Source organism: Anguilla rostrata, chromosome 6, assembly GCF_018555375.3.
Source record: "Anguilla rostrata isolate EN2019 chromosome 6, ASM1855537v3, whole genome shotgun sequence".
NCBI lineage: Eukaryota > Metazoa > Chordata > Actinopteri > Anguilliformes > Anguillidae > Anguilla > Anguilla rostrata.
In genome coordinates, this window is record NC_057938.1 from 50638715 (window position 1) to 50781722 (window position 143008).

Here is a 143008-nt window from a genome sequence, read left to right on the forward strand (position 1 = left end):
ACTCCTCTAGTTTACTTTTAGCTGATTTGTGACCTCCTCTCACTGGACGCAGATGAGTAACAAATACTCCTTTATCCGAGGTAAGATGAAAACAGCTGGGGAACAGACATTTAGGGGACAATTTCACAGATAGAAAAATTGCAGGTTCAGCTTATCTGACACTCAGAGTTTAAAAGGGCCATTCTCTGGCTCTGACTTCAAAGGCCCGGTCCCTTAATCAGGCCTCTGTGTGCAACTGAAATCAGTGATCAGAGAGCTGGAGATTTATTGAGGGTTTTGTTCCCAGCCAGGGCAGTGGGCACATTGGCTCTCTCTTCCAACCTACTGGATGCGGGGGCGGGGGTGTGTGCACATGCTTGGGTCACAGAGAAAGGGGCACGGGAGGTAGGTTCACAGCCTAGGACTTTGATGTGTAGATATAAATTCCTCTGTGTTCAGAGCACACTACTGGAGAGGGTCAATCCGAAGTAGGACCTCCCCTTTGTGAAGACTTCCATGCCTCCAGTGAGAGCTGTGATCTAGTGACTGTGACTTTCTGGGCCTGTACACGATGTACACCATTCTGTCTCTGCATAAACACATTTTACAAGTAAACATACTTATCCGATGATGCTGAGAAAAAAAGAGTTGTCAAGAGAACATGGGTGGCCTCCCTTTCCCAAAATAATGAGTTTAATTATTAAACAGTACAAAATACAACCAAGAAGAGTGACAGAATTGCATTACTGTAATTAATTACAATTATCTTTCATCAAATCAAAATTAATCAAATGGGAGAACAACTTTAATACTCATATGCTATGTAATATGGTACAACTTCTAAGGACAGACCTCAACTAATGATGGTTTCTTGCAAGCATACAATGGATTGCTAACGTGTCTGGCTGTTCCTTGACATTTTACAATATGAGTGCCAATTCATAAAGCCCAATTGTGAGGCTTTACCAGAAAACAATAGCCCATGTGGTCTTTGTTAAATGAGCTAGAACACCCACAATCTTAAACCCAAAAAACGGACTTGTTTTGCAAAGAATGTGTCGGCTCTGAAGGTTGTATATCAATTTTATGCATCAACTAAAGAGAGAAATATGCCTGTCTGTTTTCACAATACTGGGCCAGAAGGGTACTGCAGGTAACCGGCTTGAGATCAGCTGGTCTGCAGCTCTGCGTAAACAGATGGAGCGCTGAGGTGAGAAACATTAATCAAAATGACGTGGCTTTGCTGTGGCTCGTTTGAAATACACATCGTGGGACAGCTGCCGAACGTCGCTTAAACTTCGGACGGGATTTGACGTTGTTTCTTCAAGAGCACGTAAGACCACCATTGAATAAAACAAGGCCATATACTGTAAATGGGAATGTAAGACCGAAAACAAAGGAACATGAACAATTGCCAAAAAATGCATGTGTGCCGCCCAGGGTTCGCAGATCGGAGCCAAATACTGGGATGATTAGTCATGCTGCAATGACCCCAGATTATTCTAACCACAGGCACCTGGGAAATCAAATGTAGGGGCTTTTGGATGATAAACACAAAACTTCTTTGTTGTGTTACTTCATTGGTTTTCGTAACTTTCAATTAAGTGAAAAGGTATATGCATTACATCCAAGAACACTCAGTCTTGGACCATTTTCAAGACAATGGCATGACTTTTAAAACAATAAAATGCGAGCAAACACAGTAAGAATAACGTGACTGCACAATATTCTTCTGAATGGGTGCATTTATGTCTCTATGGCATATAATATTCATCAAAAGCTTGGGCTATATCAGCTTATATATTCTATTACATTGAATAATGATTTTGTATTTACATGGATGCCTTCAATTCACTTGACACCTTTGGTTTAAATTTGAATTCACTTCTGCCATCTGTTGGCAGAAATCTTGTAACTGCTACTCATGAGCATCAAACATCACAAATAATTTTAAATGGTCTACTAACTACTATTTAATACAGAAAACTGCTAGCTGATGTAAAGGGCCTTTAATGAATATTTTTATGAGCAGTTCCTGGTAATACAGAAATTGACATCATGTCTACGTGAATGTGCAGACATCATATTTAAGTGGTCTCTAGTCTAGAACATTTCTAACATCTTTCTCATTGAAGCAGGCTCGACAGCAGTGTTAAAGTATGAAAATGAGTACAAAAGAGTGAGATAGCTACCATATACTGCATAAAAGGGTAGCTACAAAGCATGTAAGCGAAATGCTTAAATCTTACCACAAAGATCTGCAATAGGCTACTATTGGCCACTCATTTAACGTTTCGTCCGATGTCCAACTCCGATGACATTTTACCGAATTTTGGCTTTTATGACAATACAACATGGATAAAAAAATGCGTTGTAGCCTTTATACATAGACTAGGCTTTTGTCTTTAGTTTAGTCCTCCCCATGTCCAGTAGATAAAAACGTTATTTCAGTCTCAGAGACCCTGTCACTTTGCCTAACCCCGGGCTTTGCAGTAAACCTACATGGCAATAATTGTTTTATTTTATGGGTTCTTGTTTGCAAATTCTTCTAAATCAACTATCCCAACACAGAATTGTATCCATCACTGTAGCCAACGAAACAAAACAAATATTGTAAATATCACTCCTTTTCCAATGTACCCAGTAGCAAAGTAGGCTAATCAGTTGCTCTTCGTTGCCTAATCCTTTCTATGTGCACTTTTTTGTATGTCGCTCTTTTCTATAAGCAAGCAGAACAGAAATCCCGTTTCTAATTTAGCTAGTTTAGCTACGCACGGTTTGTCCTTCTGCAGTCACTGTACTCTCTTAAGGTTGTAGTCACGAATGTCCGTGCACTGCCGACGCTGCGCATTTACCCTGATTCGTATTTCATGTGGATTCACTGCTGCGATGTAAAATATTGCAATGAGTACCGGCACTTTCTATAAATGCTTGTTTAGATGCACAGTCTTGCGCAAAATTGATACCCGGAAAAGATACGTTGAATTTTGAAACTTGGCGCTATTTGACGTACAGAAAAATACTTGTAAGTGCGTATCCTGCTAAGCAGACAACTACATCTGTATTACCAGGTGAACTTTCCATCTCCGAGGCTGAATGTAGTTTTCACTAAATTTGGCTACATTAGACTAACTTATCGATTAGTTGCTCAAAGAGCTTAAAATACGTTTAACGTGATGTTAGTGGGAATCCGTTCTAAGACAGAATCTTGAGTACTGTGTGGCTAGTCAACTACAACCGGCTAGAATAGATTAAAAGATAGCTGTACTAACGTTATTGCTAACTAGTTATCGGCATTAAAGCAACGAAAAATTTTTTTCTCTGATTAGATCTACTCCGAGTTTCAGTGTCATCTAGCAAACTAGCTAACTTCGGTCTTAACATACTTAACAAGCTAGATATTTGCTGAAGATATAAAACGGACATACTCGTAGTTGGGTAGGCTTCACCCTCCAACAATAGCTTCAGCTGATTTCTTACATTACCAAACTTGCTAGACCGTTAAAATGTATTCATTCTTATATGCTGTTTGACGAGCTAACGTTAGCATAGCTAGTGGAACAATAGCAATGTTGCCTTGTGCTAATTCAGTGATTCATTGTCTTTGATCAGATAATACAGATCTGAAGACTAAGCATGGAAGCAGCAAGCGCTTTCAAGACCCCTTGTAAGCAAAACGGGATGAGGAGTCCCGGTGCGTATCTAACTCTTAATTGTCATTCTAGCTTTTAACTGTAGTCCTTAATTATACTGGGCAATAAAATGATTATGCTGGAATACAATGGCAGTTATGACATGGCCAAAGCTATGTTATGTGTGTTAAAATGATTAAAGTATTATCACCGTTGAAAACGTTTCAATGTGACATTGATTAGAGTAGTCGTATTTCGCAAGAAGATAACCGGTGTCTGTTTTATTTACATAGACTGCAATTTTATATAGCGCTTTTATCCAAAGTGCTTTACAATTTATGCCTCTGCCAGACAACCGCTCTTACCTCCTGAGCTATGTCGCCCCTTAGGCATATTTAGGCATTTCAATCTATTTTACCATTTTCTCCAGCTGGGACACCAATAACCATCCCCGCGTCTCCTTTTATGCAAAAACTTGGATGTGGAACTGGAGTGAATGTTTATCTAATGAAAAGGTATGTTTACCCTGTCACCAGAACTTGCATCTCGCTTCTGAAATGGCACCAGGGGCCGTATTTATAATGCTTCTCAATTGACGAGTGCTGACCTATTACTGGTTTGCACCTTCAGGTCATAATGAATAAGATTAAGATATGGCCAAGAGACACCTGATCCTAGGTCTGCACTCCGCACTCTGCACTACACCGAGAAGCTGAATGAACGTGGGCCTAGATATGGACCCGAAATATGTGAATCCTGGCGCTATGGGATTTAGCAGTCTTAAACGTTTGTCACCATTTGACCTTTCAGAGTTGGCAAACAGACTCATTCTCCTTGGGCCATTAAGAAGATCAACAGCAAGTGTGCAACAACAAGCCTGGGTGTTTACCAGAAACGGCTTTGTGACGAAGCAAAGATTTTAAAGGGCCTGCACCACCCAAACATTGTTGGTAAGATGAACATAAAATAAATCCATCAATGAGATGACTCCAGATGCTTGGTGCTTGTTCCGGATATCTGTGGTTGTATAAATATTCACGGCTATTTAGCTTAGTATTCAGTTCTGTGCAAGACACCTCAAATATCTGGGGACAACTGCAATTCACAAAAGGTTTATGGACTGTTCTTCAAAAAACTTTTGATTAGCCAGACTGTAATAAAAAAATTTTTTTTTAATTCTCATATGCCATAAACATGAAAACTCCCCTTGTTTGTAAGAATAATTTTGTGTGGCCTTTCGCAATTCAGGGTTCCGAGCTTTCACCACTGCTAAGGATGGATCCAAGTGCCTGGCCATGGAGTATGGAGGAGAGCAATCTCTGAATGACCTGATAGAGAAGAGGCGAGAGGAAGGGGGAGCTGCTTTCCCGGCCAAAACCATTGAGAATGTGGCCCTGCACGTGGCGCGTGGGCTCCAGGTATCCGGCACAAAATGGCTGATAAAGTTTCCCTCTGCAAACCATCTTGTTCTATTTGAAGTTTTGAACCTTTCCCCACATATGATTTTGAAACATAGCAAGTTTCACCAAGTGCATACTCGTGTCTTTTTTCAGCCATCTCTGTAAATGTAAAATTCCTGTGGACATTTGCCCGTATGGTTTGAAAATATAACTTTTTTGGGGGGAATGTATAATGTTCTAGTCAAGATTTAACAAAAAGAGGGGCCTGTCAGGTTGTATATCATGCTGAAGCACTTGTTCTCTGCAGTGACATGCCCTGCTGTTTGGAATCAAAGCCTGATCATGTTGCTTGTGGCCTGGGAGGGAGGGGTTCAATCATCAAGATGGTGTCTCTTGTGGTCAGTCAGGCATCTGCACAAGAGACCAAAATGGAACCAGCCCCTCTATAACATAAGGGATGGTTTCTATTTAAAAACCAACCAAAAAAAAATAATATATTTTATTTTTATTGTTTGCAGATGCAGTAGTTTTTGTATTCAGGACGGTTATGATTAATGCCAAGCATGAACATGTTTTTTGGTGCTGTAGAGCATGCCCCAGACATGCATTTCCATCTCTTCTAGTATCTTCACAATGAGAAAAAGCTTCTACATGGGGATATCAAATCATGCAACGTTGTTGTCAAAGGAGACTTCGAAGCCGTAAAAATCTGCGACGTGGGCGTCTCCCTGCATCTGGATGAGAACATGAAAGGTAGCTTGTGTTGCTTCGTGGCAGCAATTGTGTTAAAAATGTATATTGTGACCTTTTCACACTGTAGGGCCCACAAATGGCAAAAACATTTACAGGATATCAGAGAAGACCTAAGTCCACACATGATTCCGGCTAACATAAACTAGCATTAGCCTGTTTGTAATGAGTGTTCTGGGCTGTTTTTATTTGCTATAAATCTTATTTTGTAGTCTGACAAGACATGCGTATGAAAATGATGGGTTTAGACTGCCACCTGCCTTCTCCCCAGTACAGAGGTGTATTTATCCATATAACTTAATGTCTTAAATATATTTAAACCTTTCTGTTTGGCAGACTGATTTGCAGCCAAAGTTATGTTTATTTTTTATTGAAGTTCCAGTGTTTACTGTTCTTTTTGTTTGCCCAACATTGTTAAAGTCCACCATGTAGCTTTTCACTGCAGTAACCATTTAACACATCATTATTAAAGAATGTTGAAATTTGTTGGGCCCAACAACTCTTCCCTGAGTGCCAAGACATCCTAAGCCATGTATTCTGGACACGTATTAGATCTGCACGAAAGCAAAGTTTTCCCTCCTAAACTGAGAGTGGGAGAAATCTGTACTGTGGATAACAAAGCTAGAGCTCTCATATTCAGTCAGCCACATATAAAATGAGTGTTTATGCAGAATAATGCATCACTTGGTTCCTGTTGGAAATGTTTTCATTCCAATGTATTTAAGGGTTCTCTTTGTAAAATGTATAGTTAAGTCTATAACTAGTGGTTTATGATGTATGCATTTATGAATTTTCTGAATACAGCAATGATCAGTATATCATTTTCTGATCCTGGAGAATTTATTCAGCGTATTTATTGTGCCTTTTCAGTGAGCAATGTCTCATTAAGGCTATTGTGTACAATGCTTTTATTCTCAGAAATTTGTAGAACTGCCGTGCTGGGCAGTTTGTCAGCATGCCAACAATTAAAGTTTATTGTTTTGGTGCTTTAAATGCTTCCCAGGACTGCGAAATGGTCTGAAATTGAAGTTCTGCTCAACGCTGAAATCTTTTTCTTTTCACTCTGTACAGTCAGTGACCCCAGAGCTAACTACATTGGAACAGAGCCCTGGAAACCCAAAGAGGCCCTGGAGGATGGGGTAATCACTGACAAAGCAGACATCTATGCTTATGGGCTGACACTCTGGGAGATGATGACCCTGTCTGTTCCTCATCTGGAGATGTTGGATAGTGAGGATGATGAAGGTAAAACTACACAATATATTCTGATCCAATTAAAATATGCCTACATGATTTATCACAGTGTTTTGGCTTATTATGTTGCCCATTTATATATGGTCCTGACACATGGGAATATCTATTTTTTCTGACATGGAACTGAGGAACTGAAACATTCCTGTTTAGAATGGTGGGAAGGCTAGTGTGACCGGGTCTTTGTTGTGACCTTGTGCCAGACGATTCTTTCGACGAGCTGGACTTTGACGAGGACACGTACTACGAAAGCTTGGGCACGCGGCCGCCCCTGGACACCGAGATCCTGGGGGCCTCCTACCAGCGAATGGTGGAGCTCTTCTGCCTCTGCACCAGCGAAGACCCCCACAAGCGCCCCTCTGCCGCGCAATCGTCAGGTGCTGGTCTACCAAGGAAACGAGTCATTAGATTAGTTCAGAAGTAATTAAGAAACTTCTGTGTAGCTTTATCTTTCTTGTCATTTCTGTTTTGTCTTAAAAATAAATGATTATTTATCCTTTGGACTTTCTTATAAATAGCTACAGGGTCACTGCATGAAGTCAATGTTCCTAAATCGGAGTGTAGCACAGTGGTAAGGAACAGAGTCATGTAAGAAAGGTCAGAGTTCGATTCGGTAAGGACACTCCTGTGTACCCTTGAGCAGTCTTACCTGCATTGCTTCAGTATATATCCAGCTGTATAAAGATACAATGTAAAATGCTATGTAAAATAGTTGTGTAAGTCGCTCTGGATAAGAGCGTCTGCTAAATGCCTGTAATGTAATGTAATGTAAATCAAACTTGATTAAAATGTCAGTTTACCCAAGGGATCTACATTGCTTCCATTTCAGGAGAACGTGCTCCTGAAAATTGATCTGTTCCAAAATTATTTTTCCAGTTAGCACACATCTACTAATTGGGATGCATTCAAGTGCATCCCAAGTTCTTTATCTTTAGACAACATGTGCTCCTGGCAAAAAACGTTAGCATAGAGCCCTGTGCCTGTATTACATTACCCGTCAAGAAAAACATGACTACGTTTACATTTTTGGTGAAAGTGCAGAATTGTTCCAGAAAGACGTGCTATTCAGTTGTGCAGTAAATTTTTGGGATAAAACTTTTATTTCAACTATTTACATTTGTAAAATGCTGCATATAAAACAATAGGCATAAACTGTTTTAAGAATGGAAAGAAAGGAATCAGTCTTCATATTAGCTATACCAAACCTGTACTTTAAATTACAAGCTAACATCATTGAAGGCTATAAATCCTATCTGAACTAATATACAGATGCAAATATAAATCAGATTGCTTCCAAAATGCTCTTGCAACTTTTTTGATATAGCAATTAGCCAATGAAGTTATAAACCAAAAACGCAGGCGTTTCACAATATTTTGTGGCAAAGAGTTTCCCGTCTGGTGTGGGATCAGAGAAGGCGATTTCCTTCTTGGTCAGATGGCTTCCATACATGAAGGTGTTTCTGAGGAAAAAAAATATCCCAAAGTCTAGTTAGCCCAGTGACAGGATAAAAGAAGCAGAATTTTCGTTATAAACACAAGAGCTAAAGACATAAGGGTTGAGCTCTTAAGCTAGTGCTATGTTAACCAGTGTGTACTTAGAGAGAAAAAAACAAATCTATTTTCAAAGTTTCTCCTTTGACATTTACACTAGTCAAATGAAACATTTTCTCTTCACTAGTTAAGTTACAGTGTAATCATTTTTACAGATAGAAAATGTTGCTGCACCTTGTTTGAAAACCTCAGGCTAAACACTGATTGGGAGGGTCGCACAAAATCGTATTTGATCAAGAAGTGGATTGTGGGCTAAATGTTTCAGACCCACCACCTTAACAGAAATCCTACCTTGCAGTGTCCAACAAGCGTGTGGCGATGCCCTTTCTCCTCATCAGACTGAACACCCAGATCCGGCTAATGCCGCAAATGGCCGTCTCTGGAGAGGTGGAGCAGCACCAGGCCCTGTGGTGGTCCATGAAGTCCTCTTTGGTCATGTCCTTGGTACGTTCTGGTTGCTCCAGTACCCTGTAGGCCTGTAAAAACCATCACAACATTAAACTTGTCAAATAAAATCAAGCATCAGAAGAATCCATATTCTTCAACATGTTACATAGCCTGTGGGCACATTCTCAGTGTACAAAGAGAAAGAACCCCATCTGACTAAAGTCCCAAGTTCTGTTCCAGTAATCTGGGCTGAAGTGTACCTGTAAGGCCTTACCTGTCTGATGTGTTCGGTGATCAGGCAGCCGACAACCATCTTGTCAGAGTTCACAAACAGGTACGTTTTAGCCTTGCTGGGACAACTGAGAGAGACCTGCTGAAATCCTAGTTCGTTGTCTGCAAGTTTCCGGACTTCTTCAGCCTGAAGAAAGTAATCGTTGGTAAACAAGCATGGAAAAGTATTCAGCAAATAAAAATGGCCAAATGCAACCATTTATCAATTTACCTTTTTAATGGCATATTTTGGATCTTCGGGGAGAACCATTATGATTTTTCCATCCCAAAATTCAGCTACCACTCGCTCTTTCTTCCAACCCTGCCAACGTAAGTACAATAAACATCAAGTGCACCAGAAATCAATTGCAACAAGCTGTTTTTAACGTTAAAGCAAACATCTGCAGCTTTGGTTCAGCTATGGAGGAAATACAGTACAAAAACATCGGCACACCTTAGAGGAAATACAAAGTCAATTACCACAAACTTGATACTGTCCAGGAAGCGCTGGTGGAACTGTGTGTGCTGAAAGTTGTCTTCAAGACTGTCGGCACTATAGACCATGCCACAGGATGAGCACGTGGTGGCACCAAACTGCTTCTGGCCAGCATCCTGCAGACAACACAAGACAAGTCTTCACCGGGGCACAAGCCACAGCCTGGCAGTACACAGCCTAGAAAAGTAATCTTCCAACAGTCTTTCAAGAAGTCCAGACTGTTACGGTTCAATAATCTTTTAATGTGCCCCATGTTTTGTGGCACTCAGAGCACAAAACCACGGCTCAAAACTACGCACGATGATTAGCTGGTCGGGCGCCAGCTTCTCCTGCTCCTTTTTCCGGAGGCTTCTTGTTGCTGAGACGGTTAGTGTGGAAGGGGTGCTGCACTTCATTGGGGAAGCCAGACTCCGTTTCTTCAGGTGCCTTAATGAGGAATTTATACATTACAATTTGTTAGGATTTACAAAATTTGTTTAATGTCTTTTTATGAATTCTTCCAGTAGTGTAAAGAAAGAATAGCCCAAGATAGCTCTTACTTCTTGGCACCAAAGATGGGGTACACAGAGGGAGATTCTGCAGAAATGAAGACGGGGGGGGGGGGGGGGGGGTAATGCTTAACAGACATTGGTTCACCTCAACAAACTGCCGAAATATTTATGATTCACAAAACGTCATAATATTTCATAATCCATAAAGAACGCCATACCTTCTGGACTGCACTTTACAGCTGATAAATGGATGTCACTGATCTCAAACACTGTGTCCGATTCCTGTGTACTGAAGTCCTGGAAATCGAGAGGAAACGATGGGTAAAACTGCACTCAGAAACACCACTTAGAAGAGCTTGAGGTTTATGTGGCGAGGCAGAGCAACACATTTTGCACACTGCTGCAAAACGAGCATCAACTTTAATGTGCAGTTACCTGGAAGCTTGCGTCTGTTGCAGAGGACTCGGGACTAGAGGGGGTATCAGACCTCCTCAGAATAATCTTCACTTCCTTGACCAGCCCGTACTTCTTTGACAGGGCAGAAGGTGACAGGGCCTCTGGGGCTCTTTGTTCACTCTGAACCTGCTTCTCCTGGACACAGCCAACGGACGTGGACTCCTCAATGTCTGCATGTTCAGCTTGCGGCTGAGGAACCTCAACCGGCTTCTTCACAAAAACGGCATTTCGCAAAGGAGACGGTGCCGTCTTCTTGGGCTCACAAATTTTCTCCTTTGCCGGAACCTGGACTCGGTTTTTCTCCACCTTAGCGACTGGCTTGAGCTTAGTGGATTTCTGAATGGATTTTTTGTACATCGTGTTAGCCCTTTTCCCAGTGCTGAAGAAAGCAGCTCCCACAAACAGCTTTGGCTTCGGCTTGGCTTTCATGCTGCTGAATGTCACAGAGGGAAATTTGTACGGCTCTCTCTGCTGGCCGCCATTTCCACCTTCAATTCCTGCACTTTTTTTAAAGGCGACGGTCCCCTTCGGGCTTGTCGTCAGAGTTGGAGAAGAGGCAACCCGTTTGGCCCTTTTGCCTTTCCCAGATTTCAGCCTCCCTGCAGACTTGGGGGGACTGAACAGGCTTGTGCTGGATTTGCTGCCGAGGGGTTTGCTATCATTTAGTAGCTTTCTCTCCAGGGGCGTCAGATAGAGTGCTTTCCTCTTGCTGTAGAAGCACCCAGTTCCTACGGAGGTCTTGAATGGGGAAGCTCTCTTGGGAGAGCCTTTCAGTGGGGACGGCAGGCACAGCTCCCTAGGGGCCAGGGGAGAACAGGCAGGGGAGCTCCTTTGGCGTCTGGGTGAAGCAGATTTCTGGGGTGATGGGAAATTCTCTTTCTCCCTGCGAACATGCCCCTTATTTCCCAGGGGAGACTGTGGCAGCCTGGGAGACTTCCGTCTGAGGGGAGAACCTCCGTTCAGAGCATGCTTCTTTGCTGGGCTGCTAGAAAGATGACATTTACAAAATTATGAGAATGCGACTAAATGTACAAGAATGCCGTCACTACACACTAGACCGGTATCACCACAAGAGCTTACCTCTCAGAGCTGACAGAACAACGCTTCCTTTTACTGGTTGTACAGTAAGGCAGCATTTTCAGTTCGGACTGGCCTTCTGCAGAACGAGATAAAAAAAATATAAGTAATACGTTTAAACAGTTTACCGTGTTTGGGGCTAAATAAATCGGGCTAATGACATTGTGTTCTGGGTTATGCCAAATTAATACAAAAACCAGTCACATACCCACCCCACCACTACACTGAATGTTAAAAGCTAACTAAACTGTTCGCTAACGTTCGAAGTCCACCTACAAATGTTAGGTTGCTGGTAGTTCTGAGTAATATGATATCTCACGCAAATTGTAGTCTGAACACCCTCTTTCAGTAAATAACCTATGGATAATTTGATCGAATTCATCAGATTAGTTAGCTAGCCGGTATCTAGCAGGCAAAATTCATTAAATTCATAGCCACGCTAGCTAACGTGGCCAGGTTAGTCCAGAAAATGTATTTAATTACACTTAAATATGTTAAGAGTATTTTAATAAATGTATCCTACAGGCACTTAACTCAGGTAAATGACAATAACATACTTTCGTTACGCATTTAGCTATCGATAGCTAGGAACGTCGCGCCAACTGAGTAGGTTTGAGCGAGGATTCGAGATCTCCAAACTTGGCGGGAGATTAGGGAGCAATTTGTTTTAAGTACTAACATTAGCGAACTGGCTGAGAAACAAACACAACAAAACAAGCGTACATTAACTACTTAATAATAAGTTAAGATCTTGTCTTTTATTGTTTAGGCTTGTTAGCTAGCTAAGCAACTAGACGTAGTCAGGGCGATCTGGCAGCTAAACGTATTTGTAGCACTAACCTAACGAAGAGAGTTCAGCTACGACAAACAATCTAACGTTACCGTTAGTCCACCAACTAACTAGCTTCAAACTCAGCATGCAGATGAAGCAAACAACTTTACATATATGAATGCCACAATACAAAATTGGAACATAACGACGACAACATCGGCTAACGCGTCTGTGACTGAGCCTGTTGGATTTCGTTCAGCTAACTTAACAGCTTGCTAACATTGCTGCTTATCAGTCAATTACAGCTAGCCAGTTAACACGATGGTAAGTAAACATGAGGATACATCTCATTTATATTTGGGAAAGCAAACACGAATAGACATGCCTACCAGTCAGATAGTGATTCCGTATCCTTGTTTAAAATGTTTCTATTTTACTTTGAGTACAAACCAGCGAGAAACCTCACACTCGCGGTTCTTTTGAGAGCTGTTTTGAATAGCGCGCCACGAAAACTCTCAGTCTAACTATGGCTGTGACGCATTTGATAAAGGGAGGAGTTTCTGTGTAACTAGCATTCTTGTTCCTATACAATTTTTTTAAGCTAAGAAAGGTAACTGTCAGATTCCAGGGTGTCTGGAAATACTTTGTGTAGCAAGTAGTGAACTGTATTTGGGTAGTTTTATTGGCAATTTCTATTGCATCGGAAATAATCATTTTTGTAATAAATTATCCATTGCACATTTAACATTACTTAGTGCTAACCATGGAAATAGTTGGTTGGACAATTACGTAGATACATTAAAACTGTGAAATGCACAATCCTAGACTGATCGCCCCACATGCTAATACCCCTTGGCTTTTAAACATGCCGAACCAATTCTTGTTGGACACTTGGGTGTTTAGTTCATCGCCTAACCGTTCATTTCAGTTCGGATTTAAATTGCATCTGGACTGTGATTCAATCTCCCATTTTAGATTTTAATTTTTTTTTTGCAAAAAAGAAAAGGCTAATGTTGCATGAATTCAAATAAACGAAAAAAGTATTTTTATTTAAAGCGTTTGAAGATCGATTCTACAAATTTGAACTTTGAAATATCATATTTGCTACATTAAAATGTTATTTTTGTGTAGTACAGAAATTATCCAGAAGGTGGCTCTAGAACTCAGTTTAATCAATCCATTTAAAACTTACAACCAGAATGCTGAATGGGAGTCTCAACAAAATTTTTTAAAATTTAATTTAATTTTAAGTGCTACGTGTTAGTTTATATATTATATTATTGGATTCAGTGATGTGTACCTAATTTTACCTATTTTTACCATAAGAGCAGTCTTGATAATTTTGTATTGCACGCAATGTGTATTTTTCTGATGGAAAAAGCTGCACCCTTTCTAAGTTTTTAAACAACATGTCAATGTTTTCACTGTGCTTTCTGCACTATTCCAACTTTCCTGTGAGCTTTACCTCAGCATCCAGACAGGGCGGTTTAATGTTGTGGTTGGCATGATTTTAAAATGCACGCCTGTCTGCACTGTTAATGTCATGGCTGAGGTTGCCAAAGTTTGTATTCATGCAAATCCTCGGCCTTCTTTTAAGTTTAAAAACTGAAGGAATCTAGGTAAAGGTCTCATCTGAGTATGAAGCACCATTGTTGTGATGGTTTTCAGTTTAGTGACAGACGAGCTGTATTTCAGGGAATGGACATTAAACACACTCTGCAAAACAGTGCCAAGTGTCCTCAAGCGATTATTATGGGCAGGATCGAACTCCCACCTGCTGTTTTTCAGACAAAAGTGTAACATTTGTTCGTTTCTAAACACGACTGGTATCTGCAGCTGTGTGTGATCGGCCCCCCGCCCCCAGCTAAAAGTACTAAATAACTAATGTGTAGTCCCCTTCCCAAGGGCAAACGTGAAATAACATCATGAGATGACTGGATGATCCTAATGCATAAACTTCCTTCAGGGTTTTAATTTCATCTGACATCTGAGTAAACAAGTCTTTGCAACCAAAGTCAGAAGCCAAAAAGAAAAGACAGTTGTTTTGCATCTGGTCTGCGCAGGATTTGGTCCTGGCGAAACTGGGGAAAAGGCTGTTTCCCCCAGTAATGGGGTGACCGTTAGTTACCATAGGACCAGGTCTGTGTTTACAAAACAGTGACCCTTAAAAAATGGGCCTCTCCATTCATTTTAGAGTATAGAATACATTAATTGCATCGACATTTAAATGTATGTCACATGTGTTCCATGACTTCCATGAGTTTTACCACCGGTGGATTTTTAATTCTACATGATTGGCTGTTGTGAAATATATTTTCAGGTGCCCCAGTGATGCAATTTTAATTGCAGGCCATTGTGGAGTGACTAATGCATTGAAATAGTCTGTGGATATGCCAGAGGTTGAGAGATGATGATGTCAGCTTGATTCAGCTGGTTGAGTACAGGACTGGGCAGGTCTTCTGCATAACCGATACAAAACTATCCTTTTTATTTTCAGTATTACTGAACTCTTAAACAAGTCAGCCTGCAGTATCACTGTTTATCCACATAAACAGGGCGGGTCATGGTGGACGCTAAGTTAATTAGCGAGGCGTGTTGCGATCTGTTCACCAGCTGTTTGTTAATCTCTGAGGCTGCCCAGCACTGTGCAGTTCTGCGCATCTTCTCGCCTTCCACTCTGTCAGACACCATTACGCTTTTTGGGTTTCATTATTTTTTCACATGATCTGAGACCAATGGGCAGCAGCATGTTGAAATACGTTGAAAAGGTGTTATAAGATGATGCATCTTAATGGCGTAAGTTAAATGAAAGGGAATTGTACTCACTGCCTTGCATCATTAAAGAGCTAAATACAAAACAGAAGTTCTATATTCAGAAAAAAAAGCTTTGTCGGTTCAAGCGTAGTTCAGCATTGCATATGGTCAGGTGAATGCAGGCTAATCTAATAAAATTGTAGCCCTTTTCTTTGGCTTCCAAAAATCCCTTTTAGATTATAGACTGAACCACATCAAGGCCTGGAATGTGAGTCTTGTTTCCACTTCAACTGAACCTTCTGTCAGACCTTTCCTGACACTTTGCAGTGCACACCTGGATAAGGCCAGGTACAAGGCACATCTGGACCAATACACCCTACCAAGCAGGGAGGAGCTTTGCTTAAAAATGACATTGAAAAGAAGGCAAGCAATGCAAAGTTTTTCAGAAAAATAAGCTGCAGATGGGCATCCCTTAAGAAATATTTCTGACCCTCATACATTCTGTATCTGTTCACAGGGCCAGATACAGGTTTAGGATTGTGGAAGCAAGGCAAAAGAAACCTGCTGTGTCATTTTAACACCGTATGTCTTTATTCATTCTCTGCCACTAGATGGCGACTTCAACCATGTAAGAAAATGCTGTGGCAACCCTGTTTTCTAATTAGTAATTGATTAAGTTTTAATAAACAAAGAAATAGCGAAACCCCAGGGCACTGAAACAATATGAGTAAGGATTTCAATTTAAAGTAATTTAACATGAGAATGTTAAACTGTGTCATTGCTAATGACTCCTACTGACAATATTTATTGTGTTTTCATGTACTTTTAAGAATGCTTCCAGGACTGAGAGAGGAACTCTCCTATGTTTATTTGAAAATGAACTGTTTAGTTGTGAATGACTGGATTTGAATGCTAGTGTATTATAAATAGGTATTAAAAAGGAGCTTTTTGGCCTAAACTTCTACATGTTAGAGAGTGATTAGTGATCCATCCTCTAAATAGATTTTTTTTGTAGTTGGTTGTGAATCATGGGACATATAAATGGCCTGGATTACTTTGTCATGAAAACTGTTCTCCTATAAAAAAATAATTATGTTTCTTGGTCGAGCGACAGGATTTAAAAGTAAGCTGTGTGGGAAAGGTTACCCAAAATACAGAAAATAAATCAATAAACAGTAATCTTTCTGGAAGTGTCATCCAAAAGGCAAGGATTATTTGCAGGACTTTTAGGTCCAGATTTTTCATTTGACTTCAATATTGTTATTATTTCCATTGGCAAGGTTATTATAAGGGGCCTTCGTCTGTAATTATTACAATAATAAAATTGCTTTAGAAGTCATTTTTGTGCTCAGTATGGGGCACTTGCAGGATAATATCTCCTTCAGAAACACTTTAGATTTGCCATGCAGCTAGAAGATTCTAGAAAAAAAAAAAACGAAACTTTTTATTGGGTATCCAAACTAGCCTTCCTTCTACTGAAGCTTTTGATGCATGCAGACAGAGGGAAAGGGCATCTGCCTCCTGTCAGAAAGGGGAAGCGTTTACCCTTTGAGGAAGAGTGGCACAATGCGGACAGCACAGGAGCTGTTTGAGAGTCTGAAAAAAAAACAGTGGGTTCTTTTTGCGGTGGGAAGCGTCGCCGTGCTGCCAGAGCAGCCGAGGCCTGGGTGGAAAGTATGAGCTCCCCCTGTCACCTACGATGGCCCTTTCTCGTGTGGACAAGCCGGGTTTGTGTTTATAGGAAACACTCAGTCATCCTCTTCGCCTGGACCAACGCAGAGGTCCTGGCAGGGCTTCAGAGCGAGCGCTCAAACCTAGCTCCGTCCCAGACCCTGCCTGGAAAATGGGAGACACACAGTGGAAAGCTAGACTTCGATACAATTATATACAGGAAGTTTACTGGGGGGGGGGGGGTTTAAAAATGTAACCGATTCTTATTTGCTCTCAGAATTTATGAGGCAACAAGCTAGCGCCTGAACCCGAAAGAAAAGCTAATGTTCTGCTACACTTGTAATATGAGAAAGCTTTGTTTCTTTTTTTTGGATGTGTAGTTTATTTTATCACCACATTAGTTCCTCGCGTGTCTCGTCAAACGAACGGGGCCGGCGCGTGTGTGAAGGAGACCAGGTGGACCTCGCGGTGCGCGGAGGGGCGCGACTCAAATATTATCCTTTTGGCCTTCCTCTGAAAACAAAATGGCTGGCGCTCTGCCTGTGTATGCATTGTCCGCCTTGCAGGGGTGACAAAAAAAGAAAGCCCTTGCTGTGTAACCCAAGCGATGCCAAGACAGCCCCATGCCATGCTGGACAATACAAAGCCCTGGCATGCAGTTTAAACTATACATGGGGACCAGAAAAGTTTCCCTAGATGTGTACTTGAGTCCCAATGGAGGCCTCATTTGGCTATGTGCTATCCAGCGGTGACCGTAAAGCAGGCCTGTGGTTGGCTGGCGCCGGCGACGACCACACACAGACAGAGTGGCCCCCGGAGGGCTGGCGGTGCGAGCCCCCGGTCCGCCCCGCAAACAGAGAGGATGTGCAGCCCGAGCCCAGGTCCTCCCTCCTCGGCTAGGCCTGCTGGAGGCTCCAACAAAAGCAAACAAGCCCATAAAATGGAGGCCTGGGAGTGGGGGGGGGGGGGGTGCTGTCTTTGGACGCGTTTGAATCTGACGCGAGGGAATGTGGCTCGCACATGGGGCTGATTGAATATTTCCTGTGCCGCCTCCCTCGCCCCCCGGCCCTGTAGCGGAGTACATCGCTCCGCGGAAAATGTGTATAAACAGCTGACCGGGGTGCAAAGGTTAGAGACAGGGTCGTCGTAGCGATGACAATGAAGTTAGCTCGCAGGTGGGTTGTGTGTGTCTTTCCGCTGGGGGACTCTGTGGGGTTCTGAAATGGCAAATTAGTGGCTTCTCATGTGGGGAGTTTAGCTTGCAATGTTGGCATGCCAGATACTGTCATTTCATACTCTATGCATAGTTATACATTCATACTGTAAATATATATCGTGTGTGTGTTTGCAGACTGACGTACACGCTCCGTAGTTCTACTGGTAATTATGAAATGAAGTAATCTATGAATTTGATTAAAATGGGTCAAATGACAGTGTGTTCTTCAGTTTTGTCTTTAGAATGATTGTGAGTGTATTTGGGGAAGAAACAAACGCTTGAAGCAGTATAATGCAAAATATTTATGTGCAGAAATATTCTTCTTTGTTTCTTTGTGTGGCAGTTCACATCCAACTTCTGCTGTATTTCCGCCATAATGAGCATAATTGAATTAGCGACACGCACCAGGGCTCATCGTGCCCCGATAGGGTTAAAGCTCAGTGCGGCTCGATCTCTCGGGCGTCAGGTTTCATAACACATGAGTCAGCCTCCGGGGTCCAATTACCAGCAGAGCGTTCTGTGGATTTACCGGCAGCTCCCCTCTCTTCTGCTGATTCACCCTGGCATGAAAACCGTCGGCAAAGCGAACGTTACGACCGAAAGCAGGGCCAGAAGCAGGCCCAGCGTGTACTTTAAATGGGTCATCGGCATGACCATCGCACATGTTTGTGGTCCCGAGACTGAGTGTGCCACGGCCTTTGGTTAGAAATGAGACAAAATCATGATGAAATTGCACCTCTTTTAAACCTCTGGAGCCATGATGAAATCTTTCATTCATTCATTCATTCATTCATTCAGTCAGTCCATTTGCTAATTCCCTCATTCTTGTTCATTCATTGAATCACTGCAACAGTGTACACACTGAAATTCCAAAATCCATACAGAAATAATTAAGTATAATAATTATAACAGTATTTCAGTGAAACTGAATATGCATTAAAGTCAGCAGAAGTGAAAACTAAGGAGGTCACACCATTTTATATGTCATAGCTGATGGTCTGAAACTGATTTATTCTTTCATGCAGACCTGACGTCCCATTCACACTCCTCATGTTGCTCCTCGTGTGACCATATGGCACATCAGACACACTTTACACAAAATTTCCTCTTTCCACTCTACAACAACACAATGCCCTCCACTGGTCCAAGGTCAGCCTGTCCTCCCATAAACAACCCACTTTTGACATCCTTTCAGCAGTGGAGCTATACTTTTTGGATCTGCATGAAGCCAAGTGGAATAGTTAGAAGACAAGCAAGTTCCAATTTTTAAAAAAGTAGGATATCATATTAAATCGAATTAACCATTACTCAATGTTAAGTTACCAGATGGACATTGTTGTTTTACAAGGTATCCCTGGAGTAAACCAGATGCTAAAAAAACTAGGCCCTGCCCACAAAATGCCAGAATCTCCCCAAAGAGTAAATCTGTTACATGCCACAGCAATGCAAACACGTGAAAGTGCGCCTTTGGATGTTTGACTCAGTGACCTGGGAAACAGACTGCAATTAAGGGGAGAAAAGGGAGGGACCTTCCACCAAGGAACAGCTGCAGAAATATTACTGGGGATGTCAGATTTGGAGAGGATCCGTTTGGATCTATCCTATCTGGAAATAATTTTTATAACGTGGAAAGCGGATTTTTTTGTTTTCGTTTCATCCAGTGTTTTTCTGTCCTTATTATACTTGACTTCCCGAATGAGGAACTTTGCAGTGAGTTGTCTAAACTCCTCTTTGTGATGTAGGACGTTCTCTTTATAATGGAAGGCTTCATGACATGATCCTCAAGACCAGATGTTGTCATACAGCGTATTGAACTCCATCTTAATCCTCTACATGTTTGTGTGTTTTTACAGATTTGTAGGAAAAAAAGAAAAAAAAAACTTTAGGACAGAAGATTTTTGATGGAAACTCACTCCATGATTATAATAGAATAGAATAAGTGCTGCATTATAATAGAATAAGTGCATTTGTAAAGGATAATTGATCTTTAACATTAATTTCCACTTTGGCTTCCATAAACAGAAAGAAAATGGAAAGCTTGCGTTTATCCAATGACAGTGCAGTGCTGAAGACTTATTGGTAGGCTGACCTCTGAGACGTGGTTTAGACCACAGTTTGGGGTCGAATGAGTCAGATTTGAATGATCTAGACGAAGGGCCACATGCAGAAAACAGCATTAATCTTGATTTGCACCACTACTGCTTCATGCCTTCAAGCTGTTTTTTTGTCCTGCTCTTTACAGTTGTTTTCCAAAAGTTTATGGAAAGTCCCAAGAATGGTATTGTATTCTTTAAATGGTGCGTGTTTGTAACATCTGGAGTCTGGACTGAATAGTTTTCTTAAAAATCCTCAGAACAACACCAAATGTAGGACAATAATGCCATGCAATACCAGATAAAATGACAAACAAGTCACAGCACAGTTTGCAATAATTTAAAATGTAATTTTCCATAATGCATGCAAAGGCTTTAATAATATCAATTTTTTCAATTATAACGTATAATTTTTAGATTCAGCTGACACGCTATAATTTGCTGTAAGGAAACAACTGATATGGCATCCTTGAATACATATACTCAACCTGATCAAGTGTATTTTATATTCTCATGATCCATATTGTCCAAACATTTATGTGGTTCCTTTTAGTACACATCACTTCTCTCAATTGCATGAAATTGAGACACAATTCTTGTGGTGCCAAGTCTGACCATGAGAAGTCCATTGAGGACAGATCAGTATTATCTCTCTTGAGAAATATTTGTGAACATTGGACAGTTACATCTTCCCTGACTATTAAAAATGTTATTATCAACAGTGAAGGGTATTCATCTTATGTCATACTATATTATATTTTTGGGAGATGGTTTTTATCTTGTATTGCACAACCAGAATGAGTTCCAGGCACATTTCCTGGATTATCTGTTTTCTCCAGTACCACATGAGGCGCTGGACTCAGTCCCAGGCCTGCTTCAATCCCTTCTATCTATAGCACGCTGTTGGACTCTAAGCATTAATGTCAAAATAGTCAGGCATCATGCAGCAACACCCACAGTAAAAAATGAGCTGTTCATTATGTATGTGTTATATGCTGGAAATAGGCCAAAAAGCTCATTACTAATCATATTCTTCTTAGAATAGCAAAGGTATGAATGAATTAATATCAATGTCATTTCGCGAGTCCTGTGTTCTGGGAGGCCCCCTTGTATTTATGCTGAGCTTCAAATCTGAAACCACCACTTAAACCACGACCACTCCTTCTACCTCTTGTTCCTGCTCTCAGGATTTTTTGGGCAAAGGCTTGTTTTCAGAACGTTTTTTATTTTTTATTTTACAACAATAATATGAAGTTTTCCACCGCCCGTAATCGTCCAAGGAGAACCCGCAGCTGTCTTAACATCTCGTGACCCTTTCCCAGCTCTCCAGCCCCATCTGGTCTGCGTTAGCTCCGCGCGCCAGTCATGTCCTGTCCCTCCCCGCTTTCTGCTCGCAGGCGACCGCAGATGATGAACTCAGCAGAACGCGGGCCCCTCCGCTCGCTCTCTCCCGCGCCCCATTCTTCCCTAATTGCTGAGGGAGGGGCTCCCGAAAGCCGCCGGTGGGCTATAGGGGCGCGCAGCTGTGGAAATGTAACGGCCACCCCTGTGTTTCGCAGGCCACGGCGGGCCAATCCCAGACCATCAGAAATGACGGGATAATTATTCCTTGGATAAAATCGTAAAGCCCCCGTGCTTTAGGATAGCTGTCAAGGATGGGTTCAAAGTTCGTTCAACAGATAATGTAACGGGCACCTAGTCTCATCAGTGGAATTCGATTTTTTTGTGCTGGGATGGCTGAAAAACAATGGCTCCGGTTTTTTTTTTTTTCCCAAATCTTTCCATGTTATTGATCTGTTTTACTCAGTGATTGTACGCTTAACAACAGCAAAAAGTAAAAAGTCATTCTCATTAAACTACTTGCCTACAGCTTCCAGTTTGCTTATGTAACTGCAGAAGCCTAACCCATACATTAAATTTAATGGCTATGCTATTGTAATATCTTATGACATTGCTGCATGAGCAGACTTTTATAAGCCCCTAGAGAACTTTTTGAGGGCACAGGTTCAACAAACTACTAATAACTACCAGATACTGCTCATCAGTGGAGCCCTGGAATGCATCTCTGGGTCTCACTGGTTCAGCTTTTTTGATTTTCACAGTGGTTATTGGGAAGTACATCTCACCTACACAGTAACATGTTTAGTGTTAAATTCACTCTTTCAGTGTAGGTGTGTTCCCTATTGGACTGTTAGTTAACACACTGGAGATTTTACTGTGTAGCATTGACAGGCATCTCGAGGATGTGGCAGTTCCGTGCGATACCTTTCGGACTCTGCATCTCTCCCACTGTAGTGATGAATACTGATCTTGCCAAAATAGCTGTGGAAAAAAAGGACTGGCTAACACCCCAAAACACAAGGGATGTTGAGGGCTGCACTGGGCTAGCATCTACAGGTAAGACACCTCACCTCTGGCCTGTGGTTCACACACGTAAACCCCCATCTTCACCCTACACCGTATGTCTTCTCTTAATTTCAAGAAACTGAGGCAGTTCTTGTGGTGTCAAGCATAACCATGAACAGTCCATTGAGGATGGACCAGTATGTCTCCCTTGAGAAATATTTGTGAACATTTGACAGTTACATCTCCCCTGACTTTTAAAAACATTATTACCAACAGTGAATGGTATTCATCTTACGTCAGACTATATTATTTTTTTCGGGTTGTTTTTTATATTGTATCTTGTATCTCCAATTCCTGCTGTGGACACCAAAACCACAGCTAAGTCCCACTTGGAAGCAGTGGTATGTGGCAGCCCCACAGATACGTCACCTTTTAGGACCTTTCTGACCACCGAGTAGGTGCATGGCTGCTTACCCACTGTGCAGGCACATAGTCATCAACATAGCTCAGAGGTCAAGGAGCCCCAGGGCCTGGTTATACATTCCTGCCATCAAAAAGTGCCTAGGGAGGGGGAAAGAGAGGGAGGCTAATGTGGTATTACAACTGTACAGGAGATGTACTTCCATCCTTGGGGGGGGGGGCGTTCTGGTTGCATAACCCCCAGAAAACAAAGAACTTTACCCGAAGCCAGCCCACTGACTGGATCAATGGAAACTAACTGGGGTCATTTCATAACCTTTAATATCCTTTCATATCCTTCATCATGATTCTGCTTACACCCATTTTTCGAACATGTGTTATGGAAGCAAGTTTTACTTTCCAAAATGTCAGCAGAAGATTAAATGCATAAAAATAATATTTAAAAAAACACATGAGAACTTGTTTTACATTGAGAGCCAACATGACATGATTTAGTCAACTCAAAATCTGAACCTTTCAGTACCCTGTATCTCTGTCTACTAAACTATTTGTGTTTTCAAAGACTTTTCCACCACCCTGGCTGTAGTCCACACTGGCTGCATCTATGTATTGTCCCTATGGGATATGTCTTGTACTTCTTGCAGAATATACTGTCAATATGTGGGCTTTTCTGAAAACGTGATGATAAGTAACTTTCACAACAGTGTATTTAAAAAATTCCAATATCTTAAAGTGGCAACAATTATGTTTAAAAATATTGCAATGTGTTAATAATATTTTAGTTTCAGTATATATGCCGTGCCCTGTAAAAATTTAAAATAGCAAAGTAATGAAAATGTGAATGGATGAAATGTAAATAATTGTATTATTTGTGGTTAAATGATGTAATACATTTAACATTTGTTAGATATACAGCCTGTTGCCATATGCTTAACATATTGTTCCCTTTATCTAGAAGGTAAAGGTTTGGTAATCCTGTTGCCAATATGTACTTTTTGTACAGTGTTAATTACATTTCCGTGGCAATTAGCCAAGTAACCGTTTTCAGGGGTATTATTTCATCAGAGTAGCGATACATGTTTAACTCCACAGAAAACATTTTTTATTTTATTTTGATCAAATGTGCTTGCTTACATTATGTTTTTGATTATCTTTTTGAAATAACCGTTGCCAAACTATTTCTCCTTTGTGTGGTAATCATTGTTGCCAAATTAGAATAGCATCAAGGCCCATGTCCCAGAAATGAAATGAAAAACAACAAACTGAAGCTGCGGGTTTAGGATTGCCAGAAGTTGTAAATTGATCTGAGCTGCTTGGAGAAGAGCCTCAATCCTCACTGCACATGTTTTTACTTAGAATAATGAAATGTTGTTTTCTGCTCTTCAAAGAAAAAGAGAAAGATAAAATATTTAATTGCGTTTGAATTTGTGCATTTCATTATGGCTTTAAATGAATGTGTAGAAAATGTCGGTACTGTGCGGTAAATGCAAGCGGCAGATGTATTTTAGATCACCCGGGAGACCTCGAGAAAACTTTAAAATGAGGACTGTGCGCGAGGTCAGTGCTTGTGAAACGATGTTCGAGGTGGTAAAATGCTTCTGCATCTGTGTTTTTGTTTGGAAAAGAACCAATAAAACCGACTCATCATAGCTTAAAGATCTCGGAGAGGCTGTGCTAAAAAGGGTAAATGTCAGTTTATGAAAAACTGGCGTGACACTTGACCTACATGACTGGGTCGATTGATGTGGTCCAGAGAGAGGCTGTAAATTCACAGTCAGCTTTCAAAAGGTTCTCAAAGGGTCTGATATGACTGTGGGCTTAAGGATGGTTGTTTCTGAATCGGGTGAATCCTTTCTGTTTCTTGCATTACCATGTAGTGTCATTCAAGAATTCTGAGAAGTTGTGCAATTTTACATTCACTATATTTGCTTCGTAGGCTGAGATGCTCTTTTCTCTGTAGTCACCATGAGATTACAGGGAGTGAGAATTGTGAGTAATTCACTATAAAGTACTATGTTATGAACTCAAAATAACATTTTTACACTAAATCTCAAGTGTAGATGTGAGACATTTATTGGAAACCTTAACTGAACAAAAAGCAGTCAACATTCCAATACAATATTCCAATACATATTTCCGCCAATAGTGAGCCATGCCCTTTCGAGCACATTTCCTTTCGCTCAAATTTTCACATGCATGCTTCCAACATCTTGCTCCCAGTTGGAGGCCTTTTACTATCCAACAGCGGTATGAAGGTCCCCATTGCATGTGCAATATGTGTGTGATTTTGTGTGCGTGTATGCAGATATGTATGAGTGTGTGCATGTGTGTGTTTGTGTGTGTGTGTGCATGTGTGTGTGTATGTGTCTGTGCATGCACACTTGCATGTCTGTATGTGTTTGTGTGTGTGTGTGTTTGTGCGCACGTGTGTGTGTGTGCCAGTGAATGTGTGTGTGTGTGCGTACGTGTGTGTCAGTGTATGTGTCTGTGTGTGTGTGTATTATCTTGTCATAGTCCTCTTCCTGTGCCCTGTGCGTTACCCCTTAGGCCTACATGTGCAGCATCTGCCCCCTTCCCTCCCCCTGTCCCAATGTTACGGTTTAACAAATAAAGCAGCTGCCAACAATGTTTATTCAAGAGGGTATGTACAATCATTAATCATATAGTCACCTAGGGCAGGCCCCAGCCATCCATTTTAAAACCAAGGTGCACTAAAACTTTATGTAGTCCAAGTATCCAAATGAATGTTATGTGTCATAGCCTCTGTCACATTTTTCATGGTAAATTAGCATGTTATTACTTAGCCTTGTTGCTGAATACAGCCTAAAAGTTTCATCAGGCTTTATTAGGCCGGTTTTCCTGTTTTTAGTTTTCAAGCCAAGCTTTTTTTGCACAGCACATCATCATTTGCTTTTTCAACTAATATTTTCCAATAAACACTGGTCTGTATTCATCAGTCATTTGACCTTAACTTTGACTTGCGAGTAAACTCAAGCATTAGAACTTTTCTTCTAATATAGCAGTTTAGTGAGTTAGTAATTGCAGAACTTGGCAATGTGTTTGTGATGAAAAGATTTGCATTTGACTGTTAGTTTATTTTTGTGATACATTTATCATAATGGACAACATGTAACCTAATGGACAAATTGGACAAATATTGGACACTACTGCCAAAGAAAATTCCTGTCCTTGTATACCTCTTCCCCTGCAAAGTCAAACATTACACAGATATGAACTTCTTAGATATGAACCCAAAAATATATGAAATGATGTATAAATGGTATATATCTTTCCATCAGTTCTCCTGGAGAAAAAAAACTATTCATTGCTCTTATTTAAAAGAATTAAACCTCATTATAGGAAATGTAAGAATATACTCTTTAAAGAGAACATGGAGATATTCTCAGCTTCTATTGCTCAATTGATTTGGAAAAGTCCACAAAAGATAATGAATAGTGATGTTCCTTTCCTGCCTTGTAAGGAAACTCAATGTACCTCTAAGATTGGTTTCCATCACTGGAAGATCCACTGACTAGTTTCTGTTCTTAAGTTCCACTGTAGTGAGAAGGAAGCCAGGGCAGATTGTTTGCTTTCACCTGACACATCATATCAAATATCAAATGCTATAATATTAATCTGCTATATGTGTAGCCTCTGGAATCAATGTCGCTATACGACCTTCTTTGGAGGTACTTGAGATTTTCTATAAGCATATATTCACTGTAAGTCACTCATTACTGTAAGTATTTAAAATACCCTTCATCGCACACAAAAAACAATCCAAATCAGGTCAGTGAAAAAAAACGTACATTGAAACTGAAAAAATATGAAAAAGTGAATTACCCCAGTGAGTGAACTACCCCTTTAAGCAGTCAAAATAAAAATGTGAATTTCACCATTGGTCATTAAATAAGATAAACAAGTCAGATAGACAAGTCTAATCCAATTACGCAAGTCATAGCTTAATGCAAACAAGTCGAATGTACAGTATGTAACATCCATGCCAAAATTTTAGCTAAGGGCAACAGCTCCAGGTAGACAACCTGTTCTTCTCCTTGACCCATTGAACTACAGTATGAATTAATGCTTAACATGTGATCATGACAGTTATGAAAGCCATGTTACACGTAACATAACACCACAACGTGTCTCCATTTTTGTACTCATATTTTCAATGACATTGTGGACATTTTGGGAGGGGGGGCGGGGTGTTACCTTACAACAGATGTTTTATTAACTGAGGGAGTGAAAAAATACGCACATGAAATGTATTCCACCTGGAGAACGAAAACTTGGCGTTAGTTCCTTTCAGAACATCTGGCGCAGTTTATTCTGGCAAACATTGTGTTTTTCACGAGAGCGAAAACACAACGCCCTCTCACTTCACAGATTTCTTGCTTGAAACTCGAAAATAAGTACGTCAGGTACTTGCTCCTTTCCGTCAGGTACTTTCTCTTTTTGTATACATCATTTTTAGAAAATGTGTTTATTTATTTTTACTTGTACTTATATATTTTCAGAGTCAATCGGAAATACAACATATTTTTTGAGCTGGTATTGAACTGATCTTGCCTATTACAACTGGGAGAAATCCTGCAGGTGTGATATTATTCTAGCCATATCTAGTTTCACTTGGGAAATGACCTTCAAATTCAGTCTGCCTCTCTGGCCTCATGGCAATATGCTGAGCTGCACAGAAAACAAATGGTTAGCAGTTTTTTATTTCTTATTTTTAAAGCAGATAACTCAGCAGTATTTTACTACATGAAACCAAAAGTTCTGCAGAAAGAGCTGCCCAAAGAATACCACCATACTGTACCAACCCGAGAAACAAATATATTGAATAAAAACATTCAATTATAAGTTTATTTAAACATTTTAATTTATTGTGAGTTGCTTACTGTAGCATAATATTTAGAGCAGCTGTAGCATTATACTTATCTGGGCCTGTTATTTACTCTGGTGCATCAGTGCCTCTGGCATGCCTTCCAAACAAGCTGTTTACAGCTTTCCATAAAGTAAACTGTGTCGTCTGGGAGCCACTGTAAGTAAACCTGTCATTATTGCTATAATAACACTGCAATTACATGTTGCCTAATTGAAGAAGGGGTTCACAGGATACACAGTGAATTAAAAACCAAAACGTCCTTACTCTTTCGGCTTTCCTACTGCTACACATTATTTGTCAATAATTTTAATATTGTAAAGGTCAAAGAGGTCATAGGTGGAAACGTGCATTCCATCTGGAATGGAATTCCACCTAGAAAAGAATACGCGGCACAGAATTACATAACAGGAAAAGTCAGTCAAAGCCCGGGATTCAAGCGACGTTCACCTGCTTGTGGAGTCAGTGTTTTTCTTGGCCCAGATGATTATCTATACAGCTTCACCTACCAGCTAGCGCCCCATAAATGTCTGTGAGCCAAGAAGCGTGACGTTGTGTGGCATTAGGTCTTAAGGCCTGAGGCACATGTCTGCCAGCTGCAGACATGTGCCTCACTGCAGGTTTTTTCCCTCCTTAAAGCAAGCAACAGCCATGAGTTCTTAAATGACTGTGACGATCCACATGCTTGTTTTCATTGCCAGCAATGACCATGGGATGTAGCCCAGGCAACCAGACCACCAAGTTACTGTGAAGTTGTCAGAATGATTGTATAATAATACAATAGACGGCCATTTGGTCACTGGCATACAGAAATATGTAAACTTGAAATCCATCTCCAAAACTTACATTGCGTTTGTCAAGCTCAATCCATAGAAGTTTGAAATAAAAGCACTAATGAACTGAGAAAACATGATAGCATTGCAGAGACAAGCTCCAATATAAAAACTCTAATTAAAAGCCATGTCCCATCTGCGAAGACTTATTTAATGTCATTTGACTTTATTCGACTTTACTGTCTCAACATCTTAGTATGAATCAAAATTTTATTAGGTTCCCTACAAAAGTCCGTTTTTAAATTACTCTGATTCATAATCCACTGAACAAACCGCAGGGCTGCTTACACACCATGTGTGCCGTGTTTCAGTTCAAAGTATCCAAAGTCTAATCCATTTTTCTTCAATAAAAAATCTTGCCACACGTCAGCATCTTCAAAACAGGCCGACCTCTGTTTTGCAGATCTGTGCGATGTGCTTACATTTTCTAAGAATTTACCTCAGGACAGAGCTCTTCATGTGGAACTTAATAGTCGCTAGATGCCAAGGGAAAACATGAAAACATATTGCTTTTGAGAGAGAGAGTCAGAACAGGAGAGTCATATAAAGAATAAGACAATCAACATAAATGTAACAGTGAGCTAAACTCCAAGATGTGCAAGAAAGTGTCATCTGAAGATTGAAAAACAAACAAACCAAAAAATCTAACACCAAAAACACCTCATTTTTAAAAGATTCCTGACTAATTCAATGTGACATCAATGCACATTCTGAAAACAGTATCTGTGTGTAAATCTAGTATAACCCATAGCATCAGTAATACCCTAGTAACAACACAGTTCATCTGGAAACATCTTTGTTTTTTGGACATTTCCATTTCCCACGGACATTTTTGGTCTGTCATGACACACGTTAAAATGTGTAACATGCCTGTGAAATCATTTGCATTGGGTCATGCAGAAACCTCTTGAGGGGAAGGTGCTCAAAGTGAGAAATGAGCACACAAAAATAGAAAAACTGTTTTTACGACACCCACTTATTGCACAGAATATATTTTATGAAAACGAATGAATGAAAATTAATGACAGCAACAACATTTTATCAAACCAATGGGGCACATTGAGCACTTGGGGCAAAAGAGGCAGGGGCTCAGGCATCCATCCACCCACGCATTCCCCTGCCCCTGCCCCTGAGCCCCCCCCCCCCCCGGCATGTGCCTGCTCTGTACAATATCTTCTATTGACAATTTTGTTTGTTTAGAGGATCAGTGTCCATGCAATTCAAAGTTTATTTCTTTGGTTGCCCAGTGGTGCCACAAAGAAATTCACGACAGACTAAACACTGAATACAAACAAGTGGCAGAGCCAGACAAAAGGCTACTTGAAGGGCTTTGTATCCCATATTATTATAATGTTCATCTGAATAAACATCAGAGCATGTATTACGGGCTCCATACGGTCTGTCTACGACCGTTCTCTCTGCCGCAGTGCGCTATTGGTAATGATGTCTCAAGTGAAAAGCACTGGAATCACGTTCACACAGGGAATGGCTGTGCGATGTATTGGCTGGCACTCCCTTGGCTGTGGTTTGAAAAAGCTGCTGGAGGTCAAATATCTTTCTGCGGCTTTCTTCACCACACAGGCCATTATTACATGAAAGGAGGTCTTAATGTTAGACGTCTTGGTATGGAAATCAAGCACGTCTTCTCGTATTTCAAGTACAAAGGCTTTCATCTTTCATCTTTGGAACAGCAACCATTTCTGATTTCTTCCATCTTAAACTGCGATTTCATCATTAGTGGAAAGACATAATACTGTGGAAAGACACGAGCCACACATCAGAGCACAGAGACATTTAATATTGGGTTGTTTCCTGAACTTTGACATGGTTGAGGACATTGCAGTTGTAGATGTGCTCCTCTGTAGCCCACTTTCAGTCACTGAGAGGCCTAAGCCAGTTGCTCATGCATGATAGATTGGAGCATCTGCTGTATCCATGACAACCGATAGTCCTACTTGTAAAAAATAGCCTAAATCCATTACTTGGTTCCCGAAAAGGCACTGTTAAGCACCTGGAGCCATGGCTGTCCAGAATGTTACACACGACAGGAGTTAAAGCAATTATATATGCTCTATGCATCTGTACATATTTCTGCTCATGTAAAGAAAAAAAAATCTAAAATTCCTAAATGCTGACTGATATCATTTTAAAATACATCAAGATGACAAAGTGAAAGAGGCAGAAGGCATTTATAAAAGCATGCACTGTAAAATGAAATAACAAATGAGCAAAACAGAGAGAAATCTGTGTTTCATTATAACCCCGTACAGCTTGAACACAGGGGAAAGAGGCTGCAGTTTTTCAGTGTTTTCAATTAATCATAATCCAGCTCTCCATGGTGAAAAAACATCATATTCCCCTGGAACAGCAAAGCTCCACTCCTTTTTCCTTTTAGGAAATTGGTCTCTTTTAATTCATTCAATTAACAGAATGCAATTTTTCTGACAAGCAATTTCCTGTAATCTTCTATTTTGTGAAGCACCTGGAATAAATACAGCTAGGAAAACAAACGATTGAACTTGGAATCAAGTCATAATTACCACTGTATCCAGAATAACATTACTAACATTATGTTTAACTATAATACAGCATTTTTATTTATGTTTATTTAAATCATTAACATTGACACATTGACATTTACACAGGATGAAGTAGTTTGTCTGCTGCAATTTATGTTAAAAAAAACTATCAAAACCAGAATTCTTTTAAATATAAAAGATTTCACACAATACAGTTTATAGATTTGCCGATCATGATCCTCGCTCCTTGGCCATGATTCATGTTCTTATAAAGTATTTACTATAACCTCAGTTTATTCATAAAGTAGTTACTTAATAGATAACAATGCAGAGGTCCAAAGACTTTTGTGCTTTGCACGGATTCTAGATCATTATCTGTTTATGGATGTACAATGCAGACATGAGAATAACTGAATTTATTGAACATTATGCAAACCAGTTGCACTTTACAGAGAAACACATCCACATCACATTTCATTCTGGCGTTTTATTCCTATTTGTATTTGTTATATATTTTATTGACACCTAGATTTGTTGCAAAAAATATAACGATCGATCGTATAATATCCTTGAGTAAGTGCAAAAAGATTTTTATTAATGATTGCAAAGAGGCCTTTGACATTTTGACTGAGGCTGAGTTCCCATACTGTAGCTATGCACTTCTTAGAAGTTTTATAAAGAGACCCTAATGAATTGAAAATATAGACAAAACAACCATGAAAACATTATATACACTTGACAGGTATTGGAGTACACAATAATCAAACCCCAAAGTAACAACATTTGACTATAATGTATATTTGGCTAACAAATGGTTATTATTCCTAAGAAGTTTATTCTGTGTCACTGAATACAGATTAGTCACGGTACTTTTTGTACCAAACCCTGTAAAGTACTATTTATTCATTTCATAAACACCAGATATCCTGTTTCGAGCCACATGGTATACATTTCTCTTTGAATCCAACTGGAGCCATCAGAGGTCAAAATGTAAATAGCTTCCTAATTTAGTTCATTAATTCAGAGTACCTGCTCTGAAACATTTGTAAAACATCAAATGGAATATATACCCTGGGGTACAGAACACACTGTCATAGGCACTAAATTGGCATCAAAGTCATGTGTCAAAGGATATCCTTACAAACAATAAAAAAAACAAACCAATATTTATCGGTTCCTTTATTTTTGAAAAGTGCACAATGTTTCTGTAAACTGAAACCTTTATAAAACACCCATGCATGTGCTTCGTGGCCTCTTCAAATCTTTGATTTACTGCAGTGACAGATTACTTATTTACATAGCATCTAGCAGGGGTCAATTCAGTGGCTAGGATAAGGCATGGCTTTAGTTAAGTTGCAACTGGCTTGCCTTGTGTATTCGATCTTCTCTGTTTCTTGTTCATTTAGTTTCTTCCCCAAAATGACCCGATAGTCTCAATGTTTGTCCTGAACATTCTTTCAGTTGAAAATACAACACAGAAATCATTTTTTTCTTTCCTTTGAACCTTCTGAATGGAAGCCATATTTACTACCTCAGGGTCAGGAGTTACCAGTTCGAGTAACTGTTAAGGACAAGGTTAAGGACAAGGTGGCGTGAGTGTGACAGATTGAATGTGAATGTTTCCAGTCGATATTCCACACTACAAACAACCACGATTCTCCCTGGTGCAAGAATGAGGATGCAGGGCATCACGCAAGGCGAATGCTAGCTCCTTGTGGCTTCTGACAAGGGAGATGTGGTCCAGTTCAAGGGTTTGGAGGTGACTCCCCTGGGAGCCCTGGAGGACCAGGAGGACCAGGTGGGCCAACTAGGCCAGGAATTCCTCTGAGTCCAGGTAGTCCGGGTATTCCTGGGAGTCCTGGCTGTCCCTGTATTCCCACTGGCCCTTCGGGGCCAGGCAATCCATCCTTACCCAAAACTCCCATATCACCTTTCTGACCTTTTTCCCCCCGAGGACCTGGCTGCCCATAAGATCCCTTGGCTCCTCTAAGGCCCACGCTGCCTTTAGGCCCGGAGGGTCCCGATGGGCCTGGAGCTCCCTTTGGACCGATAAAACCTTTTTCACCTTGGGTCCCGCGGGTCCCCAAAAGTCCTCGGTCCCCTTTGCTTCCAGTCAAGCCAACAGGTCCCTTGGCTCCACTTTCTCCCCTGTTTCCTTTTTGACCCGGAGGCCCAGGAGCACCTGCATAAGAAGTAAGAAAGAGACTTACAGTGAGTACAAGTTTAAAGTCTGAACAAAATGCACTTGTGTGCAGCATGGAAACCTTTAATCAGTTACCTTTCAAAATGGTGAAGTTCTGAATGAGCTGAGCATGGTGAGTGTCCACCAGCTTCATTTCCTCCATGACCATGGAGATGTTCCTCACGTCAACGTCCACCCGCATGCTAAGCAGCATGTACTGCTGCCGAAGGTTCTCGGCGAGGTGTAGGAGCAGCACGGCTGTGCTGTTGAGGCCGTACAGGTCCTCCGTGTGGCTTCCCAGGCGGGACTGGCAGGAGGAGCTCTCTATGTTGATGTACTTGTACATGCTCTGCACGTGGTTGACCGTGGCATTGATGCTGGAGGAGATGGTGTCGATCTCCAGCTCGAGAGAGTTCATCCTGGCCTCCAGCGTCACAAATCTTTCGCCCGTCCTGTTCTCGTAGTACTTGGAGTGGTACCTGAGGTCGTGCATGTTCTCTTCGTGCTCGTCCATGAAGGAGGTCACGTTGTCAAGCTGCATCTGCAAGCTCATGACCTGCAGGGTGAGATCGTGCACCATCTCAGAGCTCATGCTGATTCTCTGGTGTGTGGCGGAAATGCCACTTTGGATACTTCTGACGGCTTGACTGGTGATGCTCGAGTTGGACTTTAGAGATCCCAGCACCTTGCTGTAGCTCTGCCAGTCCGTTGTAATTTTTTGCAGAACCATAGTTTCTTCATCTGCCTTCCTCTGAAGCGTGTCCATCCATACTGCATTGAGGGCCACGGTGGTGTTGACCGTTTGGACGGTAGCTTTCAGGTCGTACTGATCTTGAACAACAGACTTCATGGCCTCGTCGGATTCGGTGATGACTACCTTCCAGCCATTTACTTGGTCTAAATATCTCTCCAAGGATTGATTGATCAGCATAATGGCCATGGAAGAAGTCTGAATGTCCCGTGTCATTCGGCTGCTGGAGGCGCGTAGACCCTGCTGTGTTTCGGAGGCTTGGTGCAATGCCTGCTCTTGACCCAGAATCATTTTTTGAATTTCTTCAAACTCTTTTTTCAGCCTGGTGATTTCCTCCCCCAAGTTGGTGATATCGAAACAGTCAGAGCAGTTGCTTGTAGAACTCAGATCTACAAGGCGGACAACAAAATTAGCCAGAACATACTCAGTCAGAAACCTGCCCCAGAGTATCCAGTCGCATAAGTATTTCAGAGGGAAAAAAGATCCAAGCAGCTATTCACTGTTAAAGACAAAGTGATGTCATGTGAAATATTTCACACTCAGGACATCCAAGAGGATGCGTCCGTGAGGTCATGAACTATGAATAACATTTTTCCATTTTTATTTTACTCTGCACCTGATAGTCTAGCAGCCACATTACACTTGGGGAGAGCAAAAAAACAGCTTTTTTGCCACTGATTAATATTGAACTTTTCATTACTTTAAGGCTTGTTTTACTAGCTGTACATGTTCTGTTGTACTCAAAGACATATAGAGTGCGTATGTAATATGACAAATTATTCTACTACCTTGTATACTTTCCTGGACCTTGATGATCTTTTTGTGATAAAATGTTTCCTCTTCTGATAAGTAGTCAACCTTTCTAAATACTGAAAAAAAAAACAGAGAGGTTCATGTAAGTGACTGCGGTGTCAGACCTGATTTGTCATACATGATTTTCCGGGCAATGATTTAATTTCTGAAGACATGGGTAGACAATATTAATGTGGCCCTGAATGCATGTGTGACACAACAGACTGAGTCTATGTCATAATGGATAAGGCAGGCTTTCACGTGTCTTTGTAGGCCAGCTGTCCTTGATAAGAATAATTCCATAGGTACGTGCAACCTAGCACCTACAGTTATGAAGGTACACTGATTTCAACTCATGGTACACCATGAAATCACAGCAGTACACTATGAGGTGTACTGACCACAATGCTCATAAAAGTCAATAACATGTATTCTGTTTAGTGTAAAAGCTGCTTGAGATAACTAGAAGCTAGCTTGAATCTATCTCATGTAATATTTATCTTAAACCTGATTGTTATATAACGGGACATTTTTGGGGAATTTTTTTGGAGAATGTAAAACAGATGTGTGAAATGACATGGAAATTTCAGCAAACCAAATATTTATGAGACCACTCAATCCACTTTTTTGGGAGGCGTGCTTTGTGACCAACCAAATATTTCAGAATTCCACAATTTATGGTTTGTGCTGGTTCGTTTTTGTTTTGTTTTGCCCCAATATCGCTGCTTTGTGCACTGACAAAACAGAAACTGGGTCCCTGGTCTGGCAATAAAACCCAAAGGGTCTGCAGAACTAGGATATTAAACCTTGAATAAATGCTGAGTTCAGACCTGTCTTCAGCATGGATTTATTTCTCTAAAACAGTGGAACAAAAGTGAAATGTTCTCACTGGTTATATGCGCTCACAAATTCATCTGGTAAGACTAAGCAAATAACTTGTGCTTTCTGCTAACCACCTCTTTGTGAATTAAGTACTTCTCAGGATAAACGTGCAAAGTGATCGTGCTAACCGCTTCGTTGCGAATGAAGTACCTCTAAGGCTTAGCATGTAAAGTGCTCATCCACCAGCAGAGCTACTGTATTTCAGTGGATCACACTAAGTCAAGCAAAGATACCATACTGATTTGAAAGATACGGCATCAAAGGTGGCCTGGAAGGTTTCATATATACTACCTTTTGGCCAACTTCCTGGCACCGCACTGGGCCCCTGTGTCACACCTAGTCCTAAACCCGGGAGTCCTGGTAGTAATTTTTTCCCACATGTTTTACTTGAACCAAAATTAAGAGGTGTAAATTTGCACCTCCAGAACTGTAGGGCAAGATTCCAACAACAAGAAGATTTCCCAGACTAACCCCCCCCCCACACCCCATAAAACATTCCCTTTCATTCCTCTGTCCTTCATTGGATTTAGTTCACTGTTGGATTCTTGCAGGTGTTCCTACTGCACGTAGCCTAAATTGCTGCATACAGAATTGTTATCGCGTTGTACTCTGTGGGTCCGCGTGCAACAGATGTTACTAAGGGGGACATAAATTGTCTGGCAGAGGCGAAGTCGTGAAACACATCGTAAACAGGCCGGAGTGGTGTGAAGGTTCACTGCAGAGGAGGCTCACCTAATGACGCCAGGATGGCGACCGCTATGATAAGGAAGGCGAGAAAGCCGTAGAGCACTTTGACGGCCAGCTGGAGGGAGTGGGCCTGCTGGCACTTAACGCAGCCGCCCCGCGTCCTTCCTGCGAACACAACACAGCCCTCTCTGTCACACGGGGGTCAGAGGAGTAGAGCAGTGAGAGAAATGCATGCTGGGATCCTGATACTATCAAATGTACATTACTGAGAATGGAATCTCTGATCCAGAGTGATCCACCAATGTTAAGTGCAGCTGTGTATCATGGGTAATGTTTGCTTGTGGCTGCCAAGACAAACTAGCGAATTACAGTGAGTAAGGTAAATGCACATGAATACAAACACACATACACGCTCACAGTTAAAGACAGGCGGACACAGACCCCGTCCCCCACATACACACAATTTCTTTCCACTAATTTTGAATCATTTCATACACAGAGAGAAAGGACAAGTTTTGTGTTTTAGAAATGCTAAATTTCATGTGAATAGTTGCATTCGAGAGGATGATCGTAAACGCCTTGTCGGAAGACATAATATTTAAGGGTCTGGTCCTTATTTCCTTGAAGGCCATCCAATGCTATTACTTTGCAGACAAGTATTTTATTAGGACCTGTATAATTTCTCAAAGGTCAAAATACATAATTGGAAAAACATGACCATGTCTACCCGAGCTCCTGGGAACTGTGGGAAATCGGTTTTGTAGGGGTTAGTATTCATTTAAAGCACAACTGCTCCAAATGTTGAGCACTGCCAGATCTTAACAGCCCAGTGAACATTTTTGTGAATATTTAGAGAAAATTTGGTGAAACACTGTCTAGACGTTCAGGTGAAAACCCGGCTACATTTGGTTGAAAAGTGAAAGCTTCCAGCCGACTAGGACGTAGCCAGGCTATACCCGGGTAATGCCTGAGCTATACTGAGGTTAACCCAGTCTGTTTATGTCAAAATGTCACCCAACATAGATTTACACCCCTCTAGACGTCTAGATTCTGGGTTTGCTCACTGGGAGGCTCTGGGCCACAGGCTTTAAGTCAGTTCAAAAACTGGACCCATACATTCAAAAGAGAATGAATACACTGTGCAATGCCCAGATAGACCAGCCTGAAAGATGTTTCCTCACCTCTAAAAGAGGGCATTTCTTCCTCTTCTCCTGTAAGATCCTCCTCTGCAAAACAAAGCGAGAAACTGAATAAGAAAATGAAGGCAGTTGCTTTATCATATAGCCATGGTAATGCCTAGCAATATACCGTTACATAAGATATGTGTCTCACTTCTACAATATCTTTCATTGGCGCAGGAGTAAATTATGGCTCTAGGGTACACCTGGTCAAAAGAGAACAACGTTTCACTTTACGAATGCAATCTGAATCTGTAACTATGCTGGTGTTTATCTCAAGAACTGGAGTACTGTTGGAACAACTCTATACAAACACACTTAAACACACAAACAAATCTCATGTCCGTACGAGCAGAAAGCGTGGGAAAAGGATGCGTTACATAATCAGCAAAAGGAGAATAATATTTATTTTAAATCTAGAAATACCATCTCCAACAGTCTACACATCAATGAGAGCAAAAAGCAGAATCTGTAAGTCTTTTCCTACCTTTAAAGAGCTGATTTTCATATCCACAAAAGTTCTCTGAAAAAACGAAACAGAAAACATTTGCATAATGAACAAATTAATCAAGTGTGATGGAATAAAATACACAGCTAGGGAAACACTCCAGTTGTATTACCAAGATCATAAATCACTAAGAGACTTGAAATACAATAACCTTGCCTGTCCCAGCAAATGCATTACTCTCAAACCAAGAGACACAAAGCATGCAATGCAGGAGACGTCTTTCAAGTGTGAAGTCATTTTTTTGGCCCAGCTCTAAGATTGACATAATTACAAGGATCAGAGAATAATATTTTACTCCTTTTCCTGGAAAGAGCCCAATGGAATGGATGTGTATGCAGTCAGATAAATGGTCCCTTGGTAACTGCATATGAATTTCTGGAGGCTGGTGCCGCAAGTCTGCTATAAGGCACCCACGACTGGTTCCAGTTCTTTATGACGGGAGGTCCAGAGGAACACTTAGCAGACTGGCTCCACGGAGGCATGGGGGAATCAAATTTGGATTATACCTTGGAACGGGTTCAACAATAACAGCTCTTACAATGACCACTTTAACCCCAATCAATGCTTTCATGAGCTTATTTGTGAAGAATTCTGGAATTATATCAAGAGCCTTTCTTTCTTGAGAGAAGTACCGTGCCATAAACATTTAGCATTTCATAATACTCTACCGATTCCATGATGTAATCACTCGTTAAGTCCCTACTTGTACTTCTGTATTATGCTACAATGTGCCTCTGAGGCAAATAGCAGCTAGCTTTGTGAAATAAAAATTATGTCTCTGTCAATTTTTTCATTTCTCTGCATTGGCATAGTTAAGACAGGACCGGACCATGACATCAACCAAAGGCTGCTAAATGCAATGCATGCTCCAAAGATCCTTGACCTCTTTTTGAGGGCTTTTAATGCTCTTGTTTATTGTTCCCAACACTGGTGCATTATTAAAAATAAACATCTTCTTGCCACATTATTTTCTTGATTCACACAAAAAGTGATCATAAAAATGTTTTTTTTTTATGATAAAACACACATGCGAGCACATGAGTAGACACAAGCATGCTTGTACTCACACGAACACACAGGTCTTTTTTGCATTTACTGTCATCATTTGAATATGCTCACTCAGAAGAAGCTGCATCACCAACGGTCAAAGGAGGATGACTCAAAGCCCTTCTCTCTCTAAAAAAAAAATTCCTTTATAGAAACAAATTCTCCTCTTAACTACAATAAAATGTTCCAACATACCTCTACTTTTCCGACCGAATCCACCTGGGCTCGCGTATGTTATTGCAGCCGGAAAGAGCAATATTCTTAACTCGGAGGTGAGGATATTTATGCACGCTCACTGAGAGAGCAGAGTCAGGCTCGAGAAGCCAGTCTGAAAGAGTACGGGGCCAGGCATGAGGTGTTGGAATGCGAGTCTACAAACTCCATCTGCAGCTGATCTGCTGCTCAGAATTTGACTCTCCCAGCCAGACACGCAGGTGGCTTGCAACAGCAGGCCCGAGCCTGGACCCTGGCTCGACGTAGACTGTTAGGGAGGTAGAGGAGGAGGGGGACCCTCCTGTCTGGCCTTCAAACAGGCCCCTCGTGGCAGACAGGAAACTGACATTACTGTTGCCAGGCCAACACAACTGTCTGAACATGGCAATGCAAAGGGGACCTAAGACTGTCTTTCAACTGGAATTTTTTTCAAATGCATTTGAAAGTAAAAGCATTTTCTTTCAGGTTTATCTACACATCTGCTCAAATGCAATTATGACTGCAATACTATTTTCAAACCCAATCTTTCAAAATGCAAAAGGCTCCCTGGATGAAAAAGACAGGCCTGTGTTCAATCAACATTTGTCCTTAACTGTGGAAGAGATCAAACAGATGTGGGCATTAGATGTTTCATTTGCAAACTCAGTTTGGTGAGTTAGTTTTAGTGATTGCTTTGTGAATAAAAATAATAATTATTGCTTTTAATTGTTAAGGACAGAGCTGATTGAATTGCATCCTTAATCTTAAACATGATAAACTATTCAAAATGAGACTTTTATCAAAACCAAACATTTTATGTGCCAAGAATCCTCTTATCTCTACCTTTTGTTGCATATTGCAATAATGGAAGCAATCCTTTGACAGTCTACCATGGTACAGAACACACATGTTTTGGGATATAGAGGTCTTTAGCACTTACTGGAAACAGCTGTGGTATATCTCTCATCTTACTTATCTATTGGGAAGGCACCCCGTGGTAAAATCATGTACATACATTTGATTATTTCAGTGAGCTTTCAGAGCTTTTGTCTTCAAATTGGCAAAGAACAAGGTGGAATTAAATTATAATGCCATTTTTCATACATTATGTAAGCTGTAAGCTTCACAAAATCACGAGTCATCATCATATTCCAGTTCAGCCAACCGGGACCTTGTGTTGAAATCTCGTGTCACACTGTAAATATTCTCAGAAAATGTTTAAACCCAGACCGTAAACTTAGAGCATGCAAGGGTAACAATAGTGACAGATGTGTTTTTTTACTGTGCAACACAAACTGTGAAAGGACTCAAACATGCAAGTTTGAGAACGTAAGGAGATCTGACTGAGAATGAAAAGTGCCAATAATATCCATCTGTGTCCACTTCCTGTTTTGACAGTACACCGCCACCCATCCAAACAAAGCTACAGCTCAGCTAAAATGGCTCATTTGAGCACAAAAGACCATCAATTGTGTTTCAGCCTACCTTTAGGATCTACTCAACACAGAAAATGATTGTAACTACATCCATATGTGAACACCACAAGGAAAACTGCTGATTAGCATTTTTTTTATCAGTAAGAGGAGCTGGCCAAATTTATAAGTTTCACTTTTGGAAATAATGAAAGGTAAGGGATAATCATCGCTAAAGTCTAGCCTCAGTGTAGCAGACAAAGTTGATGAATGCATGCAGTTTTGGAGTCAGGGGTTTCTACATTTTTGTAGAATGTGTAGTGAAAATGGGACCAACTCTGGAGTAGTCAGTTTAGCAAAAATGCCTTCTATGAATACGAGTCAACCAAAGACAAGACCACGGACTGACCTGTACTTCCTCTTTTGCCAAGGAAAACTGTGCAGGAAAACTGTGTTTGACGTTGGATTTATAATTAATTCACTCGGTATGACGACTTTCCTGCTGGAGATTTCTAAATGTTGGACAATGGTTAGTCTGTCTCAGTGTTTGCTTGATTAATCTCCTGAGCCAACCCTAATGATGGCATTTTAATGGAAACGTTTAGGAAGTATGGCAGAGGCTCCAGGAAGTTCACCTTCTCCATGTTCAGCTGATGGATCGAGGTAATCATGGGAAACCTTGGTAGACAGGTGTTGAACTGAGCCTGGGAAGTGTGATGGACCATTGCAATGTTAAGCTCTGCATTTGGTAGAACTAGCTGGTAACGGCTTTCCACTAAAACTCATTGTGATGGAACAAGACCAGGTCAAAACCTAGTATATGGTTGGACCGCGTATGGGTGTGCAAAATTGTGGCCAATTTGGTATGGTGTAACACACTTCATCCGGCCGTCCAATGGTGTAACTTCATAACTCGGCCGACCAATGGTGTAACTTCATCACTCAGTCACAGACATTCGCGTTTATAGGGCTGGCCCCGCTGTTGCGGTCCAGCCAAAAATACTCCACAGGCATCCCCCATACCCATCACACAGGAGATGTTCTCAAGAGACACTGCTGCCTGAATTGTGAACAAATAATATTGTTGTACTGAGAGCGGTAGATTTTAGGTTTTGGCTGCAGGAAGTCTCAGATCACTGCAATACAGACTGTGAGTCTGAACTCTGAATGACATTTGAACAAGAGGACAAAAACCTCATATTCCGACTCGAGGAAATCCACAGTATTTGTCTAATGTTTGCTGTTGTTGACCCCCAATCTGCTGTGAAGGAAGTACATGTTGCGTGAATTTGTTTGGTTTTCCCTGATCTTTTTTGTTGACCCTTAATAGCTTCTGGATTTATAAGACGACTTCAGTTTTCGTATCATTTTTTTCCCTTGGCAGGATAACGTGTAAACTGTCTACGGCCATTCACTGTCTAATTCCAGTGTAAAACAGACATAACAAAAATAGGAATACAATAAATTACATCCAAACCATAAGTAACAAAGACATTCATTCATAGGGCAAGAACAATCCTTTAAAAAATGGCTGTGTTCCATTTGTAATAAAGTAGACTGCCTTCATCCTCAAGGTTATTTGAGATTAGAATGCAAAACCCTGTCTGAAGCATATATTAAATTTGGAACATTCGAAAGCCAAAGGAAACCCCAACCGTATGTAATAAAGACAAGCGGCCTTGAATTCCAGCTGAGGTTCAACTGTTTTAAATACACTTATGCGGGAATGTGCGGTTCCAATCAAAGTGGTGTCAAGCCAAGGAATGTGTTGATCACGCCTTCCTTACTCTGAAGCTATAAAGTACTCATTTTAGGCCTTCCTATGGTGTGGTTCTGTGGTGAAACCAGAGTTTCGACGTGAAATAAACCATTCGCAACCCTCTTACTGTCACATGCAATGCAACCTAAGCACCTCCTGGTTAGAGTCATAAAAACATGTCTGATTTGTTTTGTTGACCATAATGTCTGACTTACTCTTCTTGCTATCCTTTTTTTAAAGTGATGTTCATTTTGTGATTTCCTTGCATTCTCGGGAAGACAAAATTACACAAATGGTAATCTATTTGTACTCGCTGGTCCTGTAAAGACACTTAACCAATTTGTGATCTATACTGTATGTACCTCTGATGTTTTTATTTGACACAAATGAATTGGATGTCATCAAACTGGTCTCTGCCTGTGATTTTACAGTACACTACTGTATCTCAGCCACACACCTGCTGCTTATAACAATGAAGTCAACCTAGTTCCTTTACTTTATACTCTAGGAGTGTATTGGGGTTTCCCTGAAAAAAAGAAGTCTTTAGGAAACACTTTCAAGCTTAAAAACAGTTGATTTTTACTCAGGAATGAAGGGACCCCATACCTGTGACTGTTCCGCATAAATACTTTAACATTTTGCAACAACAACTGCTGCAGCTAGTGCCACATGTCGCTGCAGACTAGTTTGTTCCCTGGGGGTCGATTAATGTTTCTGTACCTATAAGTCATTCAATGTTCATTAAATTACAGGATTTAATTCTATCCATTTGATGTGATACCTATAATCTAATTTAAGGTAACCCAAAGCAAATGTATGCTTTGTGTAACTGACATTCTTAACCAGGAAGTTTTCATATTAAAGTACAGGATGTCTCATGTCCAAAATCAATAGACCAACGTTTTTCCTGGATTCTCAGTGGTACACTTTTAAAAGGGAGCTGTCTGCACGTTTATGTGCATGTGCACCCTCATGTTCTGTAGATCATATACATTTCCTCTCGTGGCAAAAGAGGAGTTTTCAGTCAAATGTATCACTTGGATTCTAGATAATGTACAAAGTCAACCAAAAGACAATAGCCTTACCTTTCATGATGTGACTTCAAAACAACTTTTTTCAGACGTAAAATATACCTAGGATGAACAGAGGAGTCCTCCTTCAAAATATCTTCTTGACTGAAGTAAAAGTCCCAACACCAAATGTAACAGGACAGTTGTTTAGCATCCGATTCATCTGGTGTAGCTTACAGTGAACACGCACGTCCATAAGCATGGGTTCTCGCTTGCGGGATGTTTATAATGTTCAGGCAACTGACTCCCAAGTTTGCGTTTACAAAAAAAACATATTTTCAAAAAGTTACCCACTAATTGCTCTCGGTCTTGTGTCCGTCTCTCTGTGAATATGCATTCCTCAAAGCCCACGGGCACTTTCAGCAGCGAACCCCGACTTGATCTTCAGCGTGCATAAACTTCGACTGCAAAACAAAAACACACACACACATCCGCAACCGGGCTACATACTACTTTCCCACTGTAATGGGCAAACTGTCCATTCTGCCTCTCCCATATACAGCACGAGGAAAATGATACCTTGGACAGTAACCATGTGCAGCCAGGGGGGAAACACGACATGGACAAGAGAGGCAGAGAGAGAGAGAGAGGGAGGGAAATAGGGAGGGGGCGAACGGGTGTTGTAGCAAGTCAGCACTTTGACTGTCGCTAATTGCTAACAAATGTCCAAATCCATTCGACGGGAAGAACACCTTTAGCTTCTGTGATATCTGCAATCCAAAATAATACAACAGTAGCTTATACAACGGCGATTTGCTGAGCGCCAGTCGTTTAACCCTACCTCGCGATTGCTGTTAATGTACCGATTTATTTAGCTATTTTTAATTCGTTTATTATTCATTATTGCATTAAAGATCAGACCAGAGGGACACAGAACAGTAGCTTCCAATTGATTGAGTGCCATTAACCAGTAGATTAGGTAGGTTGGATATTTTAAAGCATTGCGAGATTAGTAGGGCCTACTTAATTGCAGTAGGCTATTACTCGCTAATAGCTAGGCCTACTTTTGGCTACTCGCTTACAGACATTTACAGTACATGCAGAATTATTTGCTTACGATAAAGTAGGCTATCACAAGTTTTCAGACAAATTCATAACTCTTATCTCCGATTTTTAAAAATATTTTTGAATAACCATGCATGTTATAACCGACCTTACATATTGTAGGTACTAGAGGACTGCCCTCTGTATAGCGTAGCCTACATTTCGTGTATTTCCAAAACAACCCACTGGTGGTAGTGTCCAGTCAAATGTCCATTCATATGTTTCTGTAGTGTAGTGTGGATATGAATCAATGGAGCATAGATATTGAAGGAAATCCAGGTCAGATTAAAGTTCACAGGAGATAAAAAAAAAAAAAATTGAAAACAGATTTCAACAATTTTAGCACTGTAACTACAGAAACCATTAAATGCACGTATGAATTATAAAATATGTTTTTTCTCTACTGTGCATTGGATAGGGAAGATTCAGAACCGATCAGCATTATTTCTGAAGGTAAAATAGCCTGTGTCTGCTTGTGCTCAGGAACACTGTTCTTGTTTTTCCGTTCAATGCTCCGTGTGCCTTGAGGAAAAAAAAAAAAACATGATCCATATGAACATATTGGAATGTTTAATTGTTTTTAATTTCATAAGCTCAGGCTGTCCTGCACACTGCTTTATCGGTTTGTTGTTTTGCAAGACTAAATCCGTCCATGCGATTTCCCAATCACTGATAAAGTCCAGATGCAATTTAAGTCGCCATGTTTGTGGCGGTGTTATGTTTATAGTGGAGAGTGTCATTACTGAGCCCCAGCATTAGGCCTATTACTCATTAAAAATCCATGTGTCATGAAATACACGATCAAAAGGAATACGACCAATTTCCGTTATAATTCAACGCATTATTAATCCTTTATTTAAGCAGGGGAGGCCCACTGAGACCCATTTCCTATTTTTTCAAGGTCGCCGTGGGAGAAATGCCAGAGAGAACAGATGCAAGTGGGGAGAGAGAAAGAGAGAGAGAGAGAGAGACCAGGGATAAAGCCCCTGGAGCAGTTTTTTTTGGATTAAGGGCCTCACTGAAGGGGGCTCAAATGGTTACCAGTCACAAACCCTACCACTAGACTACCCTGCAGGTCAGAAAAATTGTGACCTAGCATTGTGAATGAAGTATGACCACTCATCACACATTGAACAGCCAGAATTCAAAGGCACATTTACAAAAGCCAATCCCAGACATTCAAAATCATTCATTGAGGTGATTGATATGTCAAAGGTCACGACACAAAATGTACCAATTATTGCAATTCTTAAGATTATTTTCCAGAGGAATGCTTGAATGAACTTGCTGTGGCTTGGGAGATTATGTCAGATTATTTCTAATAGGCATTGCGCTTGAATAGTTACCAAGACGTTTATGGTTGCATGAGACATGGAGATTACCAAGGAATTAACTCATTTAAAGATTGTGAGCTTGCTCTTCTTCAGCCTCAAACTGAGCCCTAAATGTAGTTGTGTGGGGCCTTGTTTTGTGAAGGATCCAGCACCCTTTTAAAGTTCAGCCAAATGTTCCACATTCTTAATGGGTGTACGCACATTGTATTGGTGGATTTGGGCCAAACAGGCTGGGGGTGGGCGTTGCACGTGCTGTTTGATAGATGCGCCATTATTTCCCAGTGTTTTCAACAAATCACCTCAGTTGAGGGACAGGAAGGATATTCTCAGACAGTTACCGGAATTCAAGCCTCAATAAATCTGTTAATCGATAAACGTTCCAAGATGTTCCTTTAAAAAAAAAAAATCCTTTCTTTTTTTTAGGAAAAGATGGTCTGACATCAATTTGTTTTGTGAAGAAAATAGTCCAAGCTTGATTTGATCAAGTCTCACCGTAAGTGCGCAAGTTGAAAAGAAGATTCCAAAGATGTTTGGCAGTATGTTTAAAGTGGCATTGTTTTGAAAACGGACCACATGTGCACGTACGTTTCATATGCAAAGACTGAGAGCAAGAGGTATTCCTTTTATGGATAATGAGCCACACTCAAACGCTCAGTAACTCCAGGGACTTCAAAGTGGCACGATAAACACATTATCCTTGATTTCCAATGAGCCGTGAAGGCTTGTTTCTCCTACTGAAAATGGCTGCTCAGTTAAACTTGAAGTGCACCCTACCCTTAGCTTTTCACAAGGACGTGAAGCAAATGTTTCTTTTTCTTTGCTACATGCAAACTTCATTTTCTTTGTCTTTTTGAGTTCATCCAGATGAAGTAAATGGAACTCAAAATTCCCTGTAACAACTACATTTAGGTTCACTGAAGTCATATATATTGGACAAACTGAGAGGAGTAGATAACGTGCCTGGTTTACCACTGGAAGGCCATATAAGCTGTTATAAAGTGTACTGTATTTACAAAGTGTTTAACTTTGCATACGTCATCATTTTGCCTCCACTCTGTTCAACTCAGAGGTGTTTAAAATTCAGTCAGTGTAGCCTGCATGTTGCAATGTTGATTTTTGATTTTATGTTTGTAAAGACACATTTGCATGTCTGATAGTCTGATAAACTGTGGTTGCATTACAGTGTGACAGCAACCTATTTGTAGAATATTAAACTTTTGTAATCAATAAAAATAAATAAAAGATAAAAATAATCTTTGGAATAACTTGCCATGTGATTGGAACCTCTTTGTAGAAAATTTAACTGATGCAATAGCAGCAATCTGTGGAATAACTTGGTTCCAGATTAGACATTTGTGTTTGACTATCTGTTTCTTCTGTGCTGGGAGGCTGTCCTTGGCTGGGGTTGAAAAACACTATTTCATGCATCCTGTGCTCACACTCACAGGAATACAACATAATGTGAACATCATGAATACAGATGGAAATCTTTGGAAATCCAATCAACTAGGTTAAGCATATGCTGTTGGACCAATAATTTCATGCAGATAAATTCCTGGAAGGAATGTAAGTGTGGGACATATTATGAAATGTGAAATTCTGATTGGTTGAGTTGACAGACGGGTGGGCTCTTCCAGCTAAAACTTTGCAAATAACATTAATAAATAGGATGATAACCCGTTTAAAGACCAGTATTCATTCTGCATTTGTCCAAACTCAGAAACTTTTAACACACTCAAAACACAAGTTTTTGAAGTCTCGTATCACTGCCATCTGGTGGGTAATATTCATATAGCCTCACACCTGATACTCGCTTATCTGGTTTTATTTGGATATCTTAGTTCAATGGTATGAATAAATAGATGATTTGTCACAGCAGAATGTTGAGACATGATATTATGCTGTTATTTCAAACAATAGTGAAAGATGCTTCTTTGGGAGCAGGAGCATCATTGTAAAAAAAAGGAATAAAAATATATTATTATTATTGCTCAATGTATAAAAAAAATTACTTAATGGAGAAAAAAATGTAACATATCTATTTACTCTTCTGACCATAACTAATCTCTATTAACTAACTAATCTCTACTTTTGCAATGCTTTCTCTTAACTAAGCGTGGCTTGTGGTGAACAGAATCCAGATGTCCTGCTGCTCGGGGTTTACTGGGCTGTGAGCCGGACTATCTGCCAGAGGGCATAACATAAACTGATATAATTAAAAACTGAAAATGACTGTGGACTGTAACTTATGGGCCGTGAAAGTTGCCTCTCCTCTGTAATTTACCTCCAACATTGACTTTAATTATTATAGTGCAAAAGTGCTACTTGCAGCTGCAGGGTGTTTGCTGTAGACAGAGAGCTGACTTTCAATCAAATTAACAAATAAATACATTCTAAAAAACACTTTGCCTCATTCAAATCACAAAATCTCACATTTGTCGTAAAAGCACTATGCTGGCTGCACCTTTGGAGTAACATGCCTGTCACAAGTACTCGCGGCTTAGGTAGCTAAAGCCTAACCCAAGGCTTTAAATATGTTGAGGAGAACATGATTCACATTCAATGAATGAGTTATATTTCATAAAAATATGAAGGGTTAAAGTATGCTGAAAGCTCGGCCATTGTCCTTCTCCTCGTGCAATGAAAGCTGCGTTCCTGCTGAGGTATTGCTACTTGTATATAGCCTGCAGCTGTGGTACATTTATGTTTTGGGACTCGCCCGATTCCCTTCTGTGGCAGTCCGCAGGTTGACCTTGGCGCTTCAGGGGCACTGCGGATGAGAGGAGACACACTGGTACTTCTTCGCCAGCCCCCCCCCCCCGTCTCCTTCCGGCTGGCGAAGAGTACCCACTGGAGAAAAGTGGCCATTTGTATTCGGTCCTCTGTCTTATAGTAGAGAATCAATAAAGGAGGAAGGCTACTGGAATAATTGTCCTTCGTAGGTTTCATTCTTATCATTCGAAATAGAGCAACTGCCAGCTGTCAGCCAGCCAGTTCATGTATACATTTTCTTATATGTGACCTTCTTACGCAGAAGCTGGACTTTCATGGTACACAAATCAGCTCGGCTCTGAAGTTCAGGCTGGGGTGAAAAAAACAAAATGCCCCCCCCCCCCCCTCGTGGGCAATTCACATGACAGGTTATCGGCAATGGCGGGAAATACTGGCGGGTGTGGAGCATAAAAGTGCAGACCCTGGGGAGAGACAACCAGGTGCATTATGATTCAGAGGAATGGGATGCACTGTTCCGGGAGCTACTGGGCTTGTCAGCAGAGGGAGAGATATAGGATATACAGTATGTAGCAATATGCTAGATAATATAAGGGAGGTATGCATGATACAAAATCAAAATACGTGGTGCACTCTGTATTTTATATTGTGTGATGTTAAGCTAACTAATTTATGCAACGTGTAAATAATGTTTAAAACCTTAAAGAAATTGAATATATCGCAATATATTGTTCAATGATACATGCATTTCACAGCTATGTATTTGTAAAAAAGTATATTGTAATTTGAAAGTGGCAATGAGTTGTATACTTTCCCATATATAATGAAATAACTTGATAATATATTTTGGTATATTTCATGTATATTCCATTTCCATAAGGGTATGGATGATATATCTGTCTCCTAATTGTGTGCTATTTGTGTTTTTCTGACCTACAGTAGCAACATTAATGGCCATGGACAGTAAAGATGTCACACTGTTGTTTTGTTTTGCATGCTAAGCCAGCCCAGTCACAGCTCAAACCGAGCTGAAAAGTGCCCATGTGCACATGACACAACGTCGGCTGTTTTTGTGCCTTTTTTTTAAACTTATGCCGGGAAATGCTGGCAGGTGCAGATAAAGTGCAAACCCAACAGAGACGATTCTTATCGGTGGTGTTTTTTGGTTCCTCCAAAGGGAAATGTGGTGGAACAAATATAAACGTATTATTTTGTCATTTTTGAAAACGTATTATTGAACATTCACAACAGTTTTCACCATTCAATAGAGATGTCATTTGTTCAGCTGCTCTGATGTGATGGCAATTATACTAAACACTGCTTTTCTCTTCATATGCTGGAAGCAACAACTCAACCATAGCACATTACTGACACGGAGCCAAAGTCTGACTCAGTGGATTACTCACACAGCACTAGACAGTTGTATTTTAACACAACCCCTGTGCAATTTAAAAACCAACGCGTTTACAGAAATACAAGCAAGTTCTTTAACCAAACTTTATCTCTCATTGAGTCAGAATTAAACATGGTGTTATATAATGAACTTGATGAACTGGAAAAAGTAGGCAGAAAAGGCAGATGCATAAAAGTAGACTTGGCTAATAAGAGATAAGGGCATGAATTAACAGGTCTGTGGTCTGTGCTGCATCTATACAATTTAGTGTGTGTGTGCGTGTGTGCGCGTGTGGCTAATAATAGGTATGCGTTAATACTGTAATGACGCCACATATAATTATTTTCAAAAATTCATGATTTTGAGTCATACATTATGCAAAAATTACTACAATATCTGTCAATCACACATCAACGTTATTATTTCACACAATTCTCGCAATCATATCGAAAATTGTTCTTTCCTTATCGCCATAATCTCACCACATTAGTTCTGCTTCAGCAGAGAGGGGCGGGACGACGCTGTTTGATAGAGCAACATTGCCCACTTCAGGCCGAAAGCGGGCTAATCTCCGTGCTGTGCACCGGGAATTACACAACTTCCAGAAAAGTCTAAAACCACAGGGCATTCTCCGTGAGTGAATCACAGTGTCAACATCAGCGCAAGGTATAAATACCTACGAGGACGCAGTCCCGCCGCGCTTCATCTACTGTGAAGAGGCAGGATCAGCGGGGAGGTGAGTGAGCCGCGGCTAAGATGGGAATGTAAGGTGCGTGTTTGCTGCTTGTAACCCCTGCAGCCGTGCGGTTGTGGGGAGTGGCGTTCGGGGACCATCCACCATATCCTTTACCCAAACAGGGACTAATGCTCATTGAAAACAACCACCCTGCGCTGCAGTGTACGCATGCATGTTTTAACCTTTTCGATTGCTGTTGACTAGATTCTCAATCCTCGTAAATGATGGGATACATATGGGAGAGATGTCGTGGGTTTGGGGATTGTAGTTTAGTGCCTAGTCATGAGCACTATATATATATAAACGCTGTCAGTGATTTGAATGACTATGATTTTCACAGGTGTGACCTTTCTCAATAATTTCAAAACATGCTTTTTTAGGACCACAGGCTTTGAATAGATAAAATAAATACATTTAAAAAATCAGATATGATTTATTTTTGCCTGATTATTTTCCAGCTATAATTTGGCTGTGACTACTAGTGCAGGGAGGTGAATTTAGCCATGCAGGGCAGAGCGTACAGCAAGTAATCAAGCCCACTGATATTCTCATTCCAACCTCTTTACTGATTTCCATTGCTGAGTGTTTATTACAATGTGCAAATCCCCGCTTATGCAGAGCTTAGGCCATCTGCTTGCTTGAAGTAGCTTAGATGTACCCCATGCTGTGCTGTGGGAGTCTGCAATCACTGTTATATCCATCTCCTTGTTTTAATCTGTTCCAGATTATTTGTCGAGTAGGGGATAGTGCTGTTATTCATCCTTAGAGATGTTTCTCTGAAAAACGTCCAATCAAAAATAAAATATTGCAAAAACTAATTTCTACTTTTAACCTTGGTTGCATACAGTAAAAGCTGCATTCTTTACATCTGTTGGGAGAAGACTGCTCTCCTTCCTCTGGGATAAATGAAAAACCTGGCAATGGAAATCCTAATATCACACCCTAAGACTATTTACAGCTGTCTGAAGCCTGGAAGGGTACTCACAAGTATCTTCCCAAGCCCCCGGCACCGACTGGCTGTGTTTGTATAAGGAATTCACAGGCTTGCGTGCTGGTTATGTAACCGGGCCCCTTGTTTAAATTTGCCAAAAGGCACTAGTCTCCAAGTGCTTCTTTTCACAGTGAACGCTCCCAGCTTTGACTGAGAGTGATGATGCATCTTATAGGCACTGTCAGTGTTTATTATCGCCACTCCAAGGCTGCCTGATGTGTTACAGTGTCCATTTCTGTAAATTATATGGTTCTGACAATGAAGGTGATTCTTCCGTTCACATCATGGAAATGCAGCTGTTTTTCTGATGGGGATACAATACAACTGAAGTAGTTCTGAGATGTTCTGAGGTATTCTGAAAGGCTGTTGGATGTACAAATATCAATTAAAGTCAGACCGTACCATCTGAGACATTATTAAGGACTATGGACTTCTGTTTACATGCAGCAGGGTACTGAAACTAAATTACAGGAAGTCGTTTCTAGAAGCAGTTTAATTCTGGGCTCATTGTCAACGTTTGTCATTCATCCCTCCACTATCTTTGAGTGACGGAAGCACTGGATGCCAGCCCGTGACTGCAAAATTGAGATTATCCTTGCCTGGTCATACTGGAATGTTCCTTTGCAGAAAGGGTGCCTAGTTCTGTTCCACTAGTGCAGGGGTGCACAACGCTGGTCCGGGAAGGATGGTCTGCATGCTGGTTTTTGTTCCAACCAATTACCTTGGTTTCATTTCTCTGACAGCCATATAAACTATGCTGGTCCACTCCAGCACTCGAGCTCAGTAAAATCTATACAATGCATTTGCAGTCTGTTGCTGTAGCTGGTGCTTATACGAATATCAATCCAAGATGTGATTGAGCTAATTAAATAATTAAGAGCAGAGGTTGGCACAAAATCCCGAAATGCATCAGCCCTGGTTGCGCAGTCCTGCAGTAGTGAGTAGTCCTTACACAGCCCCACCTAGTGGTGAATTGTCAGGACAACAAAAACATTGCAGTCAGGTGGGGAAAAAAGCATAGTCATCATCAGTCTTTTTTTTTTCTTCTAATGCCTAAAAATAGCAGTATCAGCATTGCAGAACATCTACGCAGCTGTCAGCACAAGCATCTCTCTTTCAGCACACACAGCTTTTGCATGCCCTTTCACAATAAGATGTTTCTGGAATACGTTTGAAATTAGAATTTTAATGTAACTGTATACATTTTATTACGAAAAGGAAAGGAAAGAGAAAATCGCAATGCGGTACGATGCCGTTTAAAATTAGAGAAAAAAAAAAGCTTGAGAAATTCATAGCCTTACACAAATAAAGGAAGGTGTAGAATTTATAATGTCAAGAAATAAAACAACACTGGGTAATTCACTATATATCAAATGATACAGTATCATTTGTTTTCATCGACAAAACGAATGATACCGTATGTCCTTAATCTCTCTTCTAACCTTCTAATTGTGCATCATTGCTCCAGAAATTTGACTGGTGCTTCAGTTTCTGTAAAGTGATTTGAGAAATCTGACACATCAATGTCAGGATGTTCTTCCTATTCACTCCAAAGTTTTCATTTTGATTAGTACTTTGGTCTTGCCTCCCCAGAGCAGTACACTGATGTCAATTCAGTTTACTGCCTTTGAGATTAGTTTTGGATTTATTATATTTTAGTTGATACTGAAGATGAATTTTGCTTGCTCTATTTATCATGTTGGGCTCAGGCCTGTGTCTATATGATCAATATTCAGAATGTTAGTTCTGGTATAACGGTAATAGAGTCCAGAGCATGGAGATATGTTTACAAACTTAGTTTCAGGACTAAACTGAGTTATTTAATCGCCAGATACACCTACAGGTACCTTACTTTTACTACACAGGCAAGTACCTTACTTTTTACCATCCTCTGTGCATTTATATAATTGTATATGAACAGTACCTTCAGAGTACCTTGCTCGAAATTGTTAGATGAGCTCTCTACCAACTACAACAGCCTGCCACCCTGCTGATTGTCCATAGATTGTGTTACAAATTAAGCCTCCCACTTTGGTTCCCCTGCAGGTTCACACAGTCCACAGTCTGAGTGCTAAAGTACCTGCAGCCAGGTTCCTGAGAGTGTGGGTAAGATGAAGTACTCCTGGTGTCTCCTGGGGCTCTGTCTCCTGTTTTACTCAGTCCAGAGCCTGCTGCCCCCCTCCAAAGAGGAGCTGAACGGTAAGAACCCCTCCTTTGGGGAAAAGAACGCAACAAATGAGAAAGCTTGCTCCTCCTGAGAAAGCTGTCTTGCATGCATACACAAAAGTCTTTGACATTTTGCATGTTTTTGATCCCTAAGGAAACTACTTAGTGTATTGGTAAAGCTGCATGATATTTTTTTGTACAGAAAAAACTAATTAGCATGGTGTTTGGATGGCCGTGGAAGAAGAATTAATTCCACAGTTATTTGGAAGTTTCCTAGAAAGGATTTCAGTGTTATTTAAAGGGACATGGATGCCATGCTGGCAATGAATTTAGTTGTATGGAAAATATGTAATTTGCATTAAATACAAATTTTTAGCTTCACTATGTAAAATTTTCTTGATATACCTGTTTTTAAAATTATAATATTGGCATGCTACAGTATATGAAAATATAAAAAGCATATGTTTGTCGCAGTTTTAACCTTGACATGTTTTGTTTAAGTACCCATTCTTATTATAAGATGTGAATTTTGTACATTTAGAGTAAATTTATGAACAAACAGTTCATATTCTGAGGGCTTTCTAAGTGAAAAACAAATGCAGAAATGCCTGATGAATAAAGGCTTCATTTAATGTTGCGGTTGTTGCTAATACTTACCCTAATTCCACTGTGCTTAAAGCCTGCTTCTGATAAATTCAGATCCATTAAGTTTCCCATAATGCACTGCAGAGATTTCCCTCCTGGGTGAGAAGTACCTGGACAAGCAAATTGAGAATGCCATCACCGGAGTGAAAGAGATGAAGTCTGTGATGGAGAAATCTGAGGAGGAGCACAATAAGTTCCTGACAGCCCTGGAGAAAACCAAACAGCAGAAGGAGGCAGGTTTTGTTTTTTCCTACCACTGATCTGAGTCAGAAATACCTCACCCATGGCACACCCACTTCTTTCCTTCAAAATGTCCGGTGTAATTTATTGTTTTTTTTAGTTTTTCTACAAGACTACTGCTGACTCTGGAAGAGTTACCAATACATGCAGAGATTAAATTCAAGTTGCCCCTGATGCCCCATGGTTTTGCCTAATATTATAATCAATTACATTTGCTGCATTGGGAGATTGGTACATGCAGATTGTAATCCTGATTCTTTGTCACTGTTTAAATTTTTTTTTCACATTCTGCACTATTAAATCAAGTTGCACTTTTCAGTGTTCAGTTTATTTAATCATTTTTTAAAATCTCTATGTCCAGAGAAGGTGCAACTACTCATGGTTTAATAGTTCACTCAAAAATTATCTATCAGTAGCTGTTTCCACTGTGTGCACTTCAGCAAGTAGTCAATGACCTGTACAAACACCACAGGCAGCTTAAGAATAACATTTAGAAGCTGTTTTCTGTTGTTTGAGTGAACGCCACTTCTAGCTCCCTGTGTGTTTTGATCCGAGCTTAATGTCCTTCAGATAAAGAGTGACAAAACTTTCCCACAGCCAGGCACGGTGTACTGCGAGCCATTGTGATAGATAAATAAGCTTTGTGACTGAACATCGCCCTCGTCGTGGTGCTGTCTGACCTCCTCCAGGAGGCGCTGAAGGCGGCGCAAGAGATGGAGGCCAAGCTGGAGGAGGAGCAGGGCGTGTGCAACGAGACCATGCAGGCGCTGTGGGAGGAGTGCAAGCCGTGCCTGAAGAACACCTGCATCAAGTACTACTCCAGGACCTGCAGCAGCGGCTCCGGGCTGGTGGGCCGGCAGGTGGGCCAGACTGGGTTCAGTTATGATAGTATCAATAATAACAACAACAATAATAATCATCATCAACATCATTATATTAACAACATCCACAACAAAACCATCACCACAACCACCAACAACAACAACCACAACAGCAACACCATTACCACCACCACCACCACCAACAACAACCATAACAACAACACCATTGCCGCCACAACCACCACCACCACCACCAACAACAACAATAATAATAAAGATAATCATCATCATCATCATAATAATAATAACAACCACAACAACAACACCACTACAAACAACAACAACAACAACAATAATAATAAGGAAATATCTTTGGCTCAATCAATATCAACGAGCTACAAAAGATCACCCTTTTTGGAACAGCTCACATACTGAGCAGGGTTCCATCAACCAAATAAACTGACCTTATAGTGCCTCAGGACCATGGTTTGGCCCTGGTCCTGAGGTACTATAAATATAAAATATATTAGCTAGCACAACTAGGAGCAGACCTAGCACAATAGACCCTGCATAATATTTCAGTTACAGCAGTGGAATGTGTTTCCTTTGTGCCTCCTCTTCCAGCTGGAGGAGGTCTTGAACAGGAGTTCTCCCATCTCCATCTGGATCAACGGGGAGAACATCGACATGCTGGAGAGGAAGGACCAGGAGCAGAGCGAGAGGTTTCAGGACCTAGAGGAGCGCTACTCCGAGGTGGCGGATGGAGTGGACAACATCTTCCAGGACAGCATGAAGGTGTTCGACCACATGCGCTCCTTCCACCAGCCGATGTTCCCCAGCCCCTTCGGGTTCTCCAGGTTCTTCGGGCGTAACGAGGGGCACTCACGCACCTACAGGTCGGTGGTGCAGGACCGGGACTTCCACGGCTTCCACAGCATGTTCCAGCCCATGATGGACATGGCCCGCAACATCTTCGGCTCCCTGGGACCCTACGTGGGCAGGGATGAAGACTTCGACCTCATGCCCGCTGAAGGTACCCCCCCTGATTTGACATGAGGCTGAAGTGTAGCATGTTCACAGTTAGCTTTGCGTGATAAATACCCCATTGAAAACTGGGTGATAAAGATGTTGGACGTCAGATGTGATGTTTTGTTTTTACATTTGTCTTCCCTGTTTAAGGAAATGGGAGCGTTAACGAGGACGTGGTTATCACGAAGCCTTTCGGGAATGGTCGCATGACCTGCAGGGAAATCCGTCGCAATTCAGCCGGCTGCATCAAGCTGCGGGAGGAATGTGAAAAGTGCAAAGCCATCCAGTCAGTTGGTAAGAAGCACCAAAGTCTTATGCTTTCACAGGTTTAGAGGTTAATTCCCTAATTCCAACCTAAAAGCATTCTGATGAAAAGATAACAAACAAGTGAAAAAGGAAACATGACTTCCACAAAAGTAACCTACCAGATTATCTGAGGCCCACTTTTAAATATACTTTTAAATATATAAATTTTAGTCATGATTGACAGCCTGGCAAAGTGCCAGCTTCTACCTGGACACAGTACATTAACAGTACATCCAATAGTCCATGTGTGAGGTTACTAACAACTCAAAGCTTAGATGAAATTGATTCCCCATTCTGTGTATAATGCCTTGATGTCTCAGTGGCATATCAGCCAATGGTAGTTGAGGGTGGAACTATGTATGTTCAGAATTGTGGAGAGGGGAAGAATCTATGACATCATTCTGAAAGCATCACTGAGCGGTCAGGTGAGACATTTTGCAGACTGCTGATAACCTTGCAGTTGTAAACAGGAAGTCCTGTCGTCTGTCCCAGATTGCTCGGGGAAGAACCCTCTGGAAGGACCTGTGAAGGAGGAGCTGGAGAGAGCTCTGGCCATGGCGGATAAGTTCACCCAGGAGTACAGCAAGCTTCTGAGGAGGTTTGAGGAGCAGATGTTCAACACCTCCAGCCTGCTGGACATGTTCAACCGGCAGTTTGGCTGGGTGTCTGCCCTGGCCAACAACACAAAGACCAAGGATGGAATCTTCCAGATTAAAACAGTGAGCTTCTCAGGATTTCCCCAATTTTTAATAATATTGCATATGCCTTTTATATGACCTCCCAGTTCATAACATACACATTTTTTAGATTATACAGTAAACTACAATACAATGTAATCAACAGAAAAAATACAGCATTTTTCTTTAAATTCCTCATCACAATTAAATTTTGTTCCACTCAAGGTTATGTCCAGGACATCAGAAGACAACAAGCCGCCAGAGGACACCAAAGTGTCCGTTGAGCTGTTTGATGCCCCTCCCATGAGCTTCACGGTGCCAGGAGACCTCCCCTGGAGCGATCCCAGATTCTCCGAGGTGGTGGCTCAGGAGGCTCTTGACCGCTACAAGCAGAACACCATGTAAGTGTGATGCGTATCTTTTGACACCCTTCTGTCAAATTCAACTGGAGAGACTCACTTGAAAGATTACTCAATCTAGCAGTGACTGGTTAAATTTGACATTTCTGGGTGGTTGACATTCTTTGGGTGGCATATTTGGCTGTCATCTTCTTAAAGTCACAATTACGCAAAAAAAGATGTTTATTTATATGCTTTTGACTATTGGGAGAGTTTCTGCAGTCAATTCCGTTTGTGTATTGAATCCGCGGTTAGAATGACCTCAGGTCAGGAAAATAACGTACGCCAGTTGGCGCCATGGAGCTAACGGAAAATTGCGTCCCCTAATCTTCAAACGCACACTTGAATCTAAGTCATTAGCAACATCCCTTAAGAGGTGAGAAACTGCAGTGTCCACAGACACTAATTTTTAAACTATAATGAAAGCATAATAGCCTTTTCAGTCTAAACATCTGCATGTGTTTCTGTGAAGGTCTGATGGGGACATATACAGCTATCATTTCACAGCTGGCCCTGTTGAGTGCCAGACTGTGAATTTAAATTGAAAGAATTTCGAAATTTGGGCAAGACTACTCTTCAGAGCATGTGGGTTATATGGCATAAATATTTCAGCGATTCAATATTTTCAACGCCATGAGCTATCAACCTGGCACAAACACATTGATCTCATCTTCATTATTCTTACATACGCCTGACGTAATTCCAGTCGTCTTTTCTCTTCCAGTGTTGTGAAGTAAACCATCAGAAGTTTTCCGGGCTGCGGTTCTGGCCATAAAAGGATTTTCTTCACAATGCCGTAAGGTCGTAATATTTGTGAATTTCGCGTTGTCTTCAACATCATAGCGAATCCTTTTCCTAATTTAGAAGCGTTTTGCATGCACCATAGTCTTTCCTGCTGTGAAACTTCACTGGCACGAAGTGAGATCTTCCGAGCGGTGTCATATTTTTAGAAAAGGCAAAAGAGGAATAAGAACTACTGTTCATTTAAAATTCATGTCCTTACTACTTCAGCTAATCTGCACTAACACTGTTGTAATACTGTTTTGCTTTGTAAATGTATTCTGCCAGTTAGCTGAGGAAAAAGCTAGAGATGAAAATATGATTGCAATAGATTTTGTACATTCCAACATCCTGACTGCTAAAAACCAATGCAGAAATGAATAAAATATACTGTGCTAAAAGGCTGTCCCATTTTTCTTTTAAATCACTGTTAATGAGTGAATGTTGGTCACACTACATTACACTTCTAGGGAAAAATGATGGAATCCACTGGTTTGGCAAATTAATATTGTCTTCTACAACTACACTCAACATCAAGACGACAAAATCACATTGTTTGCAATATTCCAGTCAATAAAAAATTAACTCTTTGGGTGTTTTTTCACAAAGGAAAGTTTTGAAAAGTCCTCTCAAGTAAAGAACTAAGATGACTCAAAAATATAAGAAGCAACAGAAGAAGAAAAAAATCAGATGCACATTAAAGCCTTAAGTCAGCACCAGATACTTAAACCTGAGAGGGAAACGGCACTTAAGAAATGAACTTGTTTAAAATCAAGCTCAGCCGCAGGACAGAAATGCTTTACTTCAGCTTTATTATTGCTGCCAGGTATCAAAATACTAGAGAATGATCCTATAAGCTTGTCTGGCAATTCTTCATCGTGACCACATGACAAACGTAAGGCTGCTGGGACTAAGGGGGAATAAAAGGAGAGGCGATTAAAATATTGTGCTGTTTTTATTTTGTGTAAAAATCACACAGCTGCTAGTTCATTCTGCAGAGACATCCATGCAGTTAAACATCTATGATCCCACAGCCATAATATAAGCAATTAAATAGAATATTTGCTGTTAGTCAGCAATTAATGCAAATTTACATATGAGATCAAAAGGTGTGTATCATACAATATACAACATACCCCTTATACAGTACATCAACCTGAACAGCAGGGAAAAGAAGGCTCGCCTTGGTTCAGTACAGGGACAGTATAGTAGGGTGGAGATCTGAACGGCAGGAGTAAGGCTTAGAGTACAGGTGAAAAAGAAACCGAAAACATGGAAAGTTCCAGAAAAAAAAAAATCCAAAGCAAAAATCGAACAAATAAAAAGAAAAAAAAAATGACTCAAAAGACAAGTTTAGGTACCAACACAAATTAAGTCATACTAGTTAAGATACTTATGCAAATTAAGTGGTTTATTTTTTGAGTTGTCTTATACTCAGTAAGAACATGAAAAACATGCAGATTAAAATGGTTTTGGGGGGATTGGGGTGCAGTCATTTAATTCTAAGCTTTGCTTCACACTTCTCTACCCAGTCAGGAGAGAAACGCAGTGATCGGAGTGGGACTGAGGCAGGTAAGGTACAGTGTAAGCTACAGGAAATGCCTGTGTAAGTGGAAAAAGTAAACTAAAAAGAGGAAGAAACAACAACAAAAAGGAGGAAAAGTGTATGCAGTTGTTTCGGGTCAAGTACTGTACAAGGTACGCAATTTGTCGTGTCACTCTCAGAAAACCGCTGGGGACGCAGGAACAAAAGGAAAAGCTCGTCCTTTGATGCCAGAGATTAGTAACTGGTGCCCGGACGCACGCTGGGACAGACCCTCCATTGTTACTGCGGCATGCGCAGGGAGGGGGGAGGAGTCATAAACATGAATGACTGCTGGCCGTCGTTACTCATAACCACGCCGCTTCCCTCGGCCTCCAGTCCGGCCCGGTGCTCAGCCGACCGGCTCTCTTCTTGCTGAAGTGCGCCACCTGCTGTCCACAACCGCAATGTGCGCTGTCGCTCCTGTCAACTGAAGACTTGCCAAGCGGAACCGGAAGCACTGCTCTGGTAAGGGCGGGGGATAGACATTTTTAAATATATACTTCTTTTTTTTATTTAATTGAAATGAAAGTGCCACAATTGGGAACATTCCTTCCCCCGGAACCCCTCTGGAGCGACGTGCTCTCTGGCCAATCGTGTCTGCGAGTGGGCTGGGAGGTGGGGGGAGGGGGCGTGTTCATTTGTACAGCCTGCTGGAGCAGAGGCGGGGTGGGAATAGGGGGTGAACATTAGAGTCCTCGAAGGGGACGGGCTGGACTCTAACGGTCTCTGTCTCTCGCTCTCTCTCTCTCTCGCTCGCTCTCTCTCTCGCGGCCTTGCAGAAAGTTCAGACGCGTGGTGGATGCCCCTCCCCCGTTATAAATGTGAAAACGGTCTCAGCTGCTCCAGTTGCACTTCCAAGGATATCCTCTCTTCTAGCAGGTCCTGTGGACGAAAAGCACAAAATCCCGCTTAGCACCCCGTCCGTCCCAACCCCTTTTCTCCCTATCTCAGTCTAAACAAAAACGTTACAACTGGCCATTAAATGATCACAGGCCCCTTGTGTTTCCTTGGCAACCATGACCTACAAGGCTTGCAGCTGATAATCCCAGAGTCTTCATGTTGCTTTAGCCACTGATCTGCAAGACCAACTGAGGATTACAACTCACTAGTGTTACCAACTCACTAGTGTTCAATCGTGTGATATGTTAGGCCTTCAGAGACTCAGCAGAGCAAGCTCTCCATTAACAAAATGACTGCGAGCCCCTCTGCTATAGGCATTGCTCTGCATGGGTAGCCCATTCGCTCAAAGGGGAAGGAGACAGGAGAACCTGCAAGACAGCAGCCTGACCCGCAGCTGAACTTCTGCGTCTCCCCCTCGCTCATTAACAGCCGACCCACATTCCATCTGATAAGGACTGCACGCCGTGTGATGTCAAGGCCCAATAATATGCCTCAAACGCCAAAGCGAATATCGCGGATACGCTTTAGAAAACCATGCTGGACGTCACCCCCCGCATCTGGGATGCCCCACCCACATCGCTCAAGGACTCAAGATGTTGCTTTGTTCACTCAGAGAGTTGTAGCCACAATTGTCTTGCTTGATTATGCTACTACCGTTATCCATTTTAGGACTAGGATTACTTTTTTTCCCCCTCTGTTGTTCAAAAGATTTATTTATTTTAAACTGCAAGGCCTAATCAGCATTTTTCACTGCCGTCTCCTGACGGGGTAGGGGTGAGGGAGAAACCATTCTTACCTTTAACTGTTGCTGTAATTCACTATTGAGCCGGGCCAACACAGTATTAGTTTCTTTGTTTCTTCTGATCGAGGCTTGGATTGACTTTTTGTCCTTGCCAGCTGATCTGTTAAAAAAAGAACACAATAATGGAGAAAACCTGCAAGGCCACTACTCACTTAATTCAACAAGCTCCAACTCGCTGTAATGAACACAATACAACCTTCTAAAGGGTGTTTAATAGTTGAGCCAAAAAGAGAAACAAACTTTCAAACAACTTGCAGAATATATCAGAAAAAAATGTGCATCCCCATGCAGGTTTTTGCATGTTATACCAATATAGTCCTCCTCCTCCTCCACAGTATTGAACATGAGGATGAGCAGCGGTAGTGGCACTGCTGCTCTTTAAGGCTGATCCTCGGTGTGTCTGTACCTGGGAATAGAGGGCTGCGTCGCTAGCACAGCCGCTATGACGTTGGGCTTCTGCGGGTGCTCCTCTGTCTCCGGCCGCAGCTCGTCCTCCGATTTTAGCCTCCTGCGGACGGGCTTTGGCGGGGGGGCAAGGGGCGTGGAGCCTTTGGCCTGCGATAGGGGGGTCGAGGGGGGGAAACACACGGGACGCCTGTGAAATGGGCTCTTTGTGCAGAATGGCACCTCGGAAAACAAATCTGTCCCCAACAGCCAGGCCTTTCATGTTCAGTATCAGGTTATTCAGAGTTATTAAATTACCCAGTTAATTTAATCTCAGGGTTCTGTGAGGAGGCGTGGCTGCATCTGCATGCTACCCACGTGTCACTGTGTGCATGAAAAACAGCTAACCTGATCACCAGTTTCATTATTCCCCACAGGATAGCAACATTATTCAAGCATCCGTCATTATTAACAAACACAATACAGTTCAACGTATCACGGTTACATAGCAAAGATTATTACATTATCTAACATGACTAATAAAATACATGAATATGAATGTGAGGGAACTAATGTTTCTGTGGAAAGTCATGATAAGCAGACAGTCATTAAAGGAGACCTCCAAAGGGGGAAAAAATGAACTAATAATGCAGAAAACGGTAAATGAAGAATATCTCTGCTTGGTTTCTGGATCAATGCCCTGCGGGGGCCTCAGACCTCAAAGTCTCCCTATTTGAAGGGGCAGTTAGCAGTGTCCAGGGGTATGGTTTTAATAGCCTCCGATTTGATTTGAGACCCAAGACATTAATTCAAATCGACGACCATGAAAACCACACCCCAGGACACCGTAAACAGTCAATGCCACTGGGCGGAATGACATGAGACATTCTTAATCAACGCCCCCCTCCCGCCCCAGGGTGAAGGTCCCTTTAAATACGCGGAGTGATGTCACTGAAGGGATGTCGTGCGTACCGAGTTCACAGCCGCCGCGGCTCGGTCTTCCGCCAGAGCTTCCGCCTTCGCTGTTCTCAACGAGCCGGCCGGTTCCCCCGGCTTCTCTGCCTGTACACAGCGGACACACAACAACACAATCAGACACAACAACACAATCAGACACAACAACACAATCAGACACACAACAACACAATCAGACACAACAACACAATCAGACACACAACAACACAATCAGACACAACAACACAATCAGACACACAACAACACAATCAGACACACAACAACACAATCAGACACAACAATAACACAATCAGACACAACAGCACAATCAGACACAACAACACAATCAGACACAACAACACAATCAGACACACAATAACACATTAACACACAATCACATTCAAACACACAAACGTATTCAGACACACAACAACACATTCAGACACCAATGTTATGCACAGAGTCCAACTCAGCCCCTGGATTCCGCTGCTTTGGCTTAATTGCCACCATTATTCACTCTGACGTCTTTAACGTTTTCCGCAAATGACAAACGGCAGCTGACGGCCGCGTTCCTGGCACGACCTCCGCAAACATTCAGGTTCGCCGCGCGTGGAGAATCGGGACGCAGTGCGGCGAACGCGTCCGACCGGTCGACCGACCGGCCCAATTAAAATCCAGACGCTAGGCTCCGCCCACCTGCGAGCTTTCCGGGTGCTTCTCCCCGTCCTCGGAGGGCTCTGCGGCGAAGGCCTGGAACTGGCTGAAGTCGGCGAAGTTGGGCTGCTCGGGGATCTGCTGCGGGGAGGTGCTGGCGTGAGCCGCCAGGCCGTCCCCGTCCACCGGGCGGTGGCCGTGAGGGCCGGCAGCCTGCGGCCAGGGGGACAGAACACAGCGTTCAGTCACTGATCACACTTACAGACCACGGCAGGGCAATTAAACGTTCTAATTCACACCATACCTCTTAAAATAGGGAGCTCTCAATTACCCTTTATGACCCTAAGTATCAGTGGACAACAATCATCTAGAAATTGCTTTTAATCCAATGTATTTTTAAGTAATTGTCTTCTAAGGTAGAAATGCTTGCCAGTTGCCACTTCAACAGCCACTATCTGGAATTCTGAGAGACTGCATCTGTCCATCAGGCAGCACTGAATGAGCATGGAAACACTAAAAACTTTAAACCTGAGGGTGGACTTGACCCACGATACAAACCCTAAATACACACAGAGAATCATCCAATACTATTATGGAATTTTTGAAGTCATATGATATAGCTTCTTTAATGCCTATTTTTAATATAGTTTTTTATTTTTATTATTATTTTTTTACAGAAATATCCATTTGATATGCACACTGAAAACAGTGAAAAGTATACAATAACTTGTTTACAGCAAAAGGATATACGTGGAACTTGAACACACACAACCCACAGTCTTATCAAAGCTTGACAGGAAGCTCAGAGAGCACGAAAGGAAGCTACGAGCAGACACAGAACTGGAGAGTTCCTGTCAGCGTGCAGACGCGCGCGAGACACGCAGACACGAAGCGCCGGGGCGTACCTGCGAGGGCTGGGGGCGGGGAGGCACCGCTGGGGGGAAGGCCACGCCCGCGGCCGGCTGCTGCCCTGTAGAACAGAGTCAAACACGACGATAAGGATGGGCGCTCGTCATCAAATGCTGCAATGTCGTTTTAGGTACTCTATTTATCCCTGTAAGGTGTAAGGTCACAAACAAGTGATTAGAATGTTCCTAAGTGAACATTCTGAAGTGAACGTTCTAATGCTGATGTCACAATCCCTACTGGCAATTAAAAGCAATGAAGTTCTAGAACACTGACTTAGAATTCCAAAAAAACAAACAAAAAACTGCTCTTCAGAGGGTTAAAGCAGGCAAATCAAAGTGCAGGTTCTCTTTCATCTGTGTCGAGGCGCGTCCTTTCAGCATCAGCATCCATGGCCATACCTGCGGGGACGGCGGCGAAGTTTCTGTTCATGTCTAGCGAGGAGGATCTCGAGTGAGACGCGTGGGGCCTGGGGGGCGGCGGGGGCGGGGCCGCGGCTTTGAGTCCTTCGGGAGACGTCCCCGAGTGAGATCTGCAGCCGAGGGCGAAGAGGAAAAAAAACACAAAAACCTCTTTGTATTCACAGCGGCGACACACTCAGCCCGTCAGGCTTCTCCTGTCCTTCTTATGACAAACTGCTCGAGTTCCACCGCTTTCTCAATTAAAAATACAATGCCGCAGTACCGCAGGGGGACTCAAGAGAAAAATCTAATCATGCTGCTCTGTCCTCCGCATCCACAGCGACAACTTCCAGGACGACAGATTCAGGCAACCCTGATGAAATCAGCCCACCTTTGTCTCGTTACGACACTGCCTATTGGCTCTTGATCTGATGTGAATGAGTCGGAACTGCTGTATCCATCGCCTGTGAGACGGAGAGGAAGAATTACTCGAACGCAGGGCCATCATTTCGCTGGCGCTCAACTTCCCTAAATAGCCATTTCATGACAACGGCCTGACACAAACACATTTATGGGATCAAACTCGGGTGGTCAGGGAAACGGCTAAAGTCTGATGATCACACCACTTACTGCCAGCAACTCTAAAGCAGAGCCACAGGGCGATATGAAGGTAGTTCTGAAAGTTACAGCAAAACAGCCTTAAGTCTAACTGAGCCATAACTGGTAACATAAATGTTTCTGTATCAATGCAGAAAGCAGTGAGCAATGAAACTGAGTTCTGCAGTGCAGTGGAAGCAGCGTGGGTGAGTACACAAGGAAATATACCTGTGGTATTTGCAGCTACAAATTTCATAGAAGTTGCTAGCTTATTCTCCTCCGACAGCTCAGGGGGCTTAGCCATCAAAGGGCTCGTAGGATGTGTGTGCTCTGCAAGGAAACAAGCATTCAGAATAAGGAGCGGTACATCTTTACATCCAGTCTTAAAAATCATAGGACTGAAACATCCAATACAGATTATGGCCACATAAATTCACCAGAACAGAGGTTATGCCGGTACACTCAAACATTAAGTGCGAAAAACCGCCGCAAACTGAGCGGCGGGTGGGGCGGCGTTGAGCGGAGAGGAAAGGAGGCGCGTCTTTACCACTTCCTGTTCTCTTCAACTCCATTTCCTGCATGTGGATCTTGCTGGGGGTCATGCGGATGGGGACGGGGTGAACGATGGCCGTATCCTGGGAGGAAACACAAGCGGCGGCCGTGTCATCGCCCTTACGCCGCGACCACGGCAACGCGCCCCGCTCCGTCACAGAAAACACGGCAGGACAATTTATGGTGGGAAACCGTGACGACCTTCCACACCATTACAGGCGGTCAGACAGGAAATGTGTTAACGACTGTCCTTATAAGCTCTTAAAGCAAATCTTAACTCCAAGGTTCTGTACTTAACCTTACGCATGTAATATTTCAAGTCGTAAATCCATCTAAAACGTACAATTAAGACTTTGTGATGCAAGTTACAGGATGAATTTGAAAAAGAAGGGCACGGTCGGCCTTGGCATGAACACACAAAACGACACAGGAAGGCCGCAATTGCAGCGGCATGCTGGGACCATGAGTTTTAAGGGATAGAACCGGGCTGGGGAGGGGTTAATGAAATAAGTAATAATGAAACGGCCGTACTGAGTGATTGACTTACAGGGTCAGCTGGTGCAATGTTAGAATCAAATTGGGTCAGAGTTTGTGAGCTGGAGGAGCGTTCGCTAAAAGTCTCCCACTGCTGGAGAGACAAGAGCATAAAGAAAAAAAATAATTAAATCAGCACACTGATTTGCTGCAGAGGCATGATCACAACCAATGCAATGGAAGCACTGCCATTTGGGCGGGGCAGGGGACACCTGTAATTAACATACAATAAACCCATTTATTCATAATGCTTCATTAGCAAAACCTGACAGAAGGAATGGTTGGAACTGGTTAGTGAGAACTTTGATCACAAAAGAACAGAACTAAAAATATAAACAATTAAGAAGATGGACATTTGGTTTTCACAGCGGGAGTTCTGGTCCCATATGCATTCAATTTCAGCGCTGAGAGTAGGTCTGAGGGAAAATTAAGTCTCAAGCTCTCAGAAACTCATTTCTGAGAATTTCAAATTTGCCCATTTCTCTTCGCTGTTAGAATCTGCATTCAAAGCCATTTATAAAGCTTTTCAGAGCCTGTAAGTCCTGCTCTTACTTTCTTACACCAGAAAATGGCAGCTGCTGGAAATTAAAGGCACTCTGTGATTATCAGGAAAGTAATATGTTGTTGGTAGTCAGGATGTCAAGGAATGTTTGAGACTGTATTAACTGATTGGCGGGGAGTGGTTTATTATTTTTTTTAAACAGATGTATAAAAAATTTCTCTAATGTCACCAACTTAAAGAAACCATGTAATAACCTTTGTTTTCTACAATTATAAATCCATTTGTTATGTGGAATGGCTCTCAAAGAATTCATTTCATTTCAGCACTGGTGATCAGCAGACATTTTCCACGTAGGAGCAGAATGGTTAAAAACTGCATTGACAAAGCACTTCTGCCAGACCCTATGCTCTTAACAGCCATTGCAGTGAAGTGTCTCTATGCACGCGGGCATGCCTCAGACTGTTATGAGCGCATTCAAAGGGAGAGTTCCTTGGGTAAAACATTTTAGCATGCTTAGCGTGCATTCCCTAGAGCGCGCTAAGAGTCTTTATGAATACGCTCCCGGCTCCTTCATTGGCTAAACGACCAAGCCCTCACTGGTGCTGCTCAGTTAACAACAGCACAAGGGGTTGGACAGAACCTGCATAGAATTCTTCAATTTATCACTTACTGGGAAATGAATTGTCATATGACTTCAGTAAAGTGCTATAAATTACCAAATGGTAAAATGTAATGCGTAAATTGATTATCCTATAAAATGCATCTGTACATGGTCAATAAACTAACAAGCAATGGCAATATATTTGCACAGAAATGCAGGAACTGGGTACACATTCACCTGGACCCCCTCCCCCCTCCTCCCCCAGGACATTCTTAGAGCTTCTGCAAATCCAAAGTATACTTAAGAGGCAGAGAGAACATCAACAACAAATAAAATATAAATATAATACATCAAAAGTTGTAGCAAATGTCTCACTGCGCAGATGCAAACTACACAGTCGGCTACAAGCTTAATCACAACAGGATAAGGCCTAGAAACTCACTCCCCCAACCAAACAGCCAATTGAAGGGAGGCCACAATGAAAATATGAATTTTAAAAAATATATTTGCAGAATTGTACACAATACCAAACATTAAATTCTACATCAAGAGCAGACCAATCTGCTCTTTGGGTCAAAGGTCATTGGCAGGTGAAGCAGGGGTCATGGAGCACGTGAGACGGGTTGTACCTCATTGCTCTGGTTGAGCTCGGGCCAGTTCTGGTTTAGGGAGGGCATGGAGGGGGATTTGTTGGGGGTCACCTCCACAGGCGAGCTGGAGTACCCCACCTCTGGGACTGGGTCAGGGACTTCTGCAACAACACGCTCGTGTGAGAAGTCAAACAGACAAACTAACCAAACCAGCTCGACTCACGCATTCGCTCACTTCCTTAGCGCACTGCTCTTCCTTTAATTCAATTACACATACAGTGGGGACGTTCACATCGCTGCACCGTAAAGGGAGAGTCCAAATTTATTTTTGGCCATCTCACCCATCACTTCACTTAGCAAAGCCAACGTTGGTTCTGTCTGCAGCCATTCATTGAGGTAGCACAGCTAAAATGCTGCCTGTAGATACTGTCAAATATTTTTGTACTGGATGCACAGGGATGAATTTGGTATAGATAGCCAAAAAGCAAAGTTGGACTATCCCTTTAACTTTGCAATTGTACAACATGATAATAATGATCCGCTTTAGCCTGCAGTGCATTTATTCTTCATTTGTTACAACAGCCAGCTCTCTCCAAACAAGTGCTCAAATGGTGAAGATATGTCCAAAACATTGCCTTTTAAAGTCATGAGAGAAAGCCTCTCTCTCCTTGCTTTTACCTGCTGAGTCATCCAAGTCAATAAGCTTTGGCATTAAGCTCTCTGGCAGTTTTTCCGGAAGGTCATAGCCATTTTTTCTTGCTACCACCAAATGAAACGCAGCACAGAACTCGTCCAGTGTTAAAGCACCATCTTTATCAAAATCTGACAGCTCCCTGAAAAGTAAAGGAAATGAGTCAGAGATGGATACACACTAGCCGTTAAGCAATAACTAAGAATAACACTCCATTATTAACGTGATTCGAGAAGCATGAAATACATTTTAAAAGTAAGGCTGCCTGGATTCATCATTCAGAAAAACAGTGCAGTTTCATGCCAAAATTTCAGGTCAGTTTTCATTTTCATTTCACAACACTGCTGATGTCATACTGCTTATCATTCAAATGCATTTTTAATGACCTCAGCTAGCAGATGGCCTTGCCCAATCATAGGTATACCGGCCTGCTATCTCTCTGAACACAGTAAGCTCTAACCACACAAAAGCATGACATGACACAAAGCTCGCTTACCAAATGTGAGACAGTTCAAGGATGGGCAGCTTTGATTTAGTGAAAAACTCCTTGGCTGCAGAGCCTGGAGGGGAGGACGGAAGCAGAAATGCTCACGTAATGAAGTGAAACGTTAATGAAACTGCAGCTCTTAAGCGACAGACCCCAGCTCTGGTCGGGAGTGGGGCGAGGGGCTGGCTTTCTTACCGGGGATGAACCCGTTCAGATCCGGCTGGATGGTCTTGAACTGGTTGATGTAATACTGCCTCTGCTCGTCTGTGATCTTCCAGGGGTCGTCGTAGTTGCTGGACTGCCTTTGGAGCTCATTCGCCGTTGCGGCAGACGCGACCGTTCGGACCGTTGTGCTCTCCTAAAGTCCCCCAACGTGACAAAATTAACAAAAAATAAAAAAATGTTAATCATTTTCTCAGAGAAGAAACATTTAGGACATCCAGCATTAAGCCTTTGAAAAACTGTACTGTATCAAGCAAAATAGAAGCCTTTAAGAAACTCTACTGAATCGGGATCAATGAAAATACACAAAATAACAGATAGGTACGTATGTGTCAGGTGGAAAGGTTCTGATATTTGTCTTCCATGCAAAAAGCTGATGGGAAACAAGTGATAAAAATGTCTTTGCATTTCTTGTTGGTATAACAACAGTTATCAACCAGTAATCAACACAACAGATTAAAAAAAAGAAACTGTGTGTTTTTTTTTAGACTTGAAGAAAAAGAGACTTATATAGGTCAGTGAAGCTACAGAACTTCGACAGCAGTCTGGACAACGTGTTACAAGGTCTGCTTGCCATTGCCATTCATAAAGCATGCCCCATAGCAAAAGCCATCTGCAAAAAAAATCACTATCGATATCATCTGCTACGGAACCGTGTATGTTCTGCTAATCCTGTCAGACCCTCGTCACGCTGGCCTACACCCCAAGCAGCGAATTCGTCCCGCGAAAAGCCTTCCGGAGATCGCCCGCCTGTTCTGAGCGCGCTCGCTAAGCGATGGCGGCCTGCTATCGGTCAACCGGCGCGCACTGCGCTAGCCAAGAAGCCCGGAGACTCGTAGCCGTTAGGGAAGAAAGCAGACAGGGTCCGCGGGAGCATGTGCTGCACTACCTGGACTGACGAGGGATGCATTGGTGGAAGTGTGCTGGTAGGGGGAGTATCGGTGAAACTGACCCAGCTTTCCTGAACGGGAGGGGGAGAGTGGGCAGACCACATTGCATCGCCTGCCACCGGCCCTTTCCGAGGCAGAGGGGGGGGGGGGGGAAACGGCGCACAGTTAGCAAAAAGAAACAAACAACAGGCTAAAAAATAACAACGAGGTTAGCATCACACACTATGCAATTTCGCCTATTTTAATGAGTTCTTGTGCTGCCCATTACTTCAAGCTTAGGTATTGATTGTTTAGAGACCATATTCAGTGCACAGTGGATGTGATATTTACATTTAAACCAATAAGCAGTGCAAATGTTTGGTGTGTGTGCGCCCAGGGTAACTTTACATAACATTGTGCTCCTGTTAATACCTTTCAAGGAAAGAAAGTATGTATATAACTATCTTGTGGCTGAATGAGAACTTCAAATGTCCGTGAATAATAGCTAGGAATAATGCAAACAAGTGTTGGCTGGTTTGAATTAAGCAGAGCACATACTGGTACGTCCGCAGGGCTAGATACCAGCCGTAAGAAGGGTCTTTTTGAGAGACAAGCCATATTTTCAGTGGCTGTGCCGCTATATGGTATAGCCGTGCGATGCCAGCCACCCGATAACCACCTGATTGTGCTTCACCGAAGGGCGTCCAGACGGCACCTGCTACCGCGGGCTGTCTCTCAGAGTTCCCGCCGCTGGTCTGTCGCTTGTGCTTTCTCCAGGAGTTGGGGGAGGCCGGCGGAGACTGGTGGGGGGAAACCACGGGGGACGTGGTGTCAGGCTGTAGCAGAGAGGGGGGGGGGAGAGAGGGAGAGAGGGAGGGAGGGAGGGAGGGGGAGAGAGAGAGAGGGAGGGAGGGAGGGAGGGGGGAGAGAGAGAGGGAGAAAGAGACAGCAAGCTGTTAATCATCTACTAGCCTTTTTTGATTAAAAAGTCCAAGCAGGTTTCGCGAGCTGCACAGAAACCTGACTTCACTCTGCCAGCGAATGTGGCCACAGGGCTGATGCTTTCCCTCGGATGATGAAGGATGTGCTGGCGCATAGCAGCATAGACATTTGCACAGGTTGGGGATTCGCATTGCGAAAGTCCCAACAGAGCCCTGCAGGCTTGAGTCTGCGTTCTACTCACAGAATATGATTCTGGGCGGAATCAGACCATTTCGGGAACAGAAAATAAAGAGTTCCTGTTTTATTAAAGACTACATCTTTAAAAATCTGTACCGTCTGATGTGCAATGCAAGACTGCTGTGCTCTTTATACATGATGCTCAACTATCCCATTTACTGTGTTATCTCATTTCTAACATGGCAGCCATTGATATCACAATGGGCTAATTATTTTGGACATTGACAGCGATCGTTATGTCAATAACACGGTCTGGCAGAAGTTCAATCATAACAGATTCAACCCAGTGCTATATTTAGGTTGTTTCTACATTCTTGCAAGATGAGACATAAAAGTGACAAGACAAGACATAAAAGTGATGAGACATCTAATCTGGCAAGGGAGAGGCTTGGGCCAGGAATTTTTGCTTGCGATCTGCTTTGTCTGTTTTCAAATTAAAATATCCACATCTCGGATAAACACCAAAATAACCCATCTCACAAAATCCAGTTTGTCATGTGGGCTATAACCAACTTCTATAATTATATTCAAGTGTCAATTCAAAATAGACGAGGACAATACTTTTTTCTGGCATCTCCCATTTGCACAAACACTTCAATCTACTCAGTAGCTGTAAAAAAATTAAAAAAAAAAAATCCAAAAGATGTCTAGTGGAAAAATCTAATTCAACTCAAAAACACCATGGTGCAGGAGCGTTTCCAAAAACAGCTCATTCGCACAATCACAAAAACATTCCCTTCGGTACTCCTTCAGTTTAATTCACATTAATGTATTTTACCTTTAAAATACAGTTGGCCAAAACATCAACTCACACCGAACTTAACCACATAACTGGACAAAGCGTTGATTTGGAATCGATGCCTTCAGAATACGCTGCTGACAGAGCTCTCGTGAGGGAGTTTCCCTTGCGTGACTGGACAGAGGCCTGTTTAAAAGGGGCTTCTCCTTTTTCACGAGGCCGTGTCAGTGCTGAGGCTTGCGTGTGGGAGGCGGAGTCGGTCGATTTAGGGCCGCTCGGTCGGTGGCGCTCCTCACCTGAGGTTCGGCCGGAGGCGCGCAGGGCTGGATCACCTCGTGGCTCGACGCCTTCTTGGACGGCACCCGCCCGGGGGGGCGCGGGATCACGCCCGAGTAGGGCCCCTGGTTCTCCGAGTCGGGGTACAGGGCGGCGTGTCGGGCCTCCTGCTCGTTCTTGCCCAAAACGAACCTGGGCAGGGGCAGGTCCTTCACTACACACGGGGAGGAGCAAAGACGGCATACATGGTTACAGGCCTCAACAACACATTCCTCTCTAGTGTAAGTGTACGTAACCAATTCATTTCACTGTAACCCCCAGTAACCCATTTATAACTTCAAAAATCATGCAGTCCAATTTTGGTGCATGGCAAAAGTTACTACACAGACCAGTGCATATTAGAAAAGAACTCTTATTGTAACACTGTCTTTCAACAAACACCACACGTTTTTATCACATTTTTATCATTAAATATTAACACTGTGGTGAACTGACCGTTTTTTGGGGGGGAGGGGGGGGGTTAGTTGACCACAGTGTTAATATTTAGGCCTGATAAACTGTGTGGCGTTTACTGAAAGAGCCGGTCAGTGTTACAATAAGAGTTTCTTTCTAATATGAAATGGTCTAATCTTGTAGCATTTAAGTCAGTTTGAACCGTGGTAAAAATACAATAGACAGGCACTTTGACAAACTATGACAGGGATATGCCACAGATCACCTTGAGTTGTAAAAAGGGAGTCAGTTCAGCTCCTGGAACACTATCCCCTAATGCACATAATGAAAACAAATCCTATAATACTAACATCGTGCACCAGAGTTCAATAACGTATCAGTGTCTGAACTCCATTTCCCCATGGAGTGGAGCAACTGATAACTCTTTCCTAACATGCTCTGCTCGAGCCCTCGTTTCAGGGTTGGCAATTTCCTGTCGACCGTCTACTCCCCCCCCCCGCTGCGTCTTACAGCCTGCGGGGATGTCTTTATTTCCTGTCTGTGTCATCTCTTTTTCTCTAACTCAGCCCTTTCTCCGAATCCTATCGCCGGGTTTGCGATAGCCGTCCTTCCTTTCAGAATACGCAGCTGACCAGGAAAAGCCTTTATCACAGCTTGTGCATTGCGAGTGACATACTGGTCATCAGATAAACTGGAGAAACTAGAACAAAGTTATTACCCTGTATACAATTTTATGATGTCATAGCAATTGGCTAAATTATTTGCCTTTGCCCAAGCAAGAGCAGAAGTGAAAAGGTTGGATTTCATTTGTTCTCCTTAAATGCAACAGACATACTCTCCCCTTCATGTGTCAGCCATTATGCTGCATACTGCAAACACAGCTACAAGACATGAAAGGGACTCAGTATTCACAGCACTGTTTACCTGTGATTTTAAGTCTTAAGGTTTGAGTAAGAGTTAAGGTTTGCCACCAGTGACATTCGAGACGAAACTGGACACCAAACACCATTTTTCAACCATGATGTAGCATACTGGAACATAATGATAACCTTACATCCGTCAATCCTAGCATGTTCAGCTATATGTGGAGCAACGGCAATGGCGATCGTGAAAAGGCTGTCCGCTTACCGCTGTTCAAACTCTCGGCGCGGAGCGGCAGCCCAGACTGGGCCACAGCTATGAGCTTCAGCGCGATGTAGAACTGGCTCCGTCCGAAATAGCCCAGGCGAGTGGCACCGCACAGCTCCGTGATCTGCAAAAAAAAAAACAACAAATAAAAAATGATTATAATTTAAAAAATGACCCTCTGTAACCACGAGTTGACCTAAAACACAGCAGACCCGTGCCTCAATACCTCAAAAAGCAAAAATACCAGAAAATGTTAACCTCTGACCTTGGGGATTTACTCCTGCAGCGGTTGTGAATCAGGAAACGTGTCAAATTGGTGAAGTTTGTCGGTGGGTCACTGTTTAAAGCGATATTTAAATGAACCCACAGCACCCTGCTGTAGAATAAAAAGTCCTTTGCCTGTTTGAACTGCACATTCTGAAGGCAGCTCTGCAAAACTTTCACCAGCGATGCAGGAACCTTAAATCTGAAGAAACTTTACAGCCCTGCATGCGTTTTTTTGCATTCGCTACACCGAGGATGGAAAGCACCCGAATGAGAGGTCAACCTGCGGACTAAACTTAAATTACTCACAGATGCTGCATTTCAGTAACCTACACCTTGAATTCCCAAGCCATTAACACGTTCAGATTATTCTCTGAACGAGACAGTGAGGGAGGGGACGGTCAACATTTAAAACAAATTTAATTTCAAGACCCAAAAGGAGTCGGGTACATTCTCCCAATCAGTCAAATTGGTGAGGGAACCCAGTTATGGTCAGCTATTCAGTGCTAGACTCATGAGAGTGTGTGCTATCTCGCTTAATGCAGCCTGATATTCATCTGACCTGTATCATTATTTTTATCAGGACAGGCATAAATCAAAGGGCACTCCTCTACAAGTACAATCCATTTCAGGAGGTCCCCCAACAGCAGCTGCTCTGCCGACCTTTGCTACAGTTTTTTTTTTTGCGGACCTGAGGAAGGTCCACTGAGGAGGAAAAGCGGTCGAGCTACAAGTGTTGCCCAGTTCCCTGTACCCACCAAAATAGAACGCACTACCAAACTCGGAGCAAATTCAGCACAGTCTGAGCCTGCACACAGTCTGCAATGGACTTGAGATTATGCTTTTGAGTGTGTATATCGCGGAATTGAGGTTTTGTCTAATGCAGCACATTTAGTTGGTCATCTAAAAGTTTGAGTAATCATTCAGCATTTGTGAAAATTAATTAAAATTTTAATTTACATATGTTAAAGCGGCTTCCAGTACAAAAGAAAGAAAAAAAAATAACAGAAGAATATGCAATAATCGTTATCATTTTGTTGTAAATTTCTCAGATTTACCAAAGAAAAAAAATGAACAAAACTGATAATGCAAAAGGTGAAAACGTGTAAAATAATTGCATATTTTCTGAAAAGCTTAAAAGATGAAAAACCTTTACAAGCTCAACATACTGAACATATTACTGCAAGAATTCCACCTTATTTTCTCTAAATCAGTCGTTGTATTAATATGAAAGCAGTACAACTGTTGAATCATGAAACAGAACACTTGAATAGTCTACTAAGAACAACATTTTGTGGATCTGCAGTTTAAACAAAGCATTTAACAAGTGCTTTCTAAATTGTGCTTTATCAATTCATGAAAATAAAGGTGTACAGAGAGAAACTGATATTCTGTTTATTGGGTGTATTGATTAGGAACGACCAACCAGAGATATGCTGACAGAGCAAAATCTGATGCCTGTGATAAATACCTTATTCAGAAAATAAATTCCCACACTGAGCATCAACAACAGCAGAGAGGAACAAGGCAACTACAGGGCATGCTGGTGATATTTTAAGAATTCAGGAAACACCTGCCTTAAGGAGTGCACCATGGCAAGCTCCAGACTGAGGCAGACTGTGACAGTCTAATCCATTGTATATTCTGATAATGGGAAGGTCCAAGGACATTAATGTCCATCTAAGGATACGTGCGGAGGAACTTTTATCTCCGTGTACAAAGGGCAATGTAACTGTGGTTAAAAACAATTAAGAAAAGCCATCTACACCAGGCGGAGAACCAAATGTTGGAACACTGACCGTCATAACAGGAGCAGGAAGGATTATCAGATTTTGTATAATATTAACCATCAAATATTATGAGAAGAATCTGCAAGACGCGTATGAGAAGCCACAAATGTCTTGGAATGACCTAAATCATATGATACAGTTGGAACTTAAATTAGACTACAGCCAGCATGTTCACGTTTAGTGATGACTCATAACGGCTTACAGAATCCGTTTCATTGCATAGTATTCAGTGAAACTCACACCAAGCGTAGGAACGTGCAGCGAAATGCATGATCACAACCTATTCTGTACTCCTGAAACAAATTACTAACAGGTAGGCCGTGTGTCCCCCTGGCAGAACTAGCCAGGAAACAGAACAGTATGCCCTGAAACACACTAAATGCTGATTCAACCGATGACTCAAAAAGGCACACCCCTCCAAATCACATGCGCTCAAACCTAAAAATCTCCAGTTTGTAATACTGCGCACTGTCAAACGAATACAAGTGGTTCGACCATCTGCTTTTTTCCGGCAATTGACTGCTTTAGGGCCATCTAGCTATGTCCCACCCTTGAAAAGGACGGACGTTTCACTAGCCACTACATGGATGTCCTATGAGTCGACATGTTGTCAGCTAACGCCACGTCAATTTATTTGGGTACATAATTAATCTATTATTACCATACATACTCATGAAAGCTTCAGTATAATGAAGATTAAGATTTATTAGACTTGAATAATAACGTCCAGATTGCACTGATTCAAACTGTTCCGACTGGCTAAATACATACGTATTTCAAGTAACGTTCCGGTATTATAATTTAGCTAATAACCGGGCTGAATATTCTACAGGCGTCACAGTTAACAGCCAGATAGAAAATAGTTGCCTACTATAGAACAAACGTTATATTTGCTTCTAAATGATAGCTAGCTAGCGAGCGAGCAGTGCAAGTTTCCGCTTTTAACATGCCTATCTGCAACAAGGTATAACTAACAGTCACAAAACATACCTTCAACTCTATCTAGCCAGCAAGTTAGCGATACTGAGCTACACCACCGGTAGGCCAGATTCTGCACATAATATCTGACTAACAACTAGCTACATTTTTGCATATGGAATGTAAACTGGCCTACTGCACACAGCACACGTTCTATTTATGTTCCTCACCATCACGGTGCGAATTAAATCACCGGGAACGGCAGTAGAATCGCTATTAACTAGTCAGCTAGTCTAGCTAACAATCCAGCGCAATGAAACTGCATGTCGTCTATGCAGTCACGCCTACTACTTCCACACAAACCATTAGCTCGCTAAAATATCTAAACCATAAGCCAGGTAGGTAGCCAACTAATTATATCAGCATTTCAATAAAACCAATTCGACCAAGTTAACTAGTTAGCTAGGTAACGCCGTTAGCCGGTAACGTACAACAACTGACAACAGTCAGTAGCTAACTAGCTACTCCATCTCACTAACAAATCAAAGCTAATCTAGCACGTTAGCAAATGTTAGGTTCACGGATGGAAATTACGACTTCAGACCTTAACGGATTTCGACCCAGTTTGTCTAGGTAGCTGACAAGTGTACCAGCTAACTAGCCAAGTTAGAAAACGATCAGATAACGGTCAGCCAGTCAAGCTCGCTAATTACATAGGTCTACAGCCTGACATGTCAGAAGACGAGAAGTCGGGGCCGGCAGGTGTGTTGTGGCGGAAAGTTTCACGACCTGCTTACTAGCAAACTACAACAACGCTAGCAAGTTAGCTGGAAACCTGCAATGTTAAGTTACAGTTGTGACAGCTCGACGTGCTTGCCAGCAGTAAGTTAGCTAACGTTAGTTACCTGCAGGACCACCTCGTTAGGTAGCTGGGCCGCTCGGAAAAGGTCAAGAACTCTGCCGTTGGAGGCCACTTTCTTGGTGTTCTCCGTGTCGCAGTAGACAAATAAATCCGAGTAATATTTTTGCTCCACATCACTTAAGGTTAAACTTTCCATTGTAGCACAGGATATGGATAGCGCTAGCTAGCTTGATGGCTAGCTAATTACACAGCTAGCGGACCCAACTGCTGAAACTAGCTACCAAAGCAAAATTAACGACGTCGCGGTCTGGCTAGATTATTAGCTACCTAGCCAGCTAAAACTACCAGCTTAACCCTAGCCTTGTTGGTACACTTGCGGGTAAACAGCTAAGTTAACTATAGCAAAAAACCAACGTTTCCAATTGAAGTGGGTAGTTAGCGTTAGCCTAGAAGTAGGCGCACAAGCTAGCTTGCTTTGACTATTATTAGCTATCAGCGAACTTAGCTACTCGTTAGCCAGGTAGCCAATGTTAGCTACCTAGCTACCCAAGTCAGCAGTCTACTCCCGACGTTGGTATCATATGCCACAAGGGAGTGAAATAGGCCTCTCTGTAGCAGTGCAAAGTTTCTGACTTATCCTCCCAGTTTCGAATTCTGTGAATGGTGTTAGCAATAAAGTTTCATGGTCTTAGAGGTTCTTCCTCTATCAGCCAGCGCCGCCATTCCTGTGCTCCGTGACGTCACTCAACAGCCTGCCAGTCAGCCCGAGTCGACTTGGAGAGGGGAGGAGGAAAGAGGACCCGGATGAAACGTATCAACAGGACTTAGGGCCTGAGAATTGCATGTCATACCTATGGTCATACCTCCTCCTGCTGGTTATTTGGCTGTCATGCATATGCAGGGCATGGATGTTGCAGAGTATGGGCGTTGCATGACATGGGCGCCAAATGGCAAAAATAAAAATAATAATCAACAGTTGCTGCAAATGCCATGCCTTGTGCCATTTGCTGCTATGGTATACTGCTCAATAGAAGCTTTCTTATTCATAGAAATTCAAATAAATATGTCATATTTAACCTTTTCAACGTACTCGCTTTCAAGTGGGTGACTATTTTACCATTTTAACAATTGTGTCAGCAGACTCCTGATCATAGTTAACTAAACTCTTACCTGTATTTTATCTATACAGCCCAATATTACAAAGAATACAACAATAACTTAAGGGGAACTAAGCAGAGAACAGTTGCTAAGATTCAGAGGTTGTTTCATGTTTATTCAGCATTTGAATGCACACCCATGCAAAACGAGTGAATTGGGCCTGTTTGATTGCTACCCATCTCTTGAAGAAGTGGATTTTGATATGAATACTGTTTTAATGCAATGCTATGATCTTTCAAAAATGGGAATATGTCTTCAATAAAATACTGCTTTATATAGTGATTGGTTCTTCCCTGATTGATTGGGCAATTGCTATGTACCTGTAGCAAAGGTGCCTTCATAATTTCTAGGGTTCTACAACAAAATTGCCTGTGCTGAGAGACCGCAGAGTATGAAGAAGTGAAGGTTAGAAGCATGAATTTCAGAGAGAATTATCATTACACTATATTTGAACACCCCACCCCCTATTCTTTTACCTATTCTTTATTTTTCTGTTTTTTATAAGTCAATATACAACCAACTGTATACTTTAGCCACCCTTGAGGTAGTCATATTGCAGGTTCCATTCAACCAATGGGTGTTATGGTGTTGGTCTTCTACAAGGATGCAGACCCAACCCTACTCACTAAAACTTTTTTCCACATACAACACCATGGCGATTGTATACTGTCCTATGAGATCCCTTGGCACTGTTGGAATTTCCATCACTTCCACGAACGCCATTGTTTAAGCAGGATGACCCAGTTAGTTGTTTACAGCATACTGAATCTATGGAGGACGTCACCGTGATGGGAATAGCTTGTAATTCAAGACTTTTCATACAAACTCGAAAATTGTGGATTAAACATTAATGCAGAATGTATCATCTGATCTCATACATATATGATGCAGAACATAATAATAGTTCCCCGGTACAGTGGTATGTCTGTAGCCGTTTCCTCAGGTTTCGTGCTTTTCCTTCGTCTTTAAAAATGTTGCCAGTTTTTGGATCTTGCAACATATACCTATGCCTTGGCAACTGAGGGGGAGGAGATGCTGACGTCAGTATTATCGCGTTCATTGTATGGAGTGCTCTCAAGTCTCATTGGCTTCACCCGCTTCCTGTTCATTTAGAAGGTAGCAGCTTTTAGCTCCTGTGATACTGGAAAAATATATTTTTCTTTGGTGAGTAGACAAAACTTGTGATATAAGTGTTTAGAAAATCGTATTAACTGTGCTCGCGCAGGAAACATTGTTTTTTCGACAACTAGGAAGCTTGCAACTTTTAGAAGAAGGATCCATTCTTTAGCCCGCATTTTTACGCAAGGGTTAAAGAATTGAATAGTTACACTCTCGTGTTTTTAAGATAAGTGTGTTTTAACGATTATATGGTAATATCCGGGCGTAGTTAAAAAGCTGACCGAATGTATGGTTTTAGCGGCAAGTATGACCCAGTATAATTTCCCTGCACCTCTTCATATGGGTGTTGGTGAGACGACCTACTTCCGCATAAAGTGCACGGTTTATCACGTGAAATTCCAAGTTAATATTGAGCAGACCCACTTATTCTCTCAGGTTCTGTCAACATCGTGCTGCGGTCTGTTTAGAAATAATTGGTGTGCTTTATGAACCTATTTTGCAAATATTCATTTGATGGAACGAAAGAATAGAAATCCTTATTCAGTCGCATTAGCTATTTTATTTTCACTTGCAGACTGGAGTCGAAATTGATCTGGAAAATGTAATCTGCCTTGAGTGCGGAGTACTCACCGAGTTGATCACCGGCATATATTGTTTGCCAGCAGAAAATACCATGCCTTATTTGGCGATGCAATTGCAAGACGAGTCATTTCTGTACCATGGGCGTTAGATTTGGGGAGGCGCTGCACAGCTTTCGCTCATTGTAGTGTGCACAGGTAGAATCATAGCTAGACACCTAGGTAGAATCTGCGGTCTCTAAATACGTTTGGTGCATCCACGTGATATAAAGACCCGCAGTAAATAATTGTTATATTTGGCTTGGTTGGACTTCATTTAAGCAGTTGACTCTAAAATCTCGCAACAGTTAAGAGCGCTGGAATTTATGTGCACGAATTAATTAACTAAACTTAAAAGAGGCATGCTATATTTCAGTCATGTATTCCAATGTTGTAATGCTCTAACTTTCCAAAGCAGTTATTGACGCTTGTTGCGGATAAGTTTCTTTTATTTTATCCACCGCTTTTAATTCATTTTGCATTCAATTTGCAGTGAAAATGAATGTGGACCATGAGATAAAACTGTTAACTGAACATATCCGCCGACTTGGGAGCAAAAGTAAGTATGAAACGATATTAAAAGCAATTCTGAGGAAAAACGTGTAGTCCCCAGTAACACTGGAGTCTATGCAGTGGCTGCTGACTTGCACTGTGTCCTCATTGTCACATACAAATATGTAACTTGTTGGCTCCTATGAGCCACCTAAAATGGCTGTTATCACTTCTGATTAATTTTTGCAGGTTTATCTGAACTAGGACCCACTCCAGCAGCTCCAAAGTACAATGCTGCTTGTTCTGTTTGTAAATGTCAGGAATTAATACAGTGCAACAGTGAAATGCTTCATACTTTTCTGAAGTGGAAGGTAACTTAAAACTTAAGAAACCATTGAAGAGGAAGGATGTAGGATTGTTTATTGTCTTTATTTTGGGTCTCCTCACGCCAGGTTTTTGGTTTTTTATTACTGCCATACCAAAGTCTAGTGAATGGCAGCAATTAAATTACTCTCAATAAACTTGCAAGCGTAGTTTAATGTTACCATCATATAAATTCGTTAATCAATTACATCCATTTAAAGAAAGTGTTTCATGAATAGAAATTGACTATGGATTGCTTTGCTTTCACAGTTCTCTGTCTGCGGATTCTGCCTTAATATAACACTAAGTAAAATGCAGCTATTCATTACAGAGCTGTGTACATTCTTTGTGAATAATGAATTGTCACACCATGGTGTGGGTGAGGTTGGTGTAGCCAGATGTAGGTACTGGGTGTATGGTTGGAGTATGGCTTTACATGTAAATTAAACTGCCATTTTTTAAAGTATATATTTTGTACACCATACCTTTTCACCCATTTTTGTCTGTGTATTTTATGAGCCATTACAATGAAAATTTACTGCAGAGTTAGTTAATAATTAGCTAAATGCTAACTGTGTGAAACAATGTGCAATACAAGGTAATGCATAGATTTTACTTTATCGCCCATTTATCCAGATTCTCATGTTAAATAGTCAAAAATTTTGGGAAGAGCACATGAACATAAATCAACAGTCACAACCGTTCCTTTCTGTTGTGAAAGTGGTCCAAAAACAAATATGCTGAGCGTGAACATTCTTGATAGTGAATGTTTTTGATCATTTAGAATAACATTTACTATTACACTTGTGTTTATTCACTGATAATTATAGATTAATTTTTGTTCCACATGTCAATGTAATCAAATTCTTAGTTTGGCGGAAAGCTTAGTCAGGATAAAAAACTAGCTATTCTACTAGAAAAACATTCAGTAGTCATGATATTAATACTGAAAGAGAGTAAAACACAAGCGTTATTAACAAGGCATAAGGAGGTCTGTTCAAGTTGAAATCTATTAAATTCCTAGGGTCTGCGTGTGTTTCTCATTGTGGAAGAAGATTTGCTCTAAAATTCACTGTTTCCAATACAGATGCAGACGGGAAGTACAGTGTTAAGTTCGGCGTTCTGTTTAGTGACGATGAATGTGCCAACGTCTTTGAAGCAATCGTTGGGACACTGAAGGCCGCCAAGAAGAGGAAGATTGTCACTTTCCAGGGAGAGCTTCTTCTGCAAGGCGTCCATGACAACGTTGATGTCGTGCTGCTGCAAGACGAAGACTAGTGAATGTACGTGTTTTCCAAAAATAATTAAAAATAAAAAGCAACAACAAAGATCAGGTTTGCAACTGAGGTAGTACCATGCAGTGTCAAACAAGTCACAATCAGAATTTTATGTGTTTTCAGGGCAACTAAATATGTGTCAATTTTAAATTGCAATTTGAAATTTGTATGTTACATTGGAATGTAATTTTTATTCAGCAACAAAACGTTTCTAAGACATATCACAGGTAGTCTTGGTGGAACGAAAAAACATCCTGGTGGTTTTCATTTATTGTTTACATGTTCATGTTGCTACCTCATGAACTTTTGGATATGGACTTCTTTTTGACTTTTTTTGGACCAATTGTTTAAAGGAAATGTGTATAATTTTAATATTTGGTTGAAAGACTACTTTTTACTACTGTGACCATGGCTTGCATTTTACAAGTTTTGCCAAAGTTGGTGAATGTAGAACATGGTGTAGTCAAAGAGCAAGTTTCCTTGCCAATGCACAACAATTCTACTATGTGTGGCCATTAGAGAGAGAGGGTCAACACAATTAATGTGCAATACTGTACTGTTTCCTTACTCTTATATAATAGGATAATTTGTGCCAAATATATAGTTGGTTTTGTAAAGTTTTCTCAGGACTAAATCAACATGACCAAGTATTTTACATTCAACTTTTGGTTAAATTGTATTTCTTATAAAGAATGAAAAACAAACCTGTGTGATGAACATAAAATATAGCCACCCTCAATTTTTGTATTTCTTTAAAATAGTTACTATTTTCCTTTAAAAGATTGGCTGATGGACAATGTTTTAATCACTCCTGAAAAATCAAAGAGCTGCTAAAGTAATAGGTTCTGAGAATTCTCTTCAAAAGAATTTGATCCTTGTAGTATTAGATCCACTTGACCATTTCTTTCTGAGGTGAACAGTGTTGGTCTCTATGAAAATAAATTGACTGCGTGTTCTCGAGTAATTCTAATTGATCAGAGAACATGCAAAACTGTATTCACATCAGTAATGATTGTGGACATGTAATGAACACCGTTCAGGTTTTGGTTATACAGCAATATAGTCTGTTCTAGCACCGTGAGATAGACTCAGGAAGTGTTTATATTTGTATTCATATGGTTTATTGAAAGAAATCAACTGAGGTAGACAGCACTGGAATAACACTGGATCCACACATGGCAGGTCTGTTCAGATTTTGCTGCCTACATGTTCAGTACCTCTGTCAGAAGGATAAAAATGTTCTTACTGACAAATGTAATAAAAGCAATGAAAGTCAAATTACTAAAAAAAAATAAATAAATAAAATAAACTGAGCATTCAACTCGAAGTGTGTCTTATATTTTCATTGCATGTGCTTATACAAATTTGAGGCAAGCAATGTATATTATTTATGACAACCTGATAGAACACAGAATGCACAAGTAGCATCTAAATTGGCTGTATTTTAATATGTTTTTTAAAGAAGATTTTAAATCATTGAACATTAATGGGATGCACAAGCTTTACCCCAGATGTTATGACAAATTGATTTGAGTTTAATTGATAATCGTCCTCTACTTGCAAATATAAGCAATTGTAATTTTTCTCAAATATAGCCAAGGGAATACATTTTGTGATGTTTGAAAAAAGCTGAGGACATACATTGAGCCCAGGCACCTGTCCATATGTAACTGATGAAATTAAACATTTAGTTCAGCAGTACATTACATTACATTACAGGCATTTAGCAGACGCTCTTATCCAGAGCGACTTACACAACTTTCACATAGCATTTTACATTGTATCCATTTATACAGCTGGATATATACTGAAGCAATCCCGGTTAAGCACCTTGCTCAAGGGTACAACGGAAGTGTCCCACCCAGGAATCGAACCTGCGACCTTTCAATTACAAGCCCAGTTCCTTACCCACTGTGCTACACAGTCCTAGTACAGTTATAGACCAGACAGTGGGATCTGTGTAGGTTCTGTTGAGAGAAATGCATCAATGGGTTGTGGAGATAGTGACACATTTTCTGAAATATAACGACAGGACTGCAGCTACTGGACTGCAACGCATGTAAGCCCTACTTAGAGTCCATACTACTGAAACCAACTGAATAGCCACATGAAGGGCATTAGGTCTGGTCCAAAACACGCATTGGAATCCCTTCCCAGCCAGAACTTCTTGACTTGGGACTCCCTCACCAGGTCTATTAATAACTCGAAGCCAATGGGCGGGGGGAGGAGCCGAGTGTCGTCACCGAGGCAAGGGGAAAACAGCGCCTGACCGTTCGAGATTCAGAATAGGAATCAAAACAACAGACTGACACGCCTTCGTCGTATAGCCTACCTTTGCTGACAGAACCACAGAAATCTAGATGGCGATGAGGCTGTGAAAGGCAGTGTCACCTGCAAAGGAAGAACAGAAAGCGAAGAAAAGAATGTTATGCTGCGCTGCGTTGAGAAAATGTAATCTGCGGAAATGAGAGACAGCAGCTTCTGATTATCAGTATTCATTAATAACAGGAACAGCACGATGCCCAACCAGAAAAACAACAAGGGGAAGAGAAATAAACGCACCAATAGTAGTGGAGATGAACAGGAAAATGGAGCCAGTGCGGCCGCAACAGGAACCCAGGCAGCAGCAACAACGTTGTTGGGGGCTACAGCTGCGCCGCCAAATGAGAATACTAGTGGTAAGGACAACATTCGCGACAGAGCGTGCATACTCTTATGCATTTATTGTGATTCTTTTAATAACATACAGCAAACTACATAACTAAAGACAAACGATTAACTACATGTAGAGTATGCACGATAATTTGATAGCTAGCTAGCTAGCTAGCCAGCTACATATCTGCGTGCGTTAAAATGGCATTGTTTTTATCATGGGATATGCAACGCCTCTGCGAATCTTTACTCAGTTGCAGCAACTTGTCCCAGTTGGTTGCACGCGTGCATTTTGCCTTAATGACACACATGTTGTTTTATTAAACGTAACCTTTGCTTTTATCCAGGCCCTCAAATGGCTCGCCATTTATATTTTGCACGTTCTGTACGGCTGGAGTTTAACAGAAACAATTGAGGTCAAGTGCTTTACTCAAGGGTTCTTTTGTCTAATGCTGTATTCCAGACTTCAAGCCTGCAATGTCCTCTTCAAGTCAATATATTTCCTTGGTAATATTTGCAGGCGATGCAAATCAAAGATCCAACAAGCGTAAACGTGATGATTGAGTTCACAAAATTGGAATAACTGAAATATTGAATATCTGATGTATTACAGATTTTCGGTGGACGTTGATTATAGGCAATATGTCCGATTTACGACTAAATTTGACAATTGAAAATATAACCGAATTTGTCATTACTAGTAAATGTACTGCCGATGAACAGGAAGAGAAAGGCTCATATTTAGCCGTAAATGACTTCGCAAAGCACTACAGGTGCCCAGGTAGCGTGCAGACAAGAGCTTGAATTTCAACTTAGTGAAATTACATGATTAGATATGATATGAAATTCTATTCTATAAACTTTTCTTGGTTTGTATTAATTTCTTTTTTTTCATCACAGGATCATTTTTTTGTACTGACAAAACAGGTTTTAAACATAATTTAATATATAGGTTCCCCCTTTTTATTAAAATAGAATGCATTTACTGTTGATGCACGATTTCTTTTGTAAATCATGCTTGGCAAAGCTATTCTAAAAACAAGGAAGTTAACCTTGCTTCCTCAGACACACCCCTGTTTAAGTGAATGAGTGTAATGGGCATTCATTCACTGAAGTGTCTAATACCAGGTAAAATTAGTGTAGGGACGCTGGGCGTTGGAAACTTTTGAGACCCCTATTTTAGAATTATTCCCTTTAAGAATGATGAAGTTACACATCCAAATGACCAACAATCAATCATAAATTAGGTTTGATAAAACAAGCAAAATAATATTTAGCAAATGTTAACAGCAAATGCACGTGTCTTCCCCTGTGTTTCTTTACTGTGCTCTATATGTACTTTGACAGTAATGCTTATAGTGACAGTGTGATTGAGGGGTGAATTCTGGGTGAGCAGTGTCAGAGAATTCTCTGAAGAATACAGTGTGCATTATGTTTTGTTAGAAATCATATAACCATAGTGTGCTCCAGCAGTCATCCTTTGATGGATGTATAACTGTATTTCAATAAACATGAGGGTCGTGAAATCTGGCTAATTTGTCAAGTGGCCTAATTCTAATATAGATACATAAGTTAATACGTTTCCCATTTGTTTGGCTGATGCATCCATTGCATTACAGGTGGTGATGGGCTGGAAAGACTAAAGCAGTTTCTTGTTGTGAACGAATAAACCGTGACGCTAATACGACACAGGCTAGTTGCAGATAATTTCCTTGTCAAACTGAGTTTGTGAAAAAATATGAACAAAGTCTACCCCTTATAAAAGGTTCACATGGCATTGATACACAGGCTATGCAGTTGTGTAAGCAATAAGATATGCTATTGCATATTAAATTGCCTGCCATATTGTACGGCAGACCAGTGCTACATAATGTTTTGTTAACTTGACTTTTTACCAGATGTGTGAAGGAATTATGAATGGGTAATATTAAGCTTGAACTACACTACCATTGATGCTTAATGTCAACAGCAACATGTTTTATCTGGCTAAAATAAATTGACAGTATGCTACATGTAGGCTAGGCAGTGTGATTTGCCTTGGTTTAGGGCCTATGTAAAGGAAGCAGGGTAATTCAACTGGTATTGCTCTTTGATTTATGGAAGAATGTTTTGATGTAGCTTATAGGCCTATCTGTTGTGCCAAGTGACAGAAAACCTGGACCATTCAGAAGTGCTGTGACAAAATAGATGCAGACATCTGGTGAAAATGCTCTAGCTGTGAAAGTAGGTGTAAGTAGGACATTTGACAAGAATTGTGACTGAAAAAGTGTGATTCATTCAGTTTCAGAAGTCATAAATAACGTAAATGGAGCATCTGTGAATTAACGAAAGGTTCATGTGTCATTAATTGCTTTCTCTGAGTCTTTCGCGAATTGGTGAAGGTCACCTCTTTTCATTAGTTTAATGTAAGGGATCGAGTGACTCACCTGCCAGATGTTCGCTTGGCTGAGGGAAGGGTGTTTTGGGGTGTCTAATTTCACCCCTTTGCTTATTATTGGGTATCATGGAGAAAAAATCAGTTACATGGCCCCTGGCCCGTTAGATAAGGATTTGGAAATTATTGCAATTTTTATCTTCTCCTTCCATGTGTGCTTACTTAGTGACATATTTCAAATGCTAGTGTGTTTTCAGAATTTGTATCATGAATAAGATGAATAGGAGCATCACTGTACCGATTTTTTTATTATTCCACCAGAAGTTAATGCTAGCAGGTGTAGAACAGGACATATGGAGAACTCTCCAAAAACAACACGCAGACTGTAACTTTATCAGGAATGCATCACGAGTCCATTTACTTTTATTCAGCCTTCTGACACTCATTTGTCCAATGTGGTTCTACATCTGTATAATTTGCATTGCAGACATCACATCATGCAAATGCATAGCTTTGCATTTTAAATGCAATTGTGTTGTCCACTGCAGTTATTCTCTTAATTCTTATGCCCAGCAGAAGCCCCTTGTGCTACCCCTCTGGTGTGCAGTCTGGGCAGACCGATCGACCTGGACAAGGACGACTACCAACGGGTGGTGTGCAACAGCGAAACCTGTCCCTACAGCAACTGGATGCACCTGCAGTGCTTCTACGAGTGGGAGAGCAGCATCCTGGTGCAGTTCAACTGCATCGGACGCGCGCGCAGCTGGAACGAGAAGCAGTGCCGCCAGAACATGTGGACTAAGAAGGGATACGACCTGGCCTTCCGCTTCTGCTCCTGCCGCTGCGGTCAGGGCCACCTCAAAAAGGACACCGACTGGTACCAGGTCAAACGCATGCAGGACGACCGCAAGAAGAAGGTCCCGCCGGAGAAGAGCTTCGGCAAGTCCGGCGCCTCTGCAAGCGGGGGCGGGGGCGGGGGCGGGGGCGGGTGCGGGGGTGGGGGTGGGGGCGGGTGCGGGGGCGGGGCTGTGGGTGGGATGGAGCCCTCCGAAGAGCCCAAAAAGGTCCGGCACCCCACGGGAAACAAAATGGCGCACAGGACGTCCAGCCAGGAGCTGCCGCGCCGGCAGTCTATAGACCGGCAGAACTCTCAGGAGAGGGGCCCCGGCGGCCCTTTCTGCGGCAACAGCCTGGGGCCCCGCTCGCCCTGCGACTCCCCCGGCCAGTCGCCGCCGTCCGGCTTCTCCTTCTTCTCGCCCGCGGCCTTCGGCGGGCCCCGCGGCTCGCGGCACCTGGGCGAGTTCCTGAAGAACGCCGTCCACCTGGAGGGCCACCGCAAGCACCTGCTGGCTGCCGCCGCTGCTGCCGCCGCCGGCGGGCTGGGCCGCAGCGGCCACGGGCTGGAGCACGGCGTCGGCCTCCCCCTGCCCCGGCTGGCCCCGGGGGACAACCCCGTGCAGTTCCTCCGGAGGCTGGACCTCTCCGAGCTGCTGGCCCACATCCCCCGCCACAAGCTCAACACCTACCACGTGCGCATGGAGGACGACGCCCACACCGGCCAGGGGGAGGAGCTGAGGAAGTTCATCCTATCGGCGCTCAGCGCCAGCCACAGGAACGTGGTCAACTGCGCCCTGTGCCACCGGACCCTGCCGGTGTTCGAGCAGTTCCCATTGGTGGACGGGACCCTGTTTCTCAGCCCCTCCCGTCACGACGAGATCGAGTATGACGTGCCCTGCCACCTACAGGGTAAACTCACTTCCTATTCCCTGTTTTACTTCTGGCCTTCACTGTAAAACTGTCAAGTTATTTCAAACTTTTTTGGTTTTGCATGAAATAAGCTGTGCTATCTGACTCTATCTGATGAAAATCATTGCTGAGTTTTTTAAGTATTGTGCTTAGCATTCATTTTACCTGAATGCAAATTTGATATAAGTGGGATTTATGATGGAATGAGTTTTAAGCCACAGAGTAACTACTGGTGCCACAGTATTCAAAACATCTCTGTGCACTGTGTTTCTCCACTGTCGTTCTCAGATTGTTGCAAATCTCGGATTTCATATTTCATTTCCCTGCTAGATTGATAGCAGATCATGGTTATGCTCAAAATGCATCCGTAATGTATATTGCAGGAAATAGTACAGTAAGTTGTATGGCAGTGCAGTGTTTACAGAGCTTGCGAGACAAATGCTCAGACGCATGACGGCAAGCCACACATTTACATATGCAAAGTCGAATAGTCAAATCTCGATGCAAGACCTCAAACAGGATATGCAGGGCAAACGATTGTGTAAGTGTTATCAGCCTCTTTCGGCTCCCTCCCGATAGCACTGCACAACCCAGAGCAACACTGCAAGCATATCAGCAGGTTGTTTCCTCAGGTTATAACTTAGGCAGAGGAAACGGTTGTCTCACTATAGGAACAGTAGAGCGCGAAAGGGCGGCAAGGAAAGAACCGGAATGGCGGAAAGATGAGGAAGGTTATCAGTTGAGGATAAACCAAACATGCATTAAAGTTGTTACCGGTGTATATTGGATGATGCAGTGGTATAAGCTTTCTTCACCTAGTTGGGCCACTAGGACATCATGCATTACATTTCTGTGACCCTAAAAATATATTATAATAATTTCATGGGTATTACAAATTTGCTGGGCTGTGCCCTTGTCTGCGGTAGTGTACACAGCTTATTATGTGAATTCTTCATTTATACAGTTTTGTATTTTTGTGAAGCCTAATAGTCTGGTTCATAATGTAAAATGAAAATAAAAAAAATTATTTTCTCAAATTTTTTCCCAGATCTTTAAAAAAAATTGCACAAGAGTGGTATTTGGCTGCTTTAAATAAAAAGGAGGGATTTCTCACATTGTGGGTCCTCAGTTATTAGCTATTTGTAATGAAAGATTTATGCCAGAAGTTGTTTTAATATGTGATCTTAAACCTGGCAGCACACAACCAGTAAGCAGTGCACGCAGCATGCAAATCAGTCAGCAATGGGAAAATAAAGAAATCCCAGTGAAATTTGCTCATTTTTTTATACGAAGGCATCCATCATCTTAATGTATTTCTGCATGGACATAAAACCGTGCCCATAAATGTCAGCCGCGTACGTGCTTATCATCACCAACCGCTGGGCTACATGGAGCAGGTGCCTAAAGAAATGGCGCAGCCATTTGAAGCTGTCGCTTTGATCTTAAGGTTCCTGTCTGCATGGCAATGATACACGTTGCGTGTATTTAAAATGTCATTTTTAAAAAATCTTGTCTCTTTTTATTTGAATTGGAATTTTTTTTCTCTTCACTATTTAAAGAAAATAATTTTGGATGCTATCAATTAAAAATGAACCAACCCTTTTCTTTATAGGGAGGCTGATGCACCTGTATGCAATTTGTGTCGATTGCCTGGAAGGAGTCCATAAAATCGTATGTATAAAGTGTAAGTCTCGATGGGATGGGAGCTGGCACCAACTGGGAACCATGTACACTTATGACATACTGGCTGCCTCGCCCTGTTGTCAGGTAAAAGAGATTTAATAAGCCATATGGCATGTTTGTAGTTGACTGTAATTAACTGGCCTCTTTGTTAAACAAACAAAAAAAAAACAATGATATTTTATGATATTGTTTATTTCATGCTTTGATAGGTTTATTCCTTCTGAATCAAACTTCACGCCTCAACAGGTTAATGCTTTAGCAGTTATTATTCTGGGCCTGCGTCGAGTGTGCAGTTATTTGTTCCTGATGTTCTTGTGTTTAAACTTGCGCCTGAACCTAACCTGACCCACAGTAAGAACAGTAATTTAGGATTTGTTTCAACACCACAGGGAGTGGTACTGTAGCTTCTGTGGCTTGACTTTGGTATTAATTTGGCCTAACTGCAGTTTGTCCTTAATGATGACTTGCCAGTGTTACAGTGGCTGGTATTTGTACAATGTTCTATACATTGCAGCACAGTGCTGTTGCAAATTTGTTAAATGGTTGTCTTTATATTTTGTTTAAGAATATTGTATTTCAGAAGGATTCCACTAGTTTGTTGGTTCTTTCCTTGGTTTGGCCAAATGTAACTGTTGCCACTGGCATTATTACCCATACTATAGAAGTGGTAACCAACCCTTTCAATTCAACCCTAATTTTGCACACCTGACACCTAATTAGCTGCTCAAAGAGATCTCTAGTTGCTGAATGAGGTGTTGGTGTGAACCTACAGAACGCAATGTCTCCAGGAACAGGATTGGTTACCACTGCTGTAGCAGGTTCTAATCCTGCTGCTTTTTGGTCTTCTCTGCCCTGTTTGGTCCAGGTGAACTGTCGACATATGTGTTTGGTTCTTTCTCCCCTCACTGTCTTTGTCCGCCATGCCGTAGCATGTTCTAATCCCACTGCTTCTGTTGCTCGTTTGATCCCCGTTAGGCTCGGCTGAACTGCAAGCACTGTGGAAAACCCGTCATAGACGTTCGAGTTGGGATGCAGTACTTCTCCGAGTACAGCAACGTGCAGCAGTGTCCCCACTGTGGAAATCTAGACTATCACTTTGTCAAGCCATTCTCCTCTTACAAGGTCCTGGAAGCCTATTGACAAATGCTGTGTTTGCATGCTAGTGTTGTTTTCTGTTTCCTTTCTATAGGCAACCTTTTTTGGCTCATAAACAAAGATTCATTTTCAGGATGCTTTGTCCATCTCTTTTTTGTTTTTATAAAGAAATATGACAATATACATGTACCAATAAAGTATCTTTTCTATTTAAAGAAAGAAAATTTAACAAGATTTGGGTGTATATTCATAAGAAATGGGGAAAAAAGTTTTTGAAATTAATATGTAAAAAAAAAAAAAAAAACCCATAAGCAACAACAAAAAAACAAAAACTGTGACAAGTGAATGTATCCGTATGCCAAATGAGCTTTTTTTGTAATAAAAAAATAAATAAAAAAACAAAGTTAAATGGACTAATCAACTCATTTATTTATCCATTCTCCTTCATTATTTAAGCCTGTTCCATAAAGTTATAGTTATAGGTTTTTGTTTTGAAGCAGGAAGTTCTATTGCTATAGTAACAACACTTTAAAGGCTCCCTCTTTCAAAATGCAGTACAGATTCTCAATGGAACTCCATAAATCCTGAGAAGTTAAATTCTTTACAGTTGTCATTTGCAGTTTCAACTCGTATCACATACACATGCACTTGGTGTGATTTTTTCAGTCCTCAGGCCTAAAATGTTTATAAAGGATTGTTTACAGTACACATGCATCAACCTGTTTAAACTTTGCCTAATAAAAACCAAAATCTAATTATCCATGTAGAGCAAACAATATCCTAGTTGGTATGCTGGCACTCAACTCGAAGTAAAAGCCTATGTGCGTGCACATTTGACCTAAATATTTACAAATGTCTGGCCAAAATCCAGTCTTGGGTTTTGCAATAGAGAAGATGCACACCCTGCAACAATGCCCAGCCAATGTGATGGGGAAAACGTTGCTCTACTCGTGTGTAATATGACACGCTTTCGTGAATGAATCATTGATTTTCATTTGAAATTGGCACCTCACTGCAATTTGTGTGTCAATACAGGAAGTTAAACTTTTTGGGATTTGAAATAAAGGAAGATTAACGAAGGAACCCAATGGGGCTGTGGGCATTTTTTGCCAAACCAAAGTGACATAGGCAGTTTTATAATTGCGTGTGTGCTTGTTTTGTTCCTTAGACAATACACAAGAGGAAGATTAATGGATGTGTTTAGTTCTTAAGCAGATGGCATGTTTTCTGTAGGGGGTGAGGTTTAAGTGATTTGGTGGTTCATGTGGCTAGGGCACTAACCATGTGCTAAAACTGGACCCTAAAGCCAAGGTACTGCAGGTTTGATCCTTGGCTATTTCCCACCAGGGGTGTCGTAGTGGGGAGAAAAGTGGGACTGACTACCCAGGGCCCGAATTGGGGGAGGGCCCTTGAAAAGCCTGGAATGATGCGTGAGAGACATGGATCAAGAGAGGAAGGGGACCCACAGAGACTGCTTATGTATAGGGCCCACCCCTGTTTCTCACCATAGGTAAGTTGTGTTTAGGATCCTTGGACTTCTGCAGTATTGGCTCAACAATGCACCAGGTGCCCGAAGACTACACAGTGTTTTCATCACTAACTATGTTTTTGTAAAATTGCTTCTCCAAATTTACCCTGGAGTCGTACAAACCATACAAAAGTCTTTTTTTTCTTTTTCATGCAAACCAGCTACTGAGATGGGTGTTAACAGCCCCCTTTTTGTCTGGAAAAGAGGTACTACATGATTAGAAGGAGTTCCATGTCATCTGATTAATGAACACTGAATTAGGTCACACCTGAAATTTTTGAAAGCAGTTGAGGTGCAGGTTATGTTGTTGGCTCATTAAAATGAGCATTTGCATTAGCGCACATTTAGACCAATTGCCTCACGTTTTCCCAAAGGGAAATTCTGTATAAAATTGGAAAGTTTTTACTTTTATGCATTTGGAAAGTTTGAGGTGATTGGGGAGTCAACATAGTGAACTCAGTACCATGGTTATAGTGAGAGGTATTCTTTTCCTGTTTGAAGCCAGCTCTTCTATAATAACGTTTAGCCTGTAGAGTGGAAAATGGTCATTAGCTTGCAGCAAGCGCATTGGTGCAGTGCACACACTTCAGCTGCAGTGGGGCAATGCACAGGGTGTGGGTGGAATCAGGGTAACTTGCTCGACACGATTGCCTGTATCAAATAGGGGAAAGAAAAGCGAAGGGTGAATTGTACTTATTCACTTAAAAACAGCTGAACAGTCCAGGGGTCAAAAAGTAAAAGTCCTGCCATGTGTTACTTCCACCCATAAACTCAGCCAGTTGATTAAACTAATTAGTTCTACCTCCTGGCTGACAATTTGTGCTAATTAGCAAGTCCAGGCAATTGGAATAAAATACTGGGGAGGACTTTTACTTTCTGAGCCTGAATTGTCCACCTCTACCTACAGATTGTTTTCGTTAAGGTGAAATGACACACCAGTTGATGTGATGGGAATTCAGGTATTATTTGAAGTAAAGTATTATATATGAATGCTCAGAACAAAGTACCAAGGATCTATTAATAAGAACATAGCACGCTACTTTTTCCGGTAACCAAGACTTATGATCTATTATTTGATGCACGGAATGAATCCTGTCTGTTCCCCATCTACCACCAATCCTCAAGCAATGCAATGCTTCTGATCACATGATCAAAGTGAATCTAAAGTGCTCCTACACCTGGTGATGTATCATTTGAGCGCACTTTTGTTTGTTAATGGGGATGGTGAGTAACTGCAGTCATTTTCATAAGTGACACTCTGCAGTTTTTATTTCTGCAGTTTTTGAATGGATTTCTCTTAGATCTCTCCACCCCCCACCTGGCTTCACATGTAATAAAGCAACATTTTTTTTCACTTATATTAAACTCAGGTTGTAGACAAGTGGCTAGAATAAAAATACATGTTCAGTGTTTCCCCACTTGTAAATCTATTTTCAGTTGAGTGAATCTGCGGGCAATCATCAATGTTATATAACGTTGTGGTGGACATACTGTATCAAGAACACGTATTCAAATGCTCTTCATTAGCTACTGTCATCCCAATGTGAAGTATCATAGTAAGTGCTTTTATTTTTGCCTATTCCTCTCTAAACCTGATTATTACATCTTTTTAAATGTCCATCTGTTTAAATGTGTTCTACCACTGCATTTTGTAGACGAAAAAGAAATGGAAGATGAGTGTCCACACCTCAGCTGCTATACACCGTGGCAAATGCCAAGGCTTGATGCTAAGAATAACCTGCCTATCCTAAGATGGAAAAGCAATGGCCTTCAGAATTGGATGTGTAGCTGATCCATATCATGTTCAGAACATATTAAAATGTAGGTTTCTTTGCGACCAGCTCCTCGTCTTCCCTTAGGTGAGGTGGTAATTAGGTTTTTCTTGAGGCTCTCTTTAATTTCACAACCCAAGAACGAGAGCGAGGGGTGAAACCTGATCCAAGGGCACTTCCCCTACCTTCAGTACGGTAAATCTTATCCCGACCAAAAAGTTTTCAACTTACAGAACTGGCAAGTTACTCATGCATACGCTTCTGTCTATGAGTCTTAAAAAACGTGGTGTTTGCAAGGTAGCTACAGTAATGTACTTAAAAAGTAGTTAACTCTAAAAATGCCACAGTGGTCAATTTGACACTTACTCACTTAAATGGCCATGAATGGTCAAACTGACCATCATTTATCTTGCCTGTATGCTTGATCAATTTGATCACTTGTAGAGATGTTGAGAAATGACTCCAATAGTACCTAGCTGTGAGTGTAAGCTCTATTAATCCATGTACAGTTGTTCTTGTGTATTGTGTTCTGCCACCTATCTGTGCAATCCTATACTGTCAAAGGATATCAGGAAATGAGATATCCAGGGCTATCTCAGAAGCAGCACAAAATATGACAGAGCCAAGAGGAAGTTTCACTGCCTCTTTTTTTGCTCTTTGTATAGCCGTTTTTACTCTCTTCCTTGACCTGAGCTATGAATATTCTTTTCTTGTTTTTCTTTTTGCTATCTGTATTCATTTTTGAAACCTTTTCCTCCACCGGTCTGAAAATTTGATGCACTCTGAGGTTTTCTCTCTGTCTTTTGTTTGTCAGATATATTGTTTGATTTAAGGAAGTGGAAAAAACTACCATCTAGCGCATCCTGTCTTTGTTTCCCTCAGTGAAAACCCTATGCCACTACCAGCAATTAAGTGACCCACTACTTTCACTTTAGCCTCCATTTAAATGATGCATTCCTTGTTCTCTCAAGGTCAAAGTTCAATGAATAATATTAAATGGAAATACTGTATGTTTAACTACATTGTGAATCCAAAAAGGCTGTTTATTTAATGGCCAATGAACCATTTAATATATGAATGATATAAAACTAACTAATTAGATGAACACACACGCACACATACACACAAACATGTGCACGCACACGCACACACAATTTCAGACCACAAGACATACCATAACGACATTTATGTAATTTAGAATTGAGTTCTCGAGATTTCAAGTGCTAATGTCGACAAGCTTAGGCATGTTTCAAGTCTCAGTGCACATTCTCAATAAAGAAACAAGCTTTGGGGGAAGAGGTGAAGGGAAAAATATGTCACTTCCTCCCCACTTGTAGTTTGATTAAGCACGTAGGCCCCATCTGGTGGCCACAAACTCAAAGTGAAATAACTCTCGTAAGAACAGAGATGTTCCCCCGTGAGTCACGCATAAGTATGCCAAAATCAGTTCCTGATGCTGTGGTACATCTGGATTTTCATATGTAGCTTAGTTTTCAACACTTAAATTTTTTTGAATACAAATGATTCCGTTACAGAATTTAACTAAATGTTTTATACTTTTGCATATCCTTTTTATATTTAAATTGTTAATTGTCAATAAAAAAGTATCATAATGTAAAACCAATTTCTCATTTAGTGACTACAGAACAGCTCTAGGGAACTAGAAGGTCAAAGGCTTGAGTCTTGAGTGAGACAGTACAGTTACACTACCTTAATCTAAATTAAGTGCATGTAGCAGTATGTAGGCTACCTGAGACATGGGGGTCAGCTACCCAAATGGTTCATAATTGAGTGGTAACAAACCATAAAACGAAAGATTACTCCTCAGCCTTTTTAATGATAAAAATGGGACATTTACTGTTTTAGACGGAAGACAGGTGCTGTATCTTCCATCATTATTTTATACGATGTCCCCTCACATTACATGAGACATAGCTCACCAGACATTCAGATATTCGCACTGTAAAAGGGTACCATATATAATACACTCGGCAAGAAAAGCATATGCATGAGTCAAAGTTAATATAGTTTATTAAAGCAATGGACTGGACAATGTTAAATGATAGATGACACGATAATTACACTATAAGCATTTGAAAACCCTGGAGATAACATGCCTCTGGCACTTTTTCCCCCCAGTGCGACCAATGTCCCTACTCTATTCCTCCTTCCCCTTCAGGTTCTGCATGTTAATTCTTTTGTGTTGTGATGTCAGGCAACACACAATAACATTAAAAGAAGAAGAAGAAGACAAAGAAAGAAGAAACAGAAGAAGAAGAAGAAAAAGAAAAGAAAAAAAACACCTAACATGCAAATGCGAAGATGCCCCGGCTGGGCCTGCTCGGGGGGTTGCCATGGCGACCGAGAGTCCCTGACGTCCTGTGAGGTGCCCTTGGTGCGCGCTCGCCGAGTTTGCGTAAGGCTGCTGTTCTTCCGCAGAAATCATGCTGCAGGAGAGGGTCTGCGCATCCCCCCCCCCCCCCCCCACCAGCTCGCTGGATGAAGGCTGTCACATACAGATTGCTTTCCCAGACAGAATGAGCTTGATTCTTTTCTCTCTTCTCGTCTCTTTTCTTTTTTGGAAGTGTGTTGCCATGGAAACACTTTCACGGGGGAAAAAAAATCTTTAAGCAAGGGCAAGAAAGAAGGGTCACGTGGCCTGATTGAAATGGCTAACTCCGATGTTACAGTAGAGGCCTGCATTTATTTAAATTTCATAACAAAGGGAGTAAACGCACTCACGTAAACCTCTGTCATTTTCAGGCGTTATGAAAATGTTGCTGTCCTAGAAAAAAACTAGAAAACTGTGGGCATCGGTGATCATTTGTACTAAAGAATGCCACTGACAGGACAAAGGGATTAGGGAGAAACACAGTTATTTGCATACGATTCTTGTGTAAAAGGAAAGTTGTCTTAATTGTTAGGTATTGCATAGGGTCTTGGCCGTTTAATCAACTTGACATTCATGGTTTGGATTTATTCCAGCATACCGTACAAAACAATTAAAATATCTTTTGGCAGCCAGCTGGTACACAATTAAAAAGATGCTTAAAGTGTACACCACACCTTAAAATTCACAAATACAGACTAACAAACTGAATTCAATTTTCAAACTGTGGGAAGGCACTTGTAGAACATTTAGAACAGCTAGAACATTTCTGGTGATAATTTACTTGTGACGACCGCAGTCCCATCGCCATCGCTCTTCTCCTGGGTCTTCTCCTCAGCGGAAGTGAGCTGCTGGGAGGAGGGCGGGGCCGGGGCGGTGCTGGCTTTCGGCTCCGCCGTCGAGGAGGCCTGCTCGACCCCCGCGGGCTCCGCAGACTCCTCCTCATCCCGCTCCTCCGACAGGGAGGAGGACAGGAGGGAGTTGGCGAATTCCTGCAGACGGGCTTGCTCCGCGCTGAGACGGGTCATCTCTTCGGTCAGGAAAAGCTCTTCCGGGGGTAGGTCGAGGGCGGAGTCGGGGGCGGGGGCGGGGGCAGGGGCGGAGCCCTCCTGTGCGTTCTGCTCCTCCGTGGGGGCGACCTCGGCTCTCGACTGCTTGATCTCCTGGATCTTCTTGTAGAGGCCCTTCCTCTCTTCCTGCAGCGCCCGGCACAGCTTCTCCAGCTTCAGAATCTTGAGGGTGAAGAGCTCAAACTCCTTATCTTTCGTCGCTCTCTGCCAGGTGAAGAGGGGAAAGCCATTAGCCCACGGGGGCTTACCGTCCGTCAGAGCCGGCTCAAGCCAATAAGCGGCTGCTAAGGACCCCGCGGCCACCAGGGGGCCCCCTAATTGTTCTGAAATATATATTATTTATAATGTTTGGATGGGAGGGCCCAAATCTAATTCTGCTTAGGGCCCCTCAAAGGCTAGGGGCCTGCCGTGCATATTTCTCTCTAAGCTGTTGCTGCCTTTGCAGCTTTAAAAACAAAGAGGGTCCTGGGTCCAGAAAAAGGTACTATTTTTACCTTGCATCTTAATTTATGACGCTGTCAGTCGTTCAGTTAACCGAAATGAACCGAAATAGAACTTTTTATTCTTGTACTAAGTGGTGCATTTGAACAAATGGGATTTAGTTTGAATTATCTTACATCTTCCACCATATCCATCAGTGCCTTGTTGCAGCTTTCAAAGCGTGTCCTCCAGGTATTCGAATCTTTATCCATCTTCTTCATCTTCTGTGTCATCTACAAATCAAAATTCCAGATATTAGATGTCTTACATTTTTATTGCACATCAGTTTATTTTTCCTTATGTCACGTTTATTATGTTTTTTTAACATTGAACTCTGTATACGTTTTCATTGTGGTAAAATAATCATGGGAAAAATACCAGGTAAAAAGAAAAATAATATTTTGACAGTTAAAATACCACTGTATGTATACACATAATAAGTAAAAATGAATGAGTGCATTTGCAACATGGGAGGAAGATTGGTTTCCATGTGGACTAATGGTGAAGAGGGTGTACGTGTTTGGCTGAGATAAGCTCGGAAACCGTAAGTAAAAAGCTGATAATGATGTATAAGGTGCTATGATACAATGCTATGAGAAGTGTCTGACTGAACAGACAGTGCTAACCTTCTCCATCTCTTGCTTGAAAGCGGCGTACACGTCGTTGCTTTTAGCCAGCGTGGTCTGGAACTCGTCAAACTTCTGTGAGTACAGGACGAGCTGAGGAGAGAAAGCGGGACAGCAGTCAGCTCTGACGTCATCAAAAGGGGCGGAGTCAATGAAGGGTGCATGTAAGTACATGATGGAGCAGTGAACTTAAAGGCCTTCAATCATTTCTAACTTCTGTTCACATCGACAAGTCAACTTTTGCATTCTCAGTATAGAAAATGAGTTTATTCAGACATGCTATCTTAATTTCATCAAATATCAGATTTAGGTTTAAGTTTTTGTATCGTACTTTACACAGAACCTTAATCAGAGGTGAATATATATGTTAACACAACCTTCTATGGGACTAAACACATCTTCAGGTCTACATTACAGGGACAAAGTTCTTCTTATTCTTCCTCTTATTCCTCTTCTTCTTCTTCTTCCTCTTCTTCTTCTTCTTCTCAAACACATCCAAGTGGCCACACATTGTTGATCTACTTTTAGCTTTTGGGTCTAATTAGGACGATCGTATTCCTAGTCCAGCTCGCCCCGTATGCACACCCAGTTCCCAGCATCCCCGGCAGCTTCTGTGGGATTTCCTGTGGCTGTTTTTAGTGGTTGCCGAGATATATTAATGAGCCGTTCTATAAATATTTCAGAGGCTGTTGCCCTTTCAAGAGTTAACCGGCTAATCTGTTAGGGCCTGTCAGATAGCATGGTGTGCAGTTTCCCACATTCAAATTGCTTCCTTCTTCTTTCCTTTGCCAAAGCACACCTCTCACACATACCTCATGGGTATGCAAACTGCGTTCATACGATTGAAGAGACATTCTCCTGACTTAAAAGAGTGACAAATCACAAGCCTTATTCATACAGACAACATCAAACTGATTCCACTTTCAGTTCTTTTCCAGAGATTTTTATTGCTCACCGAAAGGCATTAGCCTTTTCTGAGTCATATAACTCAACTATTTTTTCCACAGGAAAAAATAAGAAGGATATTTGCATTTAATTAGTTACAATAAGTCACACAGCATGAAACAAATACATGCAAGACAGAATTAAAACAAAGCCATATGCTTTGTATTATAATACTGACCACCAGAAGAGATTCTTACCAGAGTTCCCATTGAAAAGGTTTTAATTGATGGCATAGTTACACTGCAATTAATTAAAACTGCATTAACTGTCATAAATAATTCATGAATGTACAAGAGAACCATTAATCTTTATGAGATTAACATTAAAAAAGGTAGAATAATGTAACCCAATTAGTGTAATTGTGTTGTAAATGAACACGCAGTTGTGCAATAGAATAGTTTGCATAAAACTGAAAACTTTGTGATAGTGGGTTGGTTTGAGAATCTAAAATGCTAAATGCTCTTCTAACTAATAGCGTGTTCATCATTACATCTTTTAAAAAGGTGTCATTTAAAAAGTTATCATGGTCAATTTTTTCATAATAAAAACATATTTAACCTCTGTAATATATATCAAATATAAAAATCATTCAGATATGTTGTAAGTCAATATGTTTTGCAGCAGTGGAAAAAAACTAAATTGAAATAACATTTGAAGGCATTTAGAAAGGGTTCCATTCTCACGCACATGGAATATTGTCCTTAAGTGATTTTAATAATCATAATATAACAGGAGATAATGTGACATAGTTTGCAGGATGATTGGCTGCCAACCCACATGAAAATGCCCTCATTTAGCTAAATTTCCTGCAATGGTACACTCTACTGTGACCCTTTCTGCTTTCCTATGTGAAATGGTACACTAAGCTTACTTGGTATAAACTTTAATTATGTTTCAAGAACTCTTAAGCATAAAATAGCATACTTCAGCATACTGTTTTTCCACAAGGGTTGTCCATGTCTAAATAAAGTGAAAAAAAAAAGTATTGAGGGCAGGCTGTCCATTCAATCTTTTTAAACAATGAATAAATAAATAAATAAATAAATAAATAAATAAATAAATAAATAAATAGTGACTTTTGCAAATAGTCTTTTAATCGTAATGTTTTTGGTTAATTTCAGTAACCACTATCTGTAATCATAAAAAGAATACAATGATGGAACAAATACATTTATTTAATTAATTTCAGATATGCACAATGTGCTGTAGCATATACTGTAGATTAGTTTGTCATCCAGGGTGTTGTTCAATTATTAATAGCAACATTATTTTATGGTAATACTATTACCATTCGGTAAGGGTGCATTTTAAACAATATTAGGGTAGCATTAGATCTGTTAGTCAAACTGCAAAGGCATATGCTCAGGCTTAGTTCGCCACTGAATGTAAAAATAAGGGCTTTGTCAATATCATACTGTCTTGTAGTTTCATGGTTGATATCTAGGGCCCAAATTCTTAAATTAGAGTTGAGTGTATATGTCTATCATTTGGTAATAATATAGAGGGGATCTATTCCACAGATGCAAGTATGGTTTGCAGCAGAATATTTGGTTTAGCAGAAATTACTCATTGATAACCCATCCATCCATCCACCCATCCATTATCTATACCCGCTTATCCTGGTCAGGGTCACGGGAGGTGCTAGAGCCTATCGCAGTGGGCATTGGGCAAGAGGCAGGAATACACCCTGGACAGGCCGCCAATCCATTGCAGGGCAGACACACCATTCACTCACACACTCACACCTATGGGCAATTTAGGGTCTCCAATTAGTCTTTGGACTGTGGGAGGAAACCCGGAGTACCCGGAGGAAACTCCACACAGAAAGGCCCCAAGCCGAGACTTGAACCCCTGACCTTCTTGCTGTGAGGCCACAGTGCTACCCACTGCACCACCGTGCCACCCTCATTGAGAACCACTGATTAATATTTTAAGAAAAAATATCTCTATATACATTATAGACCTATATATGGACCCATATTCATGGTTTATGGATATGTGGTAGGTGCTTGAAATGTACTATGAATACTGATACATACTCAGAAAGTCCAGCTTGTGGAAAATGCAGAGGACATGTGCGTAATGCAGGACAGGCATCAGTTTGTTGCCGTGGCTACGTGAGGCTCGGTTAAAGCAGGCGTCGGTCGCGAAACCGACAGTCCCCGGAGTGGACGCGGAATATTCACCTGGGCCTGCATCAATGTCTCCTGCTCTTTCAGGACTTTAGCCTGCAGTTTCCATTCAGCGGCCTGTGTCAGTAACTGTATTCAGACACAAAACACAGGTGAGAGAAGGTTGCTTTACCTGCTTCTTCATCTGTAACTCCTGCTCCTTCATTGCGTAGCATTTCTTTGTTTTTTCAATTGCCTCTTTAAGCAACTATTAACAAAAACAGTAAAATGATTATTGTCACAGCCCCCCCAGTTCTCGGCCTATGCTACCGTGAGCAATATGGCAGCAAGACCAACTGCCATTGTTCGCTATAAGGCGTAGAACACATTTGCTGGTGTAATACTGTTCACCCTCAGCCCTCAGCTATAAAACATCCTTGAAACTCTGAAACAATTACTATAAAAATATTCCACTAACTAAGCAATAAAAAACATGTGAGTAGCAGAATCAGATCAAACACTTTTGACAGATTCAACCTCATATTAGACGTTCAGGTCAAACACAAAAATCAGATTCAATGGACTTTAACAGGTTTCTTTTTTTTTACATTTTATAAGACAGCTGGAGAATCTCCAAACAGAGCTCATCATACAGCATGTGTCACTTTAGCAGTTTCATAAAAGCAGGTGTTCCAATTTTTTGTTTGAATACCAAAGATAAGAAAATCCCCTGTGCTATCATTGTGTTTACAAAGAGGATTAGACTACGGAGTGAAATGAGATAATGTTGTTGAATTTAAGGCTACCAATCTTGTAGAGTTTATCCTGAAACGTTAGTATAATAGAGACAATTTGGGGGATGAATTAAATTTTAAATGCAAATATTTTTCTTTTGTAAATGACACAGGTGTAAAATGAAAAGCATAACTCACGTATTCCTTCTCTCGCTTGTGTTTCTCCTCAGCTTCGTTCAGGAGCATGTTGGCCTGCTCGAGCTTAGCGTCCGCTAGTTTCTGCTGGAGGTCGCGGTGTTTCAAGATTTTCTCCAGACTCTGCACCGGAACACACACAGGAAGCAGGGATAACGAAGGCGGTTGTTACGGAATTCCATACTTGAAACTCTCCTGAGAGCACATTCGGTTTAACTCAACATATTGCTGACAAGACGTTTTCTCAAGTTTGATGTTTTTTTTTGTTGTTGTTGTAGGTAGCATTTCTTTAAATGTCATTGTCATCATTAAACAAATACCACAAAATGAACGGACGAGATTCCTCTTCATGAGAAGGTAATATACATTCAATAAAGTTTCCTCAGGTTGAGGAAAATGTCATTTTTAAATAAAGGCACTTAAAAAAAGGCATATAAGAATTTTCACAGGCCATCATTAAAACTCCTTACATACATGTTTGTTATGTGTAATAATGTGACCCACGTTGGATTTGCATCACCCAGATAGTCAATTCCCCAAACCTTTTTTTGCCCCTGTCATGCCTGCAAGCTACTGCTTGCTAGGGCAAAATGTTCAAAAGGAATCTGTGAGATTCCTGCTGCACTTGCTCAGGCATGTGCACACGTCACAAAATAAATAAATAAATAAATAAACCATCTCAGCAATACCAAGGAACTTTGAGGTATAACTAATCGCCAAACCCAATCATCCCTCCCTCCAGACAGTGTGCAGTAGTATATTTAATTTTGTACTTTTTTTTTTTTGCTTTTGTTTTGCACATTTTCCTTTCTCTTCTGAGAACACGATACATGATTAAATCATTTTCCAGCCGTTTCCAAATACTAAGAACACCACCTGCCTGCATAACTCTCGGAAACACAAATTAGGCTTGTGTCTAGAGATAGCGCAGTTTGCGAGTGTGTTTGGTTTCTCTTTCTTGGCAGGCCTTCACAGTGCTCTTGTTGACACAGCTCCGAGTCGGAGCTCCATACTTCGTATCCGCACTTTGTGTTGATTCCTTTTTGATTCAGTGCACCTCACTGTGCGCCATGAATTGAGATCAGTAAATTGTGTAGTTCCACGGCTGCTGTTGTATGAAAATGAATTTTGAGGCAAAATAATTGATACGACTCAGGACAATTTTTTTTTTCACAGAGCAAACTTTCAATATTTTGATATTCAATCTCTTGTAACTGTGACACACCCATTTGGATTAATAAAACAAGATCCCCTCCCCCCCCACCCCATTTCTTACAAAAACTGCTGATGAAAAAAACCACTGGTATGAAAACAGAATCAAAAATCCACATTAGTTATGTAAATTATATAAAGATAAAGAGAACTTACATTTGATTTTACTTTGGTTTTAATGTGTCCTTGAAATTCTTTTTAGATGCCCTTCTCTGGCATACCAGTCACATTGCCATACGTGTTCTTTTGTATTTATATGTGATTTCAGAATTATGTGCATCTTAATGGCTTGAGACAAATCTAATCACGGGCAGTGGTTTGGCAATAAATATTAGTTTTGCTTCAAATTTCCGGCCTTCTTTCACTCGACACAGAAAATGTGTTACCACTGCCTGACCAGCAGGTGGTGCTGGAGACAGATAGTTATGGATCAAGCTGCCGCAACAAAGGAAAGGATGTTGTTTTTGCACACCGGGCATCGCTGTGTGAGAACAGCTCCAATGGCAACCGTGAGCGTGACAAATTTTGGCTTGTATGCGTCATTTTGGAGCTGTCAACTCCCCAGTGTATTCCAGTATGATTAAATAAGACATGTTATAGTGTAAAATAAGCATAATGCAATTTCTAATAGGGCATGCATCATTCATTATGCTTTAGAAAATAATACAAAGCTTGCAATGTGTGTCATTGACTATATGGAAGATAAAGAACATGTGTCTGAACTTCTTATATTAACAGAAAAGCAAATGCAATCCCCTGTGACTTGATGAGAAATGTTTGCCAGATTTGCAACATGTTATAAAAATTTTTATAAAAACAGACTGATCATTGTAAGTGGATATGCCAACACCTTCCACGATATTGTCTGGGGAAAAGACCCCTTCTTTCAAGTTAGATTTTTGGTTCTTTTCACTTGATCTAAATATGCAATATAAAACACATATTTAAACTATTCTTGATGCAGTGTGGGTCTATGTGACTCAGGAGGAATTGCTCAGCTAGAAATAAGAGGAGTCTCTGTGACTAATCTGGGCAGGACAGAAGCAGAAAAAATGGCACTAAAAGTCAAGGAACCATTTTGAACAGATACATGTGACCACGTAAACCCAAATCTGGCCAGGTGTTCACTTCCATTAGCCTTTTCACACAGCAAGCAACACAGAACTGTACAATAGTCAGTTTACAACCAACAATACTGCTTTGTTATATCGTCCAGGATAAGACTCCATAAATGTGGTCCAGAAGTGCCCCAGCCTGTGACTGTACATTGATTAAAACTGATTAAGTAATAAAACTGATTGGCTTTACTCATAAAGTAGAAACAATAATCAATTCGCTATTGACCCACTGTAACACTTTCAGCAGTCTGCATATGAGCATAAGTCAGCTCCTACATGAGCCCATGAGCTTCTCCAGGGACAGTGACAGTTTTCATCCGAGAGACCGTGAACGAAAACCAAGGTCGGGGGGCTTGTCACGTGACATGACCCCTGATGCCGAACGGCGCAGGGGGGGGCGCAGGTGGGGTGGCGCAGGACGGTTCCGTACCTCCTCCCTCTGCTCGTACTGGCTGATGATGGCCTGCAGCCTCTCGGCCATGGCTCCGTTCTCCTGGCACAGCTTGGTGTTGCGGTTGCTGTGCTGCTCGATCTGGGCCTGGATGTCCGTCAGCGTGGACTGGAAGTGGGTGGTGATCTCCTTGCGCTTCAGCTCGTCCTCACGGCACCTCTGCAGACACTCCTCCTGCGGCCGGGGGGGTAGAGGGACAGCCGTCAATCGACAAAGAGCCCCGCCCCCTCCACTCACCCGCACGCACACATGCATGAATGCATGCACGCATGCACTCACATACTCACACACTTACCCACACAAGCACACGCACATACACACATGTATACCCATGCACACACACACAGACACATGCACACATACACATGGACACACACATGTTTACCCACGCACACACACACACATACATACATGTGCACACATACACATGTACACACACGTATACCCACGTGCACGCAAACACCCACACACACACACGCACGCACACACACAAAGCTCGCATTGCCTCTGGGTTGCCGGACGTCGGAGGGGGGGTGCGTTTTCAGACTCGGCTAATTGAGAGTAAATCAAGCGTCGTCAAGGTTCCTCTCTGGGGTCTTATCTGTTTGTTTGCCTGTGTTTACAAATGGCACGGACACAAGCCCCCACCTGGGACAGGTGAATCAATTAAAGCCACAGTCAGGCAAACAAAGCAAGGGGCCTCTAACGCAGATGCAACCGGGGGCATTAACCCAGCGCCCGTGATAAAAATTGAATCTGACTTACACACTCAGGGCCTATTGCCCCGTGCCAGAGAGATAGGTTAAACGGCCGATTGCGCTACCGCGGACCGAAGCGGAGGAACGTCCTCGGGGGTAAACCGCCTTAGCGAAGAGACAGATGTCTTAGTCATGTTTCACCGAGGCTAATATTGAACCCGATAAAAAGCTGAGGTCAGCCATTGCTTTCACCAGGAGGAAAAAAAAAATGGAAATGTTCGCTCTAGCCTTTTGGGGGCTGGCATTTCACTTCTTGGCACGTGGGGCAGATGGAGGAGCAGGGAGGAATAAAGTTTGAGCTTGCGCCCGCACCGCAGAAGCCACGACTCGTTTCTTCATCTGTTGACAATGGCTGAACCTGCCCCCTGTGGCCAAACCAGAAAGAAAAAAAACATTTTTTTTTTCTTCTGTTTTTTGTGTTCAGTGGAGATTCTTGACAGAAATACTGTAGCTTGAGAGGTTCTGCACAGAGGGCTCTTCTCCCCAGAATAATTGATGATGTACAGAGTCTGCCGTTTGGCGGTGAGTCACAGGGATGTTAAAGGATAAAAATAAAAAGCTGCTTCGCCTTGAGTGGTTCGTAGCCCAATCGCTATATGTCTGGATTGAAGCAAGCATACCACATTGTCCTGAGAAATTTAATCTTTGAGTTGTGAAATAATCATATATTTATTTAACGTATTGCCTTTCTCAAGGAAGCTTGATAATAATAAACAGGCTAAGGCTTCAGGTTGGTGCTCACACCTGACGCTGTGCTTCCAATGCCATTTAATGTCTCTCTCCTGCATGACATGCAGATATGAACTGTAACTGAGAGAGGCAAGGTTGTTTGGGGATGGGGGGGGGGGGTCTAGTTAAATGAGTCTGTTTGCAAAAAAAAAAAAAAAAAACCCTTCATCTAGTGAAGCGAACTACAATGGTGTTCAAAAATAAATCTTTGTATTTTGACACAAGGAACAAATGCTTTTTTATTTAAATAATGGCGCTAAATAATCGATTCTCCATCAAAGCAAAGAGAACACAAAGAAGCACTTCTTTCAGTGTCTTGAAATTTTCCCCAAGGCAGGGGATGTCACAGCAGGACTAACTGGTTTCGTAAATAATTTTGTATTCATTTCACGCCTGCCGTTACAAAGATCAGTGATTTGTTAGCAATGTGTTCTCGCCAAGTAAAATTTTCTATAGCTCTCTTTCACAAATTATACCTTGATCATTTTAGGCAATATTGCCACACTGCTAACAGAATGAATAAATTAATAGGCTTCTCAGTGCTTTCTTACATTATGAACCACAAATGATCAGACAGCGAGTGAAGACTAACTAACATTGGTTTCCAATTAATTAGCTTTGTTTTTCAAACTGAAATTATTCACCCATTTACTGTCGTTTGTCAGTAAAACCCTACTCATCAAGATAAACTCCTTCACAGTACCTGTCAGCTTAGACTAACAACAACAAAATACACATTCCTTTTCATCCTTCAGCAAGAACAAAACTAATAGGAGCATTCAATATGTCACAAAATCTATCTTCAAAGCCAGGAAAACAGGTTTATTATTCCTGAAAGTTCTCCACTCAAACAGACACAAGACTCTCTGAGATGTGTGATCTGAATATGATGGCTATCAAAAACGTCCATCAAATCCTTGTAGTCTGAGATGTGTTGGAGAACTGCCAAATTGGCTTGTAGTTTCCCTGACTCTACCACAAACTGTTAGACCATTAAGGTCATGAAAATGCACATTCCACTGAGCATGTCTGTCAACATCTACATCAACTACATCAACTAAAACTGCTAATGGATGTGCACAATGTATTTTGTTATTACGTGCTGAAAAATCATGAGAACACAGCCCAGAATAGTTCATCTTAAGAAATTAAGATCAAGGTCGGAACCAGTATAGCACTAGAAAATAGACATCACACCCTTTTTTCAATAAAAGAACACCCCAATTGTGGATCTCTCGGGTAAAGCCTAAGTTAGAATATGCGCTTACACCCGACTATTACATAAACAAAAACATAACAAGCGGTTAAATCATCCAACATTAGACAGAACAGTTACTTGTGTGAAAATGAATTCTGAACAACCCTTTCTTTCCTCTTCAGAACCGAAAAGAACAGCAGGCAGTACATTATTTGCAAAAAATATAAATGTTTTAGTATTGAAAGCCTTTTCTTGAATATCATTGTATTTTAATTTCAAAATGCCTCCAACTGCCCCTTTATATCACCCATCACAAAAAATAAATGGATTAATAATAGGCCCTAATGATTCATGGTTTTACTTTTTGCTTCTGAAGGTTTTCTTACAATTTAGCCACTACTTCTTTTTCCACTACACCACTGATAGTATTTCCACATTCAAATTGAACCAATTGAAATGAGGCAATCAAACATAATGGGGTATCTGAAAACAAATTAGCAAAATGTGACTAGATTAGCACCCTGTGGTTGTAAGGCAGAAATGCCATCATGTAATCTAAAAAATAAAGTAAAAATACAAAACCCAAAGCAAAATAAGAAAAGTGCAAAGCTTTTACCACCAAATTCATCGGTTGATAGAAGATTCACTCATAATGCTAAAGTTGGATAATGCCATTTCGGATCCCGACGCTGTAATTAACGTTAAACGTGAGAACGACACGTGCTATAAAAACAGCAAAACTGAGATTGCTGGGCCGAGCAGCGACGCTAAAGCATATCAGAGGTGGATGTGACCTCCCGTGACCTTTGCCTTCAAGGCTTTTGCTCCTCCCTTTGATTTATGGTCGAAGGGTAGACGCCACAGAACCCTGATGAGACCATCCCTCTTGTCTGAGAAGACTGTCACCGCCCCGAACGTGAAGATTTCCTCACAGAGATTCGTCTGTGAGCCGAACAAAGCTTTGCGTAAGGATGAGGCTGCAGACAACAGAGGTGTGCCTGAGGGAGAGCCGGCAGGGAGGGGAACCAATTACTCAACGCAGACAAACAAGCAGAAAACCCGCTTCGGCTCAAAACAAAAGGTTATACACAACAAAACGGATGTGAAGGCTCGGAAAAAACGATCGATTCATGTAAATAGTAGAGAATAATCTGTTCGTAGATCGCACAGAACAGATATTGTGGTCATCAAATTTATTGATCAATAGTTACCTTTTTGTTTCTGTTTTTTATTCAATTCTGAACGAATTCTGGTTTCTGTTTTAGTAAATAAGAAATGTTAACACTAATACATTGAACAAAAACAGGTAGTTTTTACTCCTTACAAAAACACAAGGTTATTAAGTTATGGAGTATGACTGAAGAGTTCGCCTTCCATATTAAGATGAGATATCCAAATGCTCCTACAATTGTATGCCAAGTTTAAAAGAGTATGGAAAATAAAATCAGTGAAAGGATGGAAAATAAAATCATACTGTACTCATTTAGAGCTCATATTCCAGAGGATATGTAATAGTTGAAGGAGCAAGAGAGAGAGACGAAGAGAGAGAAAGATAGGGAGGGAGGGAGGGAGGGAGGGGGGGAGACAAAGGAGGAAGACGTAAAAAGACACATGGAGACAGAGCACCCTGAGAGATGTTAGAGCGGCGAAGGCCCACCTTGAGGTTCTTGTTGTGCCGCTGCAGTTCCCTGCACAGCTCCTCCAGCTTGCTGCGAGCCAGCACGGCCCGGCTGTTTTCGCTCCGCAGGTGCTCCCTGTCCTTCAGGACCTGGGCCTGCCTCTTCTGCACCAGCTTGAGCTGCTTCTGCTCCGCCCTGCGCTCCTCCAGCTGCGCGGGACGCAAAAGGCGTTTGTGAGCGCGACCGCGACCGCGACCGCGACCGAGGACCGCGCACCTGGATCCGATCGACATTCGTCCCCACCTTTGCCAAACGAATGCTGATTGAGTGTGTGTGTCTTCGCAAACGGTTTGGCAAGTTCACTGTCGCGCTCGCTAAACCTGCCAAACTGTGTCTGTGAAGACAATACAAAACCCCTGAACACTTGCATTTGCAATTTTGCAAGTCAAGGTTAAGGATGAATGTTGACTGATTCCAGGCTTTTGTCTATTTGACTGGCTTTTTGGCATTTTACAGGCCCTAGTTGGCAAGTTGATTAGCTGGCAAGTTGCATTTGGACTGGGAATGAAAGAGACAAAAAGAGGACTTGGTGCAAAAGAGATAAATATTGGCTTCACCAAACTATTTTGGATTTTTTTTTTTTTTTTGGAATTGGTGGAGATTTTTTTAAAATGAGGTTACTTTTTCCAGAATGTGGGAGACAGGCGCGTTTCAGCTATCCTGCGCGGCATATGGCTCTGCTAGTTCCTCTCCGATCGGCTCTGCACCCTGGAGCTGTGAATATTTAGGTCATTCCGGTACAAGCTGAACCACTTCGAAGAGCTCGCCAGGCACTTTTAGCAGTCTTTTGTCAATTAATTCGTTTTTTTCCCCACCCTCTCCTTATGTTTTATGGCCTGTGGATGCTTATATATTGAGCTACATTTTAGCCAGAGGGCAGGGACACTTACTAGTTCTGCATACTTCTTGAACAGCGCTTCTAGTTTCTCTTCTGGAGTGCTGAGCTTGTTCAAATTTTGCATTAGCTGTGTGGCCTCTTTTCCTGTACGTAGAGAAAGACGCCACATAGAGTTGCATGTTAGCCCTGAACAACTCCTCTAATTAGTCATTTCCTATTGGCACAATTATGACAGACAGGTAATCCAAGCACAAGCTTTTGTGAGAAGAATATTTCACACTATAACAATAATCAAACTTGAAGACTTCTAGCTTCAGATAACTAAGACACAATAGCTTGCATGTTATTTTAACTGACAGCTTCATAAACACCTAAACTTGAAAATGTTTGCTTTTTCATTTAAAAAAGATAAAGCATTAGTGAATACCAGAGCATAAACTCTTAGGCAAATATTATTCTATCCAAGAAATAAAATCATGCACTCAGTCCCAGGACTTTGCAGTAATTTGCAAACCAAATGAAGCATCATGGTAAACTGCAAGTCATATACATTGGAGTTCCGCTAATATATCATGGCTGCTGATCTCACAAGCAGTTACAGTATAATCTTTTAAAGCACATCAAGAGCAATAGGAACTACGATATATAAAAATTACAGCAATTATTCACTATAAACAATTCGGGACAAATACATTAAGGGGTCAAAATAATTTTTCTAAAAATTGTGTCTGGACAGAGCATGCTCAGAAACAAAGTCTTGTGGCCCATGGGTAATTTTGACAAATGTCCTGTCAATTGATTATTCTTTGAATTGTGACTGGAGCGCAGAACTCCCCCCGGGCTCTTCAGGGCCCTGCCTGCATGGGAATCGGCATCGAGCAACGGCAGATTAGCTGCCGCTAAAGAGAGAGGGATAAATGTGACCTTATTGAAGTACAGATGTGGATATGGGCGTAGACACTTGCCTGCCTGCCGTATCTGAGAGAAAAGTACATTTTCACTTTCACAGAAGTGATGCTCTTTTATCTCTCTCTCTCTCTCTCTCTCTCTCTCTCTCTCTCTCTCTCCCTCCCTCTCACATACAAACAACGGAGCATTCTTTGAACAAAATGAGGCTCTGAGAATGCTTGTGTGTAATTTTTATGGAAAATATCAACAGAATGTTAAACTGACCTTGAGGGTATATAACAAAATTTATTTACTGTAATGTCTGTTTCTTAGATGAAATCATACCGTATTTTTCATGAAAAAATAGAGATAAAACTAATAAATAACTGACACTTGATATACAATTGAATCTAATAAACATCACCTCAATTATTATGTCAACCCTCTTACAGTACCATTTGTTAATTTACTGTGATCTCAATAGAGGATTTAGCGCTGAATGGACACTCTTAATTTCACCATGAAGTTCAATTGTTATTGCCTTCAGTGAAGCCAATCCCCCCCTCTCATTTTAAAATAATTGATTTAACCAATAGCATGACAGTTGTGCAACCATTGTGAAGAACCAATCAAACATAGTGGTCCTTTGTTCTGTGAAATACTCAAGGGATGGGATAAACCAACCTTGGGTAGATGGCTTTGCCATAAACAAGTTAATGTGCCAAAATGTGGTTGGCGTGCTGTCAACTAAAAGCAGACATCAAGGCGTGACTTCTTGGAATTAGATTTTGTAGGTTGTGCAATCTCAGGCTGTATCAGATACCACCATTGAGCACGGTGCTGCTGTAAACACTACAAGTTTGCTGGTTTGCTAGTAATTTGTAAGACCACTAACACCAATTCTGAGGCCAAGGTAAAGGAAACAAATGCTGAAGGGACTGGACTGCCTCCCAAACCTTCCTTTGTGTAGCAAGCATGTAGCTTATAGGACACATATAACCTATATTGCTAAACAAATGATTGGAACCAGCATCGCCTTGTTGAAAGTTTCCTAGAAAGGAGGGCCCAAGAGCACCTACCCAAGCCTTTCAGCATCTTCTTCTCCAGTTTCGGGTCCTTGCCGGCGCCGGCGTCTTTGGCGGGCGTGGCCTCCTCGCCCTGCTCCCCGTTTGCGTCTTCCTCGGCCCTGTCCGCCTCCTCGGGCTCAGGGAGCGCGACCTGCTGCTCGATCAGGCTGGCCGCCGGCCCGTACGTGTTGATGATGTCCTCCAGCTTCCGGCTGAAATCCTCGGACGGGTCGTCGTACTGATCCTCGGTGTTGCCGGGCTGGCCTTCCGGCTCGGTGATGACCTCTGAATGTATGTTGCCGTCCATGTTTACTGATGTCTCTGTGAAGGGAAGAATCGTGTTTTACAACTTTTACCTGCACAATACAAAGCTCTTAAATTCAGTGAATCTTTGGACATATTTAGTTGCCTGTACTATTATTAGTGGTGATTACCATGACTTGTACGTTGAACAAGATGTTTACCACCCATTCTTTCAAATGGAGGGTGCCAAATACAGTTCACTGTGCATAATGGAAAAAAGAATCTGCGAAATGGGAAATCCCTCTAAATCACCCATTAAACTGAAGATAACATTAAAATTGGCGATTGAACAATATTTGTTTGAAATTAGCATAGATGGAGTATTTATTGTGCTGATCAAGACCAACTGATCATTTTGCCGCAGTGAATTTAGAACTCAAGAACAATAAGTAGCGCATGTGTCTGATAAAAAATTATTTTTAGATCAGATGTAGTGTGTTCAAAGGTGACTAAATATCCACACTGCTTCTAAAGAAGCTTGGTATTCATAACTTTGTAACATTAGAAGAAAGGAGTATGTTCAAGCAAACATAATTAGCCAGCAGCAGTACAAAGGCACCCTTTTATAGTACTTCAGTCAACATAAATATCAGATCTCAAGAAATAATAACAAGATATACTCCTCTCATTATACAGAAAATGAAAACAAACAAAAAAACTGACATCTACATTTGCATGATAAAACCTAGTGATTTATTTTCATCATTTATTTGTTTTTTCCTGAACTGAGCCAAATGTGCAGGCTTTTAACGTACACCATTCTTTTGATTCCCTTTTTCCCCCAAATACACGTGTGGATTTAATGCTAAAAAGCAGCAGCATAAACTCGAACATGCTCGATCAAGCAATGGTGAAAAATGGCGTAAAACACAGCGGTCTGTTACCATGCTAAGATTTCCCCCCCAAACTGCCAATCCCAGAATGGCACAGAGGCACATGGTGTTGGCATTAACAGCTCTCTGTTTGATTTCATACCCAATGAACTTAAACCATCCGGGAGTTGTTTACCCACTGGTTTGGTCTCCTCATGATTGCTCCTACTTATCAGGATAAAATTAGTGCCCCCTCCCCCCTCCTCTCTCTCTCTCTCTCTCTCTCTCTCTCTCTCTCTCTCTCTCTCTCTCTCTCTCTCTCTCTCTCTCTCTCTCTCCTCTCTCCCTCTCCCTCTCCATTCTGCTTCGAGCAGGCGAGCGCATGGCACCTGTTCGGGAGCCACAGTCTATTTTTGGAGCTTCTAAATATGGACAAGCTATTTCTTATTCTAGCCACGTCCCCGCTGATGTCAGTGTCCCTCTGTATACAAGTGGAAAAAACAAATAAAGAGGCCATTGACATCAGTGCTAATCGTTGATTGCTGGTGCGCGTAACTATTGCTATCATTTATTCACTGAACACGACTCGTGACTTCACTCTTCACTAACCGACTAAATTAAGAAATGACGGAAAGCAACTTCATCTTCATGCTCAATAAGTAGCCTAAAACATATCCATCATGTTTCGGGTTTGTACGCACGTATGTACGTGTGTAAAAATAAGTACGTATTGAATGTATTTAATCTGTATTCCTATAAACATTAACAAAAAGCATTACGGTAAAGTTAATTTACCCCTCTGACATGATTTGTCACCTCAAAGTCAGTTTTGTTTGGAGGACATTTTCAGCTGTGTCAGGCAGTGGCAAGACACGTGACAGAACATGGCTACCAAGACTTATGATACACGCAACTCAGAGTCTTCACTAGAACTCACAAGAAGGTTATTCTGAATCGAAGCTATATTCACACATATGAAAAAACAAGGACCAAAATCACAATAAAACCAAGACAAATTGCCACAATATATATATTTTTTAAAAAAACATGCTAGGCTAACATACAGAGCAAAGAGAATGGAGTGGCACTTACCAGGACCAGCAGGGAAGATAGAGTGAAGTGAAGAGGGTCTGAGAACCTGATGCCAGAAACAACAGCTGTGATCGGCGGGGCCCTCCCCAAAAATAACCCCATGGAACTCAGCGTGCACCAATGGAAAGACAGCGGTAGCAGAGCGAGAGAAGTGGCCTCTGAGGTCTCTCCAGATCAAGGTTTTTCAAGAGGGAGTCTCGGAAGGTTCTGTATTAAGTGGCCTTCCAGGTCAGCTCAAGGGCTTTTCATGTGGCCTCCTCTCTCTGCCATTCTCTCAAATATAGCCTTGATTTTACACCTCAGACCGAGGCCAATTTTACAGTTAAAAAATAAAAAAGGACTGGCTTAAGCACCTGTAGGCTGTTTTCATTTTGTACACTCGTATTTAAATAATTAGCAGCAATTCAATGGAAAATTAAAGCAGGATTCCTGTCCCTGAATATCCCTGCTCAGCTTCACTATCTCCGGCCTTTAGGTTGACATTAAGTTGGACTCCGGCCTCTGAATGGTCTGGTGTCAGCCAGCAGAGAGATGTACTTATTACAGTCTTCATGTGCGATAAGATCTGTTCAAACATATAGATAGATCTGAATGCAGGGATCAATGCAAAGGCCTACTTTTTCAACCATGCAAACTTCTCTGGTAGGCTCACCCAACAGGCCACAATGGATGCTCCTTAGTCAATCATGTCAGTAGTTTCCAGTGATTTACGCAGCACTGTAAATTTACATGTCCACAGTGACAGCGCCTTGAACTCAATCTGCCACATTTCAAATTCTCAGTCCCCATCCACTCGAATAAGAGGATGCTCAGATCTTTCCTCCTGAGCGTTTTCTGGGTCTTGAAAACTAACAGAGAATTCTATCTCGAGCTCTTCAATGTACGTAGTGATGTCATCATAGGTGATGGTCTGACAGCTCCTTCAGATGCTTGAAGTGAAGAAAAGTTCCACTTTGAACATCCTCTGAGTCAGCACAAATGCCTTCCATTCATCACTCAGATCCAGTACAGTTTGACCGGCACCTCGTAACTGTAGGTTGAATGCATTAAGATGTGAAAAACATGAGTTTCACAAGTTATTTCTCATCCTCCAGTTCAGGGTAGGTCAGCTACTTCTTCTTCGCTAAAAAGGCCCAGATCACGTTAATACACTTCACAAGCTGCTCCAAACCTTCCCGGCATTCAGTCATCTAACATGGCGGTGGAGTGGTAGGTCCTTGTGAACGCCCAGCTCCGCCAGCAGAGATGTGAACTACCGTTGTGTCAACGAGGAGCGAGCGACAAGGAGATTCACAATTTTAACAACTGTATCCATCTCAAAGTTCAGGTCAGACTTGGAGATCTTTGCACATTCCTGATAAATTATGCAGTGAAAAGTTTGTGACAGGGTGAGAGATCTGATTTTCACTAATATTCACAAGCCCCCTCTGTTTCCTTACCACCACGGGGGCACTGTCTGTGGTGATGGTGAAAATCTTCTGGATGTCAACATCTCTCCCCTCAAGGTGATCTGTAAAGACTCTTGCCATGTCCTCCCCTTTCATGGTGCCATGCATTGTCGGTATGCAACAAAGTTCCTTCGCGTGTGCCTTTTCCATCGCTGTATCGTTCAACAATGGCCAGACGTGGAATGTAATTGATGCCCACACTCTCATCAAAAGCCATACTAAACACAGGTGCATCTTCTCAGCGCTACTTCTTGCTAGTGCCATACATTTTCCGTCATATCACTTATGTCTTTGTTTGGCAGGCTATGAAATAAAACTTTGTCACTGCTCGAGAAAGCCTCCTTTACAAATATGCTGTCTGTTTCCTGTGTTTAGGGGTTGGATCCTAAATGCATTTTCTCTGAATTTGCACGTGTTATACTGTAGGTTGTCGATCTCTGCCTTAGACTGTGACTGTAAAAGGTGTTGCACTTGTCAGTTAGTGAGGTGGATCGAACAGAGTCAATCTCCAAGGCCCTGATTAAATATGACTGCCATGAGCTTTTTCCTTAAGGTAGGGTTCAATTTGTTTGCATTTTTATAAACATTGCTGTCAGTGCTTTTTCATTAATTAATAAGTCATGCGACTGTGTTCAAAAAATAAAAACGATAACAAGGTTAAATGCCTGACTCAGTCTCACTGAGAAAGAACACTGCAGTTAGACTAAATTGATGGCTCAGTGTTTTGGGTGTGAGCAGTACTTTCAGAAATTAGTGCTTTAGTCAGTCGGTTTGTTACTTGATCATGCACAGCGAAGAGACAATTTGTGCACTGAGGATAAAAACAAAAGTAAAACTCTAGGAAGGTGTTACTATCCTGTACATATATATATATAACTGCTTCCCCCCAAAAAACTGCCATTTTAGACACTGAGTAACGTAATCTTAGGCAGAGCACTTGCATTCGCTTACATATAATCCATTCACACGGTTGAATATTTCACTGAAGCTATTCAGGTTGAGTACCTTGCTCATGGGCACCACATCAGTGCCGCCCCAGGAATCAAACCTGCAACCTCCGTGTTACAAGCCCAGTTCTTAAACTGCAACGCAACACTGCCCTTCATAATGTGACTTCAAACTCCGATTAGATGTACATGTTAAATGGTAGCTGTAAGGTGTGTGATGTATGAACCAGTCAGGAAAACATTATGTGATTCAGTTCTGTTTCCTCTGCCAAATTTTTTTCCCCCTCATTCTTATTCTGAAAACAACGATTTGAAAGCAAGGTACCACCTGGCACACAATCGTCAGTCACTTAACATGGAGAGACACGTCAGTTACGTTTTTACAGCTGGTGGAGGGAAAAAGAAACCACCATTGACTCTGGGAGAGCGACACACGGATTCTAAGAGGTGTATAGTCAAGCTCCATCCGCCACCATGAGCTAATGGAGCAGACACAGTTATCGAAAATGACTTTGAGAGGGAGAGGGAGAAAAAAAAACAAAACAACAATGCTGTCGACGCCAAAGTAATCAGAATGTCCTCTTTTTAATTAAAAAGCAAACCAAATTACTTTCTGTGGTGAGCATTTAACAGCTGCTAAGTGTATTTTGCCATTGCATTTGGTTTCTGATTAACTGCCCAGCTGTCACTCAGTGAAGCATTAGCGTTAATTATTTCATTTTATTCATCACACCCAAGTAGGCTTTATGGACACAGATAGAAAATACTGACAAGTTTATTCATCTTTACTATCGAATATTTTTACACTGTATAGTTGCCTTGAAATTTTTTACATTGCCAGCAGTGTCTCATGCTGTTTTGGTTGATCCACATAGGGTTTCATACTGAACTACGACATTCATGTAAATGGTTGTAATGAAGCACACTTGCATTAATCTACATACACCTGATACAGAGCTCCTTGTTTCCACAAAACATTGCTAGGTTGCATTTTAGAGGACTGAAAGAGTTAAGCTGAAGCCACAGTTATACTAATGCAAAGGGCATGTTTTCCAGTTTGTTTTTCATTACCAATGATACTGAGTGGTCTCATTAAAGAAAGGATTGGCAAGATCTCAAAAATTTGAAGATGTTGTCTTCATGCCCAAAATGTACTTTCATAACCAATACAGGGTGGCTCAATTCCATAACTCAGTGTAGCAGGTCAGATCAGACAATGAAAGGCACTTTATTGACCCTGAACTTTTCAAATTCAAGATGGTATCTTAGCCATTATGATATTAGATATTATAACATGTTTGAGTGTTATTTAGTTGGCAGGTTGTCATATCTATTCACTTGTGCTGTTGTCTACTGAACTCTATTTGGAACCACACTGAGTGTGAATCAAACTATTTTACATGCAGAAAGGGGAGCATGCAACCATATTTGAGCTCCATGTTCGCTCACACGGAGTAGCCTAAAGCAGATTTGGGACTGAATGTCACTCATGATGAAATTTAGGTCCTGCAGAAAGTACAGAAATATGGAGAACACCCTAAACTGAACATTGTGTGTATGTTGCACATGGGGTACACACAAGCATTTAATGGTGGAGGGTCAGCTGAAGAACCTTTAGCACATCTGACATAGAACGGGGAGGGTCCTTTCTTAAACTTTGGTAATTGATTGGAAATGCTCTGTCATTTCAATAAACTCTCTTAACACCCCCCAGCCTCATCTTAAAGACAAAAAACGAAACAAAAGCCTCTGTATGATCTGCACCACAAGCTCCAGAAGCCTTGATGTAGACGGTGCCAGACCTCGTGTGGACCCACGCTACGTTAAAAGTCAGAGTGCATCTTCATGAAGACGTAGTGACAGGCTGAAAAAAAAAAGAGAACAGGCCCGCTCCGCCCACCCCCTCCCTCTGCTCTGCCGAACAGGGATTAGGCCGTCACCATCCAGATCCGCAGAGCTAGCGTCAGCGGCTAAATGGGGCCCAGGCATAAATGCCATCATATTTCTGTTGTGCACTGTCATAATGAAATCATGTGGCAGTTGGGAGAGGGTATGAGGAGGGTGCTGGGCCTGTCCATTCTCACATGATTAAAAGAGGGGGGAGATAATTGATACCGTTGGCAGTGAGTCAGAGGGAGGGCATTAGTGGGTACAATGCGAGTTTCTACTGTTAATCTCCTCCCTGGACTGTGCCTTTGTTGGGCTCCTGTTTAATTACTTTAGAGAAGCGACACTGACGTTGATTCAAGGCCACCTCAGGTAGGACATAAAGCACAAAGAGTGTTTCCAATATCCTGTGAAATAATGCCAGTGCCTAATATAGACTGCCATTTTCTTCGATTGCTGGCCTTATGTCTTTATGCCTTTGGGATTATTGTACGTATTATTGTATGCTTTTTACCCCCAAATTTGAAATGGCCAATCATTTACAGCCCTGGTATGCAGCCGATTCAGGAAAGCATATAGGCACGCATGCACTCTTCTTAGAAGTGTGGGATGTTGCTAGTTCCTTCTTTTCGCACCATAACCCGCAAGCCAAGCTTGCACAGACATGAGGTGGAGGAAGCCACTTCATGTGTAGCTTTAGCAAGCAGACCACACCTGATTTACCAGTGGTGTGAGAATGATGAGATCCTAGCTGACTGAACCCTCCCTAACCCTTGGTGTAGCTACCGGCAATTATGCAGTTTTGCCCAAAGGTAGTTTTGCCTCTTCTTTTAATTTATTTTTTCAATCTTTACTTTTCTTAAGTAATGTTCCATGGCAACCTTACATGAGTATCTCAAATTCTAAACAAAGTTTTCTGGAAGAAAATCATGGAAAATACATTAAACATAGCAGAAGGTTGAACGGTGATAAATTATAGAAATCTGCTAAGTAAAAGTATTTTTCGCATATGGAGTCTGGAGTTTGAGTTGTTTCAGTTTTTAAAAGTAATTTCAGAGTGCCCAGAGTGTTCTCTTTTTCTAGTAAATTACAACCTGTGAGTTTATAAGTGTGTACTGCTGAGGGGCAAGTGTAATTGCTGTTGTAATCAATGTTAACCTTACCTTTGGGTGATTAAATATTTTCACCTGACTCTTAAAACTGCATAAATTAAGCTTTTGGTTTAACACCCCTGTGTTTAAAGAAAATAAGATTTAGATTGTTTAGTGGTATACAACAAGGGGCTTCCAGACAATCTTTGCTTTTAAAAAACCTGGAATAAGCCTTCTGCAATTGGCAAGTGTGCAGTCAGAGAGGACAGAGCAGAAATAAAAATAAAACTGACAAACCAGCATTATAATAGACATCCCAAGCTATCACCCGCCCCCGCCTCCCTCCCCTCGCCTCCCCAACCCCCTTTAAAGGACTACGGATTTATGCAAAAAGCCAGCTGAGGCAGTGCTTAGGAAGTCTGGTTCAATTGTTGAGCATGTTAACATCAAGTCACTAGCATTTCATCCACCATTCCAAGTTCATAGTTAGAGACATAAAAATATCATCCACACTATTCTGCCTCCAAAATAGGAAAGACTATGGCATATTCACACATTGTTAATGAACCTTAAAAAAAACATTCCCATTCACATTACTAGCAAATTACAAATAGCAATGCTTTATTTATTCAGTGCTTTTCTTGCAGGAGTGCAAAGTGCTTTAGAGATATTTTAAAACAAAATGAAAAACAAAAATTAATAAATAAAAAATAAAAGTATTTAAAGAGCACAATACCATGACCACCACGAGGAAACAATAATATTGTTTACTACAAAACTATTGGTTTTAAGATACACTGCTAAACTGCATGAAGTATCATATCAGATTCTATATAAAATATAATATTGGGTAAATTATTTAAATGTATATTACACACATGCATGCGCGCGCACACACACATAGTATGTACATATGCATATACATACATATATGAATCTTGGGTAATTAACTCATGCACATTCATTGTACATGCCTATATGATTAATACAGCCTTTAAAGTGCGCTGGAACTTTAAATCAAATTTATTGAATCTCAAATTTCAGATTTAATGGTCAGGTAGATTTTTAGCTTATTACAAAATTCAGTCATGCAAAAAAATAATTATAGCGCTAATTAAAGTTCTCAGTGGTTATTCAAGAGGGGGAAAAATCTGAAAAGAATCAACTGCAAAGCTGTAATGAAATATAGATGTCATTAAGACTTAAAAAAAACTTCAAACAAAATTCTTTGTAAAAAAATTCAAACATGTTTTCAAATGTGAAGATAATGTTAAACTATTAATAATAATGAGGTATTTCTTGGGAAGTATGACTTAATTATATACTACTACACAATCTGTCTTTTCCATTTCGGAAGACTGAAAAATACAGAGCCAAGGACCAAAAAGTCAAGGTCTCAGTAAATAACACTGCTGCAATACAACTGTACAAAGATAAAGGCAGAGTACTCCAGTGTCCTTCTCAATTGTAAGACCATTATATTTACATAGAAACCCAACCTTGGGGACTGCTGGATGAGCTGCTCAGCTTAGATACTGGGTTCTCGTGTGTGGATGTGTCCCACAGTCTGCCATCAAACCTTTAATTGTGAATACGCCCTAAAATGTCCAGTGTTCAATTCAATTCTAACAGAGTGCATATCAGTCCAACAGGGATCATATGTACTCTGTGAACAGTTGATTTAACACTGAAAATTTTTACCGTGTTGCAGCCCTACAGAACAGTACATAATCCTGTGCAGAGTCAACCAGGGAGGGAGGGTTATGGTCAGCAGAACTCTCCCCGTCTGCTCGTGCGACCGCAGGACTTTTGGTTGACTTGTCGAACGTGGTGTGCCGGCTCCAGCTGAGCGTGAAGTGCACTCCTCTGAAGCAAGGACTGTAAGGACCGCACAGCTCAGCTCAGCTCAGCTGGCGGACTCCTGAGTGAAAAGTGATGACAGCTGGGGGGGTGGGGAGGGGGGTTTGGGGGGGAGGGGGTATGGGGGAAGAGAGCACGTGCGTTTCTCCTCTCTCTCGGAATTGCGGAGGAGGCTGCAGCGATGAGACAGGCGTACAAATATAATTGGGCATTCCAAATTAGGAGGAAAAACGAAAGAAAAAAAAAAACAAGGTTCAAATTAAATAAAGCTTAGCCTTCAGGTAGTTATAAATCGCAACCTTTTCTGAATTCACACAGACCATAGGCGGTTGAGCTCAGATGTTCGCAAATTTTCTTTATTTATAATGTGGAATTGGGGGGAAAATATATTCTGACTGTGATAGAATTTTTATTATTTAAAAAAACGTAGCTCCTCAGAAGCCTCTGAATGGTGAATCAAGCTAAGGCTTCAGATTTCAGAACACTTATGCACTCTACGTTCCAGAACTGAATTCTACCTGTGCCAACCGTGGTCAGGAGTCCTTCCTAACTGGCCTAAACACCCATCCAGCGTACGTGTAGCGACCACTTTCTGCCCACAGGTGGCTTGCTGTCACCACAGCTGTTGCTCCCCTGCTGCTTTGTAAATTAATGCCACAGCGAACTGTTAGCAGCTGAGGTGAGGTAGTCGAGACGATTATCAGTCGTTAAAAAAACGCTAAACAGTTGGTGGGTAGACCTGCCGGTAGTGGACTGTGGCATTGCCGGATGGATAGTTGGCCCTGATGTTGTGTGATAGGTGCCTGCTTGCTGGGTACCACCGCTCAGGGAGGGGGGAATCTGCCTATGCCAGCTTGCATACACTGTAAAAAATGTCGGTGAATTTTACAGTAAAAGTCTGTAAAATAGCGAAGATACGAAATTGTAGACAGCTGAAATAAAAAATTGTATATTTAGCTTGAAACTCTGTAATACATTTAACACTTGTTAGACATCCAGTCTGTTGCCATATGCCCATATTGTTACTGTTATTTATACAGTTAATTTCTGGCAACCCAGTTTCAAGTATTTTACTGTAAAATTCACTTTTTCCCCCCCTTTCATTAACAGTGTAAGAATTCTAGTTTGACTGAAAGGCAGCAAGGCTGAGCATTGCAGGATTCTGGAATGAAAAAGAAAATGGCTTGCACCTTAGAGGACATGCGTGCTACATTATCTCCAAGGACAATATCAACAGGCCAAAAAATATGATTGGCCATTCCGAACTGGATATAAAGCAATAAAAGGCTAGTCAAAAACAAATACAATTCTGAAAGAGGAACTCTAATGAATGTTCCCAGAGAACATTATGTATAACACTGTTTATACTGTCAATATTATGTTGTAGATAATGGGAATAAAGGGACTTTCTTGCTGTGTGGTCTGAAAGCTGAAGGAAAGAGCTACATCGTTGCTATGCTGTGCTATTGAGTTTAGTTAAAACAACAAGGACACACAGCACAGTGATTAGTAAAGCATGGTGGTTAAAATGCCATCGGTTATCTGGGGTCTTTGAGGCCTGTCACTAGAAAAAAAAGAATAGAAAAATGTTCAGAACAGAAAATATCAAACGTGTTTGTAATACTGTGTAACGGGGTAGGATTTCTTTCACGCGCACAAGACACACTTCACTGCCTGCCTTGACATTGTATCTCCCTGACTTATGTTTTTTGAACGACGCGCTATGGACCTCTGGGGGGTTTTCACACGGGAGGCAGGCAGTGTACAGCCTCAGAATGAATCAGCTTTGAGGAGGACAGCAGAGCGGAGATCGCGGACGGACGAGGCTGGCGCTTCTTCACGTCGTTGTTCCTTTGGCGCTACCTGCGACAGCGCCTGATCCGCCATTTCTGTTTTACTGGCATTCGTCCCCACCGCCAGTGTGTCCTCGCATGGCCAAACCCACACCGTCGACATTGCCGCTAGGTTGCCAGGTTGGCTCTGTGGACTCACTCTGTGGGTGATTGGGCAGGAATGTCACCTTCTCTGTTCTCCACGCCACATATTGTTTTCCTACTGTTTTCACTTTGCCCTGCATTCCTATCAACTTCGTTTTTTTGGTAGTTATGGTGTCTCTGAGTGTATGATTTTCCATTACCAAAACATCTTTCTCTCACTGTCCTAAAGAGCAAAAAGACTGCATTTTTATCTGTTCAACACAAAGAAAATAAATACACAGCGGTGTTAGGATATCTTTCTGACTAAGCTCTTATTGGACATTATCAAAGAAGATACATAAGTATGGGTCTAAATAACCTTCTTTTTAGCCCTTAATATCATTTTCTTTCTGAATGGAGACTACTTTCAATAAGTTCACACTATCGCAACCGATTATTTATTTATTTATAGATAAATAAACTTCAGGGCTAATAGAACTAGATGTGAATGGGAGGTCATATGGGCATTTAATCTCAAGTATGTTACCCACAGATACATAAACTGGACTTGATTGGTTGCCGTGTGCAAGACAGTAAAACTCACTGGCTTTTGAGTTGGCCCTTACTTACTGGTCTACAAGGAAGTCTAATTTGCATGGCTGAGCTTTTGGTCAATTTGTTCCTGGAACCGTTTTCGCATTATTAGCACATTAAATGTGATTGCTTTACTTATCTTCATTATTTTCCCTTTTTTATGAATTTTTGCAATAAAGCACTTTGAATGCATGCATTTTTTATTAATATGTACACAGATAGCTTACTCATTCTTTTTTCTTCCAGTCCCAGTCAGCGCTAATGACTGTGGCTGTTTCATGCACTGCCCCCCAGATAGCTGCATTGCCACAGTATTTAATTGCGCGATTCTCCCATAAAACAAATGAACTAAAAAAATCACTCGATATAAACGTTAATTAATTTTAGGCAAACAGCCAGGAACCCCACCTGCTGAGCTCATGCTAATTTACTACAGAGCAGTGCATCAGGCACAAAAAAATCCTGTGATTATGTCCCGCTTTGAGTTTGTTGCAGTAAAAAGCCTAAAGTCCAGTTAAAGATTCGTGGTCGTGTCAAACGCCCTGAAAGGCAGAGACTTCCTTCTCCAAGATGACATCTCCGCAGGTGCTCTCACTCAGAGATGACTTTGTCATTTGCGAGGACCGGGATGGTAAAAATAGGCACAAGGGAACGAAGCCTGGAACTGTGTGTTCCCTGGAAAAATCCAACGCGCTCAGCCATATCAAAACACATTTCAGGTGTCATTTAGGCATTAAAACAAATGCGGTCCATTTGTATTTTACTCACATTTACATAATAAGAAGGATCTCTAAATATTTGCCAAAGAGAATTTTGTTGATGAAAAAAAAAATAAGCAAGAGGAAAACAAACGTGCTCATACAAACATGCTCATGTTTTTTTCACCCACACAAATGAAATATTTTTATCCGCCTCACATCAAGTAAGAAATCATTTAAACATTTTTTATCCTGGTTTAATGTGGAATTGTTTGAGAAAAAAGAGTGCCGTTGGTTTAGTATAACGTTAGGGAACTGTTCCAGTTAACTTAACGATTGTGGACTTGACCCTCAGCCAGAGCACTGCTGTTATGCCCTTATGAATGGAACTTAACACAAATTGCTTCAGAATGCCCAGCTGTGCATTCATGACATGCAGTCTAACTAAGTTTGCACCATTACAATGAGTTTCTTGACACCAAGCAGTATGGGACTTCAGAAGCTGGGCTGAAACACTTGCCTATAGACCCCGAAGATCCCTCAAGAGCTCTTAAGTTGCAATCATAACATTGTGCTTCTGACAGGTCAGCTGATAATATGAAACTCATTTACGTGCATGTCAGTGTGTTAATGACATACACTTGTGTCTGCGGCCTGAAAGATATCTCTGTTCTTGTCTTTGCTGACAATGAGAATCTTTAATGCATACACATTTGTGCACACACTTGCGTGCATGCAAGCATACACTCACACACACAGGATATGTGTTCTTATCTAATGCTTACATGTTGATTTAACTTCCCGTTGCTTCCGTAGACACTCGTTGATATGGGAAACTTTGTAAGGTCACCAGCTTATTTTTGAATTTCACATATCCCCAGGAAAATATGTGCGACTGGTTAATGGTGCCGAACGTTGCAAGATGGTTCGCATTCAGACAGCGCTGATGGAATTAGGTTTAATGTGTGGGGTTACAGCCAATTTCTAGCATAGCATCGGAATTAGTCACAGGAGATGGCTCTCCTGTAACACAATCTGGGGTATTTGTTAAGGACAAAACACGAGAAACATTCATTTGCCGGGATTCCATTTGTTTCCTGTGTCTTTAATGACCTGTGAATTGCTCAATGAGGTGTGGATCATTGCTGTGAACTGCTGCTCTGCTATGTGACTGAAGCTCGAGATGCTCTAAGCTCTCTGATTGTCCCCTGCACCTGGGCCCACTGCCTTCTCCAGGAATGAAAGAAGCTTCCGCAACCTGTTACAGGTAACTGTGAACTCCCCCGATTGCATAACATGTCTCCTATACTAATGGTTACTATTTGCAGTTGTAAAAAGCACTCAGTTTTAGCACTTTTTTTGCAGTTTGACATTTAGCAGGCACTTTTATCCAGTGATTTACACAGATTACATTACATCACCGACAATCCATTTATACAAGCTCGAACCGAGGGTGCCGGCGTAGCATAATGGTTAAGGAACCGGGCTTGTAACTCTAAGATTGTATGTTTGATTGCCAGGTGGGGCACTGTCATTGTACCCTTGAGAAGGTACTTAACCTGAATTGCTTCACTAAATATTCACCTGAATGAATGGATGGCATGAAGGGAATGTAAGCTGTATAAGTCACTCTGGATGAGGGCAGCTGCTAAATGCCTGCAATGTAATGTGATGTACTGAAGCAATTCAGGTTAAGTACCTTGTTCAAGGGTACAACAGGAGCCCCAGATGGGAATTGAGCCCACAGCCTTTGCATTACAAGTCCCCGTTCCCTAACCATTAGGCTACACCGCCAACCCGCCACTAAACCGTAGTCCCCTCTCCATTGTCCCGCCCCTCATCACGTCTTCACTTCCTGTGTTCCCAGCATTGTGTGGCATCTTTTTTTCTTTTTCTTTTTTTTTTGTCGTACAGCAATTTAAATGCAATTGCGGTCCATTATGTAGCGGTACATCTTAACCTATGGGTTCCAGAACTGCCTGGATTGCACAAGCGTGGCGGAGAAGCACAATGAGACAATCAGCGAATTGTGACAGGCGAACGTCGGTTTGGGAGGCGCGGCAGTTGCCACTGGCACAATGTGGAGTGACGGAAATAGTTGTAATCACAAGGGTGGCATTAATGTACTGTAGTCAGGCAATTTTAGATTTAACAAAAAAAAAAAAAAAATCTAATTTAGAACCCTGAGACTAAAATTATTTATAGGAGAAAAGAAATGTAATATAACCCAAGGGTTTGTGCAATTCATGTGGGCAATTCCGTGAAAGAGCATTCGATGTTTTCTTTTTTGTTTTATGGTGTCATCAATAATAACTAATTTAATAATAATTACAATTACTGATATACCATCAGGCCCCTGGATATGTCGTTTCTCTCTTTGCAAATTGCATTGTTAAATGTATCTTCATTTAAAATGATTACTAGACACCTAGTTATTTGGTTTTTTATGAAAGGAAGGCTGTTGTGTTTGAGAGGAACAACCCCCGAGGACAAACAAGTAGAAATCCCTGTATGTTATACTTAAGGACTTTAAGTATGCTGTGAAATTATCTTAATTCAGTCTTTTATATATTTTCTTTGACTTATTTATGTAGATGGTGTTTTACCATCTTCCAATTACCTTTACTGGATATAGGAATTTGCACAGCATTGCATAACTGTATTGGCTTAGCAGAGGTACAGGGCAATATACATGACTCACATTTTAAAGCAATGACACACATCTTCACAACCGGATATTTGCTGAAGCAATTATGCCTGTGTACCTTGACTGAAGTTAAAACAGTGCTACATCAAGCATTTGAACCTGTAAACTTTCAGATTCAGATATCTATACCCTGCATGCTTCCTCCACATACGTAAACAGCTAAAACAGGAGTACTGAAGATGATTTAGATCCCCTCCATGGATTGATGTTATATACCTCTTGTCCTTGCCTCAAAAAACTCTTCCTTGATTGGTTCAAAAGCCTGTTTTTTTTTTTTTTTTTTTTTCACCTCAGGGCAGTATTTTATAATCTCAGGGACCATTACATCCCTAAGGCAGTGTGTTTCAACTTCCTCTGCCAAAAGCAAGCAATACTGTTCCATCCATTTACCAGTAATTTGATAATATTCAAGGGACATTATTACAAGTGTCAACGGTTTGAATTGTGATTTATATGAAGACCCCCCTTTTATGCAGGTTTTTTTTTGTTCACGTATATGTTTCTCATACACAATAACAACATCGTTTCTCATCATTAACTGTCTTTGAAGTCCCTGTGCGTAAATGGAAATCCCACAATCCAGGCCAGCAATAGCTTGAACATAAAGACTGTGAGCATGTGCGTGTTGCTGTACTGTACCATTCAAGAGCAACATTAAACAAGTGCAGCTTCCATTATGGTACTTCATGCACAGTCCCATGTTTTTGCTTAACATATCAGTTTAAATCTCCCCTTTGTGACTGAGATGGTGAATTTGACAGTTTAAGAAAGACAGTAAAATAATGAATTTAACAGTTGTATAAGGGCTGAATGTCATCAAAAAGGATGTTTAAAAGCCACCATAACCATGTAATACTAAATTCTGTTAAAATGCTGCACAAGAGCACATACATAATTGAAACCAGTAAACGCTTTATTGTGACATGATACTGCTAACCAGTGTACACCAAAACATTTGTAGACCATGGACTTTGCTTGATGCCCACCTTGATTTCCCATCTACCTCTTGCTATTTTTATGGCATTGCATTTGAGGTATAAGATGAAAACGCTATACCTAAAATGCAAGGTATAAGATGAAAATGTTTTCTAGCCGACTGGGACACAGCCAGGCTAAATAGGAGCTAAACTCAACCTAACCTAGTTCGTTTATGCGATGACATCTCTCAACCCAGATTTCCACCTTTCTAGACCCCCAGATTCAAGCTTCTGCTGACTGGAACACTTCTAGAAGGAATACAACTAAATGGTAAATGGACTGCATTTATTTTTGAAGTTTAACTACTTGCCTAGAGGGAAAGGTGCATTGTTGCTGTAAGCGCTAGCCTGATGAGTGTAAACAGTGTGTGTAGTGCAAAGTGTTCTGTGCCCCCTCGCTGCGTTAGCATGTAAAAGACGCCCTAACTGTCGCTCCACCGGAGAATGAAACCCAAGATAAGTGGTTGGTTTATCACTGAATCTAAATCTTCATTCTGGAGCCCATTTAGTAGGTGTATGCCTTGTACTTTGAACTGAAATGTGCCCAGCACTTCATACAAATATATATTCTTCCAAGCCCTGGTTAGATATCATGTTCACTTGACATGTATATGATTATTAACTGATAATTACCCTAAAAAAAGCAGAAGTTCCAATTTAATACAGTACACCAGTCTCAACCAATTTGCACGACAGGTATCAAAAAGCAAACTCCTCAAAATGTCAAGGCATTCACAATCTCCTCAGTTTTACAATGTAAATGTACACAAGTGCACATGATGTATAGCCTAATACATATTTATCATTGAATACATCTTTTATACATAATCATTATCATATAATAGATATGTTTCCAGGTGTATGATTAAAACAACTGCAGTATTCTCTGAATAAAACTAAGGTCAGACAGTCAGGAAATAAGTAAGGTTTTTCAACATGGCTGTTAGTTGTCTATATTTCCTTTCCTGAAAGAGACTGTGTTAAACGTGTACATCGTTTAGGGAACCTCAACTTTAATTTGTAGGAATACAGGCTTGAACAAAGGAGTATTTCCAAAGTCTCCTATTGGAGACCTTGTTAAACCTTTTACATTTCTTGCTCACTTGTAGCGAACAATTTGAACAATGGTTTTGCATCCAGAAAACATATTATTATAGCTATTAGCTCTTCTTTTGTGGCAGATCACCAGGCTATTAACTGATTACTATTAATTGCCAACTAATTACTTTCTGCACAAAAAGCTGGTTTGATATTCAGTTAACTGCAAGTGTATTCTTACATTAATTTCAATAAATTGAACTGTGTTTTATCTTTTGAACGATCTAACAAAACATGAACGAAGAACATGCAACATCCTTGACACAATTAAAATGCATTTCATTTCCCGCAGATGGCGGATGGGTTTTCTTATTCAGAGAACTGGGTAAAAAAATGAACAAAAGGGGTGAAGCCAATGATGAGTTTAAAGGAAGATTTCAGACGCCTCTATTTCAAACTCATGAGCCAACCAATGGCACAGGGTACATTGACATGATACTGGAAAGATCAAGAGTGGCTTGTGCCTCATATTAGGTGAAGTATTAATTTTAACATGATGAATATTCCATAACTGCAAGGTATCCAAAAATCTACAATGGACCAAGATGTGAATGGCATGAGAACAGAACGCAGGCCTACTTTCCTTAACTCAGCTGTGGTGTAATTAACGCCCTTTGGTGAACAGTTTCACATGCTGTAACATTTATTTACAGCTGGATTCAGGCTTGTTTACTGTGCTTACTCTTGCAGTAACAGGGCCAAAAATGGGAGCTGAACCTACAACCTTCTGGTCGCAAACTCAATCCTCAAGCACTACAGCGTGCTGTTACTCAAACAAATCGATTCCAAAACCACGACAGGAGGTGTAAACCATAAAGGACTAATTGAACACACACACAGACAAATTAATAATGCATTTCAGCAGCCTTTATTTATGTTTGCAAATTAAAATATAATAAATTAACATTTTCTTCTAAAAAATGTACAAAAATACTGTCAACCTTTCCTAGAAAGCTTCAACACAGTAGTATTGCCATATATCGCATTAAACTAAATAAGCACAGTGGTGTAAATCTGAAAACCAATGAGGAAGAGGAACCCTGTGACATGATCTTCTCTTGCTCTGTCAACATTCCACACCATTTACTGTCAATACATAAAAAGAGTGGGGGAGGGTGTGAAACACTCAGGGATGTGTATACATTTCCACTAACCATTCTGTCCTTTTAGAGACAGCACACATTTGAGCATGAAGAACGCGAACACGTCACCCCTCCTCCCACCATACTGGAGTTCCGAACTTAGAAATTCCAGTGACCTCCGTGAATCGTATATGAATGTTACCGAACCAAAACCAAGAGACTCATTCTGAGCAAGGGCATCAGTGATTACAGACAATACATTTCAGAGACTAGTTTCAGAGGGAGGGGGAAAAAAAACAACAACACCCATCTTGCAGTTTTCTTCCTTGGTAATCAGACAAATCATTTAACAGCACAGATATCTGGTAAATATATGGCCACTAAATTTTACAGTATATTATTGTCCGGAACAATTAACACAGTACTTGCCTACAAGCATCCACTTACATAATTTAGAATGATGCATTTATTTGAATTTTTATATTACTTAACCACTCTAATCCAATGTTTAAATGATGCAGGAAAATAAATATTTGAGCTAGCACAGCATTTCAACATTTCCTTTTCCTTTGAAAAGAACGCCACTTGATTATAGGCCTCCCCTGTTTATTTTCTTCATATTACAATGTTCTTAAATTAATTCATAATGCATAGCATAAACTTTGATAGCACGTATCCTTCTGACAAAACGTAATCCGCGATGGCAGTACAACCCAACAAGTCAAACACACCATCCTCCTTGTCACCAGTGGTGTGCAGTAAGTACTACTACATTTTACTGTAATAAATCGTTATTAAACACACGAGAGCTAAATCCCGTCACGAACGCGCTGCAGACGTATTCCATTTGATACACACTGTATGCAAATCAAACAAAACGAAGGAATGTTTTAGTAGTCCGTTTGAACAAAATGTAAAATAAGTCCACTTGGCGAGATTAACAACTCACTCGGCTTGGCTGCTGCTTACAAACAAAGTCTGTCATGAAATCGAACTCGTTTTGGCCCAACCACAGTTCTGGTAGTTCCTTTATGCGGTCCAATCCCATTTCTATGACTAAAGACATCAAGACCTCCTCGTCAATAAAATCCGTGTCAATGACGTTGGGGGGCAGTATTGCTGCAGGCACATGGTGCGCCGGTGGAGGCAAACTGGAGGTGCTGTGTTTTGGATTGCAGTCTCTGAACTGTTGTCCTGGTCCGTTTATCTGATGGTTCGCAGGATGCAACTCGGACATATAATGAATATGAGATTGATGCGTGTGGTGGGTGTAATACTGTGTGTTCAGCTTCTGCAACTGCATACTGGCAGCGAGCTGTCCTTGACTGTTGACTGCGGGTCCCACGTATTGAGAATTGTAGCGCACGGCGGGAGGCATGTTACCGCTCGGATGCCCCCCGCTTACATTCCCAGACCCCATAGAATGTCGGATTCCGTGATTCGAGTTCACATTGCCCCCGCCGTAGTGCAAATGATCTGCCATTAACCCGTTGTAGCCATGCTGCTGCTGCTGTTGCTGCTGCTGCTGCTGCTGATGGTGATGTGGATTTGAAAACTGACCCATTCCCATTCTCCGTGCAGGGTGGTGATGATGAAGACCATTTACAGCTTCGGGGAATCGTCCATGGTTCATAGCCATCATGCGGTCTGCCATTCCCCTATCTACAGCAAAATGAATAAAACGGCAACATTTCAATAGTTTGAATGCGCGCCGAACCCAACTCAACAGAACAGACGCACGGTTACGATAGTAACAATGCACGACACCGATTCCTAAGGAGGTTGTTTCAAAGTGGACTTTGCAGGTACGCCTCCCAAGTGTGTTACATTGTACCAACATGTTTAAACAGTTAACTGCATGCACCAAAAACACCAAGAACTAGACTTACTTCCCCCTGGAGCGATGAGGGAAAATCGCACATTCGTAAAATATACAGGAACATCTGCTTTTCAATGTCAGTGCCTCATACGCAAATAATAATACTAATTTGGAAGCTTTCACATAACAAATGCACACAAGTTACAGATTACAAGATCTTTACCTCCTCTTCTGAATCTCCGGACTGCGACGTACCGCTGTCACCACAAAGAAAGTAACGTTATTGATTCCAGTTACAGTGTGCAATGTGTTGTCCAAATCGCCAAGCACTGGTCACGACGAACAACAGGCTGGTATACTTTCGACCTCAGCCCCCAAAATAAAAAAGTGCTCATCGCGCTTTCGGCTAGTACTGATATGCAATCATGCAGGGGCGGAGCGAGCCAAACCTTGAATCGGAGGAGAGAAAACTCTGGATTCAGGATCGTAGGAAATGTGGAGCAGAGTCCTAGCGCCAAGCGTCCCTTATGTGGAGCAGCACCAAAGCGCATTACCTCATCGCTGCTAAATCTGTTCCGCTCAAGGAACGAGTGGGAAAACACGGTGCAATGTTTTCCAAAGTTTTTAAATATCAAAACAACAGGTGTTCAATTCATTGCACGTTTTATTGACACTGGTTTAACTACGTATACCGTTTACTTGTGTTCAAGCGAGGGCACTGGTCTATAATTATTTGCTCTCACAATTTGCAACATTTTTTATTCTTTCGATATTGCATTTTATATTCCCCCCACAATTCTCTTTCAATAGCTGAATAGATGGATGTTGATACCATGCATGATTCGTGCTTATATTTAAATTGTGTTGCACCCTGTAACTTGCTCCATATGCATTCTGCGGAGTTCAACCGCAGCTCGGTTTGCAGCGCGTCTCAGCTCCACATTTTGCACGCGCCCAGCAGCAATCCACTTTGCAGACGTGCGCTCTGAGTAGTGCGCGCGACTGGTGGGTTGGCATCCAAGCTGAAGCAAAGAGGTGTCTCTGCTCTGTAAACAAACCTATTCACCCCACCCCAAAGGATGGCCATCGCGCTTAACAAGCAGACCCCCGCCCCCCGGCTCTTTTATGGGGTAGGAGTCCAGTTTCCCTTGACACTGAATTGTCCACACACCAGCCCCAACAGGGACTAACTGAAGCAGAAATAGGCTTCCAATTATTCAAGTCACATTATAAACACACACGTACACGCCGGGATATAAAATAATTTCCTTAATGTTGATGTTAAGATCATTTTCCTGTAGGCTATACAGCACAATCTATGAAGCATATCAAGTAATACATTGAATATTATTTTCAGCCATGGCTTGTTGCCATTAATTTGAAATATATATACCACCATATTTGTCACAACATATTGACAACCATCCAGTTTTATTGTATTTTAATCTGCACAAGAAAACTATAAAATGTTCTCCAGTTGAATAAAATGTGATCAGGCACATGCATGGTAAAACGTAGGTAGCAGCTTTTAAATTCTTACTAAATAAATTAGGGGAAAAAACTGTCAACGTGTTTCAGTTAAATTTTTCAGTTCAGTTTCAGTGTTTCAGTTCAATTAAGTTTTTTAATTTGGTGAGCAGGATTTCCAAGGGATCAACACAAAATATGATATTTGCATATAGCAGTTTATAAATACACATGTTATACTTTGATTGAAATATATCTATACATAAACTTTAATTTTCATGCATGCATAATTTTTTTTCAGAAAAAACCTGACCTTTTCCTGTCCCCTCACAAAGAATTTGTTTTTGTAGCGATCCTCATGCAGCTTGACATAGTTCTTGAGCTCAATTGAATGCATTGTGAGAATTTTGAAAACAGCAGTCTTGTTGACTGAGAGTGAAGGGGAACTACGTGAGGGCACCCGTGGATAATACAGAGGATGAGGAGTGGGTCTCAGTGGAATGCATGGACTTTTTTTAAGTGAGCCATTCATTTAGAGAAAGAGGCGCTGGTCACTGGCGGCGGGGGGTGCATCGTGTGAAAAGTCCGGTGAGGTGGATTCTGGGATATCTCTGCAGGCAGTTTCCCCCGTCAGAGGCGTGAAACTGGAATGTGTCCTTATGGAGAAGATTTGCTGAAAGAAAGGAAACAAGGACTTGGATTGGAAATGAATGGAATGTTGTTGCTCCTCACAAAACCTAAAACTAAAGCAGCCATTGACCTCACTTAGTGGTTGCTTTACTTTCCCTGCAGTGAGCTGTCTCTCAGTTTTATCCATTTAAACTTGATCTGAGATGTCATTTATATAGCTAGATATGTATCGAGACAGGCCAGGTTATGCATTTGTCACATGGCTACTGGTTGAAGATGGTTGTAAATTTGCTTTTTAGGGTAAATCACACAGTTTTACTGATCACTCTTCTATTTTCTTGGGGAATAGTAGAGGCGATCTGTATTACTTCTTTGATGATTTTGGAAATAAATACTTAGAAATGCACCCAAGGAAGATTTCGGATGCGGTTGCTTTCTCTATTTTGAGCTGGAGGAGCTCTCTCTCTCTCTCTCTCTCTCTCTATATATATATATATATATATACATGGAGTTAAAATGGAGGAAAGCGCATTGTCCATACCCTTTGACTTTTATGTTATAGGGAGGCTTTATTCTTGTCGGCTGTTCTGGGTTTTTTATGTGTAACATTCACTCAGAGGGAATCACTGGGTTCCTAAGTGGCAATGACACTGGACCACTAATTGGAATTGTAAGTCTTGATTTAGAATAATGAAATTGTCTATCTAATCTTTCCATTGTAGACTGTGAGTAGATGTCATCTGAATAGCTCCCTTTCATTGGTCCATTTAGAGCTTGCATAGTTCTTCCTAATTGGCTTGCAATTCTGTCTGATGTGTTCTTAGACCGTGACTTTAAGCTGGACTGACTTTGAGCACTGCAAGATTCTGATGTGAAAAGAAATGTTGCCATTCACCTTAGTGTACCTCTGTATCTTTGTAACTATTGTATATTCTAGTATTAATGTTGTATTATATTTCTTCTGTCTTATTTTTAACTATTATTGTACTTTTTCTTTACCTTTTCTGTTTCTCTTCTTGTCTATGTGTAAAAATAGAAAATGTAAAAAAGTATTAAAAAAATAAAGCACATCATATTTAGTACTTGGTTGCAAATCCTTTGCATCCAATAACTGCCTGAAGTCTGTAACTCACAGACAACTCCAGATGCTGGGTATCTTCCCCGGTGATGCTTTGTCAGGCCTGTACTGCAGCCATCTTAATTTCCTGTTTGTTTCAGGGGCTTTTGCCTTCGGTCTTGTCTTCAGCAAATTAAATCAATGTCCAGTTCGATTCAGGTTGGGTGTTTGAGCCAGTCAAGAGCATTCCACTTTTTTTCAGAAAAATTCCTTCTCTGTTTTAGCTAGATGTTTGGGGTCATTGTCCTGCTGCAAGGTGAAGCACTGTTCAATGAGTCCTAAGGCCTTGCTTTTCTTAACCGAGTTCAGATGGGATGGCACGGTATTCATTTGTGCTATTGAACCAGTTTTGTGGCATCAATGGACACACGCAGTCGTGGTGAAGAGAGCTCAGCCTATTTATGTCCTATGTTTTTGCACTGCTATGCGAATAGTTATACTTTAACTATTCATTTTCATTTATTACTGATTATGGGAGGTCTGAGACTGGAGAATGGAGGTCAAAAGGAACTAGCCAAGATCCAAAGCTGCCTCGCATCAGCTATCAAACATGGTGGTGGGGATGTTATGGTTCAGGCATGTATGGCTGCCCCCACTACTGGCTCACTTGTCAACATTGATGAACAACTGCTGATAGTAGCAGCAGAATTAAGTGCTCATCTTATTGGCTCATGCTCAAGCAAATACTTCCAAACTCATTGGATGGGTCTTCATCCTACTGCAAGACAACGGTCCCAAACGTACTGTTGAAGCAACAAAGGAGTTTTTCCAAATTAAAAACAGGGAAATTCTTGACTGGCTAATTGAACATGTGGCTCATATGCTAAAGAGAAAACTTTAGGCAACTAGCCCCGGAAACAAATAGCTGAGCATCACCAGAGAAGATACTCAGCACCTGGTGATGGGTCTATGGGTCACAGGCAAGTAGTCATTGCAAAGAATATTCAACAAAGTACTAAACATGGCTACTTTCCTTTACATAACATGTATATGTCACAGACATTATGGTGCCCTGAAATGGGTATAAAATGTATAAAAATGGGGGCAAGGGCCATGTATATATATATAAAAAAGTACTGTATATTCTACATGTATACACAAAGTGTATAAAATACCCTTTAACAAAAGCTGAGAATGTGCACTTTAGCCACATATAAATTGTTTTTTATTACAAGTCTAAAATTGTGGAGTACTGAGCCAAATTAAGAAAAAGTATGTCTTTGTCCTAAACATTATGTATATACATGGATCCCATGCTCTTCAAAACATTTTCTTTAAAAAAAATCTTAAAATTATAAAAAAAATCCTCTTTTTAGAAGTATGTCTTGGATCTTTATTTTCTTTTTCAGTGTGCTGCCAAATGAATTTGATAGGACAGCGACGTTCCTTGACTGCTTAATCCCAATGTCAAGCTTGAATCAACCTTCTTAGGGAATCAGACTAATGAGCCTATAACTGCTAAGCCCCATGGATGAAGCCTATCACACATTTCTGTTGCAGAGAACCATGCTGTGCTTTTGGTCACTTTGTTTTAAGGGGAAAAAAAAGAAAGAAAGAAAGAAGAAGAAATGTGCTTTATTAAACAAGAAATGATTGTTCGTGATTTTGAAGTCATATTTAACACCCTGTCTCCGCTGGAAAAAAAATAGAGAGAAAGAAGTGTGAAAATAAAACACTTTCTTAAATCTACAGTGGTGTGAAATTGTATTAATCTCCGAGCGGAGCGACTCCGTTTATATTTACTGCCTAAGCGGTGTAACCAAGCAGGAAACCCAGAGGGGCCATTATGGTTTCATAGAATCAGAGAGTGCCGCTTTCCACCCTCTAATAAATCACTGAAAGGGGGTGTGAGGAGCTTTACTCTCGCAATCCTATTACTGAAACTAAAAAAATAAATAAAATAAATAAATAAAAATGCGGTTTATATGGCAAAAACAGAAGTGGACTAGTGATGGGTGGCAATTTGAAGCCCCATTGCCAATGAAGATCACTTTCCTTGGCTTGCTTGCTATAAGGTGTATGCATACTTACTCACCTAGCCAGCACTAAACTTGCTTCATCAAAAGCCAGTGTAGTCCCTGAAATAAGAAGTGAGGTTTGTAGACGTGGCAGATATTATCTTTCAAAATTCAAGGGATAACACCAAATCATGTTGAGACACTATGCTGTAACCATAATTTGGTCAACAACTGCAGGCAACTTATACATTTAATTTAATCGACAGTTGAAGGTAGTTCACAGTTATGTTGCAGTTGTACAAGCATTACATATGCTGTTTGAAATGTTCAATTGAACATCCAAAGAGAATAATGAACAACTAAGCTGGGGAATGTTTTTGAAATTATGACAAAAGTGCATATTGACAGATCTGTTCGAAGTAGTACAATAGTTAATTATGGGAGGCACAATGTTCCACTGAATTTCATGTATGGTTTACATAGGAGGATCCATGTATGTCGTTTGGCATTGTGTGCAACACTCACCTCTGAGCATTAATTGGGTACAAGCTCAGCTGAGAATGTACTTCTAAAGGTTACTTTCCTGTAGAGCGATGCATTTTTAAAAATGGAATGTATGTAACTGTCTCTCTCCCTCTCTCCCCCCCTCTCTCTCCCTCTCTCTCACACACACACACACACACACACACATACACAATACACATATAGACATCTTATATTGATTAAGTATTGTCTTACATTGTTATTGAAGTGCTATGTCAATCGGTGCAATCAGTATTGCTAACCATCTACATGGGTTTTTCCACAAATCCCATACATTCTGTATTATCCTGTAGCTCCAGGTTTACGCCATGTTTCTTCGGATAGTTTTCGAAGCCACTTGACACTCCTGTCTCGCTACAGGCCAAACGAGCAGGATGACGATGATGACTCATGGCTAAAACATGTGCCTTCTCACATACCTTCAGTGCAGAAATACGAGTCTACAGACTACCGGCTTTCAAGCATGTGCAGAAGCACCACTTATAAATATCTGCGCCACAGTCCCTCTTACACAGCAGTGTTTTCGCCAGTGTTTAGGATCTTGTTCCGCAACCCCCCTTTCCTAACAGTCATGTTCCACAAAGCACAGGCCTTAAAAAACATGGGAATGGACTTGTTTGTGTTTGTGTCACATGGGGCCCTGGTCAGTGGCGTCAGCAGAATAAACAGTGATCCAGGCGGTAATGCTATAAACAGTTTTCCTTGCCGGTGTACCTTCAGTAATCTGAGGTTAAACAGTAACTTTGCGAATGAGGCAGATGGCACTTAGGCTGTGTGTGTGTGTGTTACTTATCTTGTTTTCTCTCACCTTTTCCGTCTCTCTCCCGTTTTTGCAGAAGCTGCAGCACTTGTTACTGAAATGGTGGCTCTATCTGAATTTTTTTTTTTTTTTGACACGTGTCAGTACAGCCGGCTTATAAATTTAACATTTATAAGCCAAATATTTGATTCGACTTGAAAGATCCAGTTCATGCACAATAGAGAGGATTATTGTAATTCTCGTTTTTCTGTTTCTGTGAAATCTATTGTCACGGTTGTGTGATTTATTTTACCTAAAGCTACTCAAATGTACAATGTTTTCTTTAGACCAAGGGAATATGAATCAGAACATACAATATAAGATGTAGCCTTCAATGCGGAGGACCGCTGTTTTGTACTTGGAAAGATGAAAAGAAAAGCAATAACTACTTTAAAAAAGAAAAGACACCTTTTGTCACTCTGGAAAAAGTACAATTTGAATTAAATGTGAGGACATTCAGCCAGCTTTTGTCAGACCGCAGATAAACATGCCCATCTCAAAATAGTTATGGCAAGAAAAAAAGCTGGTTTAAGTCATGTCCTGTCAACTCCAATTTAACAGAGAACTCCAGCGTTAGACAGATCTTTTTGAGCCTGAGGCGAAAGAGTTTTCATTGTGATTAAACCAAAATGTACACAAAGAAGTGTTTGAGCTTTTGTGACTTCCAAAGAGACACACTTACTTGAAAACACACCTAATAATCCTGCTTAGATGAGTGCTACAAACCATAAATGAAAGTTCTTTCACATGCGGAATTAAAATTCCATTTTATCGCCTCTTGATGCATCACTTAGGTGTGAAACTAGGTGCAAATAATTTGTCTGGTTTCAAACTGGTTAAATGCGAAATAATCCTTGCCATTTTCTTCAACAGTTCGACTGCAACAAAGTTGCAACATACAACATATGCTGCTCAGCATCATACAATTCCAACAAGCTTATTTGCCTACATATGGGAAAG

General features: G+C 41.3%; 9 protein-coding genes across 20 annotated transcripts; 4 read left to right on the forward strand and 5 right to left on the reverse strand.

Moving 5' to 3' along the window:
• Positions 1–2851: 2851 nt before the first annotated feature.
• On the forward strand, positions 2852–7892 carry pbk (PDZ binding kinase). The gene is made up of 9 exons (XM_064341249.1): positions 2852–3050; positions 3592–3673; positions 4042–4126; positions 4422–4561; positions 4860–5029; positions 5635–5764; positions 6833–7006; positions 7216–7384; positions 7889–7892. The coding sequence occupies exons 2-9, from the start codon at positions 3616–3618 to the stop codon at positions 7890–7892; spliced, it is 930 nt and encodes a 309-aa protein (XP_064197319.1). The 5' UTR covers positions 2852–3050; positions 3592–3615.
• A 189-nt stretch (positions 7893–8081) lies between these two features.
• On the reverse strand, positions 8082–13059 carry esco2 (establishment of sister chromatid cohesion N-acetyltransferase 2). 5 transcript variants are annotated; one of them, XM_064340390.1, is made up of 11 exons: positions 12902–13059; positions 11744–11819; positions 10643–11645; positions 10426–10504; positions 10256–10292; positions 10016–10142; positions 9701–9832; positions 9453–9542; positions 9225–9368; positions 8855–9039; positions 8082–8472 (listed from the first exon to the last, which is right to left on the reverse strand). In XM_064340390.1, exons 2-11 carry the CDS (start codon positions 11797–11799, stop codon positions 8340–8342), a joined length of 1986 nt encoding a protein of 661 aa, XP_064196460.1. In that variant the 5' UTR covers positions 11800–11819; positions 12902–13059; the 3' UTR covers positions 8082–8339. The 5 variants fall into 5 exon arrangements, with proteins under 5 accessions (XP_064196460.1, XP_064196459.1, XP_064196457.1 ...); XM_064340389.1 differs by having other exon boundaries at positions 10643–11648; XM_064340387.1 differs by lacking the exon at positions 12902–13059 and adding an exon at positions 12581–12748.
• Positions 13060–31298: 18239 nt separating this feature from the next.
• On the reverse strand, positions 31299–44291 carry scara3 (scavenger receptor class A, member 3). Its single transcript, XM_064340391.1, has 7 exons — positions 43725–44291; positions 38209–38244; positions 37725–37769; positions 36589–36708; positions 34971–35051; positions 33528–34571; positions 31299–33431 (listed from the first exon to the last, which is right to left on the reverse strand). The coding sequence occupies exons 1-7, from the start codon at positions 43729–43731 to the stop codon at positions 32995–32997; spliced, it is 1770 nt and encodes a 589-aa protein (XP_064196461.1). The 5' UTR covers positions 43732–44291; the 3' UTR covers positions 31299–32994.
• A 6494-nt stretch (positions 44292–50785) lies between these two features.
• clu (clusterin) lies at positions 50786–59400 on the forward strand. Its single transcript, XM_064340399.1, has 9 exons — positions 50786–50946; positions 53984–54136; positions 54833–54981; positions 55678–55848; positions 56434–56842; positions 56989–57132; positions 57637–57863; positions 58047–58222; positions 58944–59400. Exons 2-9 carry the CDS (start codon positions 54049–54051, stop codon positions 58954–58956), a joined length of 1377 nt encoding a protein of 458 aa, XP_064196469.1. The 5' UTR covers positions 50786–50946; positions 53984–54048; the 3' UTR covers positions 58957–59400.
• Positions 59401–59935: 535 nt separating this feature from the next.
• On the reverse strand, positions 59936–81779 carry reps1 (RALBP1 associated Eps domain containing 1). 6 transcript variants are annotated; one of them, XM_064340398.1, is made up of 20 exons: positions 81747–81779; positions 75006–75129; positions 73445–73638; positions 71910–72066; positions 71251–71375; positions 70335–70497; positions 70149–70212; positions 69640–69794; positions 69001–69122; positions 67282–67362; positions 66730–66817; positions 66411–66512; positions 65977–66049; positions 65586–65716; positions 65184–65248; positions 64321–64491; positions 63643–63732; positions 62693–62841; positions 62281–62386; positions 59936–61466 (listed from the first exon to the last, which is right to left on the reverse strand). In XM_064340398.1, exons 1-20 carry the CDS (start codon positions 81762–81764, stop codon positions 61398–61400), a joined length of 2247 nt encoding a protein of 748 aa, XP_064196468.1. In that variant the 5' UTR covers positions 81765–81779; the 3' UTR covers positions 59936–61397. The 6 variants fall into 6 exon arrangements, with proteins under 6 accessions (XP_064196468.1, XP_064196463.1, XP_064196466.1 ...); XM_064340393.1 differs by lacking the exon at positions 81747–81779 and adding an exon at positions 78883–79599 and having other exon boundaries at positions 71251–71363; XM_064340396.1 differs by lacking the exon at positions 81747–81779 and adding an exon at positions 78883–79598 and having other exon boundaries at positions 71314–71363.
• On the forward strand, positions 81006–85186 carry abracl (ABRA C-terminal like). Its single transcript, XM_064340400.1, has 3 exons — positions 81006–81161; positions 82227–82292; positions 83676–85186. The coding sequence occupies exons 2-3, from the start codon at positions 82232–82234 to the stop codon at positions 83864–83866; spliced, it is 252 nt and encodes an 83-aa protein (XP_064196470.1). The 5' UTR covers positions 81006–81161; positions 82227–82231; the 3' UTR covers positions 83867–85186.
• Positions 85187–86113: 927 nt separating this feature from the next.
• Positions 86114–93828, forward strand: heca (hdc homolog, cell cycle regulator). Of its 2 annotated transcripts, none has more exons than XM_064340401.1 (4): positions 86114–86543; positions 89465–90637; positions 92250–92404; positions 93296–93828. In XM_064340401.1, the coding sequence occupies exons 1-4, from the start codon at positions 86384–86386 to the stop codon at positions 93458–93460; spliced, it is 1653 nt and encodes a 550-aa protein (XP_064196471.1). In that variant the 5' UTR covers positions 86114–86383; the 3' UTR covers positions 93461–93828. The 2 variants fall into 2 exon arrangements, with proteins under 2 accessions (XP_064196471.1, XP_064196472.1); XM_064340402.1 differs by having other exon boundaries at positions 89468–90637.
• A 4900-nt stretch (positions 93829–98728) lies between these two features.
• Positions 98729–117556, reverse strand: txlnba (taxilin beta a). Of its 2 annotated transcripts, none has more exons than XM_064340404.1 (10): positions 117411–117556; positions 115216–115524; positions 113301–113392; positions 112389–112559; positions 108026–108220; positions 105269–105388; positions 104412–104486; positions 101281–101373; positions 100792–100887; positions 98729–100378 (listed from the first exon to the last, which is right to left on the reverse strand). In XM_064340404.1, exons 2-10 carry the CDS (start codon positions 115508–115510, stop codon positions 99863–99865), a joined length of 1653 nt encoding a protein of 550 aa, XP_064196474.1. In that variant the 5' UTR covers positions 115511–115524; positions 117411–117556; the 3' UTR covers positions 98729–99862. The 2 variants fall into 2 exon arrangements, with proteins under 2 accessions (XP_064196474.1, XP_064196473.1); XM_064340403.1 differs by lacking the exon at positions 104412–104486 and adding an exon at positions 104530–104604 and having other exon boundaries at positions 117411–117539.
• A 15922-nt stretch (positions 117557–133478) lies between these two features.
• cited2 (Cbp/p300-interacting transactivator, with Glu/Asp-rich carboxy-terminal domain, 2) lies at positions 133479–135981 on the reverse strand. Its single transcript, XM_064340405.1, has 2 exons — positions 135758–135981; positions 133479–135377 (listed from the first exon to the last, which is right to left on the reverse strand). Exon 2 carries the CDS (start codon positions 135367–135369, stop codon positions 134653–134655), a length of 717 nt encoding a protein of 238 aa, XP_064196475.1. The 5' UTR covers positions 135370–135377; positions 135758–135981; the 3' UTR covers positions 133479–134652.
• Positions 135982–143008: the final 7027 nt, after the last annotated feature.

Excerpts from the sequence above, each read along its gene's own strand:
- abracl (XM_064340400.1), top strand. The coding sequence starts at position 82,232 with ATGAATGTGGACCATGAGATAAAACTGTTAACTGAACATATCCGCCGA. Across the intron at positions 82,293-83,675 it reads CCGCCGACTTGGGAGCAAAA|ATGCAGACGGGAAGTACAGT; the intron begins GTAAGTATGAAA and ends TTTCCAATACAG.
- reps1 (XM_064340392.1), bottom strand. The coding sequence starts at position 79,035 with ATGGAAAGTTTAACCTTAAGTGATGTGGAGCAAAAATATTACTCGGAT. Across the intron at positions 66,818-67,281 it reads ACATTGCACCAGCTGACCCT|GATACGGCCATCGTTCACCC; the intron begins GTAAGTCAATCA and ends GTTTCCTCCCAG. Across the intron at positions 62,842-63,642 it reads CCGCGGCGGCTGTGAACTCG|GCCAAAGGCTCCACGCCCCT; the intron begins GTACGCACGACA and ends CCCCTATCGCAG.
- clu (XM_064340399.1), top strand. The coding sequence starts at position 54,049 with ATGAAGTACTCCTGGTGTCTCCTGGGGCTCTGTCTCCTGTTTTACTCA. Across the intron at positions 54,137-54,832 it reads CTCCAAAGAGGAGCTGAACG|AGATTTCCCTCCTGGGTGAG; the intron begins GTAAGAACCCCT and ends AATGCACTGCAG. Across the intron at positions 54,982-55,677 it reads AAACCAAACAGCAGAAGGAG|GAGGCGCTGAAGGCGGCGCA; the intron begins GCAGGTTTTGTT and ends GACCTCCTCCAG.
- scara3 (XM_064340391.1), bottom strand. Across the intron at positions 35,052-36,588 it reads CGCCATCCTGGCGTCATTAG|TATTTAGAAAGGTTGACTAC; the intron begins GTGAGCCTCCTC and ends TTTTTTTTTCAG. Across the intron at positions 34,572-34,970 it reads GGTCCAGGAAAGTATACAAG|ATCTGAGTTCTACAAGCAAC; the intron begins GTAGTAGAATAA and ends TCCGCCTTGTAG.
- esco2 (XM_064340386.1), bottom strand. The coding sequence starts at position 12,659 with ATGCTGAGTTTGAAGCTAGTTAGTTGGTGGACTAACGGTAACGTTAGA. Across the intron at positions 9,543-9,700 it reads TGGACAGTATCAAGTTTGTG|GGTTGGAAGAAAGAGCGAGT; the intron begins GTAATTGACTTT and ends TTACGTTGGCAG. Across the intron at positions 8,473-8,854 it reads CGCTTGTTGGACACTGCAAG|AAACACCTTCATGTATGGAA; the intron begins GTAGGATTTCTG and ends TTTTTTCCTCAG.
- heca (XM_064340401.1), top strand. The coding sequence starts at position 86,384 with ATGCCCAACCAGAAAAACAACAAGGGGAAGAGAAATAAACGCACCAAT. Across the intron at positions 90,638-92,249 it reads CGTGCCCTGCCACCTACAGG|GGAGGCTGATGCACCTGTAT; the intron begins GTAAACTCACTT and ends TTTTCTTTATAG. Across the intron at positions 92,405-93,295 it reads CTGCCTCGCCCTGTTGTCAG|GCTCGGCTGAACTGCAAGCA; the intron begins GTAAAAGAGATT and ends GATCCCCGTTAG.
- pbk (XM_064341249.1), top strand. The coding sequence starts at position 3,616 with ATGGAAGCAGCAAGCGCTTTCAAGACCCCTTGTAAGCAAAACGGGATG. Across the intron at positions 3,674-4,041 it reads AAACGGGATGAGGAGTCCCG|CTGGGACACCAATAACCATC; the intron begins GTGCGTATCTAA and ends CATTTTCTCCAG. Across the intron at positions 7,007-7,215 it reads GGATAGTGAGGATGATGAAG|ACGATTCTTTCGACGAGCTG; the intron begins GTAAAACTACAC and ends ACCTTGTGCCAG.
- txlnba (XM_064340404.1), bottom strand. The coding sequence starts at position 115,510 with ATGGACGGCAACATACATTCAGAGGTCATCACCGAGCCGGAAGGCCAG. Across the intron at positions 105,389-108,025 it reads AGTACGAGCAGAGGGAGGAG|AGTCTGGAGAAAATCTTGAA; the intron begins GTACGGAACCGT and ends GTTCCGGTGCAG. Across the intron at positions 104,487-105,268 it reads ACAAGCGAGAGAAGGAATAC|TTACTGACACAGGCCGCTGA; the intron begins GTGAGTTATGCT and ends GTCTGAATACAG.
- cited2 (XM_064340405.1), bottom strand. The coding sequence starts at position 135,369 with ATGGCAGACCGCATGATGGCTATGAACCATGGACGATTCCCCGAAGCT.